Below are 131,976 nucleotides of genomic sequence, written 5' to 3' on the forward strand. Positions count from 1 at the left end.
ACCAGTTGTCAGCTCTGTGTATCTTGTGTTGTTTAGTGCAACTGTGTCTGGGAGGGGCCCTTTAAGGGAGCGGCTTGCTGTTGAGTCCGCCCTGTGACCCTGTCTGCAGCTGTGCCTGGCATCCCTATTTCGATGTGTGCTACTTTGACATGTAGACATTCCCTCGCTGTGCCTATTTCGATGTTGGGCTGAGCAACGTCAAAGTTGAACATCGACGTTGCTGGCCCTGGAGGACGTGTAGACGTTATTCATCGAAATAGACTATTTCGATGTTGGCTGCACGTGTAGACGTAGCCTAAGCAAAACAACCTTGGGAGCATGAAAGAAGAGGATAGTCATCCTCTGCACTCCAGTTCCAACCCCTGATCTGCCTTCTATGACAGGAACTGGTACAGAGCCTTCATCACAGCTGTGTGATGGCCAGAAAGGTTCCTTTGCACAGTGGCCATTCCTAAGGACAGTCTATGTCAGGGCAGTTAAAAGGCATTAGTGTGCCTGAGGTGCAAGCTCTGGATCTGCAAATCCACACTCTCCGCTTGACTGCAGGTCCTGCTACAGGTCTGTTCTCTTCACATTCTCCTTCAAGAAGTGCTCAGCTCATCCCATCACTTTGAGTGCTAGGGCCTACTGAATAATGAAAAAAAAATGTTCTGCCAAGCAGCTAGGGCGAGGGATAACATTGAATGATACTGGTCTGAAAAGGCATATGCACTCCAAAGAGAGAGAGAGAGAAGAAATCAGAATGCTAATGGCTACCCAGATTCTGGATGGTTGTGACTATATCCATTTAGAACATGAGTGAAAAATGCACAACTCTCTAGTGTTAGCATCCCATGATAGAGAGTTGCACTGTTTTGCTTGTTTCTTTACAGTCCTTAAGGTAAAAGCAGCACACAAACTGTGCAGACCAGAAAATATGACTAAAAACAGGCAGCAGCTTGGTTTTAGAGCTAGCCTTCAGACCCAGGAATACAGCAGTCTGGTTAGAACAGGGAAGTAGAACTCCTTTGTCTAGATTCAATTTTATCCTTAGTTTATTGTGCACTCGAGTGAATCACTTTGCTTCAGCCTACCCGTTTTTAGAAGGATTATAGCAGTGCTTACCTTCATAGGCACACACAGGCTAAAAACACTATCAAAAGAAGATAAATAGATCTGAAAAAGTGGGTCTGTCCCATGAAAGCTTGTCACTTAGTCAATTATTTTGTTAGTTTTTAAAGTGCTAAATGACTGCTGTTTTGTTTTGTCAAAGAGCATTGCAATCTCAGTCATTCATCTGACAATCATTTTACCAGATTCCACTGACAAATTTGGCATAACTATCACATTGTATTCTGGGTGAGCATGAGTAAACATCTTATGTCTACCAGATAAACAAGCCAGCTCATAAAACTGGCAATAGCTATGAAGGCCATAAGTAACATCAGGACAGACAGCAGAAATTCTCAAATTCCCAAACACAGAAAAAGCTTTTAATAAAAATTGAATTTTCCTCATCTAGATATGCCCTAAATATATATGTACCAAAGAACTAAATAAATGTAATACACTTCCTTAAATTGTGCAATTAGGTTTGTTCGATATGTACAGTTTCAGAATTCGCTGTAATTTCAAAGATAAGCAGGACTTTATTGGTCTATTAAACATTAAATCTAAACCATCTTGCATTCTCAACATATAAAAGAAATGTTTCTCAAAAACCCATTAACAGTTTAGAACATATTTACTGTTGATTTTACAATTAATGAACTTGTTCTTAGTTCTGAAATCCTTAACAGCTCTCCAACTTCAAAAAAGAGTTTAAAATAGCTATAGACTATAACATTCACAAAACTTAAATAAGCTTGAACTAGCAAACATCCATGTTACTGGAATACAGTTCTTTAAAAAAGAATACACAGAGATTTAAAAAAAGCTTATTTGAAATTTTATTAAAACCTTTTTAAAAGACTATTTTAAAATACTTAATGTTTTGGATCGTTTGCATCCCATTTTTGGAAGCGTTACAGAAAATTAAGCTTAAATTTAAGGTACATAAAGCAGTAAAATGGACCTTAGTTCATGTCTTGTAAATATTTTCTGGAGATTTTATATTCTAAATTTTGATACTAGGCTGAAGCTAAAAGTTTCTGTAACAAATTTATTTTCTTTACATCAGGTGCACAAAGATTGCCCAGCCACATCTTATTACATATGAACCTATTTTAATAGGAGAAAAACAAAATTAAGGTATGAGTAACATCAAAAGATTTACTTAGTTTTTCAAAATTTTTCGAGGCCTTGGATGGATAATTCTTTGGCAAACACAGATTTACTGTACTGAAACACTCCACCCCCATGCAAGCTTTAGACTTATCAGAACTTTTAAAGCCTTGTTAAAATGCTGAAAGAGTTCAAGACTGACAACTGCAGTTGTTAAAAAGAGATTTGTGCAAATGGCTAGGATCTGCAGCAGTCAGGACAGGAAAAACAACTTGGGGAAATAAGTCAATGTGCTTGAAATTCAAACTAACTTTAAATTATATTTTATAATACATTAACAGACATGGAACAACTCTAAAAGCCACACTAAAAACACTAACTATTAGTAAGCTTAGTGGGTTTAAAATCTACTGCTAAATTATAAACTCTCCTCTCATATTAAAGTGAATCATCATGGTAGGCCTAACTAATCCAAGCCAAGGATTTTGTTTCAACTGATCTGTGTGTCTGTCCCATCTGTCCATCCCTCCTCATTTCTGGACATTTGTGGGGTATCATGCCCTTTGCATGCGGGAAGTACAACAATGTACGTTAACGGGATTGAATCATTGAGAGTCAGTGTAAAAAAAAAAAAAAAAAAATCAAGGCCTTTAAAATATATGGCCCCTGTGATTTCCTTTTACAGAAGCAAGTGTAGCACCAGAGCAAACAAAAAGCTTACACGATACTTTAAAAACCAGAATATTAACACAATAAAATTCCACTTCATTCATACCACATTCCTTCAAAGAAGTTACAGGCCGCAAGGGCTAGATTCTGCTTTACACAAATCAGAAAGATGTAATTTTGCCATGGAGGTAAAAAGTATTTGGGTCAGTTTTGACTATAGAACTGATTCCTATTTCCCCCTCAAGTCCAGGTAGAAAAGATCATCTGGTTCCCTTTGTTCTTTACTAGGACTGTAGGACGTAGGAATAGGAATTTGGCCAGTTTTTAGTTGCTTATATTTTCTTAAGATACCAAGGAAAGAAAACAAGAACCGACAGACTGAGGAAGAAACATGCAAATATTTCTGGATACCAGAATTTAAAGTGGAGACATTGTAAGTACTATCAAGTCTCCATTGTAGATAATTTTGCTAGTTTAACTATGTGAGAAATGTACACGAGGGCTCCCAATAAATGGTTTTACAATCCTGTTTTGGAGAAAAATCAAAGAGCTTAGAGTGTTAGGAATAATTAGCAAAGTCAGTGAACTGTTGTTACTGACTGATTAGAGCTTCCAGTTCAGTTTGTAAAATGTGTGGATAGGCCTGGTGTCCTAGAGGCAAGGTAGCTACATTCTGATTGCTTAAATTCCCCTGATACACTGATTTGAAATAGAGCACTGACAGAGGTTAAACATTTGCATAATTGTGCTAATATTTTCTTTATCGAAGCAGTCTGTCAGAGTTTCAGGGTTGACTTCTTGTTCCTGTCCAGTCTTCCTAACGGGCACCAGCTTAAGGTTTCAAAATTCCAATGGTCACCTCCCATGGACAATCATGTCTCTTTCTATCCAGACTAGAGGTTTAAGTTTTCAGTCCTTCACTCTACATTTCACTATGATTTCAACAATAGATCGGACCACTTAATCTTTCCACTAGGGCTATAACAATGTATGCCAGTTCCCAACCATCCTTTACAAAGCAAAACACATTTATTCAAAGGGTAAAAGCATTCCAGAGAAAACATACAACACAACTCCAACCCCGCTCCTATACACATGCTTAAAGGCTTTCCAAGTCATCATCAGTCTTATAGGGTCCCACTAAGCCAAGATTTTACCCACCTTTCTATGAGGGTTGGACAGGAGGTCCTGACAGCTTCCTGAATCAGAGAGGCCCTGTGTCAATCTATACTCATATTACTTAAACTTTTTATATCAAAAGTCCTTTGTTCCTTGGTCTGTGGGAACTCCGTTTGAACTGCTGCATGCAAATATCCCCCGAAGCTCTAATGGGTATACTGGAAAACCCAGGCTACCCCGGGAAAGCTGTAGCAAAGTTAAAGGGGTAAGTATTTGACTTTGTGTTTTTTAAAAGCCAATCCACATTTTAAATGAAACTTTATTATGTTTGAAGTGATTTTGAAGGGAGTTCAAAGCTTAGCATATAAAATGGTCCTTTCAAATGTGGTCACAATTTACACTGGAACCAGAGAAGAGTTTCCCACTTCCCACATCCACTTGCTCACGGAGCCTAAATACACCATCTGCATGTACTGGAACGATCAAACTGTGGGGCAAGCGGAGCACAGACAAGTCCATTTGCATTTCACGTGGTCCTTCTAAGGTCTCATTTGCTAATCCAGCTACAGTAAACTTTTTCATCTCCAGAAGTCCTGCGACAAGGGGGTTGTTGGATATTCAACTATTCTGATAACAGAGAGGTATACCTAGCAATGCATAACACTAAAGAAAAACAAGATTAGCTATTGAGAAGGAAACCATAATGTATGCAGAGTACTTTATTTACCAACAACAGTAGTATTGTACCCTGTATTTGCTGTATTGGTATTTACTTTCACAATACTGTACTTTTGGAATGTGTAAACTAAAATTTACTTCTGGTTAAAATACCAGTTGTTTGAGAGTTCCGGGTGATAGAATGACAAATACGTATTTCTCAGAATTTCCAGATCTGAACTGTGTCTGTCCCATGAAAGCTCATTGCCTAATAAATCATTTTGTTAGTCTTTAAAATGCTATATGATTACTTCTTTGTTTTGTGCAGATACAGACTAAGACGACCTCTCTGTGGACATGAATTTACTGTACTTGGGTTTGAAGGCTTACTCATTTCTCAGTCAACATGACTTCTAACAGGAGTGAATCTGGGCTTCCCACAAATGTCTTTGCTAACAAAGGAATGGATGTTTGCTCAAGGCTCAAGTGGAATACTGCAAGAAAGAAGAAAAAAGTATTCAGAACCCAAGATTTGAAGTTGCGGGGAAACTACAACAAAACAAGCCTACTGCAAAGCAACCTTCTACCCCATGCCATCCATGATTCCTCCAATAGAAACAGACATCTTGAAATAAGACTTGAGCTGGCCTTTTCATTTCAATACACATTAAACAGGAATAGATTTCTGGAAGCAGCAGCAAAGGAAGAATGGGTTCTACTCATTGACAGTAACATACTCCCCGTTCACCTGGACGCGGGAAATTCCTCCTTGTGAAAAGCGTGTAGCTTTGAAGGTTCATGCGAATTGTAGAAGGCAGACTAATGCAACTCACTTAAGTTCACAGTAAGTCAACCTCCTCCTCCCAAAGATATATACAAGGCATGTGCCAGGGCCAAAGTCAGCATGGGCATCTACTGGATGTCAAGCAAGAGAGTACAGTTATCTAGCAAATGTAATAAACATATGGGAGAGAAAAAGTTGTCCTCTTCTTTAGCTTTTGTTCCAAGACATGACTCATAACATGCACTTAACACTGCAGCATTAGACACTAGAGGCTTTTCATTCCACCCTTTACAAGTCTTTCCTATTCCCGATTACTACATAGCAGTAGTCTACATCAGACACACAAGTTTGTCAAGTACACTCAGAAATTCAGACAGTTAAGTATTAATGCAGAGGTGGTATATGAGGCAGCACCATTGAATCATAGGCTCAGTTCAGTTCTTCCAGTTTTAACCTCAACTACATTATTATTTCTAGCAGAGGTATGTATAATAGGCACTTTTTAAAAATGTACGTTCATCTGAGCAGACCGTGATCTATGAGCTGGATATCCTGACTTGTGACAGATCCTGACACATGACGTCAGGAATCATACAAATAGCTGTCAGTAGGAAATTCACAGTACAGTTTTTTTTTTAAACTACTTTAAACCCCCCTCCCGCCAACACCCCAATATTGTGCTGTCCTGCCAAAGGAAATACATCATTAAGGAAACTCCCTGGGCCTAAACTCAAAAGAGTCTAAAGGCAATGTTATCTTCTCCAGCAGGGAAAACCAGCAACCAGACATGGCTTTCCATCTGCACAGATGTCCAGGGATCGAAATGGCTTTTGGACATCTGTATGAAGGAACAGCCCCTGCAACTTTTTGTCTGGGCTTTCTCCTTCTGGTAGCATGGCTCACAGAGCATTAGTTTGGAATGGGATAATGCAGCGTACAGTCATCCTCCATTGCTCCTTCTGCAGCCTAATCGAACTCTGCAAAACCTACCCACACGTAATTTGCAAGGTGGGTTTGTGGGGTGGACCCAGGGACGCAAGTGCTGGAGTGGCAAGAATGATTGGTGCTTACGCGGTATCATTTTCTGTGTGCAAAATAGCTATTGTCATACATAATGTCATTACAATGAGCACGCAGTGTATACAGAAGGTCTTTTTTTTTTTTTTGGGGGGGGGGGGGGGGGGCAGATACTGCCTATGCAGTGTCTCACTATATTTTAAGAAAGTGGATGCCCTGGTCCATGCATATTTTGAAAAAATACCTAAATGAGTCAACTCATATCTCTTAACTATATCATTTTGCACAGTTGAGAGCTCTCTTTTAGGGTGCTAAGATCCCACAGGTTGCGCCATGTTACAAAAACTGATATTTTAATACTTGTTTTTCATACCACAGATGTCTTTGGCACCTCAGTGCTACACTTACAGATATCTGGACATTGGAGAATTTCATTTGGATTTTCTGGATTGTACATCAATTGCCGTTCAGAGCACTAAAACCAAATCAAAACAGTTTGAAAAACCCTGTAACTATAAAAAAAATATCAGAATTTGGATCTGAACTAGGAATTGGCTTACACTAGCAACTCTCTTCACTGGCTAACACTAGCAATAATTTATTCTCTTTTTAAATACAGGTTGAACCACTGTAATCCAGCACACTCTCATCCAGAAACATCTGTAGTCCAGCATGATTTTAGTTAGCTGGATAACCACTTATCACAGGAATAGCCAAGTTTCCTGTGGTCCCATAAAGTTTGTTTACAGCCACCAGTCCTGGCTCTCAATGTCCTGTACTGCAAGCTAGTTGTAATTAACCCCTAAACGTCTTCTAAGAGCCCAGTAAGCTGTGCAAGTGTTGGTAATGTGCTAGACAATACTGACCTCCCAAGGTTCGACAAACTCCCTCATTGGGCACCAGTCAAGTTCTAAGTAAGCCAGACAAGAAAGTTTCAACTTGTAATAAATCTGTTTTTTTTTTTTAAATTAAATGAATCTGAATGTTCTACATAATTTGCCCAATGCTGTTGCTTTTCCTGCTCATCACACAGTAAACGGTACAATCTGGGCAAGGTGGCCCCAAGTTATCTCATAGTCCTTACTCTCTTTTTATTTCAGGTATCAATGGGACTCTAGACATGAAGTCTCCTTGCAGGATCAAAACCTTATAGCCATATAGTGGAAGCATAATCCATCAAAACCCAGAAAACTATTTGCTCAGCATTATAACTTAACTGCAAAACTTATTTAAACTAACACCTATTTATTTGTATGGCCATACCAAAGAAACCCATATATCAGTTTTCAGCATAAAGCAGATTCTGATATTAAGCCCTGGTAACAGTATGCTTAGTAGTGTATGCTTATAAGACTTCACAAACTCTACAGAGTTTGCTTGGAGGATGGGGATGTGCAGGGTTTGGGAATAATTCAACCCTTGCAGAGCCATATCAGAACAACTCAGAGCCCACAATGAGACTGAGCCATTTTTTGCCTTTCTGGCGCCAAGGAAAAAGCCCAGATACTGTTTACCTGAGATGTCTTCAAGGTGTCCAGGATGCCCAGTCCCCTCCCCTTGTAGCAGAGGGGAAAGGTTCATTTCAGCTCTTTATTTAAATGATAGTTCTTAGCACTGAGCAATCTGTTCTACTGAATTACTAAAAGGCAGTACTGTAAGGCTAGCAGTGGATGGGGTGTTTTGGTTTAGTAAGGGCTGTTTAGGGAAGTGACTGGGAGAAAAGGGAAAAAAAAAAAAAAGAAAACAGGAACCTAACAAAAGCTGACATATACCTATGGCCCAGGTGTAAAAATCTGCATCTCACTTCTGCTAAACCCATCTCACCCCTTAGTGCACAGTTGCCAGTGATATGCATGTTAGAAGTAATAGAAATAATATTAATAGAACAAATCTACCAGAGTAGGTGCTAAGTTATCAGTTATATGGCAGAGCAGAACTGCCATAATTAATGAAACACACAACAATCAAGGCATAACACGTTGACAGACCATCTAATTTTCATCAGAATCACATAAGGCTTTATCTGTTAACACACTAAGCTGTAAGTGTTCTATTCCTAAAGAAAAGAGCTCAACTAAAAGGACAATGAGCATAAGAATGACCCTACTGGGTCAGACCAAAAGGTCTATCTAGTCCAGTATCTTGTCTTCCAACAATGGCCAATGCCAGGTGCTTCAGAGGGTATGAACAGGTAATCACTGAGTGACCCATCACCACTCATTCCAAGCTTCTGGCCAGTGCAGATGTAAACCTCACTAACTTTTTGTAGTTACACAGACAGCAGGGTTATATCAAAGTGGAAAGTCGTCTTGTCTTCCTTCCTTCCTGTTTTAATTCAGCACACTGGTAGCAATAGGACAGTTTTAAATCTACTGCAATTCAGAAGGATTCATATTAGTTTTCTTTTTATTTATCCACTGAAAAACTGATAGCCTTCAAATCTAGTTCTAACCAAGAAAAACTCAAAATGGCATGTCCACATCCAAAATGGGGTCCATGTTTTAGTCCTTGGGGAATTCAGCAATTGTTGTATTTGGAGCCATAGTAAAATTGCAGAATTCCCCTATGCCTGATGTTTACTGGGTCAGTCGTTGCCTGAGCACGTGTTCCATTTACATTAAAAGCTGTTCAACTTGATGGGAAGAGTCTCCACAAAGAACGTACCTGGCCAATCTGTTGATGGAGTGCCATTGGGACAAACTTCAGCTTACACTCTCATAGTACTGCTGTGCTCCTAAGCTAGCTAAAAAAGCAGAAAAAATGTTTCCATCTCCCATTGTCCCTGCCCCACCTCCAAATTGCACAACTGAATACCTCACAAGCAAACTTATGGAATAAGGTGATGCCATTTTCCAGAGTTCATTTCCTGGCCATAACCAAACTTTAAAGTAATAAGAAATTAGTAGCGAAAATCTGAGGCTGAAGTCTGAGGGAAACCTCTAAATGCAGGCAAAAATAGAGCACAAAAATTGGGCTTGGCACTCTCATTTTTAAGGTTAAGACATTGAACAAGGTTTCCCTACATTTGCTTAGCGTCGCCTTTGTTTGCATGGCACACATTGTGATTTTTCTTTAATAAAGAAGGTACCATACATAATATCTGTATATAAACAGGGGAGTCTGCTCTCAGCTACCACTTGCCAAACAAATCCCTCAGAAGTCCATTAATATAATTTAAGTTATAGGTAAACATTCATGTTTTGCTGATAATTGGGCCTGTTTTGAATTACATAACTCTTTAGCTTCTGTAGAAGTTTGAATTAAGAGAGAATATATATTAATAGCATATCCTTTTACAATATCTAGTTTCTCTGAATATTTCAGATGTCACCTATCACGCCAATCGTACTTAAAAGGTGCCTTTCCGTTTACATAATAAATATTTCTATTGCCACTGGTATGTTTCTCTATCATTCCATATTTGTAGTATCATATTTACTGAGTCATTTCATATATTTAGAAACCTCTTAACAGATATATTGCCCAACTTCTGCCCTAGTCAAACTCTCACAAGTATTCTACCACTAACGTAGTATTTTAGGTGCATTTCTGTAGAACATTATCTAGAGACAGGTATCAAGACTTGTGTACTCTATAAAAGGATAGTTTGAATCACCATAATCACTGTGAAAGGCAGCAGTAACGAAAAAATATAAAAAGGAATACATTTCTTTTTGTTACAAGGTATTCGATATTCCACATGAGGAAAATACACACTTTGCACTATGTTTGGTTTTGATTTTCTGCTGAATAAGGTCAGATTGTTAATTATTCTACAACTGTTTTATTTATTCCAGTTTATGTAACGTTAGTTGTATTTTCCCAGCCCTTCTGCATCCGTATTGCAACGTTGTCCTTGAACAGATACTGTATGTTGCTTGGGCTCCATTTTTGTTGTTTAAAAAAAGAATGGTTAAAAAAGAGGAAGTCTACTGATCTACAGTTTCATATGACAAGAGGTAACTAACCAGCATGTTAAGACACCTGATTTCTCCATCAAAGTGACTGATTTGTATTTGTAACAGACTAGTGCTTGTGCATTTCACACGGAGAACTGTCTGGTTGGACAGCAGAGAGGTGCTACAAGAGTCCACAGGTAGAGCAGGACACACACCCAACATGATAGCATCTTAATCCAGAAGATGGACCAGGTTCCACTGAAGAATTTTTCAATCTCGGCACTTTCATAACTGTTAAAGAGATGAAGGGAGAGGACAACAAGAAATGCAGTAAGCTTTTACATTCCAATTTTAGATTTTATTTCCCTGTGCTCATTTTGGGACACGTGCAACTGAATTCTCAACCTGGGGCAGGTGAACAGTGAGGACTCTGTTCAAGTAACAGCCAGGACAGACCTGCACATTCTCTCTCAACCATCTGTCTCTGGAGATAAAATGTAACAGTTCCAGTTTTGGGTATTAGAACTGTACTCCCACACTGAGACCCATCACATAACACTACGTCAATGTTAGATTTTTCTCTATCTTGGAAGTCATGGAAGATGGGAGAGATTCCAGAAGACTGGAAAAGGGCAAATATAGTGCCCATCTATAAAAAGGGAAATAAGGACTACCCAGAGAATTACAGACCAGTCAGCCTACGTTCTCTGCCAAGAAACATGATGGAGCAAATAATTAAGGAATCCATCTGCAAACATCTAGATGAGTAACAGTCAGCATGGATTTGTAAAGAAAAAAAATCAAGTCAAACCAATCTACTAGCTTTCTTTGGCTGCTTCTAAATGCTCGCTCTCCTGTTGGAGGTGGCATGGTAATGAGGCAATTCAAAGCAGGCTAATGAGGCACTAACATGCATATCCAGCACCTCATTAGCATAATGGCATCCGCACAAATTTCAAAGTGCCGACTTCAAATTGCAGATTAACAGTGTAGATGGGGGCAGCTTCAAAACAAGTGCCCCGCTTTGACATTCCCTTATTCCCAGAAAACCAGAAGCAGCCTTCGATAGGATGAAAAGTTTTAATGGGAGAAGCATATAGCTAGAATTTAGTAAGGCATCTGATACAGTCTCACATAACCTTCTTAACAACAAAATAGGGGGAAAAAAACATAGATAGGGCTACTGTAAGGTGGGTGCATAACTGGTTGGATAACCATTCTCAGAGAGTAGTTCTCAGTGGTTCACAGTCATGCTGGAAGAGTTCTGTGGGGTTCTGCAAGGGTCAGTTTTGGGACCAGGTCCATTCAACATTTTCATCAATGATCTAGATTGGAGGTGGCAAAACTCAGCCCGTGGGCCCCTCAAACATTCAGATCCAGCCTACCATGATCCTCTGGACCGCCAATGTCCCTACATGCCACAACCCCACATGCCAACTGCAGGGTCCAGCATGTGCATCTCTGCACAGCGTGCGCCCCCTTGGGGCAGGGCACAGGAGAGCTCTGCACCCTGCCCCCACTCTCAGCATAATCCTTGTAGCTTCCACTTGCTGAAATCCAATGGTTTGTGCCACACAGAGACACATGTGGCCCCAGAAGCCAGCCGCTTTGAGCAGCAGGTGGGGATTGGGCAGGGAGGGGGCCTGCCAAAGAGTCCCACTAGGCTGCTGGCCGTGAGCAGTCTAGGTAAGCACCTCCCAGCCAGAGCCTGCACCAGGCATCCCACACACTCCCACATCCCAACTCACTATTCCCTTCTATCCTAGGTCACAGCCCCAAACCTTGCACCCCATTCTACAGCCCTGCCAGATGCTGGGGAGAGAAGTCCGGAGCCTCAAGGTATGGATCCAGGCAAGCCGTGGTGCAAATTCAGACTGCAGTCCAGAGGTTCCCCGCCCCTGCTTTAGATGGAGCTGGGTCCTGCCATGAGCGCAGGGGATGGGACTTGATGACTTCTAGAGATTGCTTCCCGTTCTATGATTTGTCCTTCGAATTTACTTACTGGAACCAGTGAGTTACTGTCATCATCACATAGAGGGAAGCCAAGAAGAAAACGAAGTGGAAGTAGGCATAGCTGTACACTGTGGCTGTCTTCTCATCATAAATTACAGTCTGACCTCCCTTGGTTTCCACCTGCTCTTCAGCGTCAGCTGTGTGAAACAGGAAAGAAGAAGGCTTTCACACAGAATAGAGATAGTGGTAGAGTTCACATCCTATGGAACTAATTAAAAGGGTTAATTTTAGGCCCAGTTCAGGTAAATATCCTCATCCAGCAGAGCATGCCTTTGACTTCAGGCACATGCTAAAGTCTGACTGAAGTGAATGGAATTTAAGCACTGTCATGAATTCAGATGTTTATTCTGATCACAGGATCCTGAGCTTCCTCGCTTTGTGCTGGCCTCGCTCTAAGGAACTTTCCCCTGCGGATACCACAGCGAGAGTCTGAACGCTGGATCTTCTGACAGCGCACACCATTTGCTGTAGTGCCTGCACCCCAGAGGCTGAATACAGGAGCAGAGCACACAAATCTGGCTGCGACAGCACAACACATCCTCTTCCCACACACAATTACATTCAGAGCAGACATTACCCTTCGAGACTACTTTTAAAATTCATATCGTGCTGAAAGAGAGACGAACCACCCCCAGGATGGAGTGGAAAAAATTATTTACAAAAATTTCAGATGACAGAAAATTTCATAGATTTTAAAATAAATAAAAATCAAAGCATTTCAGAGCGCTCTTACTCTGTGAATAATATTTAATGCTATTGAAAAACTTTCAAACTTCCACAGAAATTATGACACATGTGCCTTTGTATATATGGGGTCTTGCTTTAGCTGTACACCTCTGGTTTAACCTAAAAGGCACAAGCAATGCTAAGCAAAATGTACAAGGGAAGCATAGTTACCCTCTCCATCTCGGGCACAGCAAAAGCAGCAACGTGCTACCTACAAGGCAGACACAAAGTTAATAGTGAGGTTATATGCAACAACAGAGAAACAGCACAGCAAATTAAGTGAGCCCAATGCGCCTAGACTACAAATCCTAACTGGTAAAAACATTGCTTCGTACATTTACAAAGACAACACAGTTAAAGCCTCAATCAGGAACAGCCAAGCAATTTACAGCAACACAACTTACGGAAATTAGGCACCTACTCTGCAAGCTTTGGTGTTAGTCAACCATTTATAAAGAAATATACTGCACCTATCCATTTTAAATCATCTAAGGCCCCTATTTAAATTACTTCAGGGTAGCAATGTCAAGGAGGAGTAGTGCCATAAGATAGCTGTGCATTGCAGTTACTTCTTTAGATCTAAGTCACAGGTGTTTTTAAAAATAACATTTCTTTATAGAAATGCGAGGAATATTAGAGATGCTGACTACACTCAGCAGGACTGATCATACCAATAAGCCTCAAACTTGACACCAACCATGCAAATGTCCAGTTTAAACTGAATGTTACTTTATCTTTATACTCTCCTATGTAACTCAGATATTTTTACTTTTTTTTTTTTCTTTTCTTTTTTGGTGGACAAATCTCAATTCTCAGTCTAGAAGCGAGTTCTTCACTGAGGGTCCGTTGACAATTCTGAAATGCATTGGGACATGGCCAGCGTGGTCTATTTCCACTGCCTTCTAGGACATAACATCGCACTTTTATTGTATGTTTTCATCGAATTTTTCTTCTTCTATGTAATTCCACATAGAATGTATTAACGCTGCATTGTCTATATTACATCTCCAACATTACTTGTTATTTCGTGTTTGTGTTTCATTTTGGGGGGAAGAGGAAATTATTTGTGTTTGCAGTACCATAAAGAGTACGTATCAGGAAATTATTTTCTACTTTAAGTTTTGTGAACTTTATACAGGTTGAATCTCTCTAATCTGAAACTCTCTTGTCCGGCAAACTCCATAATCCGGCATGATTTTAGTTAGCTGCACAACCACTTATCATGGGTGTGGGCCATGTTTCCTGTGGTCCCATAACGTTTGTATACAGCCACCAGTCCTGGCTCTCAGTGTTCTGTGATGTTATTTAGTTTTAATTGCCCCTAAATGTCTTTTGAGAGTCCAATAAGCAGTGGAAGTGTTAATGTGGTAGAATATATTGGCCACCTGTCATCTGGCAAATTCTCTTGTCTGGCACCAGTCAGGTCCCAAGGCTGCTGGACAAGAGAGGTTCAATTTGTACTTCAATTTAATAGACAAGGATTTTTCCATTGCCTTGGTATGATGAATACTCCGCATACAAAAGATGACAAAAAGACTAGGAAAATTCCTGTTTAAAACACTGATTAAGTTTACTGAAACAGGAAAATAAATGCTATTCCCATCATTGGATATAACAAGTTATTTTTATAAGTTAAATTTAGACAAGATTTATTGCCTTTCGCTTCCATTATAATTTGGCTACATCAAAATCTTAGAGTTAATGCTGGGTCCCTTCAAAGACAGTGCTTTTTCCTTAGATACACGCGTCAGAAATGCAGGCCTTTCACAGTAAGTGACATAATTAGTACTGTTGGCTAGCACACAAATAGCCATTCAGCTTGATTAATTATCTCTAGTTGAGGTACTGAAAGACTTTCTGTATAAACAAATGCAGCTGAAAAATTACGTTTACATTTCTTGCCAAAAGACAAAGGCCCTTTATCACAGGGAAGCTGAACCAGAATGCAATTAATTGGCCGTTGCCTGTCATTCCTTTATATGCACATACAACAGTCCTCTTACCACTCTTTAAAACCAAATGATTTAGAAATAACTCAACTGTTAAGTACCCTAGCAAAGCAGTGTAGCCTTCTCAGACCAATGGTCCCAGGTTACCAGGTCATTACCATGACAGCCAGTGCCTTCCACTTCCCTTTCAGTGATCTGCATTCTAGCATTCCAGAAAGCTTGAACTGATTCAGTTCTCACACTGGCAAGACACGACTGGGGTCTGAAGCAGCTCAAGCACTATTGTGGGTCAAAGTGTGCTAAAAATGTGCACTGGGATCCAGCACAGGAGATCATTATTAAAATTACGTACGCAATCGCCTAGAGTACCAGACACAGTCCCTTCAAGTATAGTGATTTTGCAAAATGGAGTGTTAATAGTATCTATTCAACAGTCATAAGCAGTTACTACTTTTCGAAGATTCCTATGAGTACTACCCGCATGTTGGTTATATACTCAAAGCTAAATACTATAGCATTTTTAAATACTTATATCTGCAAACAAGAAAGGCTAGAAACACCACTTTTTAAAAGAGTAGGAAAGCTTAGAATCTGTTGATAGTTTCATGATACCCAGAGAGCAGCTTTTATAGCACATAGGATCAGGTTCTAAGTCTCAGAGAACTACCAAAAAAAAAAAAGCAGCTGCATTTGAAGTATCTAGCTTGACGCAGGGTGCAGAGATTCTGAACGAGTGCATTGGAAAAAACTTATTTATTTTAATTTTTTAATGCTTATATGGAGTTAAGTGTGTTGTGATGCTACTTGCTCAAGCTTTCCACAGAATTCACCCTTGGCTAAGACAAAACACAGACATTTCTGCATGGATGGATGCTACAGCAAATAAAATAAGGGAAGCAAAATAGAAGTTGGAATTCAGTCTTCCATGCTGGGTGCTGAAGACCTCTGTTATAATATATGTTTGTGAAGCTACCAAATATAAATGTGTATATCTATCTATACACACACAGAGCTAACAAATATACTTATGCAATAAAATGGCTCTCTTTTACCACATATAGTATGGCAATTTATAAGAACATATGAACAGCCATATTAGGTCAGACCACAGCCCATCAAGCCCAGTATCCTGTCTTCTGACAGTGGCCAATGCCAGGTGCCCCAGAGGGAATGAACAGAACAGGTAATCTATCAAGTGATCAATTCCCTGTTGCCTATTTCCAGACTCTTGCAAACAGAGGCTAGGGACTCCGTCCATGCCCATCCTAGCTAATAGCCAATGATGGACCTATCCCCCATGAATTTACCTATTTCTTTTTTAAACTCTACTGTAGTCTTGGTCTTCACAACATTCTCCAGCAAGGAGTTCCACAGGTTAACTGTGTGTTGTGTGAAAAAATATTTCCTATTGTTTGTTTTAAACCTGCTGCCTATTAATTTCACTTGGTGACCCCTAGTTCTTATTTTGTGAGAAGGAATAAATAACAATTCCTTATTTAGTTTCTCCACACCAGTCATGATTTTATATACCTGTATCATATTCCCCCACTTAACTGTCTTTTTTCCAAGCTAAAAAGTCCCAGCCTTATTAATCTCTCCTCATATGGCAGACACTCAGAAGTACCTTTAAATTCATAATCTTTTACTGTAAAAAATGCCAGGAAGGAGAGCCACAGAAGTGGGGGAGGGGGGAAAAGAAAAACAAAGAACAAAAAGAGTGAGTGTTTTTGGCTAGGAAGATATTAAGAAACACTGATGTATTTACTACCTTTGAATTTTCTCACATGCCCTGTTCTACAACTAAAATATAATGACCTCATTTTTGGTTGTACTCTTAACAAATATGGGCTTTTCTGCCTTAACTGAGATGAAGTGAGCTTCTGGAAAACAGTTACAGTCCAGTTTAATGCAAGCTGTAACATCACGAAAGTCTGGATAATGCTAGAGGAAAAAACTGCAAAGTCAGTAGAATCGTATTTACGATCCATTAAGCAAGTGCCCTGAGGGACAGGCAGGAACTGCTGAGGAGCCAGCCCAGGAAGTAAGGACTCAGGAAACACCTGGATAATTCCACCTTTTTTTCCCCACAAGATGAGCATGTGCAGTGTGAACAGGCTTTTTACTTAGCTAGCCATAACAGTGTGGTTTGCCTCTTCAGGCCCGGGACCAGCCAACACCAGTTATTCATGAGGCACACCTGAGCAGGTATCAGATGATTAAAGGTTGTTACAAGGAGGAGGGAGAACAAAGATTCTCAATTTCTGACAATAGGACAAGAAACAATGGGCTTAAAACGTAGCAAGAGAGGCTTAGGGTGGAAATCAGGAAAATCTTAACTGCTAGGGTGGTTAAACACTGGAATAAATTGCCCGGGGTGGTTGTGGAATTTCCATCACTGGAGGATTCTAAGAGCAGGTTAGAGGAATATCTGGGAGGGCTGGTCAACTCTCGATGGTGCTTAGTCCTGCTGAGAGGGCAGGGGACAGAACTCGGTGATCTCTCGAGGTCCTTTCCAGTCCTAGTATTTTACAGTTACCTTTGACAAAGCAGCAGGAAGTCCTAGAAGGGAGTGGGGAGGCGAGGGGTGGGCTGCTCAAGGAGAAAACACCAGTGTGAAGCTAGAGGGAGAGATTTCAGGTAGGAACTGCTAAGGCAGGGAATGGCAATTGGGAGGGAGCAAGAGAACCCCTATTTCACAGGCAACAGAGGAAGACTACACAGAGCGCTTGGCGTGAACAGCCTCCAGACAGGGAAGACCTTGGCACAACCCCCGGCAGAAAGACGTGCTGGGGATCTGAGAACTTTATTTGGGCAACGATTAGTTAGGAAGGGCATTGCTGAGCTACAGAGGTGTCCTTCAGGGACCCTGAAAATGGGGTAAACAGACACTGAGTTCTACAGAGCCACTTGTGGCCACCAGAGGTTGCTCAAGAGGCAGGTGGCCCTTTTATGCCATCTGTCTGAGTTCTCCTTGCCAATTCTAAATTAACACCACACACAATCAGCAGACAGACCACATGACTACCAGCACTGAGATGGTCTGGTGGGAAGAAGCAATCTGTGGTAGTGCCAGGAAATAACAACTCACTTCTGTTTCAGGCGTTGCGTATATTCCTCTCAGCGCTTCCGAGCTTGCACGCGTTGTTGAAGTCAAACTAGGATCAAAAAGAAGATAGTGCCAGAACATTCAGTGTACGTCTCCTGCGGTGCTAAGCACTCTCTCTATGTAGGTAGATGACTGTGAGCCTCCCAACCCAACCATCCGTCCATACTGGGCAGGATGGTCCTGTACCTGAGATGCCAAAAAGGCGTCCTGACTTATTTTTTTTAAAAGGGACTCACTGTCTCATAGTTGGGCCCTCCCCCACTGACCTTTTCCACCAGCAGCTGCACAGGCCCAGCTGCTGGCAGGAGTCACTTCCCCGAGCCTCAGGGAAGTCGGGAAGTGTGGGCAGCTGCCGCTTCCCTGTGGCTCTGGGGGAGGTCTGGGGGCTGCCTCTTTTCTGGCAGCTGCAGCTTCCCTGGGGCTCTGGGGGAGGGCAAGCAGCTGCCGCATTCCTCTGGATCACAGGGAGCGCCAGCAGCTGCCGCCTCCTTTCCAGCTCCCCAGGGCCTGGTGGAGCCAGGAGCCGCCACCTCTCCTCACCTTATCTCCCTGTCCCGTACTTGGGACAGGGAGATATGGTCACCTTAATGCTGGCACTATGGATGCTATTGCTCTAGCTGCAGTTCAGACTCCCAAGCTCCTGGATGTGAGTGAGTGTAGCTAAGTCAAATGCGTGCCAGAGCCACAAAACAGCCACACTTCCGAGTTCAGCATGCACTCAAACAAAGCTAGCATGGATCCATTTAACCTGGGCTGGGCACCTAGCTCAATGCTGCAGCACAGATATACCCTAAGCAGTCAGTCCCACACCCGCTGAAGTAAGTAATAACAAAGGGCAGGTGATCAAATGCTAAGTCTGTGCAAAGTTTCTTCTGTGCAAGTACAAACTGACAGGACAGATAACCCTCACCTGACGCATTCCGTAATCAGGAACTTAAGAATAAACTAGACAGCTTGTATTAATGTCAATGCCACCAGCCAGCAGTCAATATAAAAGCAAAACACACTGATTTGCACTTCAGAGCAGATTCTCCCGGCTATGCATAACAAATACTCTGCCATTCCAGAGCATTTTCCACAAAATTCTTTCATGTTTAATAGGAGTCCATGGAAAAATAAAATTGGGAAACTGTTCTAAGAAGACTGTCTCACTACTATACAGTTCCCATAAAGTCATGTTTGTTGGGGACATCCTTACCAGTTTCCACTGCACTTCTCTCTGAAACCAGCTCTCACCCATCCTTCCTCTTTTCCAAGAAAATGTTACACAACCTCTCCACATCCCACACTGAACCATTAACCCAGATCTCCCTGGGCTCCAGCACTGCAGTAAATGAACCCTTCTGAAACAGTTAGCAACATAACTACCTTCTCCACCCCTAGTTTCACTCCCATCAGTTAGGGGGCTGTGTCTCATACTGAGGAATGAGCCACAGAGACATGAGTTTCTCATTTAGTCCTATACATGGTGGTATTTGTTGTACTGATTGTCCCCAAAGAATGCCACTTCACAGCCTGTCCTTCCACACTGACAAATCTCCCCTTGGATTGAAAGATTTACTTTTCATAGGAATAATGAATGTTATTTATGAGGTTATTTCAATAATCAAATATGGATATTGAGACTATATGGATTCCTGGCAAGATCCGGGTCTGATAGGCCTTACCAGGGTGGTGTAGGTTCTCCAGATGAAAGAACTGGTTGCACCACCTAAGACCAGGGTGAGCAAACTCTTTATGTCAGGTCCCACTTTTCGCCCCTGCAATTACCAGGGTTCTCCCAATGTCCCCAGAAATGAGTGGCTATCTCCTGAAAGGGATGCACTGTGCTCCCTCCGTGAAGGGGGCTGTGTGGGTATAGAGGGAGACAGCGGTGGCTGATCGAACTGCACCTCCTATATGAAATTTCATGCCCCCCTCAAGGGGTGTACCCACCCCCCCACTGACTTTGCACACCCCTGACCTAAGACCTCTACATTGGGGAGGTATAAAGGATGTTGTCTGTAATCCAGTGAAAGATACTTTGTGTTTAGAAATATCTACATTTGCAGGAAAGGCTAAATTCTTGGAGGGTGGAGATTTTGAAGTAAACTCTTATTCAGTGCAGAGTCCATGCAAAACTGGGAGCGCTGTAGTACGGTTGCACAACAATTTGCGTTGCTACACAATGGGGAGTTTTTTCCTGGTTCATTCCTAGATAGTAACTGCAATATTACTACTGGGATATCACAAATGCACAGACAGATGTGACCAAATTCAGCTCTGACAGGAAATACCAAGGTAGCCTGGTTTCTAAAGAGAGGACTGGATGTACCACCTTGTTCAGAGGTTGTCTCAATGCCACCCCCAAAGAGTTTCCTTTAAAGCATAAGAAGTTGTCACACGTCCCTCTACCAAAAGGTTTCGTAAGGGATTTTTGCTTTTTAATACAACATGAACTCCAGATACTTTTAAATGAACACACTATTATTGCACCAGAGCATTTTCTTGTATTTACTTTCCACCTCAACATATTTATTCTTCAGCTGAGCTAAATGTTAAGAATTGTAAAGCTACGAGAATTGCTTTAAAAGGACTGCCAGTATATTTTTTTCCACAATTTTTTTGGGAAGAAAGGTGCTTTCAAAATCGGTAGTGGGATAATCCTTGGTGGGATAATACACGATTGGAATGTTGGTACTGAAGGGTACAGCCTGCTAAGGAAGGATAGACAAGTAAGAAAGGGGGGAGGTGTTGCCTTATATATTAAAAATGTACACACTTGGACTGAGGTGGAGATGGACGTGTTGAGAGTCTCTGGGTTGGACTAAGGGGGTAAAAAACAAGGGTGATGTCCTGCTAGGAGTCTACTACAAGCCGCCTACCCAGGTGGAAGAGGTGGATGAGGCTTTTTTTAAACAACTAACAAAGTCACGCAGGGCCCCGGATTTGGTGGTGATGGGGGACTTCAACTCTCCAGGTATACGTTGGGAAACTAATACAGCAGGGCACAGACTATCCAGTAAATTCTTGGATTGTATTGGAGACAACTTTTTATTCCAAAAGGTTGAAAAAGCTGTGGGGGGAAGCTGTTCTAGATTTGATTTTAACAAATAGGGAGGAATTGGTAGACAACTTGAAAGTGGAAGGCAGTTTGGGTGAAAGTGATCATGAAATCATAGAGTTCACAATTCTAAGGAAGGGTAGAAGGGAAAACAGCAAAATAGAGATAATGGATTTCAGAAGGGCAGATTCTGGTAAACTCAGAGACCTGGCAGGTAAGGTCCCATGGGAAGCAAAATGGAGGGAAAAACAGCTGAGGAGAGTTGGCAGTTTTTCAAAGGGACATTATTAAGAGCCCAAAAGCAAGCTATCCCGCTGCGTAGGAAAGATAGAAAACATGGCAAAAGACCGCCGTGGCTTTACCAGGAGATCTTGCATGATCTCAAAATAAAAAAGGAATCATATAAAAAATGGAAACAAGGACATATTATAAAGGATGAATATAGGCAAACAACACAAGAATGCAGGAGCAAGATTAGAAGGGCTAAGGCACAAAATGAGCTCAAACTAGCTACAGGCATAAAGAGAAACAAGAAGGCTTTCTATAAGTATATTAGAAACAAGAGGAAGACGAGGGACAGGGTGGGGCCATTGCTCAGTGAGGAGGGAGAAACAGTAACAGGGAACTTGAAAATGAAAGAGATGCTTAATGACTTCTTTGTTTCGGTCTTCACTGAGAAGTCTGACGAAGGAATGCCTAACATAGTGAAAGCTAGTGGGAAAGGGGTAAGGCTAGAAGTTGAAATAAAAAAAGAACAAGTTAAAAATCACTTAGGAAAATTAGATGTCTGCAAGTCACCAGGGCCTGATAAAATGCATCCTAGAATACTCAAGGAGCTGATAGAGGAGGTACCTGAGCCTTTATCTATCATCTTTGGAAAATCATGGGAGACAGGAGAGATTCCAGAAGTCTGAAAAAGGGCAAATATAGTGCCCATCTATAAAAAGGGGAATAAGAATAACTCAGGAAACTACAGGCCAGTCAGCTTAACTTCAGTTCCAGGAAAGATAATGGAGCAGGTAATTAAAGAAATCATCTGCAAGCACTTGGAAGGTGGTAGGGAACAGCCAGCATGGATTTGTAAAGAACAAATCATGTCAAACTAACCTGACAGCTCTCTTTGATAGGATAATGAGCCTTGTGGATAGGGGAGAAGCGGTAGATGTGGTATACCTAGACTTTAGTAAAGCATTTGATACAGTCTTGCATGATATTCTTATAAAAAAAGCTAGGCAAATACAATTTAGATGAGGCTGCTATAAGGTGGGTGCATAACTGGCTGGATAACCGTACCCAGAAAGTAGTTCTTAATGGCCTTCAATCCTGCTGGAAAAGTATAACAAGTGGGGTTCCACAGGGGTCTGTGTTAGGACTGGTTCTGTTCAATATCTTCATCAATGATTTAGATATTGGCATAGAAAGTAAGCTTATTAAGTTTGCAGATGATACCAAGCGGGGAGGGGTTGCAACTGCTTTGGAGGACATGGTCATAATTCAAAATGATCTGGATAAATTGGAGAAATGGTCTGAGGTAAACAGGATGAAGGACAAATGCAAAGTGCTCCACTTGGGAAGGAACAATCAGTTTCACACATACAGAATGGAGAGAGACTGTCTAGGAATGAGTACAGCAGAAAGGGTTCTAGGGGTTATAGTGGACCACAAGCTAAATATGAGCCAACAGTGTGATGCTGTTGCAAAAAAAGCAAACATGATTCTGGGATGCATTAACAGGTGTTTGGTGAACAAGACTTGAGAAGTCATTCTTCCGCTCTGCTTGGTGCTGGTTAGGCCTCAGCTGGAGTATTGTGTCCAGTTCTGGGCACCGCAGTTCAAGAAAGATGTGGAGAAATTAGAAAGGGTCCAGAAAAGAGCAACAAGAACGATTAAAGGTCTAGAGACTGTGACCTATGAAGAAAGGCTGAAAGAATTGGGCTTGTTCAGTTTGGAAAAGAGAAGATTGAGGGGAGACATGATAGCAGTTTTCAGGTATCTAAAAGGGTGTCATAAGGAAGAGGGAGAAAACTTGTTCTTCTTGGCCTCTGAGGGTAGAACAAGAGGCAATGGGCTTAAACTGCCCTAAGGGAGGTGTAGGTTGGACATTAGGAAAAAGTTCCTAACTGTCAGGGTGGTCAAACAGTGGAATAAATTGCCAAGGGAAGTTGGGGAATCTCCATTCCTGGAGATATTTAAGAGCAGGTTAGATAAATGTCTATCAGGAACAGTTTAGACAGTACTTGGTCCTGCCATTGGGGCAGGAGGCTGGACTCGATGGCCTCTTGCGGTCCCTTCCAGTCCTAGTATTCTATGAAGGAACCCTGGATACACAGCTATTTTTATTTTGAAATCATCACTTTTGACAGGCCGGGAGGGGGTGCTATTATGCAAATGAGATGCTGCATATTCATTTGTATTTTAGAACGGCTGTATTTACATGCCCCTTCTGAAAGGGAGAGGTAGTGTAGCCACAGCCAAAGTGTCTTTCACTGGATTACAAACAACACTCTTTATACCACTGAACATCAATATTAAACAATTAAAACAAAAAAATCTAAGTTGTAGTAGAACTTCAGAATGATGAACTGAACAGTCAACCATACACCTCATTTGGAATCAGAAGTACCCACTCTAGCAGCAGCAGAGACCAAAACAAACAAATAATAAAAAAACACAACACAAAACAAAAACAACCACAAATATTGTAATGTGTTAAATGTAAACTGCTAAAAAATAAAGAGGAAGCAGCATTTTTCTTCTCCATTGTTAAGTTTCAAAGCTATATTAAGTCAATGTTCAATTAATTTTTCAAAGAACAACTGTAACGTTTTGTTCAGTTACAAACAAACTCCATTCCTGGAGTGCCTGGAATTTGACATTCTACTGTACGTCATTTGGGGGTTTGTTTTGCTTTTCTCTCATGGACAGCCAAAGAGACTAATGAGTTTCACGAGGGCTTCTAGTCAGTGTTGCTTTCAGATTTTCAGATACTAGCATAGCAGTGCTTGATCCCAGACACATGAAGGACATATCTCAATTCACTATGCACACAGCATTCAGGAAGTTTAGTTGACTGCTCCTTTAGGATAGCTATGGATGGAGAGCAACCCCACGCTACCTCAGCCATCTGTCACACAGTTCAAACCATGTTAAAAACCACCAACCACTTTCAATCCAAACTGCTGTCAGAGAAGCTACAATTTGGTGATACCTTCTGCAGAATTTAAGACTTTTCAACAAAGTGGTGTTTCTGGTCTCAATGTTTTTCAAGTGTGTTCTAGTGTCAAGATGTTTTCAAGTTTACAAATGTGAACCAGTACAGAGTATTGTCTTCCTGAGTTTGCAGACAGGCACATTAAAGCAGCTGCAGACGCAGGAAGGCAACGCTGCACTGGTTCACGTTTGAAAACTTTCTTAATCAACAAGACCAGAAACATCACTTTGTTGGAAAGTCTTAAATTCTGCAGAAAGTATCACCAAAGTAGTAGCTTCGCTGACCGCAATTTGGATTGAACACGGCTAGTGGTTTTTAACAGGCTTTGAACTGATGGCTGAGGTAGTTCACATTTGGAAGTTTTTCTTCAACCAGTAGATGTGGTTCTTTTTCACAACATGCTAAATCATTGGTAGGTTTCAGAGGTTACTGATTGTTTTAGAAGAAACATCCACCTGTTCTGGGATAGTGGGGACATATGATCAGATTAATTCCTCTCCTTTGGTTCAATTCTACTTCTAGCAACTGCTTTTCATGTGAACTGGACACAGCTAAGATTTTATAAGCTGTCTGGTCACCGTGTCCAATTAACAATGAATAATTGTACAAACAAACAAAAGAACAGACTTACCAAGAATATAAAATGCAGCAAACCAGGAGAGTAGTGCCCAATCCAGTAACCAGATTTTCGTCTCTGTGGAAGCCCTGGCTAAAGTCCGGCACACAGATTGTGATGTTCTTATGGTTCTCATCCAAGACTTTAAAAAACAAAATGTTTACAGTTAATGAGGCACCTTTGACTTCAGATTAAGGAAAATATTCAGAAGACTAACTTGGTCCTGAAACATCACCAAAATTTTGGATTTTTAGACAGATGATCAGGGCTGGGAGGCTGAAATTAGTATTGCCAGAGATGTTGCTTCCTTGAGGGCAGAACTACAATATGCTTCCGTAGCTGGCTCACAAGGGCAGAGTGGCGAAAGATCAGGCCCTAGGGTAGCTGATACAATCTCAGCTTCTCAGCAGATTGGGTTCACTAACACTTCACCTCCCTCTACTTCTGAGGGCCAAGAGACATTTGAAGAGATTTAAAATTATACTTACATTATAAACGCATTACTGTTTGTAAAGCTGGGGTCACGTTACTCTGTACAATGTCTGTTTAAGAGAGGGGAGTTTTAAGGGTAGTCCCAGTGCCAAATATAGGCTCAATGAGGGCTAAAATATGACCTGTGGCCACTCTAGTCCTGAAATGGACTGAGATGCACAAAGAACCACATTGGTTATGGGGAAATTTTATTTTAAAATCTAGGTAAATTACATGCTGGCCTCAGAATCCTGGCAAATTGCTGGCATAGCCCGTGGTTTCCCAGAGCACACGTACTCTTGCTTGACCAATCCATCTGCTTTGAGCCAAGGACTGGAATATTTCTAATCCCCACCTGCACGGTACTTGTTCTTGCACAGGCAGTAACTAGGGCTCTACCAAATTCACAGTCCAGAAAAAAGCACCACAGACCATGAAATTTCATCTCACTGTGAAATCTGGTCATCTTTGTGCTTTTACCCCAGACTAGACAGCTTTAATGGGGTTTCAGTGTTTCTCCAAGTGGGCGTGTTCTCACCCCAAAGCATGGGGGCCACCAGCAGCTGCGCAGAAGTAAGTGTAGCGATACCTTGTCACGCCACTCTTAATTCTGCGCTGCTGCCTTCAGCGCTGGGCAGCAGGGCTACGTCTACACGTGCACCCAACTTCGAAATAGCTTATTTCGATGTTGCGACATCGAAATAGGCTATTTCGATGAATAACGTCTACACGTCCTCCAGGGCTGGCAACGTCGATGTTCAACTTCGACGTTGCTCAGCCCAACATCGAAATAGGCACAGCGAGGGAACGTCTACACGCCAAAGTAGCACACATCGAAATAAGGGAGCCAGGCACAGCTGCAGACAGGGTCACGGGGCGGACTCAACAGCAAGTCACTCCCTTAAAGGGCCCCTCCCAGACACACTTTCATTAAACAGTGCAAGATACACAGAGCCAACAACTAGTTGCAGACCCTGTATATGCAGCACGGACCCCCAGCTGCAGCAGCAGCAGCCAGAAACCCTGGGCTAAGGGCTGCTGCCCACGGTGACCACAGAGCCCCGCAAGGGCTGGAGAGAGAGTATCTCTCAACCCCCCAGCTGATGGCCGCCATGGAGGACCCCGCTATTTCGATGTTGCGGGACGCGGATCGTCTACACGTCCCTACTTCGATGTTGAACGTCGAAGTAGGGCGCTATTCCCATCCCCTCATGGGGTTAGCGACTTCGACGTCTCGCCGCCTAACGTCGATTTCAACTTCGAAATAGCGCCCAACACGTGTAGACGTGACGGGCGCTATTTCGAAGTTACTGCCGCTACTTCGAAGTAGCGTGCACGTGTAGACGCAGCTCTGGAGAGCAGCAGCTGCGGACTGCGGGCCCAGCTCTGCAGACAGCAGCATGGAAGTTAAGGGCAATGCCAGTCCATGACAGCCTTACTTCTCTGCTGTTGCTATTGAAAGTGCTGCCTTCAGACCTTGACTCCCAGGCAGCGAGCCGCTGCTCTGCTTCTGCCCACCTTGGAAGGCAGCATTGCCACCAGGAGAGATGCAGGAGTAAGGACAGCAGTACCACATACACCTCACCTGCTCAGTACAGTACTCTTGCAATCCTCTACAACACCTTTTTGGGTCAGGACCCCTACAACTGCAACACTGAAATTTCAGATTTAAAGAGCTGAAATCATTAAATTTATTATTTAAAAAAACCGTCTGACCAAGAAATTGACCAAAATGGACTGTGAACTTGACAGGACCCTCGCAATAACCACACCTGGATACACCCTCCATTAGCACAGATGTTTAGTGTTTTAGTCATTACAAAAACTACAAATGCACTGAGCTTATTTATTATTTTATTATATTGGAAATCCCAGCACCAACTTTTAATCTCCTGGAATGAATTTCTACGTTCACCAAATCAAGACAGTTTAGCTGCACAAAAGGTTAATAGTTTTCTTGCCTATAAATTGGATTTCTCATTCAGATTTACCAGATTTTTCCATTCTTCAGTGCTCCCTCTGACAGGTGGCCAGCCCAGACAGAGGACAGCCTGCACAGCACTAAGTCTTTCTTCATAGTTTTTTTTCCCCCAGTTACTGCTGTTCTAGTGAAAAGGAGGCAAACCTTACTACGGCTCACCTAAATTGCAGAGATCAGAGAACGGGCTTTAGTGTAATTCATCTGAAACATATATCTATTAAAATGACTCTCTGTTCACAAGATTTACCAGTTTGGATAGATTCCAAAAAAAAGTTTCTTGGAAGAAAAATTGAGATTAAACCAAATTTAAGAAAAAGTCTATTGTTAGAAAAGAGCAGTAAGGTTTCCTGGCAGCTGAAGATGCTCTATAAATACGAGATGCAAGGTGTTCAAGTTAGTATGTATGGGAAGAACAGTAAAACCCTGAGATACGCGCAAGCAAGTTGTGTGTCTTGAGTCAGTGCAACTGCCGCCCAACAGGAGAGGAAAACTGCTCCGGTCCGGGGCACCAGCTGTGAGCCAGGCTTCTGTGCCTGACGGTAGAGGGGAAACGGTTCCTGTCAGGGGCAACAGCCTGACTCTTGCCTCCCCTGACAGGAGCAGTTTCTGCTCCTGTCAGGGGTGGCAGATGCTGCTTTCAAGAGTGGCAGCCACGAGTCAGGCTGCCATCCCTGACATGAGCAAGGAACCACTCCTGTCAGGGACAGAGCCTGACTCGCAGCTGCCGCTCCTGACAGGAGAGGTTTCCACTCGGGGAGGGGAGCCACAAGTCAGGATGCTGTCCCTGACAGGAGCGGTCTCCTGTTCTCTAGTGTGGCGGGGAGCTTGGAACCAGGTGGCAGCCTGGCCCCCTTCTACTCCTTGGAGCCAAGTAACTAACCAGCACTGCTGCCCTGCTCAGTTTCCCTTCTGCAAGTGGAGGGGAGTCAGGAGCCAGGCTGCTGCCTGATTCCCAGCTCCCTGCTCTTTGTGGGACCCAGGAAACTAACCAGCTGGTCAGTTTCCCAGATCCCACAAGTGGCAAACAGCAGGGAGATGGGAACCAGGCTGCTCCCTGGTTCCCATCCCTCTGCCACTCTGGGAGCCAGGAAACTCTCCAGTCCCAATAGGCTGGTCAGTTTCCCAGCTCCTGCAAGCCCATGGGAGCCAGGAACCAAGTTGCAGCCTAGCTCCTGTCTTCCCTCAACGTGCATGAAAATTCAAGTTGCACGAGCATTGCAGAAACACAACCCTGAGTAACTCAAGGTTTTACTGTACAAGGACACCCAACGTATCTTAATATTTTATTCTCTGAGAACACCAGTCAGTACTACTCAAACGTTCTTTAAAACAAAAGACTTGAGAGCATTTTTTATGGAAAAAGAAAAATGGGGCCAAAACCTAAGACATTTGCTTAGTTAATTGGGGACATGGAACCAATCTAGCACAGCCATTAAAAGGGGGAAAGCAAGAGCTCTTACTGTAATGGCAGCTAAAGTAGCAATGGAGAAAAAATATTTGATAGACGTGAAAAGGAGGCAGACAAGTGTCCAGCCTGTAACTCCTTCTGCTTAGTATTGCACACATTGGCTTACTCACTACTCCTGTCATTTGAACTCACGACCAGGCACTTATCTGTTTGGCATGATAACCAAAAGCCTAAAACACATTTACTTTTGATGTAGCATGATTTAAAGCTCAAGATAACTTACTTGTTTCTGGCGGCTTGCTTGAGAGAGATGAGAAAGTGAGATACATAACGTAGCAGCTGATGACTCCTGATTGCAACAACCCAGAGTGTGGTTGGCCTTCAGAGGGAAAGAAAGGTGAATACAATGAAGCATTTTTGTAGGTTTAACAAACCAAAAAACAATAACCAAATTTAACTTGCTAAAGTACCTTTCATAAGGGAAATGTTACTTTATCTTCTGCCTATGTAATTTAAAAAGTTTCCAGGAATATTAAGATGTGAATTTCCTCTGATGGACACAAGGAAACATACCTTACATCTTTTTCTACTGGCTGCTCCATGGAGGTGAAGATCCCCAAACCAGTAAGAAATGAATACTGTGTTCTGGCCAACCTTACCCAGTTCAAAAACAACAGTCATACCGGGCAGAACAAGAGCAATATAACTATAGCTATAATTGCCTATCATTTAACTTTGAAATAAGTTGAAGCACTGATGTACCGCCAATCCCAGTGCAGGAAAAAGGTCACAAACCCCACAGCTCTGTTGAACCACCAAGTGTGTTGTGAAAAAGGACAAAAATCACAATGTTTCAGCCCTAGTCTCAAAAATAGATCAATGACAACTATATGACGGTGAGAAATGAGTGTTAAATCACAGCTGAAAAAGTTCAAATGCTATTAGGTAAACTGTGCCATTAATGCAAAAGTAACCTAAACAGCTCCACACGAGGGTTGCCAGGTATCTGCTTTTCACAAAACACCCAAGCAAAAAGCCGGGCTTAGTCCTGCTCCACCAGAGACCGGAAGCTGACTAAGGTAACTTGAGCCCTAGCCCCCAGAGCCCCTCCCAAAGCCCTCATCCCTACCCACATCCCAGAGCCCCTCATCCTTAGCCCCCAATACAGAGCACACTTGCTCATTCAAAGCCTGTCTCCCTCTTACACGCCAACCCCTTGTCTCCACCTGCACCCGCACCCCCAGCTTGGAGTCCCCCTCCTGCATCCCAATCCTCTCATCTCCAGCTATACCCTAGAGCTTGTACTTCCAGTCAGAGCCCTCATCCCTCATTTCTAGCCCTAACCCAGAGCCCAAAGTAGTCCCCAGTTGGACTACTTACCCCTTTCCTGTATCCCAAACCCCTGCCTCAGCCCAATGACAGTGAGTGATGGTGGTGGAGAATGAGCCACCAGGACAGGGGAATTTGTAGCGAGCGGGGCGTAGGACTTTGTGGAAGGGATGGGGACAGAGTGTTCAGTTTGTGAGAGTAGAAAGTTGCCAACCTTACTGCACACCTAGCAATGTCTACATGTGTGAAACTCCCTGCTCCATGCCCACTTCATCAGGGGATTATAGCGAAGACACTGGCACATTTATCATAGAAATCACAGAACTGTAGGACTGGAAGAGACCTTGACAGGCTATGTAGCCGAGTCACCCACGCTGAGGCAGGATTAAGTATTATCCAGGGTTCCCCTGTCTACGCTGCTCTTAAAAATCTCCATTGAAAGAGATTCCAAAACCTCCCCAGATAGTTTGGATTAAATTCCCTCTCAGGTCATGCTTTCTAGATTTCTAGTCCTTTTTAATGCTCTTTTCTGGACTTTCTCCACATCTTTTCTGAAACGTGGCATCCGGAACTGTACACAATATACCCCATTTGAGGCCTTATCGGTGCAAGTAGAGTGGAAAAATTATTTCTTGTGTGTTATTTACAACATTCCTGCTAATACTTTCCAGAATGATACTCAGGGTTTTTCTGCAACACTATTACATGGCTGACTCATATTTAGCATGTAATCAACTACAGCCCCCACATCCTTCTCTGAAATAAATAGTCTCTCGTAAGCAGTCATTTCCCATTTTATGTTTGTGTACTTAATTATTCCTGCCTAATTACTTTGCATTTGTCCTTATTGAATTTCATCCTATTTTAGACAGCTTCACCAGTTTGCTTCTAATCCTGTCCTTCAAAGCACATGCTTGGTACCATCCACTAACTTTATACAGTAAACCCCTAAGATACGTGCAACCACACTGTGTGCGTCTTGGGTTAACATGACTGCCGCCCGTGACAGGAGCAGTTTTCCGGTCCCCAGAGTGGCGGGGAGCTGGGAATCAGGCAGCAGCCTGGCTCCAAGCTCCCCACCACTTGCAGAGCAGGAAACTGACCAGGACAGCAGCCTTGGTTACTTTCCTGGCCCTAAGGAGTGGAGGGGAGCTGGGCTACTCCTGGTTCTCAGCTCCCCTCCACTGGCCTGAGCCAGGAAACTGACCAAGGCTGCTGCCCTGGTCAGTTTCTCCTCTCTGCAAGTGGAGGGGGCCAGGAGCCAGGCTGCTGCCTGGTTCCCAGCTCCCCACCACTTGCAGGACCTGAGAAACTGACCAGCTGGTCAGTTTCCCAGTTCCTGCAAGTTGCAAGCAGTGAGGAAAGGGGAACCAGGCTGCCCCCTGGTTCCTGGCTCCTTGCCACTCTGGAACCAGGAAACTGGCCAGCTCTGGTGGGCTGGACAGTTTCCTGGCTCCTGCAAGCCCAGGGGAGCTGGAAACCAGGCTCCAGCCTGGCTCCTGGCTCCCCTCTACTCACGCAAAAATTCAAATTATGTGGGGGTTGCAAAAACATGCTTTTGCCCTTAATGAGTCATTAGAAAATTACCAAGTCTCCTGAACTTCTTCCCCCTTGGACGGGTTTTCCCACAGACTGTTACCTACCATTTTTCTGACTTTGCTACCTTTGCTTTCATGAAATCCACTATACTCTGCTGTTTTCCTTCCCACCCTTCCTTAGCATCACAATGAACATATTTATCCAAGCTACCTTCCACTTTCAAATTTTCCAACTTCTTCCTCCTCCTGTCAGAATGTAACTTAGCATCGCTTCTCCCCTAGTCACTTTCTCCACCCTCTCTAACAAAAAGTTGTCCCCAGTGTATTCCAATAATTTGGTGGGCAATCTGCACCCTGTGGTATTATTTTTCCAAAGAGATTTCTGGGCGGTTGAAGTCCCCCTGTCATCACAAAGTTTCAGGTTTGGAATGATTTTGTTAGTTTATAAAAAGCCTCATTCACCTCTTCTTCTCCTGGTTTAAGGGGTGCAGAGTAGGCACTGACAATGATTTTACTATTGTATTTTTACCCTTTTATCCTTCCCGTCATACTGTCTCTTTGTGCTGTTATGATCACTGACATGCAGCAGAGAGGGGGTGTTAAGAGACAGATTGACAAAGCTAAATCAAAACTGAAATCCTGAGAGAGGTGTGTACTCACACACACATACGTGCACACACCCCATGTCAGCACTCCTGATGACATCAGCCTGGCTAAGCCTCCTAATCAGCAGTAGCCTCAAATAACCCCCGGGTATCCCATATCCAACAAAAGCAAATGAGCGACAGAGATTGAATAAGCACACTTACGATTTTGGACACATGGTGAGATGGCTACCAATGAAATAAGGAGGCACAGGCCACCATTTACACCAAGCAGGATCTTGTTGTAAGTACACCCTTCCGCGCGGGTGTAAAAGATAGCCATCAAAATCAGGGCTCCCACAGCAACAGAGTACAAGACAAGAGTGCCCAGAGCTAGCAAGCCATACCACAATTTATTCTGTGCTGTCCCTGCAGTCCTGTTCATAAGAAAGAAAATATATTTAGCTATGAACAAACAATAAATATTAGTATTTTAACATGCTCTCTTTATGAAGGTTGCTTGTATGACCATTAGCGCTGCACAAAAAGCAGCATTTTGCTCTCTGTAGTACATCCATTATTTCAGCAGCACAGGCTCTGGCTTCTGTACATCTTAAAAATATAAGCATCAGAAAGGTAGCTGTATTAGTCTGTATTTTCAAAACCAACAAGAAGTCCTCTGGCACCTTCAGGACTAACAGATATTTTGGAGCATAAGCTTTTGTGGGCAAAGACCTGCTTCATCAGATGCATCCTTCACAAAGAGATGCATCTGATGAAGCAGGTCTTTGCCCAGGAAAGCTTATGCTCCAAAATGTTAGTCTATAAGGTGCCACAGGACTTCTTGGTGTTTTTAAAAATATAGAGGCCTTGCTAGAGCCATATGCTATCACGTGTGTCTCTTTAAAACATTCCATTGTGCTAGTGTGGATCATATAAGCAAAGACTTTACCCTGATGTCATAACGTCTGGCAATTTCCATCAATACAGCCTGCAAGATGCTGAAAACCAGGAACAGCTTAGGCTGAGCCATCTGCAAATCTTAGACTATTATAATCCTGGCTCTGAGCCTCTGTAGGGAATTCCTTGGCTGGAGCCCTTCTGAGTTCTAGCTCAATAGCAAAATTCCTCCATTATAGAAGCCCTGGCAAGCCACTGTTAAACACACTGAAACTATTCTTACCCTTCTCCCACACAACATTTGCCCATTCATCCATTCTTTCCTCTTTTCGTTCTACACACCCTACCAAGTTTGGAGTCCTGAATACCCTCCCCACTACCCCAACTGATCTTGGGAGAACAAAGAATCAGCTAATTGGATTGTATGTAGCGCTGCTGTCTATGGCGATAGGGCAGAAATGATTTGCAAAATCCATGGGGGCCAACACCCCGGGCAAGGGTGTGCATGCGGTTCTTGTTAAGGGCAGGGAGAGAGATTCTCCTGGAAGAAGCAGGGCATCAGCCACCCCTCAGCCCAGACCGCACTGCCCTCTGCCACCCACAGCATGCCAGCCAGAGCTTTGGTGGCAATTTAAAGGGCCCAAGGCTCTGGCTGCCAGCACTGGGAGCCCCGGGCCCTTTGGAATCGCTAGGTTCCAGGGCAGTTGCACGTCCCCGCCATCATCCACACCATCAGCACGCGTGACAAGAGCTTTAATGCACATGGTGCCTTTGAGTTACCTATCGCTGCTGAACATCTCTGCTCGATCACGCTAGCAGCACTGGGGTTTTGCTACAGTTAATTATCAGCAGTAGTGACTGCGGTGTGACAGCAGGACGTATTTTACCCTGCCCTCATGAAAATACTATGGAAGAAAAGGGAATGAGTGAGGGTTTTTAACTTTTCCTGCATGATAATGGGATAAGTATAAAATGAAAGCACAGAGAAAGAGATGGGCAGGCAGGAGTTAAAGGCCGGGGGTTTTGTGTTTGTGCATGATTTAAGAATCCTAAAATAAAAATGGGGAAGAGAAAGAAGGTGCCAAAGCTACACAAACGGGAAATCAAGCCTGTACCAAGAGGCTGGGCAAGACGAATGATCAAAGAAACCAGAAAGCTGAGGGGAAACAAGAGGCTCAGCTCTGAGTTAAAAATTGGCCTGAGGTGTGGCTACAAGTCCATGTGAAAACAAGAGAGGATTCATCAGTTTATGTCACTGCTTGAGTGTTCTGGCTATGCTGTGTGGATCCAGTCAGTTTTATCAACAATGCTTATACCAATAGAAAAGTGAAGGCACTGAAAAAATGAGGTCCTCACAGACACTGGAAACAGATGGAGAGCAATGGCAAGCAAGGTGAGGACAGAAGGAGTGAAGAGTAGAAAGAGTCAGAAAGTTGTGGATTACTGTACATTAAGTAGCGCTGCCTGCCTGCATAAAATAGTGCATGTGGAATTTTTAAATACCATGGTTAATTTTCTATGATAAAGCCATCCATTTAAAGAAGAACTGCTTTACAATACATTGTACAAATGATTCTGAGCCAGACACATACCAGTTTTTATTCCATTTGTGTGCAAACTCCACAAGCAAGATAAGCTGAATGACTATAAAAAGGAATCCTCCCGCTGCACCTACATAGCGCCATGCTGCAAGGGAAAAAAATAAAAACATCACTTTCCAATTATGTTGAACTTGAGAGCCTAGATTAAACTGAGCTTCAGTAAAGAGAGCTCATCATGACACATCTCAGTTAACCCCGACTAAAGATTTCACATCAGTTTATGCCACACCACATCTCAGAACATCTAAAACAAGTTCAATAACCTGAAGAAGTTTTGGAGAGAACAGTCTCAAGAGGGGGAGCCGGGTTAGTCTGCACCTTTGCAAAAACCAAGCCGTCCTGTTGCACCTTAAAGACTAGCACATTTATTTATTACATAATGAGCTTCTGTGCGTAAGTCCCACATGTACATGGTGGCCCCCCACACAAGCTGATGGGGCAGAGAGCAGTGGTACTACAGATATATAACTGGGAAGTCCTGACCTAGAAGGGGGTTGCAAAGCTATTGGGGTCATGGTCTTGTCATGGTGCAACCAGGAGACAGACAGCCTTCACAGCTGGATTCCTGGCCAGCAGTCACTGTTCTCCAGCCTCCCAGCTCTGAAGGCAGCATTGCCACCAGCAGCAACACAAAAGGAAGGGTGGCAATACAGGCTGAACCTCTCTCATCCGGCATCCTTGGGACCTGACTGGTGCCAAAGGAAAGAATTTGCCGAATGACAGCATTACCAACACTTCCACTGCTTACAGGGCTCTTAGAAGATATGTAGGGGCAAATTAGAGCTAAGTAACGGCACAGAACACTGAGGACTGGTGGATGCCAACAAACTTTATAGGACTACCAGAAAGTTGGCCACACCCATAAAAAGTGGTAGTCTGGCTAACTGGCCAGATTACGGATGTTATTGGATGTAGCCAGGCATCGCAGCACAGATATGCTGGTTCATCGTGACAAGAAAGAAAGAGAAAGAGACAGAACTAGATAACTAGCATCTGATGAAGTGAGTCTGTGCTCACGAAAGCTCATGCTCAAAACTTTTCTGTTAGTCTATAAGGTGCCACAGGACCCTTCGTTGCTGTTACAGAACTAGATAAGGAGGCGGCAAACGTTTTCCCAGAAACTTAGAGCTTCAGGATGCCCTTGAGCTGCTGCAGTGATTTGATATACCCACATACTGTTCCAGGAGAGGAATTCTCACGCCCAAACCTTAAGGGGGGGAAATGTCCTGTCTGTTGTTTCCCAGCAAACAAATGTAAATTTGGCAATCAATCCCTCCCGAAACTGACGCCTTCAAGGCGTACACAGGACAACTGGTGTTTTCAGATATGGAAGGGTGTATGTAACCAGTGGAGTATAAAGTAGGCCTGGCAGCAAACACAAGCTGAGCTGCAATTGCCTAACCTGCTGGACAGGACGGGTCTTTGCCTCCCAGGGCAAAGGGGATGTCCTCCTCGTACTCTTCTTTCCAAGGAATTGAGTAACAGATGCTGGCAATGCTGGAGTCAAACGACATAGGGGTGAGAAACTTATACCTGTTATGTATTGAGTGACAGATGTTGGCAACGCCAGAGTCGAATGATGCAGGGGTAAGAAAATTGTACCTGCTATGTATTTGCACGCTTCAATAATCTATGTTTATGCATGCTAAGTTACCTATGAGATTTCAGTAGAGTACCTTTAAATAAAATAACAAGTAACCACTAAGCAAAGCCTGATTCCTCCTGCACGCACACTCGAACGTATACTACCAAAAAAACCACAGCCGACCATTGGCTGACACCGTATGAGAGAGTTCCGGATTAGAGAGGTTCAACCTGTACCATACTATGCCCTCTTACTTCTGTGCTGCTGCTGGGAGCAGCACTGAATTCAGAGCTGAGCATCTGACCAGCACTGCCATTCTCTGGCCACCCACAGCTCTGAAGGCAGGGCATAAGTAAGACTGCAACTCCTCTACAGTAGGCCTGAAGCCCCCTTTTGGGTGAGGACTCCCAGTTTGAGAAATGATGTGTGTTTGTGTACTTTTACCACAAAACATGAGCGTATAGTATAGAATAAACATATACAAAAGACTAGATTTCACCAGGGAGACCAGATTTCAGGGTCTGTGACGTTTTTCACAGCCATGAATTTAACAGGGTCCTGCATGTATGTATGGTGGAATGGGATTGAAGAAACCGCCAAACACTCTTCTGAAAATATTCTTGCAGTCTCTTTTAAAAAAAAAAAAAAAAAGACTAGAACATTGTTTCCTGGCACATTGTTGTGCACTGAAATCATTATCTAGTGCTATTTCCTGTCTCAAACTACTTGAAGATTGCAGTGATACAATTCAGAAGCTGCTTTTTCTCCACTTGGACATGTTCTAATCAACAAGTTCTCTTGTTACTTGAGAGAATTAGGACAGTGGAAAGAGTCACTGAGTAGGACCTAGAATCATAAATGCCTCCAAATGCTGTCTTAGAATTCCATCTCTTCCTTGTACCATTGATATTTAAAGATTTAAGGAAAAAGGAATTTATAACCAACTTTGGCCTCCTGTCACTGAATGATTCAGGAGATAGGGAGCCCTTTCAGACCACCAAACTGAATCTGGCCCAAGATAAAAGCAAATTAAAACAAAAAAACTAAAATAGGCTATTTGCTGGCCTATGCAAAACATGTTTTTACGAGGGGTGAGGAGAAATGTTCTCTCTCATATTTTACATCCAGTCCATGTGTGGAATCAATTTTTGTTATGTGTGGGAGGGGGCTTAGGCTGACGGGAAGGCTCTGGGGTTGGGTCAGGTATGAGGGCTTCAGGGTGCAGGAGGGGGCTCAGGGCTGGGGCAGAAGGTTTCAATGCAGGGGTAGGGAGGCGAGGGCTCTGGCTGTGGGTCTGGAGTGCAGGCTGCTCCAGGGCTGCAGCGGGGAGAGAGGACTCCCACTCCCTCAGCTCTCTCCCCCACATTTGCTGCAGAGCTGGGGCTGAGGGAGAGATGTCTCTCTCTGCCGCAGCCCTGTATGCCACTCCTATCCCCTTCTCCCCATCTCACCCTACACCTCTCTTCTCTCAAGACCGTGTGGCTCTGCCCCTGTGCAGCCCTCCTCATCAGATGTGCAGCCCTTGATAGGCTCCTGTGCAGCCATTCAGGCATGCACCACACAGGAGGAGAGGTTCGAAGAAGTGAGATGTTGACACAAAGCCTAGAAGGCTGCCACTGCGCCACTGCAATGAAGATCCTTTTCTAAACAGGAAAACAAGGGGAGGAAGAGTCTCTGAAATCCCCTTAGGAAACACAACTAAGGGAAGTGGCAGCAGAGAGGCCATTGTGAGATTAGCACAACAGAAAGCATTGAAAATTAGCTCTGTTTGTGCGCTCAGTAAGCCCACAAAGAGTCTTAAGTATATGCATGCAGAACTAATCCAATCCCTTTCACTTGCCTTAAAATTACTCTAAAAAGGCCAAAGAGGGGAGATTTTTGCAATTAGTTAAGTGATTTAGAAACGCAAATTCACCTGAATGTGAGTGGGACTTTTGCTCCTAACTCACTGAAGTATTTTTGACAACTTTACCCAAAAGCTGCTATTTACATGTGGGTGAGAAAAAACAAACATTCTCAAATCAGTCTCCCGGAGTTCATGACAGGAACTGCTGCCAATTTATATTCCCAATTAACAAAAATGGCTTCAGATACTGCTAGATACAGAATCAGCCATCAATAATCTGCAATACAGCATTTCAGCAAAAAATCTGATTTTATATTTAGTAGATGGAAGCAATTTGGAAACTAAAATTACATGATCCTTTATTTCATTACAGTCACTGCTTGTATGTAGGAGAGGCTTCCAGTGTGTTTTGTGTGTTGTCTTCTGTGGCTTTCTGTATCACTTTATGAACAGAACAAGCTCTCTCTATTGCAAGTATTGGTATCAGGCTGACTACAACTGAGCTTATTATACAGACAAGGTAGATGAGGGAATATCTTCTATTGGATCAACTTCTGTTTACAGATATCTATTATCTCACCCAGGTTTGCCCCCCTAATAGTCAGTGATCAACACAGCTCCAATAAGATTTCATAAAGCTCATTATGTCAGCCAGAAAAAAAACAAAACAAAAACAACTTTGTATACATTCCTCAGTGACAAATTTCTTGTGCACTCATTACGGACTCTCTCCTAAATCCAAAAGCTTGGAAGGCAGCACAAGTTCTTTTTTTTTTTTGTTCACGCACTTACTCTGCATGTGTGCTTGTAACCTGTTGAAAATATTCTTACTATAAATACAAAACAAAGGAGGAAGTGAAAGTAGTCTTTACACAACTAAACCAACCACATCCGTTCACTCAGCTACTAGCACTGTTACGCTGTGTCTACACTTGCATTCCTCTTTCAAAAGAGGAATGCAAGAGGAATGCAAATAAAGGAAATCGGAAATAGGAAGAAGGGTTCTTTCAAAAATGGGGTTTATTTTTGAAAGAGCCCTGTCTACACTGCTTTTTCTTCCCTTCAAAAGAATCACTTTCAAAAAGAGATTATGCAAATGAAGAATGAGATATGTAATCAGCACTTCATTTGCATTTCTGATTTCCTTCATTTCCATTCCTCTTTCAAAAGATGAATGCGAGTGTAGACAGAACTTTATTGTTTTATTGTAACAAGGAATATCCAGATAAACAGTATGTTCCCACTATTAAGAATATAGAAACTCATAAAAGTGAAATGGAAAGCATATGCACATAAAGAAAAGAAAATTGTACCATTGAGGAAGGTGTCTTGATCTGGAATGAAGAAAGCTCCTGAGCACATGGCTGCCAAAACTAAAAGCTTAATGAACCAGAACCTGCAAGACAAAAACATGTGGAATCGCCTATTTATAAAAAAATCAAAAGTCTTCTCCCCAAGTTCTCTGCCATAGAATAGCTGTGCCTTAAATATTGGTTTTGAAACACAGTACTGAAATCTAGCACCACATAGTGACTTATTCCTTGATTTTAGAGGAAATGAGCAAACAAACGAAAACTTACCCATTATGCATATATGCTCGGCAGCTTTTGCTGTTGTTAATTTTGATGGTAAGTAAAAAGAAGATAAAGAAGAAAGATGCCATTCCGAAACAGACCCTGTAAACAGCAGAGTATCCCACAAGCTTCTCACACATTTCACCTGCCTGGATACTTTTGCAGATGTTTTCATAAAAAGGAATCTGAAAAATACACACAATTAGGAACAATTAAACATAAGACAACATTTACCGTAATTAAGCCGATTCCATTAATATAGTTTACATGCATACAGCTGACTTAAAAATAGCGTATTGGATGTATTTTACCAGTTACAGTTCAGAGTCATGAGCACTGGCCTAGATTGAGGGATAAACTACATACATAGGTCAAGTGGTGAATAGATTATAAAAGACTGGAAGTCTGGAGTCACAACTGACAGCTACTGAACGACTGCTAAATACCTCCATATGGGGTAAAAGGGAACAACTTCCTTCTCCCCACAACTTTTAAAGGAAGATTGGCACCATAACTCTTTTTTAAAAATAAATGACCAGAAAGGTAGGAAAATTCCATTCCTTTCCCCACTTGTTAAATATTTGCCTGTGATGCCTTACCTTAACTCTGAGAAAGGGAGAAAACAAATAGCTACACATTCATGCCTCACAAGCTCACCACGCTTGCAGAGCACTCCAGAAACTCTGTGACTTTTATTCATTTATGTGCAATGCCTCTGTATGCAGGCTAGACCTCAGCACCCGCAGCCTATGGGTTGGGCAGACCCCATATAAAAGGTTTTGGCAGCTCAAACACTAAATTAAAAAAAATAAAATTAAATTAAATTTAAAAAAAATCTAATGTCCCTCTGTATCCTCAGAGCCACCAGTGTGAACTGATGAGACTTACAGAGCAATACACCCTCAGATGAGAGTGGGGAACCATTAGTTCGCTTTTCTTACATGAACTGTGTTTTGCCCTGGCAAATGTCTGTTTCAAAAATGTAGAGGAACGAGATGGAAAAAATAAATTCAGCAGCTGCTCAGCCTCAGACGATACAGAACGAGAAATGAGCCTGTGAAGCAGACTAAGGTTGTAGATAATAATATACATAAGGAAACAGCAGCTCTAAGAAAGAAATAATGCTGATCTCTGCTTGTCCCAGACCACAACTTGATAAACAAAACAGAAAGGGTCAAAGAGTAAATGGATGGATAAATGGATGGTTAGATACAAGCCATACTGTTAGATACAAGCCATCCCTCCAAACCACTGCAACTCTCTACATTCACGGTAGGACCTCCTTCAGCTGGAATCTGCCTCACATCCCCCCTTTGCTTTAGCTGCATCATGTTCTAGCCACTTGACATGATTTGCCATCTATTTCACCGTCCAAGCCAATAGCCTCACTGGGCCCTGGGCAAGGCACGGGCAGCGGGGGCCTGCTCCATGCCCCCACAGAAGGGACAGGAACTCAGGCAGAAGAGGCAGGACTTGAGGCCGCCAGCCCTGAGCACCTCTTAGATTGTGGCCTGTCCTCCCACTCCCCGAGCGCAGCGCTGCCTGAAGCCTGGCCCCTGGCGCTCCCGCCTTTCCAGCAGTTCTAAGAGCCATCTGGAGCACACCGCACAGCATTCCGGCAGCAATTTAAAGGGCCTGGAGCTGCAGCCGCTGCTGCAGAAGTGGTGGCCAGGTTCTCTGCCCCTTTTGCATTGCTGGGCCCAGGAGCAACTGCCTCCTTTTTGCCCCCCAACCCTGTCATTAGGCCTGCATTTCATTTCACCCACTCCACAATTTTACCAGCTATCTGAGTTGCTGATTATTTAATCTGGCACTTACTTAATGCTCTGAAGTACTGATTTGCCTTATTTTCAGGGCTTAAAAAAGTTACCCAACTTCTATAAACATGGGGGACTGAGTCTTCTAAATAATATAAAACGAAAACAAAACAACCTGTGCTACCACCCCTTCCACAAAAGAACCGTATCCCATCAACATCACACCCCCCCACAATATCAAGTAAAACAGTTCACTTTTAGTGTTTGTTGTACACTGATTTAATTTGCATTATTAAATATAAAAGTTGTTTGACAATGTTTTAAAATCCAACATACTATTAGTGCAGATCGGATAGCAGAAAAAAATTATAAATACTAATTCCAGTGGTATTAATTGAGTAATGTAATGGGTAAATAATACTTAACTAGCTCCACGGCTGGCAACTACAAAAGTATCTAATAAAAGCTGGTGAAAAATAGTAAAATAAATAATACTACGTTTATCAAGCACCATTCGATCACTGCTACTTATCACATCCCATGCTTTTGTTTCACATTCTTTCCCTTGCAGTCTTCACTGCACATTTCCTTCCCAAGAACAGCTCTGAGGGGAGGGAAAGGCACGCTGCTTTCAGAGCTTTTCCTCATTCTTGTTAAACACCATGGTCCCAACACTACCACCCTTTCCCCGCCTTCCCCTTGTCTGTATTCTCTGTCTGCTCCTATACATTTTGGGTTTCCTCAGCCAAAAGTTTAGCCAAATTATTTTACAAGTGGAAAAATAGGTATAGAGCAAAGAAAAGAACAAATCTAGTTTGAAAATATTTGTTCTTTACAGCCCAACAGCCTTCTTTGGATAGGATAACAAGTCTTGTGGATAAGGGAGAAGCAGTAGATGTGGTATATTTAGACGTTAGCAAAGCATTTGATATAGGCTCACATGAACTTCTCATTAATAAACTAGATGGGGCTACTATAAAGTGGGTGCTTAAACCTGTAGATAACTGTTCCCAGAGAGTAGTTATCAAGGGTCATGCAGGAAGAGCATAACAAGTGGGGTTCCACAGGGGTCAGTTTAGGGACCATTTCTGTTCAATATCTTCATCAATGATTTCGATAAAGGTATACAGAGTACACTTATAAAGTTTGCAGTTGACACCAAGCTGGGAGGAGTTGCAAGTGCTTTGGAGTAGAGGGTTGTCATTCTGAACAAACTAGAGAAATGATGTGAGGTAAATAGGATGAAATTCAACAAGGACCAGTACAAAGTACTCCACTTGGGAAGGAATAATCAATTTCACACATACACAATGGGAAATTACTGTCTAGGAAGGAGAACTGCAACACGGGATCTAGAGGCCATGGTGGACTACAAGTTAATATGAGTCAGCAGCATGACACTCTTTAATTTAAGTGTTACTGGCTTTCAGAAGCAACACCGCAATGCCTCATACCGACAGTACAGTGTTGCACTACACGGACACAAGAAGAGTAATGTGCAGCTACGCACAAGAGATGTATGCAGATGTAAGTTAAGTCAACTTAATTTTGTACAGTAGGCGAAATCATTTTTCCTGGCTGCACACTGACCACCTGAGCCCCTTCCATAATCCTCCGTTAACTCGCCCATCTCCACCAGATCGGAAGCAAACTTGTCTCAGGTCATCCATTATGGGTATGTGTATGCCAGCCCCGGAAGGTGTAATTTTCTGCATGAGAAGTCATATTCACACTAGTTCTAACGTAACGTGTTCCAGCAAGTTCCAAACAGAACCATGGTGGCACGACCAGTGGCATAGACTAGCTGCCCTGAGTATGATCCCATCTAGGACCCTAAGTATGACTTGGGCACTTTGCCCCTCATGCTGCTTGCACTGAAGTTACACCTCTAATTTTAGCCCATCCACTCAATCAGAGCCAGCATGGGTAAATGTCAACAAGTGGAAAATTACGTCCAACAATTCCATTGTAGGCATACCTGCACCCCTCTCATGATATAGCCCTACCCCACCTACCTGATCTATTATTTCACTGTAATGTCAAACCCACGCCCTTGCTCCAAAGTGCTCTAGCCATTCCCACCTGCTTTTCACTCAGCCCTTATCCCCCGCCCCACAGCCTTCTCCCTTGCTGAAATTCCCTGAAAATAATCCACAAAGCCACTACAGAAGCCTTCTTCAAGTACTCAGAAGTATATCAGACAATGATACCCATAGAACTCTACCGGCCAGCCGGGGTGAACTGAGGTATCTGCTTATTGTGCCATAACTTGATTGCTTTTAACTGCCACAACGTCCACCCTCTACCCCCAATGGCATTGTTTCATCTACCTGTTGTGTCTTGTCATAACCTAGATTGGGGCAGGGATGTTTTTTACTGAGACGGTACAGTGTGCAAAACAAGAGAGACCAACTGGTGTCCCTACATGCCACTGTGATGCAAACACTATTAAAAAGATGCTGCTGAGATTTTATTTTCCTAGACATAATGCAAGGCAGTAAGAGCTCCCCAGTGCGCATGGAGTAGACAAACAAAACTATGCTGGAGCATTTTTTTCCAACACTCCAGATAGTGCAAATTAAGCTCACGCTTGTTTGTGGCTGTCCTCTGCCAAGACATCACTGAGTTAACAGATATGCTTCTAAGCCAGATGACATAGAACCACTTCAGACATGGCAAATTTATAACAAATGTAGAAGACAGGTTAGCATGAAATCCAAATGGCATTTTAAAATCACTCGTATTTCAAAAGGTGAGTTAGAAAGGGCAATATTCCCTCCACATAAAATGGAGTGGTCACAACATTTGACCTCTAAATTGATAGTGCAGGCACAAAGTCACATAACAGACATATGGACCAATGAAATACTGAACTAGGTTTTAAAACTCACGAAAGTTCCCTATTTTTAACAAATGGTCAGCCCCATACATATATTGGAGAACTATAGTTTGCATATGGCCTGGCTTCAGAGGTTGCTGAGCACTCAGAAATACCACTGAAATACCAGCTCTAAATATCTGCCCGTAATTAATGTCTCAGTTTCCCAATCTGGATACATAATTTGAGGGTGCATCTTGCCGAGGCTGGGCTGAATTAACTGTTGAAGCCTTTGAATTTTAAACAGTCCAGAACATGCTTATTACTAAATTAAAGAGCAGAAAAAGAAAGCCTCCCCTTCATTTTTCATTCAAAGCCATCAAATACTCTTAATTTAAAGGGCAATTATCTTTCCACTTTACACTAATAACTACTCTTTGTGCCATTCCTCCCTACTGCAGAGCCTTCAAGGAAAAAAGAATAGGCTGAGAAATTGGCATTGCTGTGAACTGCTTAGAGACCCTGAAACAGTTTACTGTTTCAGTTAGAAAGCTTGTTTTGATGGAAAGAGAAATTGTATTAAGGCTTTATTATTAAAAGAAATGGCTCGTATGAATTTTTGGTATAAATATGTAAATTGTCTTCAAAATTTCAATTTCTTGGATTATATCCATATTTTTTCCATTCAAACTTCCCACAAATGAACAATCTAGTTCCTGTCAAGCAGTTCAGTATTAAGATGGTGCATGAACTCTGGAAAACTAAAGTGACTTTAAAAAGCCAGATGTCAAGGAGGGATAATTTGCCTGTATGAAGACAAGGAGAAAAAAAATCAAGCTAGTAATTTAGGCAGCTAATTAAACTGGAAAGCAGCTTTAACCACATATTCAATGGCACACTTTCTTTGGGAAGAGTGCAGTGAAACTGACAACATAATACCAGCTAAGGACCCCTTCTGCACTTCTAGGACCACCTTACTCACAAACAGAAAGGCGGGGCTGATGCCTACCCCATAAAGAAACTAAGCATTTCCAGTCTTATGCTACTGAATTATCCAAAATTCAATCAGATTTTTATTCCACAAGTGAAACAAAGTTCAGATCTCACGCATTAATATATCATGGTATCAGATTCCCCATACAACCATAGCTCCTATGTGCAACTAACAAATTCTGATTGGTTTTATGGACTTGCTGTATCACTGAATGCCACAGGTCATGTCTATGCTACAAGAACTGTAACAGTGAAGCTACAGTGCTGTAGCTATGCCAGCGTAATCCTATAGCGTAGATACAACTCACTGTGAGAGAAGAGGTATCTTGGTTGCTTAGAAGCACCACTTCCTTCAACAACAGTAGTTAGGCTGACTGAAGATTCATCTGTCCACTTAGCTGTACCTACATTTGGCGTTTGGTCAACAAAGCCGCGCTGCTCAGGGTTGTGGATTTTTCACATCCCTGAGCTAAAAGTATTCCAGGCCTCAGCATAGGAGGAATCCACCTCAGACTGGCAGAGCTGAGCCAGTTATTTCCCAGCCCAGGGGGTGCTGGAAGGTCCCTATAACTTACATAGCTTCCATTCAAACTGGAACACTTTGGGACAGTGGGTTGGAGAAGACAGAGTCTCCTTGCCTCAGCTAATTTCTCAGCGGCTGCAAGAATGTGATTCCCCTAGAAAATGAACAGAGAGCTGGTCTGAGTTCTGAACCTTTCAAAGCACAAACACACACCCTGAGAGAGACAGAGGAAGAACTTCCAGGAAGAGAACAGGCACAGGTTCCTGGAGGAAAAGAGAAGTCTTTGAAAGCAGGGCCAGCCGAGGCTGCCAGTAGTTAGATGGGGAAAAGAGCACATCCAGAGGTGCCAAGGGCTGGCTGTCCTTAAGCATAAAGTTAAAGCCACAAAGAGTGAGATTAAAGGTGATGTGTTAGATCACTGCATGAGACAGGGACTCTCATCTTTGTCCCTTGGTGACATTCAATAGTCTACATTTCTAATTCAACCAGCACTTAATAGTTTGTTTTAAAATGTACACCTATTAATGCATATGAAACATCTACATGCCCTAATTCATATTAAAGTCTAGCACATGTAAGAATTCTATATGCAATCCAAAGCAGGGGATTTTCATAAAAAAACAATTACTTGTGGTTGGAACAAAAACTTGGATGGCTGGAGATCCTCGAGAACCAGAGTTAATAATCCCTGGCTTTAGGCACACACAACTAGACAAATATTCAAAAATACTCTTTTTATATAAACCTAATAAAAATGAAAACTATCAATGCAACAATGTTTATTTTACGTATCACTTTATCACAGTGATCATTTGAAAAACACTTTACAGTACAAATATTGTTCAGCTGGCATGCTGCTATTCATATTACATTTACAGAAAACTAAAGCAAGCAGATTCCAAAAAATAGAAAATTAATTAAAATTAAAATAAAATAACCAAACAATAAGTTAATGTAAAATATTTCAAAGTATTTAAATTCAATTTAATTATGTTAAAGCTAAGAAGACACAGATAAGGAATTCAGGTTCCGTAATTATTTTAATATCTAATTTATTTTTACATATATTTATGTGTTTTGTTATAACTTCTTTTGGTGACTCAGACTTCAAGCATGGCTCAGGATTTACTGGCTTCACCTGGAGAACAGAGGACAGCATACTGTTTCATCTGAATGGTGTCTGATTTTTTTGAAGACTAACCAGATACTAGAATGCACTAGAGTGGGGTAAATTTAAGACAAGCCTGGCAGCCTTTGTAATGGGAACCTTAGAAAAGCACATTTAAAAAGAATGAAGGACCATGAATTTGTGGTTTAAAGTAACTATATTTTGCAGAACCAGAAAACTTTTAATCAAGTCCTGCCTGTGAGGCTCAGGAGATTGATTTCCCACCCTTCTTGGATCTGGACAAAGAGGATGGGAACCTTCCAAGTGCAGGTATCTGTCTCTGTTCTGAGTGAAGAGGCGGCACATGGACAGTTCTCTTTTCCTGTGCTAGTTCTGCCTGAATGCAGGAGAGGTAACCTAGCCCCACCTTCTCTATAAGATCCCAGGTCTTTGGAGGAATAGAAACAGAGGTTTTTACCAAATGCAGATTATTCTCAGGAACTGCTTCCTTTGTCCCCCTTACCTGCCTTTACCTATATCAAAACCTCCCAAAAAACTTAAAAAGGTCATACCACATGATTAAGGGTGGGCACATCTACCCTACACACAGCTATCTGAAAGCGGCCAAACTATACTGGCACAAAAACATCTGCAAAGTTGGTGTATGTTATGTGCATCAGCCATCAAGTGGCCCTGAAGAAGAAACTGTAATTCACAAAACTGTACTCTCAGAACTGGAGCTCTTGAACAGGGAACCAGCGCTAGTTACAATACCCAGGCAGACAGAATGCCAGATTTCCAGTCTCAGAAGGTGGTACAAGACAGAAGAGCTGCATCCCAAGAGTCTGAGCAGGCATACAAAGTCAGAGACAGTGCTAGGGCTCTGCTCTGACCCAAGAAGTTTGAAAGGACACAGGGCCAGCATATAGGCCAAAAAAGCAGCCTGCTTCGTGCCCAGCAGGGGAACCTGACCAGGGCTGTGACAGAAGCTGAGGTTTCAGAACTATTTAAGACCACAGTCACCCTCATACTTGTGCAGTTTTAATTAAAAGGTAGTAGGAGCTGAACAACGCCTGAGTAGTGTCCTATAGGTAGCGTTCATATACACTTGAACAAGGAACACTTCTTATAAAAAGACAACCCATCACAAGAGTTTTTGAACATAAAATCATGTTCTATTCACAACTTCACCCCCGCTTTCTTTTTCAAACACAAAACTTTGGGGACTGTTCTTCCTCTTTGAATTTTCTCCGCTATTAAACCCAGTCCCACACTTTAATGCAACAGTTCCCGGCTAAGTCTCATAGAAGGAATGTTTGAGGCTACACAGTTTCTCCCCAAAGACTGGAGTTCATTTTGTTTGCTCCTACAACAGTCCTTTCATTTTCACAATCTGACAAATAGCAATGGCAAAACTTCTGGGTGAAGATCACAGGGAGAAAAATCACAGCGAGACTTCTCCCACCCTTGAGAAAAGACCATCCACCAAGGTTAGCTGGCTTTAAGACCTGCTTAGCATCCAGTCGTATCCCACAAGTGATCCAAATGAAGCCTGTGTTGTTTTTACTGAAATAGTTCCCACATAACTGAACAGGAGGAAGGCCTCTCGTCATTAGATCATTGCTCCTTCTCCTCATGAAACCTAACGAGAACCACAAACAGCTGGAGAGCAGACAGGCATTGGCAGAACACCACTCATATTTTTAAAGGGGAAAGAGAGGGAGATTACTGGAACTCTGCTTCAAGAATGACCCATTGTAAGGCTATACCTCAAGAAATATTTGGTACGGGGCTATGCCCTTCCAGTTCTGCCATCTGTACAGAAGAGTACATGGAAAGAGCCACACCACTCCCACAGAAATAACATACCACAAAACCCACTTACTTACATGCTCTTTCATTTCAGTAGCTACTGTTTTTGACATCATGACACAACAGATGAGCGTGATCAGTATGAAGTAAAGTGCATACATGAAGCGGGTACTCGTAGATTGCTTTATCTTGGGGCAGCATTTGCAGCAGAGGGCACATGCAGCAGTACCACAGCAACAGGCCAGCTAGAAAGGTAGAAACAGAGAAGATTATTCATACACTGGGCACCACCTCATTGTAACTGACTAATCCATCTGGGGCTGCTCGGAGACTTCCTAAATACTCCAGAAACAAACAGTTATCATAAGGGGATGCGCCGATCTAGCAGCGGCGGCCTGTTTGATTGCCAGTAAAGGGTAAAACCAAGGTCATCTCTAATAATCTCACTAGTAAGAGTAGGACAAAAATATATTTCTGACCTTCTACAAATGTTTTGTTCATTTTCAGGCAGCTACTACTTCTAGCCCCATCTTCCCACTTGATCCAATAACACAAATTCATCCCGGTGACAACATCCCACCTCCCACAACACACACACACACACACACACTTCAGTAACGGAGGGGGGGAAGTCCAAGGGCACCTACTATGATAAAAACAAAACCAAGGTGGCTTAATTTGTGGTCTGAGCTGTAGATTAACTCCACCTTACGAAGACCGTGTATAAAGCAAGGCCCAAAGTCTCACAGGCTGGAGTCAGGCAAGCCAGGGCCAAATCAGGCCCATGGGCTCTGACTGGGCTGGTGGGGTTGGGGTGGTGAAGCACATCCTGCCCCTGCCATGGACTGGGGAAATGGCAGCACCAATTGCAGCCAATGGGAGCGGCGAGGGGCATGGAGCCCATGTGCCCTGGGGAGCTGTGCAAGGTAAGCGCCCCTCATACTCCTCAGACACCCTCCCACCCAGACCCTCCTACCTTCCCAGTCCTGCTCCTGCACTCACCCCATCCCCACCCCTGCCAGGCCCCTCACCCCAGGCTCCTCCTGCACTCTCCCTCCCCCATCCAGATCCCCCAGCGCCATCCCACTCCTGGCACACTCCCAATCACATCACCCTCTCACAGCCTGTTCCTGCACCCTCCTTCCCACCCAGACCCCGATCCTGCTCACTACAATCAGAACCCTTCATTTTTGGTCCTACCCTGGGCCCCAAGAAGAGTTAATCTGGCCTATGAGAAGCCCTCAACCTTGGTCCCCCTTTCTCCATCCCTATCTCCTGTGAGGCTGAAGCCTGAGGGGAGTGAGATGTCTCATTCAGGGGCCACATCAGTGAGGGTTTGGGGCAAGTTAGGTGGTTTTGGTGGCGGTGGGGTTGCGTTGCTTTGCTTCTCACTTTTATGTACCTCTCAACTGAATTTTCTGTGGGTCGGTGGCCCCAACCCAAAAAAGATTGCTCACCCCTGCTCTAGCCTTCCCATCTGAGAAGCCAAGTATTTAAAAATTCTTTAACTCAAAGAGAAGCCTTATTGACTCTATTGAGTTTTTCCCAGAATAAACAGAGAACAGAAAACTGAGCAAACATTCCTTTTGCAAAGTCTGTGCAGACTGTCACGTGCCCTAAGAGTGAAAGGTCATGAGACATCCAAGATGCATCTCTGCAATCACACTGAAGCCAAAGACCATGTGTTCCCTAAGGCTACATTTGTCAACAAAACCCAGCACATCTGCTGGCAGTGTTATAACTCTCACCGTTCAGGTATTAATGCCTCTCACAACAGTGTTCTGTTGACAAAACAGCCATGTAGACGCTCCAGGGCCCTGCTGTTGACAGACAGGGCTTCCGGTTCATCAGGCAACCCTGTTTGCAGAACTTCTGGTCAACCACTCTGTCAAGAGAAGGCCAGGTACTCTGGCTGCTCTCCCTTGTCAGAGAGAATTGCTCTTTCCATCTGCTTTTATGTGTAGACGTGATCTTTCAAAAGAAGTTTTGCCGGGAAACCCCTTGCGACAGTCACTTCAGTCGACAGAGGCTCCTTGTGTAGACGTAGCCTTAGAGAACACATGAAAGATTAATACTTTTTTTTTTGCTTTATTATCCAACTGAAAAAAGCATTTCAGATTGAAGGACGGAGGGAAATCTTGACAACATTCATGCCCAGGCGGATCACAGTCGCCCTGCAGCTGATGGCATCAGTAATAAGGAGGAATTCACTGCTCGTCTTCCACCAAAGGAGAGGTATGTGTAAAATGAGGTACAGTCTTCTAATGCACAATTCACATAATAGGACAGATCTTCTTTGCAATTAAGAAAGCTTCATGCCACCCTTCTTCATAAATCCACTAAATTCAGAGGAGCATTTTCCATGCATGAGGGGATCTTAAGGAGCCAGAGCTCCAGGTGCAGCAGCTCCTCTGCCATTCTCCATCCTCTTACAGCTGGCTCAGAAGCACAGCGAGAGTAATCTTACAGCTCAGCAATCCCTGACTGCCATTAACAACTTCTCTGAGCAGCTTTTTGGTCAGCACAAATTAGAGCAGCCTTCAGGCTTTTTCCAGGAGACTGGCCTAGCACAGAGCATGCTAGGATTAGCTTCTGAAGCTACGTTTTCACTCTCTTTTTTCAGCTATACCAAGTGCTCTTTGGTCATAGCTGGAGATCTGGCCCAGTCTTATTACTAAAATGCAGGAGGATGCTCTGTAAACAGTTGCCCTAGTCACATGCTGCCCTGAGCCAGGTTACCAACTCTGTTCCCCCTGGCTCTGGCTGGCCCTCCTGCCTTTCGGCTCTCCAGCTCTCTGGTCCAGGAGCATCTATGATCCTGCTGGACCACGGATGTTGCCACATCAGTGTGTGCCCGTTTTTGGAGGTGTAACCTACTTATGCAAACCCTGTGTGACTTTGTAAACTCTCATCCTACTTCAACCTCAGAGAAATACACTACTTGATATTTAAACAGGTTAATGAAACTGAACCCATACGTCTATGCTGTTGCTGACAGTGGCTGTGCTTTCCGAGCTATGCAGAAGGAGAGAGATGACTGCTTGCTGGGAGCCCAGCTCTAAAGACAGAGTCTCCACCAGCAGCAGCACCACAGAAGGATGGGCAGGGTAGGGTATTACCACCCTTGCTTCTGTGCTGCTGCTTGCAAGGTTAGGCTCTCAGTCAGCAGCTGACATACTCCATTCACCCAGCTCTGAAAGCAGCGGGGCAGAAGCAGGATTGGCCAGTGGGTGAAAATATCACTGGGCAAAAGAAAGAGTAGCATGGTGTGGTATTGCTAGCTCTTACTTCTGGTCTGCTGCTAGCAAGGCAGTGCCTTCAAAGCTGTGTGCCTACCCAACAGCTGCTGCTCTCCAGCCACTCAGCTCTGAAGGCAGTGCAGAAGTAAGGGTGGCAATCCTGCAACCCCCTTAAAATAACCTTGTGACCCACCTGCAATTCCCTTTTGGGTGAGAAACTCCCAGTTTGAGAATCAGTGGTCACTCCTGGGAAATCAGTACAGTACAGGATAAAAGCACAGAAAAGACTGAATTTCATGGAGGCAGATCAGATTTCACGGCCGGTGACATTTTCGTGGCTGCGAATTTTGTAGCTCCCTACTAACATTATGAATTGGGAACTCTACAAACAGAATAACATAACTTGCCATATCAGCACAGGCAGCAAGAATCTGAATTACACATTTTTGAAAAATAATTGCCTAAGCAATATATAAAGCAGGAGTCGGCAATCCCAGGCACGTGGCTTGCAGCTCCAAATGCTCCACCCCGCCGCAGACCGGATTCTGTGGAGCGGAGCCCCAATTCGGACAAGCCGTGGTCCAGAATGCAATGTCATCTCCATTCTGCAGCATTCAAAACGGACATTAATTTTTTTGTTTTTTCCCTCCATATTTATTTAGCACAAACTGTTTCCTGCTGAAAACAGTATTTTCATAAATGAAAATTTTGAGTGATTTCAAACATTATTTTTGAAAAAAAAATCTACACACTTTGTATTATAACAGCAAATAAATAATGCTCTGGAAAACTGTTGGTTCTTTTGCTTGTTTTGTTTTGTTGTTTTTTTTTTAAAAAACACAAACTTTTTGTGAATGTGAAGAACTATGGTCAACTGCATACCCACTTTAAGATTCATCTTGGTCCCATTTTCAGCACGTGCACCACCTTCCATGGTTAAACATTGTTTGTGCAGTGTCTAGTTTCTGAAAGCTTTCATATGCTAACTAACTTTATGATGAGACATCAATGTTGTCATCATACCAGACTACTGGGTCTAGATGGCTCTCTTCAAAATGAAGTAGGTAGATCAAGTTTTTCAAAACAAAAGTCAGAAATGTAATCCCTAACACAAATTCATTCTTTTACCAATGCATTCTTACACTTCAGTTTAACCATAACTTTCAGCATCTACTAAATTTTTCCACTGTAAAAAGCCCTAGTTCTGTTGGAACAACAAAATGGCCGGGCACACCAAGATGGCCACAATTCAAGGGTTTTATTTTAAAGAAAGGATGCCATAGTGCAACAAAATGTGCAAGTTTCTGCTTTAAAAAAAATTAAGGTAGGGATAACAGTATGCAACAGAGAGGTTACGATTGAACCACAGTGTACAAAAAATGACGACGGGGCAGCGCTCCTTGTAAGCTGTACGCTTGTGAGGCTGCTCAGGAGAGAGTCAGATGCTACCCAGTCGACTAGCAAAGCGCCCACAGCTAGGTTTGTGTTTCTATTGGTGGTGCATGTTTGCACATGCCTCAGTGCACATAAAAACTGTATTCCACAAACGGATGGAAAAAATCCACACGTGGATGAAAAAGATCAGCAGGAACGCTGGTGGGGACTACGCTTGTTTCAAACAAAAAAAATGGTTAATTACCCCATTAACAACTTTTTCAAAGGGGTCCCAAAATTTATACAGCAGTAAGCTGCTGCTAGAGACTCTCATCCCTTCACATATAATACTTCTCATATGCTAATAGGTCAGGCAGTAGTAACATCTTCTCACTACCGATGAGAGAAACTCTCCATTACAGAGACTCACCTAAACCAGAACAAGTAGGGTTTGCACCTTCTTCCATTCCCATCAAAGGGTTTCACGGCCTTTTAATAATACCTACCCTGTTCCAGTGCAATACAGTAATCCCTCGAAATGCACAATTTCAAGTTGTGCTTAACTCGCACTAACACGAGTTAAGCGCAACTCAAAACGTGCCCCCCCCAACCCAGTTCAAATTCCCTAAGGCCCCAGTTCAACACTCCACCCCCACCCCACATGGCCCCGATTCAACACCCCTGCCTCATATGGCCCTGGCTCAACACCCTGTGATCCAGATCATGCTCCTGTGCTGCTCTAGCTCATACCCCACACACATGGCTCCAGCTCAACCCCGCCACAGGGCTGTGCAGCCCTGGCTCAACTCCACCCCCCACCCCCCAACTCCCCTGCAGCCTTTACCCACCCCAGGCTTAACCCCACTGCCCCCTCCCATCACCAGGCTTAACCCTCCCTAACTCCCCCCCGACCCCAGGACTTACCTTTCAAAAGCTGCTCCAGGTGCTCCTGCTGCTTCCCTGGCTACAGAACCTGCGTTCTGCCAGGGAAAAAAAGCCGCAACCCTCGCATAACTTGAGGGACTACTGTACTTGCTTTGAATCGAAGATAAACCGGGTGCTCAAAATTGGAATGTCACAAAGTGGACACTTCAAAACTGGGTTGGGGAAGAAGTATAAACAAATATTCAACAATAAAACCACGTAAAATGCAAGGCTAGAGACCTATAGGAATGAGGAGGAGTACATTTTGAGTCAGTACATCAGTGTTTCTCAACCTATATATATAAGTACTCCTTTTTCAAAAGAAAAAAAATGAAGTATCCCCGGACTTCTCTCACATACCCCTAAAGGTACATGTACCACCAGTTGAGAAACATGGTCCTAAGGTAATGTGAGGTCTTGAAACAAGTGCCATTCAATCTTTCCAGATTGCTGTACCCTTTTTAGGAGTCAGATTTGTTTTGCGTACCACCAAGTTACACCTCACCTAAAAACTACTTACTTACAAAAACGTGAAAATATCACAGAAGACTAATACTGAAACCTGCTGACTTTCTACCATCTTATGAAATAAATGAATTGAAATAGAATATTTGCATGTCAGCGTATGGCATATGAAGCAGTAGAAACATGTCATTGTCTGAATGAACTTTTAGATTGCACTGACTTTACTAGTGTTTTTATGCAGCCTGTTGTAAAACAAGACTAATATTCAGATGATTTGATGTGTGCCCTTGTAGCCAAAAAGGCCAATGGCATATTGGGGTGCATGAGGAGGAGCATTTCAAGCAGATCTAAAGAGGCTGCTGTTTCCCGCTATTCAGCACTGGTGAGGCCACATCTGGAGTATTGCATCCAATTTTGCCCCCCTCAGTATAGAAAGGATGTGGATGTGCTGGAGCAGGTTCAGCAGAGGAAAACAAAAATGACTAAGAAGCTGGAGCACAAGACCTATGAGGAAGGGCTGAGGGATTTGGGCTTATTTACTTTGCAGAAGAGAAGACTGAGGGGTGATTTAATAGCAGCATGCAACTTCTTAAAGTGGAGCTCTAAAAAGGATGGAGAGAAACTGTTCTCAGTGGTGACAGATGGCAGAACAAGAGGTTAATGGTCTGAAGTTACTGAAGGGGAGGAATAGGTTGAATATTAGGAAAAACTACTTAATCAGGAGGGTGATGAAGCACTGGGATGTGTCACCTAGGGAGGTGGTGGAATTTCCAACCCTGGAGGTTTTTAAGTCCCAGCTTGACATAGGTGTGACTGGGATGACTTAGTTGGGGTTGATCCTGCTTAGGGCAGGGGGCTGGACTCGATGACCTCCTGAGGTCCCTTCCAGCTCTGTGATTCTATGAGCTGATGTGCCCCCGGAAGACCGCGGTGTACCCAAGGGTACACGTACCCTTGGTTGAGAAACACTGATCTACATAATCGCTAAAAAAAAATAGTCTTAACACTTTTGTATTAAAGGGAAACCGCTAACTTAAAAAATATAAACACTAGTTTTTTTTCAAACCTACTACTCTCACAGCAAGTAGTTCCAAAGCCATATTTCAAAGAGATTAGAGAAAAAGAAAATCTGTTTCCTTTGTTTGTTTACTCTGCATTTAACAGCACTATCTACTTGTGTGGCAGATACAATCTCAAGCAATATCTTTGGGAACCCTATTACATTAAGCTTGTGTAGCACTGTTGGCTAGGTATCCTTATACGCTTTTAAGTTTCCTCTGTCGTGCTTTTAGATTAGGAATCCATGAAGCCCCACCCTCGCTTCACCCCTCCTCTTCTCACTCCCCATTATACCTCTTCCCCAAAGCCGCCTCCTCCCCCAAGCAGCGTGACCTAGAGGGATCAATGTGCAGGCCTGGCATTGGACAGCAGCGGGGACCTGGCCTCCCTGCACTCACCACGGCAGTGGGAGCTGTGGGAAGAGTAGCAATGCAGAAACCTGCTCCGCTCCACCACCCATCTCCCAGCCAGTTCTCTCCACTTCCTACGGAGGCAGGAAACAGGGCACCTGGCCCCAGCCTGTTTCCCTGCAGGCATAAGAGCCCAGTTAATTGGTTAACCAGTTAAATGGTAGGTAAACCAATTACCTAATAGGAGCTGGAGCAGTCACCCCACCAAGTGTGGGCAGGTAGTTGCTCCAGCTTTGCAGAGCCCCGAGTGTGGCCTGAGCAGCCTGTCTGCAGTAGCCCAGGCCAGGGAGGGGGCTGCTTGGGAGGCTGCTCCAGCCCAGGTTGTAGTGGTCCTCCTCTGTTGTGGACAGGGGCTGCTCTGGCCAGGCTGGAGTGACTCCACCCGCAGCGCACCGATGGTCAGAGCAGCCCCGGTTACCAGCACACCACAGGCAGAGGAGCTGCCGCCCGGCCAAAGCGGCCCCCGTCCATGACATGGGAGGGGGACCACTCCAACCTGGCTGGGCTGGTGCAGCCTTCATAGGGGCCCCCCCGGACTGGGCCGCCACAGAGAGGGGCCGCTTTGGCCATGCTGGGTGGGCAGGGCTGCTCCAGCCCATACCATGAGGCTTAGCAGCTAACCACTAACAGCCCTAGAGACCATCCCATCATAAGATGATTGGGTGCCGCTGCAGGGATCCCCCAAAGCCTAGGGCAGCTGTCCCAAAGGTCCTATGGATGGGACTGTTCTGAAGCCATGTCCTTGCTTAGAAGGAGCTGTGAGGAAACATGTCACTGCTGGTGATAGCCTGGTTGTAGACCTCAGAGAGAAAAGTGAAGCACATGCTCTAGCCTGCCAATGCCGCAGAGTAAAAGGGGCAACTCTTCAGCCTGATAAAACCTCTGGTCAGAAGGGAGTGGGACAGAGCCCCCTGGACCCAGCAATTCTATCATCCCCCTCCCTGTGACATCTGCATTCTGCCGCTCGCCCCATGAAACAAGTTGTTTTGTCTCTTACTAACGATCCACACGACAACAGAAGAGGAAAACGAGGATTGGAAAGTCATACAAGCCCTCCTGAAGGGGAAGAGTAAGCAGTGACGGAGGAGCCTGGGACCTGAAACTAATTTTCATTCTTTTTAAACTAACCAGAGCGGGCTGTCAGCAGGACCAAATGAAGTACAGCTGCAGCACAAACAGTTCTTCTATGGTAACAAAGGACAAGATCTCCCGAATCTTGTAGTACTTGTAGGCTTGCCACCTCCGAGATGCACAAGAACAAGCCACTTACTTGCTCCACAGGTTCTCACCAGCCTGACCTTCCTCTTCTGCTCCTGTGCGGGCAGAAGTGCAGGTGAGGATTTGGGGTGCTTCGAAGCCTCTTTGCCTGTGATCTTCCCATAGGTTCATACACTCCCCCCTCCCATGAACCTCAGCCCTTGAGTGAGCCCTTCCATCCCCTTCCAGGAATCCCCGCCTCATCCATATTGGTCTCCACCACCTTCTCTCCCCCGGCTGGCAGGCCTCAGGTCTGTCTTTCACTGTGAAAACTGCCACAGCCCTGGCGGGTTGAGGGCCTGACCTACACCTGTGTGCTGCACCTACTGTGCTCCAGTTTTAGCAATGTGACTCACATCAGGTGCACACGCTGCACTTTACAGAGGGAACATTGTTGCCATGACAAAAAAATGGCACATTTCCACTGGCAACAGTCAAGGCATTCCACAAACCAGCTAGGCCAGTTGAACACTGATGAGGGTAGCAGGCCTGTATAGTAATCAGAGATGCTAAAATTCAAAGGCAAATGTGGGGAGGATCTAGCAACACAACACATTCAGTGCAGGAATCCTGCCCAAAGGTTCCCCTGTCCAGCAGCTATAAGCAACTCTACACTCGTAAAGCAAACAGCCATAGGAGCTGTCTGCAGTATCAGGGCATCCTAGCAGGCTCCAACAGGCCAGAGATCTGGAGCAAGCTCAGCACAACCCTCTTCCCTGTGGTCAGCATCATCAGCAGCCTCACTCCCTTTGCCACCAAAGCGCCAAAAGGAGGAGTGCATGGAGAAGGCCCAGGCAAAAACCACTGCAAGCTGGATACAGGGGGCAAGTTACCGGAGCCAGCCAAATGACTAGGGCTGGAGGAAGTGGAGTGCTGCAGGGGCTTGCTGGTTGAGTTGGGAGCCAAGGAAACCAAAAGCTGAGGGGTGAGTTGTGGGAGAGCCCAAAAGAGGCAGGCTGGCATTTTTGTGCAAACTTTTTGTCTGTCAACTGTCATCCACACACCGTGGGTAGGAAGGAGGAACTGAAAGCCAGAATCCAGTCCAAAAGATAAACAGATTTTAAAAAACTAACTCAAAAACTTGATTCTGAGATGGATTCATTTTAACTAAACCTAAACGTTAAATTCATCTTAAATCCCCGTTAAAATGAATCAGAACTGAGTATAGTACTAATCTGATACTCCATTATGGACAGATCTTATTAAAACTTTATCACAAGATACGACTGCTAAATGCAGAGTGGTACAGGCTACGCAAACACAGCTTACATAACTGGACAGCTAGACCTAGTTGGTTTCACATGATTTTAAACAATAATTATACAGAATCCAAAAAGGAAAGTTTTGAAAAGACATTGCATTATGTTCACACCAACTACCTAATCATGACATAGTATTATTGTCTAAAAACATTTCATATTTAATTTGCATTCATTTAACACTGGAAAAAACAGACATTTTAATCAAGATTTTCCACAGACGCTTTCCTTAAATACAGAGTTCAACTTTACTCCCATGAGACAAACTTCAGAAGAAAAGGCAAATAATAAAATGCCACTTCCTGTAAATTTAAACAGATGTTTTTATATAATCAAAAGCAACCCGCTATTGGGGAGCTCTAGTGTAGACTATGCCCTCCATTTTATTCCATGGGAAAGGAAGGGGGGGGATTTACTACAAAGAACCAACAAAAATCTAAAAATCAAAATGACAACTTTAAAGAAAAAAAAAGAGAGACTTCATTCCTGTTATAAATTCATTACAAGGATGAGGGTTCTAATGTGTACATTTTAAACAAGTTTGAAATTTTCTGTTTTGGACCAGTTGTAGAGATTATATTTTGTAAACTAATAAATATTTTGCAGATCAGGATTCCAATATCCATTTGGCAAGAATACCACACACAGGCCGTGTCTACACTAGCCAAAAACTTTTAAATGGCCATGCAAATGGTCATTTTGAAGTTTACTAATGAAGCGCTGAAATACATATTCAGCGCCTCATTAGCATGCAGGCGGCCGCGGCACTTTGAGATTGACGCAGCTCGTCCAGACGGGGGTTCTTTTCGAAAGGACCCTGGCTACTTTGAAGTCCCCTTATTCCTATGAGCAGATAGGAATAAGGGGACTTTGAAGTAGCCGGGGTCCTTTTGAAAAGGAGCCCCGTCTGGATGAGCTGTGCGGCGGCAAGCTGCATCAATTTCGAAGTGCCGCAGCCGCCCACATGCTAATGAGGCGCTGAATATGTATTTCAGCGCTTCATTACTAAACTTCGAAATGGCCATTTGCATGGCCATTTCAAAGTTTTTGGCTAGTGTAGACGTAGCCACAGTGAAGTTAATTAATACAGGATGTCCTACTGTTACTAATTTTAAGTGACATTTAGAAATACTTTAGCATGGCTGTTAAAAGTTTGATAGTGTGCCCCTGTAACAATCAATGTTTGGTTTTTTTTGGTGGGAAAGCAGAATATAGTTATTTAGAGAGGTCACCAAGTAGATGTTTGACTTGGCTTGGTCTTGAAACAAACTAACATGAATTCATATTCCGTCCTAAGAGAATTTGTTGTTAGTACCTAAGACCAACAAGTTACATAATACAACTAAATACTTTCAAATTAAATCTAATAATGCTTCCCTTGACTGGCACAAAAAAAATCACACAGACATCAAGTTAATGAGAAATAGGTCTCTCTCACCTAGCTCCAGAGGACGGCTGTCAATATTGCAATAAAAAAGCAAATGGAAAACCGAGGGGGGAGGAAGGAAGGGGAGACATGAGGGGCATAGGTACTTCTTAATAAATAGGTACCACACCTTCATCACACTTTCGACCTGTTCTCTTTATGCAGACATGCTTTCACTAGACTGAATGCTGGGTTAGTTTACACTTTTGGGAATAAAAGCACAGATTATGGTCAATAGTAAATGATTACAACAATAGGTAAAATAGTGCCAATTGCCAAAGAGAAGCTGACTGATGAATGTTGACTGTAATCATAATGAAACTCTCACCTGGAAGAATACTATAAAGGGACGATCTATCGAGAAAGCATTTTGACAGACAGGTGAAAAAAAAAAAAGAACGGGTCACCATTGGCTCAAAGGGAACCTTCAAGTGCCATTTAAGGATCACTTCTAATGCCATATTTAAGTGGACTTGCTAATTGGAGGAAAAAGGGTGGTTGTCATAAGATGAGGAAATACTGAGCAACAATTAGAGGAATTAAAAAAAAAAGTAGTTGCCCAGTGAACCTACCTGGAACTCATGGAGAGACCTGATTATTTTCAATTGTAACAGGTAGTTAAGGACAATGGAGAAGGGGGAAAAATGAACAGACAAAAGCTGTGACTGGGTACACCAATAGTTAAATCTCCTCCACTTTTGAAGTTAAATGTTTTGTATACACATTTTCCTGCTGTTTGACAGTATCCATTGTACTTCCACAGAAAAGGAAGTCTCTGCTCACAAGAGCCACTAAGTAATCAAGCTCTAAGGATGAAGAATTCCCAAGTCAGGATAGAGAATCAGACCAGAGTACTGAGACAGCAGGTGGGGAATGGATGGAAGACTTTATGCCAGACCAGAAGTGAGGCATACCAGGTAAAGTCCAGACTTCTTGTTCAACACTCTCAAGATCAATGGTGTCAAATTATATGCACAGAGAAGGCCTTTCATCAAAAGAATGAGGAGGAGTAAAGGACTGATGACCCAGTCCTCCTCTGAAACAGAATTTTATGCATTTCTTGGTGGTGGTAGCAGCAAAGAAATCTGTTTCCTGGAAACCCACTGTCAAAAATGTGTTGGAGAATCTAAAAGTCCAGTTCTGACCTGTAATCTTGGTAGAAATGCCTGCTGACATAGTCAGCCTGTGGTGTTTGGTGTGTTAGGGAGGAAAGAGGCTGAGATAAGGGTGTGATTACCTATACATCAATTCTGTAACTTTACTGTTTCAGCACAAATTGGGGGGAAGGAGAGGACGTCTTGCCTCTCCTTGATGATTCGTATACTACACACATCAGGCCACATAATTATTATGATCTTCACAGGAGTGTCCTTGCTTAACAGAACGACATAGATACAGATTTCCTGACAGTTCAAGGAGGTTGATGCATAAAAGAGTCTCATGAGGCATCCCTTTGCCCTGAATGATGTATGGTGGTCTTTCCCCAAGAGGAATGTATCTGATGTTACTGTAATGGTAGGAGGAGGCTGCATGACAGGAACTCCTATAGAGACCTTGAATGGGTCCTTTCATCCACTGAGTGATCTCAGTCCCTCACTAAGTACTGATACTACCTTGCCTGGGTTGTCCCTTTTAGGAACACAGAAGGTTCTGGACCAGCCTGAGAAGCAGTGCAGGTGTAACGCGGTGCATTGTCACACAGGTACAGGCCACCACATGACCCAGCCAGTGAAAACAATTTTCTGCTAATGTGTGGGGATTACTGTGAATCTGGGAGATCTCAGATCAGTATTGTCACAGTCACAAGCCTGTCCACAGGAAGGCAAGCCCCGACTGTTAAAGCATTCTCAGAAGCCCATGTGAAGTTCATTTGTTGTAGTGAGATCAAAATGGACTTTTGATTTTGAGCTGAAATCCTAGAATATAGAACAAGGACACTGTCACCTGTACTGCAGAGAAAACTTTGGTGTACAACCACTCCTTCCAATTGTACAGGTTAAGGTGGGAAGATGAGTCAACATAGGGGAGCCACCACCACCACCTTGGAGAATAATGGCAGAAGGAAAGTACGCAATATTGAATGCAGTTCTGACTGTAAAATGGAGAAATCTGTTCTGAATGGGGTTAAGAGCAACATGAAATCATGCATCCAGAAAGTCAAGGGCCACAAACCAATCCCTGAAATCTAATGATGGAATTACAGCTGTGAGGGTCACTATCTCGAATCTCTCAGATTTCACAAAGGCATTTAAGAGCCTGAGACCTCGTATCAGTCTCCCATAGCCCATTCTTTTCTTGGGATGAGAAAGTAGTTAGAGAAGCCCTTCCCCTGAGCTGGATTAGAACTAGTTCTATGGCTCTTACACATAGGAGAAAGATCAATTCCTGTCTCTGTAATGGTTCACAAGATGGGCCCCTAAAAAAAAGTAGAGGAGTGGGAGCAGAATTGGCAGGCAGGAAGAGCAATAAGATGGGTGGAGTAATCCAATGTTATAGCCTCGAAACCCCAAGCTGTCTGAAGTAATCTGCTTCCAAGCATGTTACAAATGGAAAAGCTGACTGCCAAAAGATGGGAGGTGGATGGCACGCTGTAGCTGCAGATTCTCAAGGTGAGGATGTTCCTGGTCCTTGAACAGAGGATGCTAAGCTGAGGATGACCACTGGGCAACAGAAAACTTGTGGTAGGGGATCTCTTCTTTTGATACCCTAGTCTCTTTCAAAAGGACTCTGAGCATGGGACTTAGAAATCAGACCAGTTGAGAGCAGTGTTCCCTCTATTTTTTCCCACCATTGTGCAGAATAAGTTTTGTCATGCATACCACAGCATGTGTGGATAGACATCACCAACAGAAACACACACTGTTGGCTTTGAACACTGTGGGCACTCTGCTAAGTAGGTATTTGAATCTCTCGTGGATGGCAGCCCAAGTGTTCAGCACACAGGGAATGCACAGTTTGAGATCTACTCAAGTATTTTATGGGCAGGTGTACATATTCCAAGAGATCAGAGGCTGACCCTTGAGTCTTTTAATGTATGCAGAGATTCGGCTGTGGACCTGTTGTCAGCATTCCTTGGAGAGATGAAGCTGTTGAATGTACTATTACTAGGGTCATATTTTGCCAACAGATCTTGGTAATTTGTATCCTGAATTGCAGGGTTGCTAAAGAGTAGGTCTTGCAACAGACAAGATTAAGTTGTTTGTGGTCTTTCTCAAGACATAGACTTTGCATGATGCTGTCTGTTTACTATGTTCACAACTAAAGAATTTGGTGGTGGGTGGAAGAATAAAAACTCAGAATTTTGTTTTTTCCATTCACATGTGGGTGATGCCATGGCAGTGGAGTGGAGTGGCCGGTTGAGTTCTAGCAAATTTCAAAAGAGCCTCGCTGACTGATGATGCAATTCATGCAGAGAATTGGACATCTTACATTCAACAAAGTTTATGTTGCGAGTCTTGGACCATCTCTGAAGAAATGTGGAGTGAATTGGAAATGTTTCATCAGCACATTAAACTATTTAAATTCATCAGCCAAAAAGATGGTGGAAGCATTCCCTTATATATATTTTGCTCCTCAGAGGCTAAGGCTGCTGAAGGGGAAGAGAGTGAACAGGAGATTGCCTCTGTCTATGCATCCCTTGGGAGTAGCCTGGAGCTCTTGAGAACTGCTGGTGACAGTCTCCAGGGTCCAAGCAGAGCCACTGATGTGGACCGTAAGGTAGAACAAGGGGCATACAGGAGTAATCATAACAATGAGGAGGGCCCTGAAGGTTCTTTCTCCCAAGTCACTTCCCTCTCTGAGTAGGTGACAAAGATGATGTCTTCTCCATAAGAAGATGGGAAATCCTTGGGAGAGAGATGTGGGAATCCCAGAAATCATCCTGAGCATAGTCCAATGGTGTAGCAGATAAAGATAAAGTAATTGTCTACTCTGTGCAGCAGTTAATGGAAAGGTAACGAACACAAGGGAAAGATATGATGTCAGTGGTCCAGCAGATCTTGGCAAGCCCTTCACATCCATTAGCAATGGAAACTCTGTTTCTTCAGCAACAGAAAGATTCCCGGAGAATCTGAATTTCTGTGGTATTGACTGCGTCTGAGGCAAGGTCAGCTGAGAGTCAGGGTGACTATCAATGCTGATCATTTCACTAGTATCTGTACTGAAGGCACTGACTGCTTCAGAAGCACGTGTCCAACAGACACTGCCAATACCAAAGATGTTGGCAACTTCTGGCACAGTAATGTAGCAAAACAAAAAGCAGTCAAGTAGCACTTTAAAGACTAGCAAAATAGTTTATTAGGTGAGCTTTCGTGGGACAGACCCACTTCTTCAGACCATAGCCAGACCAGAACAGACTCAATATTTAAGGCACAGAGAACCAAAAACAGTAAGCAAGGAGGACAAATCAGAAAAAGATAATCAAGGTGAGCAAATCAGAGAGTGGAGGGGTGGGGGGGGAGGTCAAGAATTTGTCCTCCCTGCTTACTGTTTTTGGTTCTCTGTGCCTTAAATATTGAGTCTGTTTTGGTCTGGCTATGGTCTGAAGAAGTGGGTCTGTCCCCCGAAAGCTCACCTAATAAACTTTTTTGCTAGTCTTCAAAGTGCTATTTGACTGCTTTTTGTTTTGATAGTGTATAGACTAGCACGGCTTCCTCTCTGTTAGTAATGTAGCAGAATGGGATACCAGTTTGGGTACCGAGGCTGTTGTTATGGACCCTCAGGCATCAGAAAGCTTCAGGTTTGCAGATGGTACCAGCTTCCAAGAAGCAAAGTTGTTGCATCCATCTGTACCAAGCACAGCTTAGGTACTGAAACATGCTCGGTACAGTGGCTCTTAAAAATGCTGATGATTCTCAAGAACCTGGCTCTTTAAGTCACTTTCTAGGAGGCAGTGTTCTGAAACAAAAACAATGGTAAACTCTAAATCAAGCAAAAGGCATGGTAGGCAAAAATTGGAAGTTGATCAAGTCAGGTTGATGAATGACCCCAAGTGTGGATGTGGAAAGCCTAGAGAAGTGCCTGAACAGTACCAGGCAGTGCCCTCTGTTAACATCTTGCACTCTGAGGAGCTACTTTGGATAACACCAGGCGTTTGCTGCAGTTTTGGAACAATAAACTATGATACTGGTAGTCAAATACAGAAGTTCCTTCTAATACAAATTTCTGCTGGTTTTATGGACAGTTAAATCACTTCAGAAAGACATTAAGGAAGCAGGTTTATATATGTGCCCTTTTTGTTTAACAAAAAAAAAAAAAGGGAGGAGGGGGGTGGTACTCAGCCAGCACCCTGCCCCTCACCCTAGCCACTCCCTTGATTGGGGGTGTCAAGGTGTTGGTACTCATTACCAGCAAGTACCAGCACAAAAAAAAGCACACACACACTATTGGGACACAAACTGGATAATCTGTTGGGAATGAAAAAGACCTATTTTTGCTAATGAGATAATTTCTCTCAATTCAAAAAAATTACAATGAACAACATTGAAACAGTATTTACCTAATAAATCTAGCCTTGTAAATCTAAGTTACTGTTTGCAATATCATAGTGTCGTTAAGAAGACTGACGCTTATCTTTTAAAGCCAGTCACGCGCTACTGGTCACTCTCCCATCAGTGGACACATTAGTGTTCTAGCCAGTTCTAGGCACCATGTTGTCTACCCCTACTCAGAGCACGGTGAGCTGACGGCAGATAAGATGCTGTGAGCTGGTCTGCGATGGCACTCCCACCACTCACACTGCTGTAAAGACAGTCCTGGAGGCTCACCATCACAGGGTACTTAAAATATCTGCACGCTTTTAAACAAGGATTCTAAAGTCTGTAAACTTTTGTAAGATGAAGAGAAGATATGCATTTAAAAGAGAGTCAGTGAGAACCGCAACTTGGGAAAAATCAATTCAGGCACCACCCTTTGCTATCTTCACCCTTACACCCATCCACAGCAGTTATAATAGTTGCAAACTGGGATCAGCTCATGGTCAATACACTACTACATCGGTTATTGCTTTTAAGACTAGGCAGAGCTGACTGGAGTAACATGGCTTTCCTTGTAAGCCCCAAACAGGAGACTGTGTGTTTTACAAAATGAGACAGATGCTACAGACCTGACCCTATTATCGTGCCACTGAGCTAGGAGCAGGCCTTACTAGAGAAACAGTGTAGGACAGCCTTGAGAACATGGGAACGGTAAGAAAAAGAAGAGAAATACAAGGAACGAAGGCGTTCCTCACTGCAACAGCATATGTGCCAAAGTATTTAAGGGACATAAACATGGCTGTCACTTTCAGATTCCAGAAGTGCATTTGATCCTTTCTCAACAAATCCATTGTATTCTCAAAAGACACACACTTTTGCCTGTTAGATCTTGTGCGCATTACAGATTTTTAAACATGTATAGCTACAGTGGTACAAACCTCAAAGTAAATGCACTGAACCAGTGTGACTTACTTCAGTTTCAAACTCAGAAAAGTCACAACTGGTGTGGCCTCACCTTTGCACTGCTCAATCCCTAACATAGATAACATGCCCTTTGACCAGCAACGGAGAGACTATATTTTTACAATGCACAATAGATTCTAGCATTTAAAAAGGCCAATTTACACTATGTATACCTATCTCCCAACCAGTGCAGTATTTATTGTTTTACGCTCACTCCTGAGCCTAGTTTTAAGTGTGCCAAGTAATGCTTGCTTCCCCTACTTCTCTTGGGAGATTACTTCACAGGCTACCTAGAGCTGTCAAGAAGCTTTATCCTGATGTTCAGTCCAAGCTTTCAATTTCCGATTTTATGTCACAGTACTCCTAGCTATACTATCACACCTTGTGTTTAAATCCTGAGCTATAACATTCCATCGATATAAATGCTTTGCTGTGGACAGAGAAGAAGATGCTATTATTTCTGGTTGACACTGAAAGGTTTAGGAAGGCAGAACGTACTTACACATACTTGAAGTTTAGCTAGGAATACCGGTAACCAGCACCCATGGAAAAGAGACATTTTTCTATAAACAGACCAGGCACAGTATTCTATAAACAGAGATACACCCCCCCCAACACACACACACCTTAAAATGTACATCTGTACACATTTTCGGCTATGCTAATAAGAAGCTTTAACACTGAACTAGATAGGAAAAGTTTGACAAGCTATCAGCAGAAATGCAGATTGAAGAGCAAATTTCAGAGAACAATACTGAGACTGTATGTTGATAGCTCACAAATCATAAATGCAAGACTTTCCAACTTCACTGAAAGGCATGGTGAAATCCAATTTAAAGTCGTCTTCTGTTAAAAGGAAAAGACACTGATGCATTTTGTATACTTTTTTCCAGTCAAAGAGGTACTGAGAGTTATTTTAAAAATTTAAGTAACACCACAAACCATCTCCTTTGAGAATCAGTTTTGTTTTTTTGTTTTTTTAAAAACATATGTATAGCAAATAGCTTGAAGAGCAGAACCACAAAACTTCTCAGACTGAATGCATTCCCTCAGGGATGACAGAAAGCATCACCTCTCATGGGAATTTCTTTATATTTCCAGTGGGGAGGAAATTTTTCCAAAGCTATCTCATTTCATTCTGGGAATACAGAACTGACCATATGGGGACAGGAGAGAGAGGAAAGTTTGCGAACTCCTACCTAATGTAATAAAAGTCACAATGAGAAACTTGAGGGGCTAATTACATACATGTGTTACAGATATATCTTTATTTTAGCTTTTTAACCGCCTTTTTTTAAAAAAAGAAGTACGGTTTCTTAGCGAGCCAGATATAACACCATCAGACTGTGTGTTTGTAACATGAACAGACTTAGGGTAGGTCTATACTTAACTGGCATTTGACACGCTGCAATTAATCCTCAGGAGTTCAATTTTACCATGTCTGTGAAAACCCAGCAAAAATCGCTCTCTCTGGGCTCAGCTGTCAACCCTGGCCATCATGGGCATAAGGTACATTAGCACGAGCCCAAAGAGCCAGGATCTTCGCAAGGGAACAAAGTCAATCCTGATATGTTGATTCTGCGACGCTAATGGCGTTGCTAGAATTGTGTATCTGGGATCAACTTTGTTCCCTGGTGTAAACCAGGCCTGAGTGATCAAACAAAGGTGTGCTCTAAAGCAAGTGTGAAAGCATCAAATGCAGCAAATCCCTCTGGCTCTCTTAACTGTTCCCTTGCCCTGGGGCGATGCACAAGCTGACCTCCCCCAAAGCTCCCGTACAGAAAAGCGGGGCTAGCCTTGCCAGTCAGGCTTGTTGGTCTAGGGGCATGGTTCTTGCTTTGGTGTGAGAGATCCTGGGTTTGACTCCAAGACAAGCCCTACCTCTCCTTCATGATGATTTAGTTGCGGATGATCCTGCTTTAGGCAGGGGGGTGGTCTCAATGACCTCCTGAAGTCCCTTCCAGCCCTAGGATTCTATGAAAAGCACTGGTCTTAGCACAGTCTGGTTTTATAGAGCAGCAAATGGTTTTCAATCTGGGTTTCTGAAACAGATCATTTCATCTCACTCCATTGTACTGACTACTCAAAACTCAGCAAACCCATGCAAGCAGATTCCTCCTCTCCGGCTTCTAAAAGCCTCCGCTTTCCCTGATTGCTGGTGTCCCACCTAGAGACAAGGCTGGTGAGGTGGTATCTTTTATTGGATGAAACTCTGCTATCATTTGAATGAAGATGTCACCCCAGTCCACAAACAACAATACAGAGTCCCTTTTTATCTCTGTGTGCTGCTATAACTGCCCTTCTTGTTTTCAAAACCCTCTTTGTTTTCACATTTCACTGCTAACAAAGATTTTTTTTAAACCACCAGTTAAAGGAAAGCTCATTTAGCTGCAGCGCTGTAAAATCCTACTGGAGACAAGGCACCATAGAGCATAGTGCTGATCTTGCAGTAAAAGAAACAGGTACCTTTGGGCAGGTCTACACTTAAAGGGTGCAACTATGCTGCTGTAATGCTTCACTGACTAACTATCCAGGTCACTCCCCTGGTGTCAACACAGTGCTGTCCAGGCAAAGGATCAGTCAGTATGACTACACCACTGAGGGGGTGTGGATTTTTCCCTTCTTGTGTGCCAGGAAGACCCAGGCTAGCTTGTCCACCTCACTTATTTTGTGTCACTTTCCGGTTTCAGTCACTGTGGCATAACTGTGAAACTTCCCCAGAAACCCAGGTATTACTCCTGATTTACCAGAATCTGGCCAACGCTTCCCTCTGCACTCTCACCTTGGTCCTCCAGGCCACCCACTGTGAAACATGAAAGCCTCCCTGAAATCCTCTCAAGGGGGAAAACTGCATCAGTGCAGCCCTATCAACATAACTCCTACCAACAGGCAAAGCCCAGGGTTAGACACTCACCAGGCAAGCAGCACCTGTACAAGCCCATGCTGCACCCGTGCCCTACAGGGTGGCTGGGGATCAGCACCAATGCAGCTATGTGGTGCAAGTCTCCCTCCCTGCACCCCCACGTCCAGGGCACCTACACCCCACTGCCTGCCCCTTCCAGCCTCCCCCAAGCTCTTAGCCCCTATCCCAGCCCGCCAGAGACCCCAGCACTGTTGCAGCTACCACCCCAGCCCCCCGCCCAATGCCCAGCCATGGGGGTCCTATGCCCCAACCCACACAGACACAGACACAGACTTATAAAAAGCAACACACACACACACACACACACACACACACACACGCTGCGCGGGGCCTGAACCAGTTGCTTGCTCGGCTCATGCCCAGCCCCGGCTCTGCCCAGGCCCCCGCTCCGCCCTGCCCCTGCGAGGGGGTGCCCCAGGCGGGCGGAACGCGGGTTCCGGGCGGGGCCGAGCCGCTGACCCCGGGACCCGCGCTCACCTGGCCCGCACAGCACCGCGCGGACATCGCTGCTCGCCTCCCAGCAGCACGCGCAGCTCGGGGTCCCGCAGCGCCCGAGTTCGGCTGCCCCACGTCTCGCTCTCCGGGGCGGGGGCGGGGGCGGGGGCCGGGCCGGCTAGAGCCCAGCCCCCCCAGCGCCGCTTCCGCTAGCGTCAGGGGGCCCCCGCCGCAGTCATTGGCTTTTCGCGCGCGGGCGGCCCCTGCCGGGCCAGGCGCTCCGAATCCTGCTCCGGCTCGTGTAAACGCTGCTCCGCGCTTGTGCGAAAGCCGGGCTGTCCCGCTCGGCCTGGCACGTCACAGGGCTTCCCCACTGCTCTGGCGCGTGGCGGGGCGTCTCAGCCCCGGCTGCGCGGGGGAAACTGAGGAAGCGAGCGGGGCCGGGGCCGGCCGCCTTGACCCCAAGAGTCCACGGGCTCAGGGGACAATCAGTGGGGGGCTTAAACATGGCCGTGGTTCAGAATAGCTGATTCTGGCCCTTGGGTTTCTAGGTTGTGGGGGAGTTAACTGAGCTCAGCAACAGCGCTGGGCCTATCCCCCTGTTGTCCTTGTGCAGGGGTGAGCACCACATGGGGCCCCACTTTCCCTCCCTGCAATTAGCAGCCTCCCTCCCCCCAGCTGTCTAATGTAATCAGAACTGCTGGGAATTTCAGCGGTTCCTATGAAATAAATCCAAACGCTTTCAGCATGTGTATGAAAATAAGTGTAGAATGTAACATTTTTATTAATCACTATAGAGCTGGGAATAAACCTACATCAAACAGTAACATATTTCAACATTTTAATGAGGTGGATGAGCCAGACGCCAGCAGGTGATTGTGCTGCACTCCCCCTTATGACATTTCATGCCCTCCCATTTGCACATGCCTGGTTAGACCTTAGTGTGCTCCTGTGAGCCAAACCAGTAGCCCACAATTCCTCCCACTCTTCTAATTTAACACACAGCTGTAACTAGGTGTTGTACTGCCCAAAGCAAGCAAGTATATTTGTGCCCCAAACATTTTTGTTATTTTCCACCACTCCTATCCCTCCCTGCTAAAACCAGACTGGTTGGGTGGTCTGCTGAAGTGAGTTGGGATGGAGGTGACGATATGCCGACCTATTCCGGGTCCTGTGGGTGCGCGTGGGGGTTGATATAGCGGGGGGGGGTGGATGGCCCGGGACCGACCACCCCACCTCTATGGCAGCTTTATATAGTGTAGCAGCAATATGTGATACAGTGTATCTACTTTACAACCTGGGTTTCCACAGTATTATGAGTACCAGGAACAAAAACACTCCGATTGTGACCACCACAATGCCCTGTGGCTGATCTAAGTCCCAATAATTCTTTATACAGCCCCAGATAGTCCAGCTAGTGGTATTACCGGTAATGACTGATTCATCTATTCGTAACTACAACTACTTAACACTTGTCTTAAATATATTTATTTATTTGGCATAGGCTAAACACTAGGTTACATATAGCTGCATACAATTACATGTGACTTACCAATAACATCCAATGCTCCCACATCTTACCAACAACTACATTACAGCAGCCCTTCAAGTCAGAGATACGGCTTGGTTGGGACCTTTCGTGGTGGTGACGTCCGGGTGATCAGGCCGGGGTCTGCTGTCTGGACTGGAAGTTGCTAGCCTCCGCCTGGTGTCCAGGAGCCCACACCCTTGTCCCTGCTAAATCACCTTTTATACTGTTTCTTACTTGGGGGTTCAATACCTGGCCAATTAAAGCATTTGTTACCCAATTTGGACTTTCTATGCTCCCGGCCTGTCAGAACGTATTATAAGATTTCCTCTGTCCTTGGTAAATTTCTGAACCTCCCCCCGGGACCCTCTGATATCGCACAACCAGGATGTTCTCTTTGGGGGGCTTCCAGCTACTTGTCCCAGATGTTCTCTTTGGGGACTTACTATCTACTTGTCAGGATGTTTTTTCTTTGGGACTCTCCAACTACTTGTCAACTTTCTGATTTCTTTCTCCTGGCCTGGTTTCAGGCCACCCCGCCGTTATATGATAGCGTTCCAGGATGGAGTGTATGGTCATTCTGCCTTGCGAGTGAGGCCCGGCCACCAGGTGCTCGTGCTCCCACAGGAGGTTGTACTTCCCTCCCCCTCACACACACCAGGGAAGCTCTAAGGTGTTGCCTCTGGTTCTGACCCATTTTTCCAGCTTTTGTGCAATGGGTTGCTGTGCCACTCAAGTTATGATGTCCCTGATAAAATAGCTACCAAGGTGATGCTAAAAACACACACATTAGGTTGCCCTGCTTCCCACCTGCCCCAGGAAAGTATATTTATTTCTGGTATCAGAGAGGTAGCCAAAAACAACAAGAAGTCCTGTGGCACTTGATAGACTAAAATATATTTTGGAGCATAAGCTTTCATGGGCAAAGACTTTCTTAGTTCTTTGCCCATGAAAGCTTATGCTGCAAAGTATGTTAGTCTATAAGGTGCCACAGGACTTCTTGTTATTTATTTCTGGTAATAAGTTACCAGCTCTTTAAGAAAAAGAACTTGTACAGTATGTTCTTATCTTACAGTGTTTTATAGTCAATAACTTTGGGTGTGAGTTTGTAAAATTCCATATGAAACACAGACCTTCAGAACACATGGCTACTGGGAGGGATTTTTATCTACAACAAAACTTCCCTAAAAGTCAAGTCATCTGTTTCATCCCCACTGCATTTTTTAAAAAATCCTTGTTGCTTTCAGCTGCCTTCTAGGATGCTCTGAACCTCCACAACAGATTACTTCATTTCACCATCTTCTCCTCCACTGAATAAACAAGAACCTTTGCTATAAAAAGCAGTTGGCTGATGAGCAATTAAAAGCCACCACATTACTGTGTGTTTAGAATTAGTTCTTTAGTGCTTTTCTATGGTGCACATCCCTGTGTAGGCTACAAGGCTTTACAAACATCAGTTATTTTATCCTTATGATACTCCTGGAAGAGGAGTATTATTTGTATTTTTAAACAAACCTGAGACACAGTGCTGCTGAATATTACGAATGAGACCCACTCAGGGGCACCGTCTGTGTGGATTTCATAGACTGCAGTTGCTGGCTTGGGTGGATAATGAGCAGCTACTTGCCTGATACTCTGGAGGATGAAAACAAAAAAAACCCCAAACAAACAGGTTCTCTCCCTAGTGCTCCAGCCAGCAGCTTCAGAGAAGGATGAGGTGGTGTATATTTTAGCAAGTCAGGAAATGCACCAGATTACCTCAGTTCAAGAGCAAGGAAGAAACTGTTTCCTAAAACAACACCTTTCCCTTAGTTGCTCCTGGAGCAGTGCATCTATTCAAAAGGCACAATCTAACCTGAAGAGATTTGTCCAAAATGATACTCATAATCTGTGGCAGAACTCCAAATAGAATTCATACATTTTGACTGGCAGAACAGTTTCTGAACTGTAAAGCCATCATTCCTACCAGCTGATTATATGTAGTGATTATTCTTCAACAAAATCCAAAGACTTCAGTGCACTTGTCTTGCACAGTAAATACAGTAGAGCTTGGGAGGCAGAGCAGTCCTTGCCTACAGACAGCCCACTAACCCTAAACAAATTCTCAACAGCAACTACAGACCACACCTCAGTAGCCCTAAACCTGCAATAAACTTTGGTGAGAACTCTGCTCACATATCTACACCAGCAACATCATCACAGGTCCTAACCACATCAACCACACCATCGAGGCTTTTTCTCCTGCACATCTACTAATATAATATATGCCAGCGAAGAAGGGAAGGGGTATGGACTGATTATGAACATCGATAAAACAAAAACAATGGTATTTGGCGATAAGGAAATAGGAAGGAAGATCAGTGTCGATGGTATTGAACTAAAATATGTAGAGAAGTTCACATACCTGGGGAACAACATAACAGATGACCTAGACTGTAAGAAGGAAATAGTGACTAGAATAGCGAAAACAAGAGTGAGTTTGAAGGTGATGGATAAGATCTGGAAAAGCAAAGCAATTACCTTAAGCACGAAGCTGGGCATCTTGAAAATGTGTGTATTCAGGAGCATGTTGTACAGATGTGAGACATGGGTGATAATGAAAGATTCAAAAAGAAGAATATTGGCATTCGAAAGGAGTTGTTATAGAAAGATTCTGAGAATAGGATGGATGCAGAAGGTCACCAATGAGGAATTATACAGGAAGATACAGCCGAAAGAGAACCTGCTGCAGAAGGTTATAAAATGGAAGCTACAACTATTTGGACGTATTTGCAGAATGAACGACAAACGAAAAATCAAGACCCTGGTATTTGGCATAATGGATGGTTCGAATAGGAGGGGCAGACCCCACAGACAATGGACAGATGATGTAGTAGATTGGTGCAGAGGTAGTCTACAGAAACTAAGCCACTCTGCACTGGATAGGGGAAGATGGAAGGAAATAGTGAGAGAGGCATCAGACACCAATGGTCGCTGAGCCCACGTTATTGATGATGATGATGATCATGTACCAACAATTCCCCTCTGCAATATACATTGGCCAAACTGGACAGTCTCCATGCAAAAGAATAAATGGACACACATCAGAAGGAATTGTAACACACGAAAACCTGTAGGAGAACACTTCAGTCTTCCTGGACACTCAATAACAGATTTAAAAATAGCCATCCTACAACAAATAATAACTTCAAGAACAGAGTCTAAAGAGAAACCACACAGCTACAATTCATTTGCAAATTTGACACACTCAACCAAGGATTGAACAGAGACTGGGAATGGCTGGTCAATTACAAAAGCAGTTTCTCCTCTTTTGATGTTCACAGCTCCACATTAGCTACTGATAATGGGCCACATCCTCCTTGACTGAACTGACCTTGTCAGCTCTGGTCCTTCTCTTGACTGAGACTCCCTCCTTTTCATAAGCCCATATATTTAAACCCTCCTCTGGAACCCCCACTCATGCATCTGACAAAATGGGTCTTTGCCCACGAAAGTTTATGCTCCAAAATATATCTTAGTCTATATGGTGCCACAGGACTTCTTGTTGTTTTTGAAGATACAGAGTAACTCGGATACCCCTCTGATCCTTACTACCTACCTTGTTTCTGCTTCACTAATAGGCAAGTTAAAAATCCTTATTTTTACCACAGGTTGAACCGCTGCACTCTGCCAACCTCAGGACGTAATCGGTGCCTGACAAGAGAGAATTTGCCAGCCCGTGGCAGGTCAATATTGTCTAGCAGCATTACCAACACTTCTACTGCTTACTGGGCTCTTAAAAGATATATAGAGGTAAATTAGAACTAAACAATAGCACAGAACTTGAGAGCAAGGACTGATGTTTGTAAACAGATTTTAAGGGACCACAGGAAACTTGGCTACACCATGATAAGTGGATATTCAGGTAACTGAAAGCATGCCAAACTACAGATATTGCTGGATGAGAGTGTGCCAAGCTAAAGAGGTTCAATTTGTATTTAGATTACAATGAAAAGTTTGTAAACTTAATTTTTAAGAAGGCCACGCATCTCCATGACCTCTCCTTGAAAGTCTGTAAATATAAATCTTTATTGTGATGACCTGACCACTGCTGAACAAAACCCAAATAGTTCAGCTGTGCCCCATAAGTATTAGAGTGCTCACAGCTGAAGGAAACAAATCTTTTTAAAACTCAAACTATGGAAGTTTTTGATCTTTGAGCAGCTGGATGTGAGCGTTAGCTGCATTGTTGCTGTTAAATTCTCATGTGTCAATGGGTGTGGCAAGCTGACATAAGTCATGGATTTCTCAAGTTCTATGAACAAAAAGTACGTGAGACATTGTTTTTCTTTGCTATTGCAAACAAAGTAGGTGAAGCATAAGCTAAATGGAGATGATATTGCAGTATCCTGGTCACTTTTTGATATGCCACACACAGCACTTTTTATAGATTTCTGTCAGGTCTTTGATTCAGTACATTGAGAAAATGCATGAGATTAAATGAGGAAACTTGGCATGTCTGGAAAGATATTGTCAGCAACAGAAGAGTTCTGTAATGGAACAGAAACACTGGCCCAAGTCAATGACTGATACACAGTTTGGCTTGAATAGCACCCATCCCACTTAACTGACTTCTTCCATTGGTCCTAATAATAACAGGTCACTTTCCCCCTCCCCCACCCTTTTTACCCTTTCCTCTTCCTTCCTTCCCTCCCTCCCAGTTATATAAACCCTGGATTCTTATTATCTGCTCCAAAACTGATAAAGTGGGTCTTACCCATGAAAGCTCATTATCTCATAAATAGCTTTGTTAGTCTTTAAGGTGCTATAGGACTGCTTCTTTTTCCCCAGGAGTCCAACAAGGCTGTGTGTTTCCACTATTATTGTTCAGTATCACCACTGATTAGCTGATGAAGAAGTTTGAGGAGACAACTGTCAGTGGCGCTGAGCTGACCACCATTCTGCTTTTGGACCTCGAATGTGCTGATGACATTGTCTTGGTGGCTCAGTCTGATGAATCTCTGCAGCTGATGCCTGATGTGGTCAGGCAAGAAGCAATACACAACCGTCTTATTAATCCAGAGAAAACTAAGTGTCTGGTCATTACCTTCAAGCAGCCTCCAGCCCCACATTACAATCAGCACAGTATTAACCTTTCTGGATGAGACATGGTGCTGGTGGAAACTAAAGTCAGACACTTAGACGACATCATAGACCAGCAGTCACCACATGTGGCAAACGAGGCTCAGGCGAGCCGCAACATGGGGCGCCCCTCTGGCTGCTCTGTGCACGTGCCCTACCACAGTGTGGGACAAGCGTGTGGCAGCAGTGGCGGAGGTCACTCCTCCAGCCCTGGCATGGCTCATGCGGTGGTGGCTGCAAACCACACTGCAGGGCAGCTCACACTGCACCTGCAGCCACATCCCACAGTGGCTTTTGTAAGTAATCTGGCTGCAGGGGCTAGCGCCTGGCGGGGAGGGGGAGCTGTGGTGATCCCTTTCATCCCTTTTGCACATCACTGTCATAGACAGCAGTGTGTGGGTCTCAAAAGTTGTGGCCCGTTGTATAGCTGGAGGGCAATTCTACTGCAGATACTGCCTACGGTTCCAGGGGTGGGCAGGCCAAACCTGAGTGGTGCTGCAACCCCGTCTGCCAGGTTGCAATGCCACTCACTCAGACTTGGTCCAGCTGCCACTCCATGATAAACTGATCGACTTTAAGGTCAGAAGGAACCTTTGTGATCATCTAATCTGACCTCTTGAACATTTTTTGTCCCCATTGCTCCCTTGGGGAGAATGTTCCAGAATATCACTGCTCTGATGGTTAGGAATTTCATCTAATTTTGACAAGTATCAGTATGCATCTGATGAAGTGGGTCTTTGCCCACGAAAGCTTATGCTCCCATATATCTCTTCGTCTATAAGGTGCCACAGGACTTCTCATTGTTTTAATTTAATTTTGAGCTTCAATTTGTGTTCTTGTGTTCACATTGCCAGTTAACTTAAACAACTCCTCTCTCACCCTGGTATTTATCCATCTGAGGTATTTATTAAGCACAATTTTACCTGTCCTTAGACTTTCCTTTGGTTAGGCTAAACAAGCCAAGTTCTTTGAGTCTCCTCTCATAAGGTAGGTTTCCCATTCATCGGATCATCCTACTATCCTTTCTCTGCACCTATTCCAGATTGACTTAATCTTCCTTAAACACGGGAGACCAGAATCACACACAGTATTCTTGATGAGATCTCACCAGTATCTTGTATACCAGTACTAACTCTTCCCTGTCTCGTCTGGAAATACCTCGCGTAATGCATCCTAGGATAGTATTAGCCTATTCCACAACCACATCACACTGGCAGCCTATAGAGTCCTGTGATCAACAATACACCCAGGTCTTTCTCCTCCTGACACTCCCAACTGCTAAGTCCCCAGTTTATAGCAACATTTCTTGCTGTTAGTCCCTAAATGCATGACCTTGCACTTTGCTCTATCATATTTCATCCCACTTACATTACTCCATTTTACAAGGTCATCTAGATCTTGTTTGATGTTCTAGTTTTCCTCAGAATAGGCACAACCGCCCAACTTTGTGTCATCTGCAAATCTTATTAGCACACACTCACTTATTGTGCTAAATTCAGTAATAGAAATGTTAAATAAGATTGATCCTAAGGGCAATCCCTGAGGAACTCAATTAGTAACCTCCCACCATCCAGAGACTGCTGCCAATTTTCATCCCCTTAACAGCCTCTGAGGGCCTGTTGTGCTATCAGGCTTGGTACAAAGCTGCGGCTCTATAAAACCAGTTATACTGACTCTGTGACCGTGAAACATGGGTACCAAAGAAGACTTGAGAACACCAGATTGATGTTTTCAGCTCTTATCTTCTTCAGCTGTTGTATATCAGCAATTAAAATATTCAAAGCTGAACCTTGCAATTGCTTCCACCAGCACTGGTTCCATTTCGGTGACTTTCTTGGTATGGGACATATTATTAGACTGGAACCCCAATTCATTCTAAGCATGTGTAGCAAGGAATCTGCTCTAGGGCTAGCGATCACATGGGTGCCAAAAGCTTTAGTACTGCAATAGCATTGCCAGTGATGGACATAGACTGAATATCCTGCACAAGGCCATAGCCAGAGATTAATCCAAACGATTCTCAATCTACAAGAAAGCCCTCTCTCTGCTGGATTTGCCACAATGATGGGGACAGGAGCATGACAACAAAGGCAAGAAAATTTTAACTTATCTCCCCAGCTGTGTAATTCATCATTACTCTGTTGAAGTCAGTGGACCTGTGCCAATTTACAGCAGCTAAGGATATGCCCCCTAATGTCTGCTTCCATGCTTTTTTAGGTTTATGAGAGAATCCTACACTGAAATTTCTTTGCATCAGTATGTGACCAAAAGCTATCACAGCATACATACTCATGGGCTCTGTGCTAACAAATAAATAATATAATAAAATAATAAAATAATAATAATAATACCTTGAAAAGCCTGATGAATTTGTGCAGATTGTGGGAATCTGGCTCATAGCCTTTGTGAAATACTCGGGGACATGTCAATGCAAACCTCTAAGAAACCAGCCAAACCCTGAGATCATACCTACACTGCCAAGCACACAATATTCCGGAGAAGGGGTTTTGAAAATATCTTCTAACTTCATCATAGGGATCAGACATATTATAGTGAAAAGGCTTGTATAATACAAACATTTGCAACACAGCACTTTCCTGAAAATAAAGTATTTATGTCAATGCTGCAAGTTCCCTTTGAGGGCTGAAAATATACAAATAAAATAGCTCTTACTGAAAACTTTTGCAACTTCTGCTTTTGGAACTGTACTTTGTGTTTTCCTATCTATTATAAAGTAAGAGCCTTTGAATGCATTATTGGAATGGAGCTCCAAGAGGATAATTGGTTGAGGCACTCTTCTGGGTAAAATCGATCTAAAAGGTTAATAACACACTATCTTAGCCAAAAGCATTTAATGCACAAAACTCTTTCCTGTAAGTTGTCTATACAAACAGAAGTACCAAACTGATGTGCTGACAGAAGACGCAATGAGATCTAGCAGTCCTAGGTGCAATACAGGCTGGTAGTCAAATGTCAGCTCAGCGGCCAACTGGAATGCAGTTTTAACTTAAAAAAAAATCCAGACTTGAATTATATTTTGTGATTTTCTTAAATATATTTGATATTTATGTATAGATCTTTCTAGGGTACTTACCGTAACCCCACACAGGTGCTCCTCTCCCATCTCTTCTGTCGGACACTTAGCCATCATCAGTCATTTCCACTGCACAAGAAGGGAAACTAAGCCAATGGTGATTAGTCACCTTGCCTGGGGTCCTACAAGTAGTCTGGGGCAGAAACAGGAAGCATCTCAATCTGCAGATTTCCGGCAGTGCTTATTCCTTAGTCACAAGACCACAACAACCCGACGCAATGTCACATGGTGGCATGGTGGTACTCCTTCTCCTGGCTGTTGCCCAGCCTGGCTTCACCCAAGTCATTCCATTCTCATGCAACTCACACTGCCTTCAATGCGGCTTCCTCCCAGGACATTCAGGGAGGGTAATTGCGAGCCTTTTATTCAACTGTTACCTCTGCTCCTAATTCACTCACAGATTATCTTCTCTACTAACATGAGTGCTTTTTTCAGTTTGTTGTTTACCTCTCACAAACTTGAGCTATTGCAAGGTTAACATGCAGTGAAGACAGGGCACACTAATGCTGCTATGAAATAAACTTGCCAAGGTCAGTCCATGAAGGGAGCATGGTGCTGCTTCACTCATGGTTTAGCCCATTTTCTTGCACAGAGAGCCTTGAAAGTGAAAGCAGACTGGTACAATTGACAGGCAGAAGCAACTAAGCTCCATTCCTGCAGCAGGTGGTTGGGAGGGGGGAAGGAACCTGACGCCCTCTCCTTGCTCCACACAGTGCATTGTTTTACTGCTTGTATTTTGCCAGTCCCCAGCTGAGCCAGTGCTGCAGGGATTTAAACAAGAGGTGAGTAAATGAACATAAATTCAGGAGTCCCTTAATCTACCCGCCTGATGTGAGCCCAGCTGTTCAAACACATACAGGCTGAACATCCCTAGCCTGGCAACATCCGTAATCCAGCATGATTTTAATTAGCCAGACAACCACTTATCATGGGTACGTGACTAAACTTCCCATGGTCCCAAACTTTATGGTCCCATAAAGTTTGTTTACAGTCATCTCTCCTGGTTCTCATGGCTCTGTGCTGGTATCTAGCTGTAATTTATCCTGAATTTCTTCTAGAAGCCCAGTGAGCAGTGGAAGTGTTAGTAACGCTGCTAGGCAATATTGACCTCCCATAGTCTGGCAAATTCTCTCATTTAGCACTGGTTAGATCCTGAGAGTGCCAGACTAGACAGGTTCAACCTGCACTGAGGGACAATCCCTGCCCAAAAGGCAACAGAGAGGAAGTCTGGGAGGCAAAGCAGAGGCACAGAAACTTGTCTAAGGTCCCAGTGGGAGAGCCAGGAATAGAACCCAGCTGCTTTGAGCCCCAGGCCTGAGCCCTACCTACTGGAGCACAGAAACTATGCAGCTTATGTTTGGAGTGTAGCACAAAAAAAACTCCTCCCTCCCCTTCCACAGAGTCCTTATACCAACCCAGTGCCGTGGTATTTCTGGGTATGGAGCAAGAATTGTTTTGTAAGTACATGGAGAAGTGAGAGTGCCAGCCAGGAATCAAACTGTAAGTAAATTAGTCAAACTGTAAGTAAATTAGTTTTTTACATGGGTTCTCCAGTCCCTTCCCATAAGCTCTGAGGCATGCATTTCTGTGCACTGTCTTGCTAACCACCCATGCTCTGACCCTTGAATGGATGTGCTCTGCCTTCCTATTCTGGCTGCTTCTCAAGCCCACAGTGGTTGCCTGTTTGCAACCTATTTCTCTGATCTCAGATGTTTGGCCTGTTATACCCATTGATCACAGTGGTCATGTTGGCCTTGCCAACTCCAGAGAAGGCTGCTGTAAGCAAGTGGATATGCATGTGGCGAATCAGGGAATTTCCCTGGGAATTACAGCTCATATCTCCCATAAACCTCTGAGACTTTTGATAGATTCCAGGCCACTAGAAATCGAGAAGCCACTGGTTGAAGGAATCATGCCTATAATGGTGGCAGAGCGATAGCGTGAAGTGTTTCCTGTAAGCTGAGCGCTTGGGTGGCCACTCAAGAGAGATTCACTGCCGCCCAGCTGATTAGCCAAGTGCCCACAGCCACCAGCATGTGTTTCTACTGGTGGTGTACCGCTGCACATGCTTTGTGTACATAACAAAATCTACTCTGCACAAGAACGGAGGGAACACTGAGAGAATAGTTCAGCATAGCTTTGACCATGGGGAAGAATATTAACTGAACCAGCACGTTAAGAGCAGGCCCTGCTTTGCTGATACTTATAATAGTAGGGCAGCACTAACCTAAAGATTTGATTCTTTAGTGGAATCGTACAGCTGAGACCAGGCTTGCCTGCTTCAGTCAGAAGACAACCAACCAGTTAGCTCTAATGCCACTTGGGTACTCACCATCAGCACTAACAATTTCAGGCTGTTCTCATGTTCTGTTTTCTCATCTTATTCTCCTTTCCCAGTTCAGCTCTACTGTCAGCAGACCCTAGCTCTGAATTACATCATGAGTGAGGCTCTATGAGCTATGACATTTTTGAAAGAAGACTGGGTTCATTTTTATTTACTTTCTGGCTCTTTCTCCTTTAGGAGTCTGTAGTAGGGCAGCTACCCCACACTTGCAGAGTAGGGCTCCCTGTGTTGCTAATAGCAGGCTGAAAACCAGGAACAATGACTTTTTTTAGAAAATCCACCTGTTGTAGCTAGAGCCTACAGAACTACCAGGCTGAAACTACTGAGATATTGCTATATTTACAGGTAACCTAGTGAGGAGGGCTTTAAACGAGGTTCAACGGGGGCAGGGGAGCAAAGCCTGCAGGTAAGTGGAGAGCATGGATACCTGGGAGATGAACTTAAAATGAGAGGGAGTATGGGCTACACTGGGAAAGTAAAAAGAGGGCCAGGGCAAAACTGGGAGGCAAGACCAAATCAATGTCGGAGATGCCTATATACAAATTCAAGAAGTATGGGAAATATACAAGAAGAATTGGAAGTACTAATAAATGAATACAACTATGATATCGTTGGCATCACAGAAACTTGGTGGGATAATACTCATGATTGGAATGTTGGTATTGAAGGGTACAGCCTGCTTAGGAAGGACAGGCAGAGAAAGAAGGGAGGAGGTGTTGCCTTGTATATTAAAAATGTACACACCTGGACAGAGGTGGAGATGGATGTAGGAGATGGACGGGTTGAAAGTCTCTGGGTTAGACTCAGAGGAGTTAAAAACAAGGATGAGGTCCTACTAGGCGTCTACTACAGGCCCCCTAGCCAGGTGGAAGAGGTGGATGAGGCTTTCTTTAAACAGCTAACAAAATCATCCAGGGCCCAGAATTTGGTGGTGATGGGGGACTTCAACTATCCAGGTATATGTTGGGAAACCAATACAGCAGGGGACAGACTGTCCAATAAATTCTTGGAAATTATTGAGAATTTGAAAGTGGAAGGATGCTTGGGTGAAAGTGATCATGAAATCATAGAGTTCACAATTCTAAGGAAGGGTAGAAGGGAAAACAGTACAATAGAGATAATGGATTTCAGGAAGGCAGATTTTGGTAAACTCAGACAGCTGGTAGGTAAGGTCCCATGGGAAGCTAAACTGAGGGGAAAAACGGCTGAGGACAGTTGGCAGTTTTTCAAAGGGACATTATTAAAGGCCCAAAAGCAAGCTATCCCACTGCGTAGGAAAGATAGAAAACATGGCAAAAGACTGCCTTGGCTTAACCAGGAGATCTTGCATGATCTCAAAATAAAAAAGGAATCGTATAAGAAATGGAAACTAGGACAAATTACAAAGGATGAATACAGGCAAACAACATGAGCGTGCAGGAGCAAGATTAGAAAGGCTAAGGCACAACATGAGCTCAAGCTAGCTACAAGTATAAAGGGAAACAAGAAGGCTTTTTACAAATACATTGGTAACAAGAGGAAGACCAAGGAGAGGGTACGGCAATTGGTGAGTGATGAGGGAGAAACAGTAACAGAGAATTTGGAAATGGCAGAGATGTTTAATGATTTCTTTGTTTTGGTCTTCACTGAGAAATCTGAAGGAATGCCTGACATAGAGAATGCTAGTGAAAAAGGGGTAGGTTTAGAAGTTGAAATACGAAAAGAACAAATTAAAAATTTACTTAGAAAAATTAGATGCCTGCAAATCACCAGGGCCTGATGAAATGCATCCTAGAATCTTCAAGGAGCTGATAGAAGAGGTATCTGAGCCTTTAGCAATCATTTTTGGAAAATCATGGGAGACGGGAGAGATTCCAGAAGACTGGAAAAGGGCAAATATAGTACCCATTTATAAAAAGGGGAACAAGAATAACCCGGGAAACTACAGGCCAGTCAGCTTAATTTCTGTGCCAGGAAAGATAATGGAGCAGGTCATTAAAGAAATCATCTGCAAGCAATTGGAAGGTGGTAAGGTGATAGGGAACAGCCAGCATGGTTTTGTTAAAAACAGATCATGTCAAACCAATCTAATAGCTTTCTTTGATAGAATAACGAGCCTTGTGGATAAGGGAGAAGCGGTGGATGTGATATACCTAGACTTCAGTAAAGCATTTGACACGGTCTCACATAATATACTTATCAATAAACTACTTAAATACAACTTAGATGGGGCTACTGTAAGGTGGGTGAACAACTGGCTGGATAACCTTACCCAGAGAGTAGTTATTAATGGCTTTCAATCCTGCTGGAAAAGTATAACTAGTGGGGTTCTGCAGGGGTCTGTTTTAGGACCAGTTCTGTTCAATATCTTCATTAACGATTTAGATGTCGACATAGAAAGCACAGTTATTAAGTTTGCAGATGATACCAAGCTGGGAGGGGTTGCAACTTCTTTGGAGGATAGGGTCATAATTCAAAAGGATCTGGATAAACTGGAGAAATGGGCTGAGGTAAACAGGATGAACTTTAGTAAGGACAAATGCAAAGTGCTCCACTTAAGAAGGAACAATCAGTGTCACACATACAGAATGGGAAAGGACTGCCTAGGAATGGGTACAGCAGAAAGGGATCTAGGGGTTATAGTAGACCACAAGTTAAATATGAGTCAACAGTGTGATGCTGTTGCAAAAAAAGCAGACATGATTCTAAGATGCATAAACAGGTGTGTTGTGAACAAGACACGAGAAGTCATTCCCCTGCTCTACTCTGTGCTGGTTAGGCCTCAGCTGGAGTACTGTGTCCAGTTCTGGGCACCGCAGTTCAGGAAGGATGTGGAGAAATTGGAGAGGATCCAGAGGAGAGCAACGAGAATGATCAAAGGTCTAGAGAACATGACCTATGAAGGAAGGCTGAGAGAATTGGGCTTGTTTAGTTTGGAAAAGAGAAGATTGAAGGGGTGACATGATAGCAGTTTTCAGGTATCTAAAAGGGTGTCATAAGGCAGAGGGAGGGAACTTGTTCTTCCTTGCCTCTGAGGATAGAACAAGAGGCAATGGACTTAAATTGCAGCAGGGGAGGTTCAGGTTGGACATTAGGAAAAAGTTCCTACCTGTCAGGGTGATCAAACACTGGAACAAATTGCCAAGGGAGGTGGTAGAATCTCCATCACTGGAGATATTTAAGAAGAGGTTAGATAGATGACTTTCAGGGATAGTCTAGAAAGTGCTTGGTCCTGCCGTGGGGGCAGGGGGCTGGACTCGATGGCCTCTCGAGGTCCCTTCTAGTCCTACTATTCTAAAAAAGCTATCAAGCTATCTGCTATGGAAAAATATACAGGTTTATAGTTTAAAAGGTCCACAGCCAAATGACAAAGCAAACCTAACTGCATCTGAACAGGAACATTCAGGTGGTTTAGGAAGATTTAGTAGAATAAAAACTGGTAATGTTGTTTGACTCTTTTCAGACTATGGAACAAATGCAGGAGAGCAGGCAAAAATATTAACCAGAGAGTACCCTCATGCCATGCAGCAGAGTTCCAGGAAGGATGCAGATTGATTGGAGTGCAAAGGAAGTTGTGGCTTTCCACACCAGCACAGTAACAGGACTGACTCCATTTTGAGGCATGGCAGATGGCATTTCTGCCATCACAGTTGACATAGGTTACCTTATTTGACTTTTCAAAAAAGAGGAGGACACCCCTAGAGGGAGTGTATCTGTATCAACTAACTCGTGTTATATTAATGTCCCACATATGCTATAATATATTAATATGAGTTGGCAGATACTGATACAGATCCACTCCCTCCAAGGGGTGTTGTCTTTTTTATATTGTAACCCTAATTTGGAGTGAATCCATCAATTTAGCCACCAAAGTTAGTTCTTCAGGCCAATCTTTGTTCCTTTTTATTAAAGGGAATAAAAAGCTATTTTAGTGAAGATGACTGAGGGTAAGACATGAAATTCCAAGGTGAAGCAAGAGTGTTCAAATAAATCACAGTGATCACTTTGCTCTTTTGTGACCAGTGTGTGTGGGTGTGGTGTGTTTGTTCTTGGGTTTCTCCATTTCATGCTCTCCAAGGAAAACCTGCAATTGTCTGGGGGGGAAATACAGTACAAGGGATAACATTATAATACAGTGCAGACAAGCTACTCAAATTCAAGTAGTGATAAGAGTCAATTATCTCAGGACTGGAGCCATTAAGTTTGTATTGAAAGAGGTGTTGGCCTCCTAAAAGGGAGGAGAAATTGCTTTCAGATCAATCTACCTACACAAGATTCACAAACCAAAAAGAGAAATCAATCCCCTCTGCTAACATGATGTTGGATCTTACATAAGAGGGATGGATTAACTCCATCTTTTACATAATTGCTGTCGTCCAAAGTCTGACTAGTTTATAACACGTTCTTTCTCCCTAAAACTCCATTACAAATAATGTGGTATAAAAGCTCATTTTTAAAGAGGAGTGTGGCTGCACTGCTCTGTCTTAGTGGTCCAATACAAGTTGCCATACTTCAGCCTGCTCCAGGTTACTTTGAGGGCTAAACTCCTCCTGGAGCAGCCCTGTGGACTGAGGAGCACAAAATAATTCTTAGAGCAGATCATTTAGAAAAAGTTCCAATCATGATTTTTAAGACCACCAGTGATGGAGAATCCACCACAACTTTTGGTAACTGTTGAACATTTATGTCTTATTTCCAATATGAATTTATGGAGCTTCACCTTCCAGCCATTGGATCTCATGTTATGTATTTCTCTGCTACATTGAACAGCCTTTTATAAAAGTTAGAACCATGTCATAAATAGTGTGTCTTTTTTGTCTGCATATAGGTTCTGTGATGGCTGCAAACCCACAAAATAACCTTGTCAGGGGTCTTCAGGCCAGAAGTATTTTGTTGTCAAAAGTGCACACAAAGAGCATTCAAGCTGCCAGAATTTTAGTGACACAGCTGTGTTGACATGGCCTGGTCTTAAAAGCTGTGTCAGGTAAATAAAGCCTCAGTTATGGTTTTTGATGTCATCTTATTTAATTTATCCAAGCCCAGATTTATCAGGTGTGAGAGAAAACAAGGGAGCTGGAAGTACACTTATCTCCAAAGGGGTTACCAATCTTCCATTAGATAAGGATCAGCAACCTTTCCAAAGCGGAATTCCAAAATTTGACCTTTTGACCTCTATGTAAGCTCTGAGTGTTGGTGGTATTTTAGAGTCCTTACTAGTTCTACTTACAACTTAATTAACAAACAGAGATGCAGAGCTTTATTGTTTAGGTGGTGGTTGGTACCATTAGCTGGTCTTTTGCTAATCCATAGGTGGAACAGCTTTGAGCAAGTTCCTGACTGCAGGGGGGGAGGAGGAATGAAAATTGTCTCATGTGCCACCTTGGCACCTGTGCTGGGGGTTGCTGACTCCTGCCTTAGATAAGCACAACTTTGAACTAGTGAGCTAGAAGTGAAAGATTTACAAGAAGTCTTGTAACACCTTATAGACTAACAAGTATTTTGGAGCATAAGCTTTCGTGGGCAAAGACCTGCTTCATCAGATGCATGAGTGGGGGGTAGTTTCAGAGGGGTATTTAAAGAGTGGGGTCCCAGTGCAAGGGACGGCCAGAGCTGACAAGGTCTATTCAGCAAGGTGGAAATAGCTCAGTATCAATAGTACCTATCAAAAGAGGAAAAAACAAGTTAGATCAGACATGGGGATGTGAACCTTTGTCTGAGTCTAAAGGGGAGATATTAACACCCAGGGCAGGGAAGCTGTTTTTAAATACCCCTCTGAAACCACCCCCCCCCCCCACACTCATGCATCTGATGAAGCAGGTCTTTGCCCACAGAAGCTTATGCTCCAAAATATGTTAGTCTATAAGGTGCTGCAAGACTTCTTCTTGTTCTCAAATCTACAGACTAACATGGCTACCTCTCTGATACGTGAAAGATTTAGAGGCTCATTAGCAGCAATAAATGTGAGGTGCCATTCTCCCATAAGTGCTAATTTGACACTGAAATTAAACTTGCTTTCTAGACCTTAGACACAGATGGAAAATCTCCCACCCTGCTCTGTGTTGGACACACTAATTCTAATTAGACACATCGTGTTCTTGAAAGGACAACTCCCATAGCCATATACAAGCCATAATAAACAAGCAGTCTTGTAGTAAAAGAATATTGCCTCCAACGTTTGAAACCTTACTTTACTGTAAAGGTTTTCAGAAGTGCACAGGAATATTATCAGGATCAGCAGTAAACAAAACTCAGGATTTCTAGGGATGCAGTCCAGAGTACTTCACACTGGCTGCCATTCAAGTACAGGGGTGCTTTGGTTTCTCCTCAACCCCTCCTCAATATTATGCATTCACTCCACAAATAGGAGAAAAAGCACATTATTTGCAAGAGGCAGAAACACTGCCTTATTTCAATGTTTTATATCGGCAATGGAACACCTTCTGATGGCAGGAAACAGCGTAAGTACAGACACTCATGTCTTTTGCAGCATACTGGTGAAGCTGCTTTTCATAATTTCACATCAGATGTTATTAGGCACTATAACTATGGACTTCATTAAGTCACAACAAGAAACTGAGACAAGTCAAATCCCATGACACAAGTCTCCAAAACTGTCTGAAAATGTATAGCAATGCAGCAACTACCGAGATCTTCAAACTCTGGCACCTTAAAAAAAAAAAAGAGAGTGTCCTGATTTACAAAGCTGGTCCTATTCTCCAAATTTGTATGGATTCGACAGTCAAAAGAAAAAATCTTGCTGTGTGAAGAAAAAGATCATTTGATAATGATAATTTGATGTTTAGTATTAAAGCAGGGAAATCAATTTATTCATTAATTATTTACTGAGTACTGCAAGAGTTTCTGCCAAGAAGTTACTGTGTTATGCAGCACAAGTTTGAATAGTCATGCTCTTATTCAGTCGAACCTTGCATTTCAATTACCTTTTTTTGATACACTTCTAGAGCACAAAAGGTTAAATGCATGGCTATCTTTCCCTTCCCATTTCCCCCAAACTGGCCCTTTCCCTGTCCCATTAGTTTATGCTGCCAGTGGTGAAGGAAAACTTTGACAGCAGGAACTGAACCTTCCTTCAGGAGTTCTGATGAGCACACAAGTCCAGGGGCACTTTTACCATGTGAGATCAAGCTGCTTCTTCAGAGGCCTCACAGGACCACAAGGAGGGTGCAGGAACAGGCTTATGGTAGGGGTCTGGGCAGCAGGGAGGTGTAGAAGCAGGGAGGTACAGAAGCAGGGAGGGAGTTGGGCATCTTTGTGACGGGAGCACTTCTGTGCACTATGGCAGCCACTTCTCCCAGCTGGGGGAATGGCAGCACAGCACTCCATAGAGAGGCCTTTCTCCTGATGCTCCCAGGCACCTCCCCACTGCTCTGATTGGCAGCAATTCCCATCGGAGCAGAGGGGGAGCCTCTCCAGGTTCTGCTGCCACTCCCCCAGCTGCAGGAGTGGGAGCAGTGGTGGAGCCTGGAGCTGCCTCCTGTTTCTGCCGGGCAGAGCCTGTGAGCCAGATCCAGCCCCAGCTCACCTGACTCTAGCTCTGCACCCACTGTGGGCCAGATGCTGGGTAAGGGAGCCCCAAGCCTCAGGGGCTGGATTCAGATTGTGGGCTCCCCATCCCCGGCTTAGCCTGATGTTGAGGCATTAAGAGGCCAAAAGATTTCATGGCTTATAGTATGGGCACAGTTTATCCTTGGAAGGCTTTTTTTCTTTGTTTTATTTTTTTTCTTCCCTGCATTGTGAGAGGTTTCTTATGTTGCTAATTTGTGGGAGAGAGGAAGGCATGTAAAGAGTGAGAGTGAAGGCCATCACTATGCCTAGGATGACAGAGGCGGAGCCAGAGACTCAGAAGCCAAAGTGGATTGTCAGAACCCTGGAGCTGAACACATGCATTATGCTTGATGAGAGGCAGATTGACAACTCCTCACCCTCAGGAGGGCAAGACAACCAACCCACCCAAAATCAAAATGTGGCAGCTCCCAAACAATACCCATCAGAATGCAGATAAAGGATAGCTGTATGCAAACAGCCTTGTCATAATTACTTTAACAGGTGTTTAACTGCAACACAACATAGCAAAGCCCTTGGACTTAAGAAGGCAGTTGCAACTAAAAATAGAGCATACTACCCTGGGACTCTCGGATCATCCTATACAGCCTTGGAGCATCAACTCTCCACTGACTGAGCCCAGCTCCTCCACTTAGGCACAACTGAACCGGCCCTTTGATTGACTTAAATTACAGACTGGTACAGGATGCACATATGCATACGTGTGTGAAATAATGGATCCACATGCTGATTTGAATGTTGTATTTTCAATAAACACAGCATATTGCTTTTTCCACTGAAAAAGATCATGTGTGCTTCTTATAAGCTTACCAGTATGACCTCAGGTAAGGGCATTTGAGTATGTGCTTGCTACAATGAGAAGCCACAGCCATTTGTGCACCAGAGTGCTAAACCTGTAACCATTTAGTTATTACAGATGTATAGTGATTTATTTTAGGCCAAAGTAACATCTGAACAGAATGTCACCCAAAACAAATATTATTAAATGTGAATTTCTGTCTATATATAGAATCCATGAAGTCATGGAGGAGATATAAAGCTAGTTTCAAGTTACCAGTGGCAAATACAAGAAATACAATTATTTTTTCCTAATGTTTTCTTGGGATGACTAAATACTATACACAGTTATATAACCATTATATTGTCCAAATGCAAGTCATAAGCAGCATCATACAGTGGTCTGACACATTACCTTTCACGCCTCTCTCCATTCCTTTTAAAAACTAGTACAGCTCTGTAGGCTGCAAGGCCTTCATGTTTCATCTCCTTAGCATTATAATACAAATATTTTCTATTTTTTTTCCAATAATGCAGTTCATTTGGAGCGTAAAATAGAGGAGTACCTCCTTTTGGTTCACAACTCAGCCTGTACATAACCTGAAGACTTTGCCAGTACACCTCTGCTAGGAGAGCACATGCTCAGCCCTTTGTTATTGCATTGACAAATTTAACTGGAATGAAGTTAACACACTTGGGCATGCCCTTCAGTCTAGTACTAGTTGCTGGAAAAAAAAATGAATATGGGTTTACAGACAGACATTCATTTGCAAATGTGATCCTTACCTGTGTAAAGTGACCATCTGTCCCCTATTTGGTATGGCAAAAAGGTGTCCTGACTTTTTTTTTTTTTTTTTTTTTTTTAAAAAGGACAAATTGTCCCCTATTTGCCCCCCTCCCAGCCACAGGGAAGCAGGGGGAGTATGAGCAGCTGCCGTTTCCCAGGGGCTCCAGGGGAGGGCCAGCAGCTGCCACCTCCTTCCTGGCTCCCCGGTGCTTGGAGGAGCCGCCCCTTGCCCCCATAGATCCCCATCCTGTATTTGGGACGGGGAGATATGGTCAGCCTACACCTGGGGCTCTGTTCTATGTTAGGGTGCACCAGCATAGCACTTCATTCAGCAAAGCCTGCATCTTCACTTAGACTCTACAGCAATAAAGGAAACTTCATAAGGAAGGACACTTCCTAAGCACATTTTAAAGTCATTATACAGCAATTTGGTTCAAGTATCTTGCTCTTTTAAAAATATATATACTTTTATTCAGAGAGGAATACTTTAATAAAACACTCTGCATGGTTTCAGCATCAAAATATTAAGTTCACATTTTATACAAGTAAATATATTACAAATTTACTTTTCACCAAAAGTTCAGTCAACGTTGCAGCATTTTCCCATTGCCCTGGTCTTTCTGGATATTTAATCAGCTTCATCCACAGTAATCAAAAAATCAGCTTTTTTGGTAATCCTGAAAAATTTAAATTAACTTTAGTGTAAGCAATTTAATGTGCATCAAATACTTACAAATGAGATAAAAGGTCCCAAAACAAGGTTCTACTACAGTTTGAACATCTCTAGTGCAACATGCTTGGGACCAGATGGGTGCCAAATGAGAGAATTTGCCAGACCATAAGAGGTCAATGTTGTCTGGTAGCATTACCAGCACATCCACTGCTTACTGGGTTCTTAGAAGACATTTAGGGATCATTTAGAACTAAATAACAGCACAGCACACTGAGAGCCAAGATGGGAGGCTGTAGACAAATTTATGAGACCACAGGAAAGTGTGCCACACCCATAAGGGGTTGTCTAGCTAACTAAAATCATGCTGGTTTGCGGATGTTGCTGGATGAGAGAGGTTCAACCTGTAATGTTTTAGGGTCTGTTTGCACAGCAAAAATTCATTAACAGGTTAGCTTCTCAGAGCTAACTTGAATCCAGCCAGCACAGGTAACAGTAGCAGTGAAGATTATGCAGGCATCAGTACGGGTTCATGAGTGAAGTATATACCCAGTGTCTGTAATTGGTAGGTTCAAGAGCCAAGTACAGATTCTGGATACATATTCTGCTCCTGAACTCATACTAATACTGTGCTGCTGTTTGAACTAGCTGGATTCAGACTTGCTTGGGTAAACTAGTCCAGGCACAGCTTTTGCTGTGTAGCTTTTCCTGGACTGCTCTTTAGGCCCTGTCTAATCTTGGAGAAGGCTCATGTAAGAGCACCTATAACAGTGCATGAAAAAGGTTGCCTGGAATGGTTCCTATGTTTGCATGAAATATGAAATACAAAGTTAAGCTATATTTAAAGAAATCCATTTTGTACTCCTGAAAAAATGTCCAAGTTCTCTTTTTGTAAAATTTGTGATACATGGAACATTTTAGACACCACCTGTTTCTCCTTCTATTTAGTACAAAAAGCTGTAAGTTTACAATAGAATTAAGGTGAGAGAAAAAAAAAAAAGGAAGCAAGTGTTTGTAGGGAGGGTGGTGGTAGTATAACAAACTGTGTTTTTCTAGTTTCAGAGTAATAACAGCATATTTCTACAATGGAGGAAACAAAGATCCTTTCAGTGTCTGCTTACGGGTTTTACTGGACTGTAATTTAGCTTCTGCCTCAGATTGGTAGGATAGCAGCACTATTCGATTACTTTTTTCTGAGGTCCACCTACCCTACACAAATGCAACCTAAAACATGGCTGCCTCCTAGCATCCTATATGTAAACAAAGGCTCTTTGTTTAATAACAGCCGTGTGAATGGAACCAAAAACTCACAACCATGCTCACCAACTTATTTAATGCCAAATTGCACAAGGCATTTTAGACAAACATTTTCCCTAGCTCTGTTCTGACGAATTTACAATTAATTTGTTGTATCTGTAGTGTAGGTACAGGCCAAAGATACTAGATTGCTTTCTCATCCTTTGTTAAAGTTCAGAAAAACCACAAAAAGAACTCAGAGTACATTCCACTGCAATAATAATTTTCACCTACGCACATTTTATTTACATCAGAGTCCTAAAATGCTCAGAATTTCCAATGAATTCAACCAAATGTCTCACCAACTAAAATTTAAGTAATTTCCTTTATGTAAGGATCTAAAGTGAACATCTCAAATCAGGTAATAGAGGTTAATAGAGGATAAGATGTATTGTAGTAGTTTTGGATATTGGCAGAGCTTCCAATACAGAACTTTTACCACATCTTAGAATCTATGTTGAACATAAGGTTTTTTTTGTTTTTTTAAGACAAACGTACACTTCCTGTAAAAATAATAGTTTGAGTCACCAAGGGGCTTCACAGGTTGGCTCAGATGTGGCCAATTTAGAAAACAGTATTCTGTTTGATAAGATAAACACATATACAGAACATATTTCCTTAAAACACTGGAACAGCATCATATATGGAACACACATTTTCAGTTTAAAATTAAAAATATAAATATGCAAAGATTAAGAAAATTTACCTTGATCCATTCCTTCTGCTCTCTTCCTTTTTAAATTTAAAAGTGAATTTTGTTCCTTTAAGGCTTCTGCAGGACAGTTTGGTCTTGGCAATTGACTTCCTGGTGTTGGTCCTGGTCGATTACTAAAATACTTCTGTTTCAATGCCTTAACCGCAAGGAGGAGAGAAGCTGGTCAAGTTAATAGTGTACACAAAATTGACTTGAAGCTATACTTTCCTTTTCTTAATCTCTTGCTTATAACTTGTAATGATATTTACACAACTGAATAGGCACAGAGAGGTAGCCTTGTTTGTCTGTATCTTCACAAAACAAAACAAAAAACCAAAAACCAGTCAAGTAGCACTTTAAAGACTAACAAAATAATTTATTAGGTGATGAGCTTTTGTGGGACAGACCCACTTTTTAAAGTGTTACTTGACTGCTTTTTTTGTTTTGTAACGATACAGACTGACAGGGCTACCTCTCTCTGACTATTCACTATGCAAGGCACTACAGTTAGCCATTTGGAATAGAATGAAGAAGTGGGTCTGTCTCACGAAAGCTCATCAGCTAATAAATTATTTTGTTAGTCTTTAAAGTGCTACTTGACTGCTTTTTTGTTTTATTTACATAACTTTTTAAGACTGCAGTTGTACCGATAAAATCTAAAATTGCAGATTCTCTGAGACTTCCATATAGTTTGCTCAATTTACAAGGAGACATAATTTGTCTACCATTATCATCTGTATTACAGCATGTGTCTGGGGTCCACAACAAGGATCCAGGCCACATTCTGTCAGATGCTGTACATGCACACAGTAACACTGTGAGCTCTTCAGAGCTAAAACTATCTAAACTGCCAAGATAGGAAAGGAAAGTGGCAAAGAGATTGACTTTTCCAAGGTTCCCAGATTTCTGAATACCATCCTTTTATTGATTTACAAAGTAAGTTGGGTTCTGTTGTACTCTTTGCTAGCCACTCCGGCTATATCTACACTACACCTCCCTTTCAAAAGGGGAATGCAAATGCACGCGATTGGAAATGCAATGAGGCACTGATTTAAATATTTCATACCTCATTTGCATAATGACAGCTACTTGCTCTTATGGAAGTGTTGTTTTCGGAAAAAAACAAGCAATGTAGATGGGGTTCCTTCAAAAACAAACCCCATTTTCGAAATAACCCTTCTTCCTCATATTTTTCAGGAAGAAGGGTTCTTTCGAAAACGGGGGTTTGTTTTCCAAGGAAACCCATCTACACTGCTGGTTTTCTTTTTTCTGAAAACAGCACTTCTGGAACAGCAAGTGGCCTCACTATGCAAATGAGGCATGAAATAAGTTAATCAGCACCTCTTTTGCATTTCCAATCTGCTGCATTTGCATTCCTCTTCCAAAAGGGGAACAATAGCGTGGATGCAGCCTCAAGATTTTGCAATGCCAAAAAGAAAAGCTTGCTATTGGGTATGCAGAAGACCCAAAAAACATAGGCAGCAAATACAATACACACCAATTTTAAATAAGTTACACAATCCCTATTTGAAAAGCAGATTTCAGTTCCACAGGTACTATAAACCACAGTTCAGGGAAAAAAATATATCAAACAGCCAAGAAATGGTCTTGCTTATACTAATTATAATGTTTAGTCTATGCTGTAAATCAAGTCACATCTTGAAAAATCCAGGGCTTTAAAACTTGCAAGTTTTCTGCTTTAAAATAGGTTATAATCAGTCCTCCTGCTACAGTACTTCAGTTTATATTTTTGCAGCATGAACCTGGATTATCAGCTGGAAAAGGACTTTGTAAGCAGACACTAATATAGCATTCTATTATGCTAGAGACCGAATGCAACACAAGGCTAAGCTAATATCTAATCGAGAGAGATAATGACATGACGATGTTCTTGGGGAGTCAAAGATAGTTAAACACATCTTCTGACCTAACCCCAGGAATGTATGCAATCTTCCTTGAGTAGGGAGGAAAACTACAGTGAACAAACAATGGGCTGACAGGCAAAGAACAGAAGGTAACAACACTGATGCAACAGTGGAAAAGGGAGAATAGCTGTACAAATGAAACTCAAAATGCATTTAATTGCTCGCACCCCCTGCCCCCAAGAAATTCTCAGACCAGAAGCTGACAAAGAACAAGAGCTTTCTTGCAGAAGTATTCAAAAAAGAAATTTGTCTGACCAGAATTCTTGGCAAGGAGATGGATCTATAAACTCAGTAATCCCTCGAGGTATGTGAGGGTTGTGTTTCATGCAACCCTTGCACACCTTGAATTTTGTGTAAGTTGGGGAGGGTTTGGGCCCTGGGAGAGGGCAGGGGGGTTAAGCCTGAGGTGGGCTAGGGCAGCAGGGGTGGTGGGAGGGTACATTTGAGCTGGAGCATGCAGGGGGTGAGAGTGGGGTTGAGCCCAGCCAGGGGGCTGGAGCTGGGGCTGCAAGGGTGGCAAGTAGGGGCTTGGGGCCGGAGCCCCACATGGCAGGGAGTGTAAGCTGGGGCCATGGGGGATTGGGGGGTGTTGAATGGTGTGAACTGGGGTGGGGGGAGGTGTTGGGGGGGCAGAGCCTCATGCGCCTGCAGCAGCTGACAGCTACAGCCCCGCACGCACTGCCGGCTGAAAGCCCAGAGCATGCTGGGAGGGGGGCTGAGCTGGGTGAAGCAGGATGGGGGCGGGTTGAGCTGGCAGCGGGGATACAGCCCCTGTGCACGCCGGTGGTGGCTGACTGCCAGAGCCCCAAGTGTGGGGTGAGGGGTGTGAGCTGGGGCCACGGGAGGGAGGGGTTGAGCTGGGCAGGGTGATTGAATGGTAAGTGCACTGGGGTGGGGTGGTTGAGTGGAGGGGGCTTTAAGCACCACCGGGGACTGGGAGCCAGAGCCCCAGGCACGGGTTGGAGTCGGAGCTCCATGCATGGGGGGTATTGAACATGGATGCACTGGGGTGGGGTGCTTGAGCAGGGAGGGGGGCACAGATTGGAGCCCTGCATATGCAGAGTCAGCCATGCAGGGGTTGGGTGCAGGGATGTGTGTCGAGGACTGGGTGTGCAGGGGAGGTGGTGGTGGAGGTGGGTCAGTGGGGGTTGGAGGGTTGCTGCAAGCATGTGGCTGGATCCCCCTGCTGGGGGAGGTGAGCTGGGGCAGGTTGAACTGGCGCAGGGTTTAAGGGCGTAAACAGGCATGGCTGTCAAGCAACTCTGCTCTGAGAAGCTGGGGGAAGGGGCTCTTTGCCTGCCTAACGGCCTGCAGGTGTGGGAAGCTAGGCTGGCTGAGAGCCCAGCAGTTTTGAGCTGTGTGAAAGTGAAGCTAAGTAAAGCAAGGGTTACTGTACACATCAGGGGTCAGCTGTGTAAGAGCGGGTCATGTACCGTGGATTCACCTACTCTGAGACCTTACTGTACTCCTTCCTATTGTCTGTGGCTATGTCTACACTAGAAGCATCTGTTGACAGTAATGTCTGTCAGAACTGTGTTGACAGAATTGTGTTGACAGAGTATCTACACACAAAAGCAGATCACAGACCAATTTGCTCTGTTGCCAGAGAGGAGCCAGACTGCCCTGCCCTCTGTCAACAGCATGGCTGACCAGAAGCACTGTGAACAGAGCTGCCTGGTCAACCAGAAGCCCTCTCTGTTGACAGAGGTGTCTATACTGCACTTCTGATGACAGAAGCACTATTCCTCAATTTTTCAAGGGATAACACTGTTGAGACAAATGCAGAGCTCTGTTGAGACTCTGTCGACATAACGCTTTAAGTGGATAGACACTCCCTACGTCATGTTGACAGAAGGCCCCGTCAGTCGACAAAATTCTCTAGTGTAGACACAGCCTATATGTGCAACTCATTGTTCCTTTCTAAGTCAGGTACTTTGCATTCGTCCTTATTGAATTTCATCCTATTTACCTTGGACATTTCTCCAGTTTGTCTACACCATTTTGAATTACAATCTGTTTCCCTTGCTCTTGGTTCTCAGGTCCATGTAGGAAGGGAAAAGTTCTTCTGATCACAGCATGCCCAGAGGTCCAGGCAACACTGTAGCCCCTTTTGCAGGCAGAAGGAAGCAGGAAGGTTACTGGAGCTCCAGATTTTACCATGCACTGTTCTTTTGAAATGGTGCTCCTGGGCCTCTGCAGTTCCCTCGGGAGTGGGATAGCTAGCCACGGGGGTGGGTTCATGTCAATGGCTACAGAGTGGGAGCTAATATACTGTTGACCCCCGACTTATGCAGATGTTGTGTTCCTGTACAAGTCAAATTTCATGTTACTAGGGGGACCCAGGAAAATGGCCAGTGCAGAAGTGCTGGACAGTTTCCCATCTCCTGTGAGCATCGCGGAGCTGGTAGCCTCGCTGGGAGCCTCCCTGCTGCTCACAAGAGACAGAAAACTGTCCAGTGCTGCTGCAGTGGTCAGTTTCCCTGCTGCTGTGAGTGGTGGGGAGCTGGACCCTGGCTCCCAGATTTCTGTTGTTCACAGGAGACATGAAACTGATCAGCACTGCTGCACTGGTCAGTTCCCAGATCCTGTCAGTGGCAGCAGCCAAGACTCAGGCTGCTGCCCCAGATAGGAGATACAAAACCACTCCTGTCAGGGCTCACCGCCCCTGACAGAAGCAGGGAGGCTGCTGCTCCTGACAGGAGCAGTTTCACAGCTCCTGTCAGGAGCGGCAGCCTGACTCTTGGCTTTCAGTTGCCACTACTGACAGGAGCGGGGAGCTGTTGCCTGGCTCCCTACCCCTCACAAGAGTCAGGAAATTGACCAGCTCGACTGTGCTGGTCAGTTTCCTGGCTCCCGAGTGGCTGGCAGCTCAGAGCCAGGCGCCAGCTCCCCACCATATGTTAATCCGAGAGTCATGCAATTTGAGTGCGTGTATCTTGGGGTTCTACCGTACTATGCCCTTCCTTCAGAAATTTTGCCTCATGTGGCTCTTCATTTGCCTACAGCCGCCACACTTCACTGTGGGATGGAGGAGGGGAGAAGAGATTGGCAGCCTGCTTCGTAACTGCTATAGCAGTGAAGTTGTGGGAGCAAAAGAAGCACACCCCCCACATACAACCAGACATGGGTACTGAGTACAAATGTACAGACCCAGACCTTCCCTTTCTTTTAAGCTTTTCAGCCATTAACAGGACTAATTTGAGGAAAGGCTCAGTAAACATCCCTACAGTTGCCTGGATCCCCATGAGGTAAATTTTAATGGTCCTTAAAAAGCCAGCAACCCCACACATCCAATCTTAATTTAATGACTGTCAGTAATGACCAATCTACCACAAGCACCAGTAAACTGTTGTGCTCTAATGGTTAAAATTACCTTGTTAAAAATTTCCAGTCTGAATTCCAGCCTTTGGATGCTGTTATACCTTTTGCTTCTAGACTGAAGAGCCAATTATTAAAATATTTTCCCCCATTTAGCTATGCATAGGTGACTACATTTCCCTACGCCAAATATAGGACACCTGGTAAAACTGCTTGGACTTCATTGAGTTCAATGGAAATCAGAATTTTGCAGTACAAATGTTCAAAATAACACTATTTACTGAGCACCCATTAAAAAGACATCCAGTAGGGTCTCACCATTCGAGAACCTAAGGTGCTCATGAGCGGCTGCAAGCAGCTGCCGCTCACCCTGGGGGACAGAGCATCGGCAGCCGCCGCTCCCCCCGGGGTTCTGGACCAGGAGTGCTGGCGGCCATACAGTATTTGCGAAATTCAACATTCACAAGGGTTCTCAACACAGAACTCTCATGAATATTGAGACCCAACTGTACTACATTGTTATAACTAATAATTAAAGATATATATATTTTAACTGAAGTTAGCCTGAAATTTAGAATGGAAAATGCTATGTGCTCACGGTTTCTAGTGCAAAAGCTTTCTTGTCTTACAATGAGGCATGTATGACATTACGAAGTCAACATTTACCAACTGTAACCATGTACATGCGGCCAGGAGCTGGGAATGGGGCTGTAGCCCCACAGGCGTGGCTCCCGGCTGCTCCAACCTGCAGGGAGCCAGAAACAGGGCTGTAGCCCTGCAGCTGTCCCACACCATGGGGAGCAGGGAATGGGTTTGTAGCCCTGCCCTGGGGGAGGGTCTCCACTGCTGCAGACGTAGCTGCCCCAGAGGGGGTTCTCCAGCTCCATGGGTAGCTGCCCTGCAGCACAGAAGGAATGGGGCTACCTCTCCACAGTGGTCTCCCTGGCTGGAGGAGCAGCTGCCCCCAAAAAGGGGCAGATCTCCTTTAAATCTTAAGGAAGAAGGGAGTGGTGGACACACACTGTCCCCCACTCCCCAACATAACCCTGCCTTACCATACAGCAGGGCCCCAAGCTCCCTCTCTTGCTGCTGCATGCACACCTGGCCAGTCAGTATGTGCTCTCTGGGCAGCAGCTGGTATCTGCAACTGTAGCTGCACTGACTTGGTGGAAAAGGGCAGCTCAGCAGAAGGTATGAATATGGGACATTAGCCCTTTTGTTAACATAAGTTGAGACAACTTCCTGATGCCTGAAATATGGGACTGTCACGGTGAAAGCAAGATTGATGGTCACCCTATTCAAAAATCAAGTCACCTCTTAACCATTTATTTGTTAAAATAAATAAATTGAATCTAAATCTATTACTATAAGGTGTACTTTATAATCTCATCTCTAAGCTATCTGCAATTAATCAACTTCCTTCTCAAGTTGTGACCACCAAAATAGTATACAGTATTCCTGCAGAGATCATACCATTGACCAATAAAGTAAAATATTATTATTATTAATTAGGTAATGAGTTTTCGTGGAGAAGACGCACTTCTTCAGATCTGGAGAATTACTGAGAGAAAAAGAACCACTTGTCACCTAATAAATAATATTGTTAGTCTTTAAGGTGCTACAGGAATGCTTTCTTTGTTTTATTTCATACCCTGTTTATGGATCTCAGGATCACATAGCTCTTTTGGCCAAAGCATTACACTGGATGTTTATATTCAGCTGCTGATCTACCACAAATCCCAAATCTTTTAAAGTCTCCACTTCCTGGTGAGAGCAGTTATCTACAGAGTCAGCCCAGCCAATCAAAATTCTGCCTCTTATAGCACTAGGCTGAAGAACCCATCAGTACTAAAGATATGGATCGACCCACCCCTAAAATGACAAAAGTTGCCACAGGTATGCTTTCAGCAACACATTTGATAGGAAGATTCTGGAATAAGGCTCCCACTGTGAAAACCATGACAGGTCAAGAGTTTCAACAGACACTGAAATATTCATATGAATTTATGGATTTGAACGTTTATAAAATAAGGAATGGAATGTCCGATATTAAAACACGTAAAACTCAAAGTTCAACAAGTAGCTGAACAGTTCACTGACACCAGAGACTATCACAGAGACTGATACACGTCTTATTGTTTCCTTGTACTCCCTCATCGATCTTTATCCATCAGTTATCTCAGTCTTCTATTTAAACCGTGAATTTGGAGCAGGAGTTACCTTTATGTTCCGTGATACAGTGCCTACCTCAGTAGAGCCCATGACTAGGGCTCCTAGACACTATAGGGGTGGTAATGTACATAGTGTTGCAAACACAGGATGTAATTAAAAGAGTCAAAAAAAGTCTAAAAGCCATAAATTTTTCATCATCGTAACTTCAACCTAAGTCTGTTGGGGAAGATTTTCAGAGACATGGGCAGAAGACATATACTTAAACTTCCAGCTGCCATTTATGCCTCTGAAAGTCTCCTCCATGGCAGAAGATGGCTTTATAGTACTTCTAGGCTCGGAGCAAGGTGGGGTTCTAGTCCGCGGGAGAGCTATCTGTGCGCCGTAATACAAATAACCACCTCTCATCTCAAACCTAAAATATACCTCCTTGAATTCAAGAGACATTTAACCAATAACTAGAGGTGTTAGTATGTATACAACCCATAACATACAATAAAAACAGTCTACTATACCTGTGTAGCTGTGAGCCTAGTACAAGGATTAAATAAGAATAGACCTTGGAGAAGATCTAGCAAGTCATCACCAGCTGCGCTGAAGATATGTTGAAGTGGCATTCCAGGGAAACTTTTAAATGTTACATAGTCTGGAAGACTAGACATTCCCTATGAAAACAAAATGGGAATCAGATTTTAAAATAAAGAAAAGTTGTGACCCCTAATGGAAGGCATTGCTACGGTGCAGCTTACAGATCAGAAGTGAGTTAACTTTTTAAGCCATACTGTCAATCAGTTCAATGAAAACTACAGTACGGTTTCAGGTAACAAACTTACCAAATGTTGTGGTTTTACAATCAGACTCCCCCTTTTAAAGGATTTTTCCTACTAGTACAGTGTAAAGGTCTCCACAAAGGCAAAGTAATGATTTTGGGAAGCCGGGGGGAACCCACTATTCTCTAAGACAGTGGTTCCCAAACTTTCCAGCGTCACTCCCCCGCTTTTGATTTTTGAGAAACCCACACACCCACCCACATCTTCTTCACTATCATCCAACCCCCCTTTTAAGAAAAAATTCAATTTGTAATTTAAAATAACACAAAAACTTGATATAAAAATGTTACTTAAAATTAAAAAGAACCACAAATAGTTTTTCTTGGCTCCTTGCAGGCGCCAGGCGCCAGGCGCCAGCCACCCATTCACCAGCCTGAGTCATCCGAGCCCTGCGCTGCCAGGGCCAGCTGCCTGCCCAATCCCAGCAAGCCGGCTGCCTGAGTCCTGTGAGCCCGGCCACCCCCCTCCAGACCCCCAAAGCCAGACACCCCCATTCCCCCCCCCACTCTCACTCATCCCCTGAGCCAGGAACCCTCAGCCCCCCCATCTAACCCCATCCTTCTCTTCCTCCCTCACCGCTCCCCAAACCACACTCAGTCACCTTTGCAGGAGGCAGTTAGCTCCATGTGGGTCATCGCTGGCTGCCTGCTTTATATAGCAGCTGTGCTGGGTTGCCCACGTAAAATGGCAGGGGCTGAGAGCTGGAGACAAAGGCCAGCTTTTTCTTTGGGTGGGGGGAATGACCGGGGGGCTGGGTCATCTCATGCCCCCCTGGAACTTCTTCACGCCCCCCCCCATTTTGGGAAACCACGCTCTAAGAGGGTCAAATGCACTAACAGTTGTTTTTTTTTTTAGGCGGTGGGGAAAGAAATCCCCTGTAGACTTTCTTTATTGTAGTCCCTAAAGGGCGATTTGCAGTAAAAAACTCAACACAAAAAATTTCCCCAACAAGAACAAACACCCCTCCCCTCACATCATTTTCACACAAAAGCAATTTGTAAATTGGCCTCTCTAACATGGAATCAAGTCTATCACATTGCTTAACAAAACAACAATACTCTCCAACCGCTTCTGGAGTGGAAAATTGAAGAACTTTTGGGGAAGAGAGAAAAAAAAAAAAGAGGATCCAGCCAAAGAGATTAAACAACAGACTGAACATCTGTTTAAGTTGCAATAATGTATCTCGTATTGTTGCTTCCATCCAGTTTGCAAGGCACCTCTTTTCTTCACCCAATATCATACACAGTTACATGTATAGACTTGAAACAGCCAAAAGATTCTGAATATTTCTAGCAACATCATTCACATGGCAGTAAGTTTAAATCAAGCACACCACAGTATGTTAAAGTGGCAGTAAACAATGAATGAATAAATTACATCTCTCATATATTTTACCAAAGGAGAGAATTAAGGTTCTTAAATTTTGAACACTTAAGATTTCTGAATCACTTTCAGAATATACACTCCATTTTGCCCAAGTATTCTACAAACCAGAATTTCTCTGAAGTTAACGTTTTAAGTGCCAAGAACATGACACAACATTGCAAGAATCTTTAAATACTTCCGTTTGAACGATGACTACAACGAGTAACTTTTCAGTCAGAATGCATTTTACAAATGCCTACAAAATATCTAGTTATATCAAAAAAGATTAAATGAAAAAGCTTTAAAATCATCACTGTGTCCCATGGATATCATATGATAGAAGTCTGTAAGAGAAGTTCCAGTTATTCTTAGTTACAACATGTGATTAAATTAACAGGAATCATATCCAAAAAGCAGCTGTGGAGACAATCTGACCTCTGCACTTTGTTTTGTAAATTCAGACAATCCTTTTAAATTTATTTGGAAATTACTTCAAAGTTGTACCAACATATTTAATACAAACAATTGACAAGAAAAGAAAAAGAATGCTGAGATAGTCTTGTTAGTTAAAGGACTCACAGGCCACTGTTCTTCTGTTGGAGTCCCCAGGGTTTCAAATATTTTTGTCAGCTGATCAAGATCAGAGTCTCCGGGCAAAAAAGGAACCTGTAAAAAGGCAAATGCAACAGCCATTCTGAGTTTAAGGTTTAAACAGTTTCTGAACTTGCACTCCCAGAAAACAGCTTTGATTTTTCCTTCTGTAAAAAGTACTCTACAGTTATAACAACATGATTTTGGGCACCACCTGTCTGTAGGTGGGCATTGGTGGATTGCTTGGGGTATCACCATAATGTCTAAATAGGTTTTCAATGCCATTTACATCTAGGCATGAAATCAACCTCTTCACTAGATTTTTCCATTATAAAGCTAAACAGCCATAACATAAATGAGGGTACAAAGATATGCCTCTTTCCATCCTACTGAAGATTTTAAACATACTGGCTACATCTACCCTAGCCCCAGAACTTCAAAAGGGGCATGACAATGGACCTAATTGAAAGATGCTAATGAGGTGCTGATATGCACAGCAGTGCCTCATTAGCATCTTTTGATTAGGTTCATTATCATGCCCCTTTTGAAGTTCTGGGGCTAGTGTAGATATAGCCACCATGTTAAATAACCTAAATTAGTAGAGTTGCATGTTCTAAATTTATCCTCAATGATTTTGGGTGCATCTACACTAGAAACTAACTTCTAAGTTAACTTTGAAGTTAGACACTACATCGAAGTAGCCAGCAGAGAGTCTACACACATCTTCCCTTACTTCTAAGTTAACTTCCCAACTTCGAAGTCCTTACTCCATTCCATTCCATTCGAAGCAGGGTGTGTAGATGCACTACTTCGAAGTAAGCAACTCTGAAGTTACTTTTGTAGCGTAGACACAGCCTTCGTGATCTTTCCAGTGCCCACAACTAGTAAAGAAAGAGGGAGATGGATATTGAAGGCCATCTAGGTTTTGTACCCAGAATACCAGAAGACATTCTGTGATGACAATACTAGGAATTAGATGATCTCCACGTAAGCAAATATAATGGAGTACTGACCCACTGGGCTAGAAGTTGCATTGCCAGTTCTTACCAAGATTAAACAACATTGCAAAGAGAGCAGAAAATTTGCCCAATTTACTGTCGTCATGTACCTATGAGACACAAAGGCAGAAGACAGAGCTCTGGGACAGAAATAGACAAATAAGATTACTATTACCTTAAGCGTGAAGTATTTGATAACGATATTAACATAGGACACTGGGGGCAACAGAACTCAAAACTGAAAAGTCTGTACAACTAAGATACTCATGAAAAAAAAAACAAAGCAAAGGGGACAGCAGGACACAAAGGCATTTGGGATACATGTTTCTTTAAATTGTCTAAAACTAGACAAAGTAATAGCAAGTGTTCTACTCTTTCCCTCATGGACCCTCTTCATTATTATCATTTTTCTCATACATATCCTACTTTGAAAAGAATTTAGCTTTTTGAACAGAAGCGGAAAGAATTTGACCACCTTCTCCTTTTTCCTGAAGAACTGTACAGTAAGAGGCCACTTAAAATTAAATTGTTAGCAAAAATGTGCAGGAAAAAGCTCTGTGATCCACAAGTGATCCATGCACAAAATCTGAAAACAACCACATTAAATGGCAGCATCTGTCTAACCATTAAAAACTTTGTTCTGCTGGTCCGTGGTTAGTAGGGGAAGGACAACACATGGAAAGTTAATATATACGTTTAACATTCCAACCTTGCTAGACATTATACTTCAGTGCATATGGAACAAGTGTCAGTAGGGAGATACAAGCAATGCATGATTGCTTAAAAAAAAAAAAAGTGATGTGTGATGAGATGTCAGTTCTATTAATGATTAAAATAGACACTAGAAGGTTACATGTCAAACCTTAACATATAAAAGATGGAAATACGTAAGAACCTATGTACCAGAGCTACTGTATATTTAGATTAACAGAAACATTTGTGTTCAAGGCTTACCCTAAGAAGCAGTTCTGCCAATATACAGCCAACAGCCCACATATCTACACCTACACCATACATTCTAGCACCAAACAATAGCTCAGGTGCTCGATACCATCTGAAAGGCAAGCAGAAACATTTTCAAGCAAGAATAATTACATTATTTGCACTTCAGTATAATACAAAGTATGTAACTGAGCAGCAGTGTTACAGAATATATATTGCTCACCTCCTGGATATTTATCATCAGTTTAATGCCTGCAAACATTGCCATCTTCCTTGAAGAGAGCTTTTTTCCCCTTTAAAAGTGTGGTTCGACACCACTTCCCCCCCCACAACTAAAATGAAACTGCAGATCAAATCTGCACTTAAAACAACAGGATTACAAATTCAAAAACAAAAATATACAACTGTCAATCTGAACAAACAGAAGTTATTTGCTTGGAATCAAAACAAGTAGGCATCAGAATTCCTGCCAACATCCAGAAGTCTCAAAAGTTACAGTGACAGCCACTGATGATGATCTAAGTGCTGAGACTCTTGTGTAGACTGTAGCAGTAACTACTAATTCAAGGTAGCTAGTTAGGCATCACTGCGTAATACAATTCAGTTTACCTTACACATGAAGGCAAAACACCTTAGATTCCACTTGGGCTATGTCTACACTTGGGCAAAACTTTGAAATGACTGTGCTAATGGCCAAATTGGAGAATACTAATGAAGTGCTGAAATGAATATTCAGTACCCCATTAGCATGCCGCCAGCCGCAGCACTTCGAAAACGCCGCTTTTCACTGGCATGTGGCTTGTCTACACGGAGGGTACTTTTCAAAAGGACCCTGTAAATGTCAAAATCCCATTATTCCTATCAGCTGATTTCAATGTTTACAAGGTCCTTTCGAAAAGGACCCCCGTGTAGACGAGCTGCACGCGAACGAAACGCAGTACTTTAGAAGTGCTGCAGCCGGCGGCATGCTAATAAGGAACTGAATAGTCATTTCAGTGCCTCATTAGTATTCTCCGATTTGGCCATTAGCATGGCCATTTTGAAGTTTTGCCAAAGTGTAGACAAGGCCTCTCAGTGATAAATATGTGAGTGTTCGAGAAAGCTTAGTAGATGGCTTAATAGCAAACAGTTGGGACCACCATCTCATTTCTTCCATTAAACAAACATCTAACACAACTCTAGCTTAATTTCTACCATGAGAAAAACACATTTAAAATAAATTCTAGCTAATCATATTAGTGTAGACAATTTCTTTTTCCTGGTAGTTCAGTGTGTGCCTTGATTCCCCACTCTGTTTGTAGAATTGTGCACTTTATTTAAAAAAAGGCTTGATATCAAGCTTATGTCAGCTGAAAGTATGTAGTTACCCTAAGAAACATAGTAGTGAGTGGTTGGGGATACTACATATAGGGCAAATAATGTGGTTAATATATCCAAGACAAAGAGCCTAAGCCTTAGTATTTCAGAAGTTAACTACAACAAGACATACAAGGTTGGTGCACATATTTTCTTGTGTTTCTGTAGAAGAGGCCACACCTGAAGTTACAGAAGATCTTGTACAGGCATGTATTCTACAATTCTTTTGTACACAGAGAGCAGGCAAGGTAATATCTTACTGAACCAAATTCTGCTGGAGAAGCCAGCTTTCAAGCTTACATGTGACCTGATGATGAGCTCAGCGTACGCCTGAAAGCTTGTCTCTTTCAAAAACAGGATTTGTACAATAAAACATATTACCTCACCCACCTTGTGTCTCCGATATCCCGATACCAACACAGGTTCAACAATCTTTTTTACTGGCAGTTCTCAAAAGCAATTGCATAATCTGGCAAACCATTCAGGTCAGTTTTTATACCAGTCATTCAGGTTCCCGTTGTTACATTCGTGTCAAGTTAGCTCTTGAACTTGTGCACAGAGCTCATTTTACAAGATATCCACTTACTCAACAAGCCAAGCAGAATGCTTGATTTCTTACCTTGTTACTACCTGGTGTGTATAGACTCTATTTGGGCTTCCAAAAGATTTTGCCAAGCCAAAGTCAGCCAGTTTTAGAACCCCATTTTCATCTAGTAACAAATTATTTGGTTTGAGATCCTGCCAAGAAAGGGAAAAAGATAGCAAAATTGACTGTATCTGTCATGAATGAGTGCAGAGAAGGGGTTAATCTCTTCAAGATGTAACTTGAGCCCAGGTGAGCCAATCCGAGTAGAGGGTCTTTTTGAACTAAGAACAATTGCAGTTAAAGGGGTTGTTTTGTTTGCTGGGAAGGCAGAGAGAGGACAGAGGGAGAAGGATGTCTCCAGGCAACTGAAATGAATCCCATAAATACCCTGACCATCTCAAAGTCAGCCATAGAGCCGTAAGTAAAAGGGAAATGTATAGTTAGAGCTATCAGGTTTTGGTTATTTTGAATTTGGTTGGACTGGCTGTTTTCTTGTTGCCTTTTTCTGCTGCTCTGTTTTTGTTGTTGTATTTGTTGCTTTGATTTGATGTTTTCTCCCTGTAACTGTTAAGCTGAACCCCAGGGAAATATTTTCTCTGCATGTAACCCCATAATTTATTTTCTCTTGTTTTGTGAATAAATTACTGTTTTTAAGCAATTGATCTGATACTTGTGTTCTGACAAGGATCTGTGAGCATGTAAACCTTGGGCTAGAAGGCCAGCTACTAAATTACAGTTCTTTGCTCTAAGATCTCTCCAGAGAGAGGGTTTAGAGCTTGGGGAACCGCCATAGGAAGATATCCCCAGGTGTGTCTTCCTGGATTAAGGGGTTTTTGTTTTACCTGGGTGGTGGCAACATACCCTTCCAGGGTCCACGGGATCTATGACCTTGGGAAGTTTTAAAGTGAAGCCTGTATATAGGCAAGGTGTTTTAAATTTTTGTGGGCTCCTACTTTCTGCACTCAAGAGTGCCATAGTGGTGACAGAGCCCTGACAGTATCAATAAAAGCATGACTAATAGTGATCTCTCTTTGCATTCTTATATTAAAGTTACTTTAAGAGACAATCTTTATAGAAAGCCCCTTTTGCAAAATAACCTCTGCATTACACCTGTGATCATCGTTGGCTGTAGAACTTCTGCTCCTCAAGCTGCACATTTTCCAAACATTTAAAAAAAAAAAATGATTTAATTGTGGTTGCATCTTTGCTGCCAAAAAGCAACAGTTCAGTTCTGTGGCAATACTCTGAGAGTTACAAGTTTTAGAGACGCATTTGCTCCATGAAGTGCATTAAATTCTTTTAAAATATATTAACTAGAGCAGGAGTGGGCAATAATTTTTGATGGGGAGCCAGTCCAAGAATTTGGGAAGTGGTCAAGGGCCGCACTGTTCCATGATACTAATGGAAGAGGTCTGGGATGGAGGCTGGATGCAGAAAGGAGCTTGAGGTGAGGAACTGGGGTGCATGGGATCTGGAAGGGAGTTTGGATGAAGGAGGATGATTTACGACAGCATCCAGAATGGGGTTCTGAACTGCAGGAGGGATGCAGGGTTTGGGAGTGGGTCATGATCTGAGGCAGGAATGCTGAAGGGGTACAGGGATTTGGATTGTGACCAGGGATAGGGGTGTAAAGTCTGGAAGGGGGTTGTGACCTGGAGGAGGAGGTGCAAGGTCTGGGAAGGGGTAAAGGTACAGGGGCAGAGGGTTCAGGTTACACAGGGTAAGGGTACAGGACAAGGTGCAGAGGGTTGGGGGACAGAAGGGCTGGGGTGCCACAGGCAGGCTCTGGCCAGAATGTGCTTATCTTGGCAGTTCCAGGCCAGCAGCCTAGCAAATTTCTTAACCAGAGTCCCTGCCTTCCATGCCCTTGCAGGTACTCAGAGCAGCTGAAGGGGGCCGTGTGTGCTGCCCTTAACTGAATGCTGTGAGCCAGGGAGGAGGTAGAGGGAAACCGATGGAGTACTTCACATGCTGCCAGTCTTGCACACAGGCAACTCGTATTGGCTGGACACCAGTCAGTCAATGAGAGTCACTGGGGGCAGGGCAGCATGAGATGCCTCCTCCTCCTTACTGGGGCTCTCAGCGTTCATACAAGCATACGTGGTGCTCAGAAGAGCAAGCTGCAGGGCCAAGCAGGGGAGGAGTAAGCAGGAGCTGGCTGAGGCTTCTGTGGCCCAGATCTGGCAGCTTGGTAGGCTGGATTCAGACTGTGGGCCATATTTTGTACTGCCCTGAACTAGAGCTATATATAACTTAGTGACAGTCTACAAAAAACTTGCATAAATTTAAAGGACATCAACTCTGACTCTTGGAAACCAGCCCTTTATTTCTAAACTCCGTTTGGTAATTTATTTAATCATATGTTGGTATTTCCCAGTTTGGAACAGCCCAGATAAGGGTTACAATCAAAAGATTTAAAAGTAACATTGTGTATATCAATGTCACTCCACAGTACTCCACTGTAATTTTGAAACAATTCTGAAGTAAATATGATCACTGTCCTTGTGATACAGTGGATTGGTATTGTAAGGTTGCTCAGCTCTTGGAACAGTTTCTCCACAATAACAGCCATTAAAAAGTTTTCCTTCTCTTTCCAGTCCACCATCCTTTCTTCCTCCTGCTTTTACAAAACTATGCTACATGGACTTTGCACAGAGAAATTACTTCTGGACCCACTAAGCTCCAACAAAGTGTCACCATTATGTTTGAGGATGTAAAGTTTCCATTAGAAACTTTTACTGAAAAAGGCCTTTGTTCCTTTTACTCTTACTTACCCTGTGTAGAATCCAGTGCTGATGTAAATATTCCAGTCCTTGAAGAGTCATCAGCATATATGCTTTGATGTGAGAGGGTGTCAGCACAAGACTACTATCCTTTATTATAACCTGTGAAAATGCACGTTGGCTTCTTGGTAAAAGGTTTCATATGTTGAATTACAATTCTCTCTTTGCTTAATGCTACTGTTTTCCTTTGACCAAAATTGAATGTTATATGGTGCAATTACTAATAAGATTCTATACCACCCTGCTGTGTAAAAAGTAGTGGAAATTCTTTACAATTTTTTCAGAAAAAATTATAGCTAACTTTACTGGAGAATGGAAATTGAAAATGGACACCACAGATAGCCCAGATACCATATTTGTGTTATTTACATTGAGTCCTTGTTTTCTTTGTCTGCATGACCACATAAGCTTGATCTGATGTTTCAACTTTTTCCAGCTAGTTATCTCAAAAGCTAAAGTGCCTCTCTTAGGAAGAAGAATACAGTTAACTGTACCTCTCCCATCTTAAAAAAACCTATCACATATGCTATTGCGGCAAGTCCATAATCTTCACTGGATTCCTCACTCATACTTGTGAGTACTCTGCCTGAACTAGTTCACCTTCCTTCAATAGAACCTCCGTGAATATAGCTTCTGCAGCACACAACAGCCTTTCGAGCATACATGGAGGTACAACCTCTGGAGGTACATGCATCTGACAAAGTGCCTCTTTGCCCATGAAAGCTTAAGCTCAAAAAAAAATCTGTTAGTCTATAAAGTGCCACAGGACATCTCATGTTTTTGCAAATACAGACTAACACAGCTACCCCTCTGAATTGTCACCAGTTCAGATAGAATTTGCCTAATTCATGTTGTAGAAGCTCATACAAAAGCAAATCACTAACCTCTCTTGATATATGGATTTTCAGAATGCATGTACTTGGAGATATGATCAGGACATCATAAGGAATATACAATTAGTTTCCAATATTTCAAATCGTTCTTGAACAATTAAAACATTCCAAGTACTGAAACAAAAGGTGACAATATCGGACTAAAGCTATCTTACCTCTAGATCTGTTTCCATAAAATCAAAGACCAGACTAATATTGGATTTGTGTCCAAATGCATCAAGAAGCTGGTAAAAAAAAAAAAAATAGTGTGACAACACAAAAAATATTTTTGACTGCAGGATACTTTTATCATCATTTTAATGCAGTGTCACATCTATATGTATTGTGAAGGTTTTCAGGATGTGGGAGCAGACTTACACACACTGCAAAGAGAATCTATTGTAGCGATTAGAATGCAGTTTGGGGAAACTGGACATTTAGCCTGGCTCTGCCTCCTCCTTGCTACATGGGTATAAAAAATTATAAACTGTGTCCAAGTTTCCTCATTTGTAAAGTAGAAGTTACTGTTCTTATTTATTTCACAAGGAAGTTAAAGGGGTTTATATAATTTGTCTTTGTAAAAAACAGATCCTGAGATGGAGGTGTAATAGTTGTGCAGAATATTTTAAAAACAATGCCAGAGTCAGGCAGTCCTGTAAAACAGGACTACCTTCGCAGCCTGAACTATAGTGGCAGCTGTAGCACAACATGCTCTTGTCTTCTCTGCTAGCCTCTTCCCGTTTCTTTCTTTCTTTCACAAATGCTGTACCTATTCTTCTGTGCATAGGTGAGGCATATGGAGGCATCATGGGGTCACACCATTACCCCCCCCAATTTGCTGTCTGGCTTGTGCAAAGCATGTTCTCGCAGACTGAGCATGGTCATAACATTGCTGAAGCTACCTGCTCCTACTTCTCCCCTTCCCCCTACTATTGGCCAAGCACAGGTTGTCTTTGCTTGTGCTGATTCACCTTTGCGTAGTTTTGGCAAATTGTTCTTGGCCATGATATAGCATTTGGAACTTTTAAGTGGATGTTTAAGAACTTATAAGTTCTGCAAATATTCTAATACTCTTAGATGTGTGCTCCTTCATAGCATCTTTCTTAGGGAGCGCAAAACTGGTTGGAGAACATACTAATTCAGCACTTTTTTTTTTGAATGCTTGAAGTAAAATTAACTGCTTTTTAAGCTGTGCATTTCAGCACCTTCTGATTTTAGCCACAATTATGGAAATGGGGCGATAATGGGCTAGAAATCCAGCAGAACAGGATACTACTTCCAGACCAAAGATTTAAATAAAGCATCTGAACTTATGTATGTCTTTCTGACCACACCCATTACTCGTACTTACCTTTCGGCTTCAGACAAAGTAAACACAACTAAAAAAAATGCACGCTCTTAATTACAAGTACTACTGCTGCCTACAGGGATTTTAAATAGCATTAGTGAAACTGAACAGGCCTTGTCAGTTTCATTTTGATGTTGCTTAGGAGACCCCAGGAGCAGCAGCTGCAATAGAACAATGTGCCTCCCCCCAAAAAAAATAATAATAATAATAATTTAGGGAAATTCCACACTTCATTGACAAAATTCATTTTGTTTTTAGTACATGTGAATTTTTCACGATTTGAGAGATTCTCTCCACCTAACCAGTCAAGTTCCAACTAACCATGGCCAAGCGGATTTTGAGACCAAGCTTTAGATTCAAGTTAATATTTCAATCACAACTTGCCACCTTGCAAGCTGGTCAATGTAAGAATTAAGGAAAGTTTCCATGATCACAGCACTAAGTCTTTGAGGTAAACTATATCTACAGATACCACAAATGGTAGTAAATTTCAAACTTACTCCAATTATATTTGGATGGCTTAGCTCCTGTAACAATTTTATCTCCCTCAGGGCTGTTCTGTTGATTCCTAGATTGAAAGGAAAATCACATCATGGCAGGAGCAGCAAATAACTTCAATTTAGCAATAATAAACATTTCTAATGTGGCTTCTTTTGCATACGGTTGGTCATTTTCAATTGTTTGAAAAATGAACTAGACTATAAAAGTGAGAAAAATTTAGTTTGCAGAATGGTAATTAAGTACATTGCTAGAATTCAAAATTAGTATACATCATTTTCATATCAGACTACCATAAATTCTTCACATCTACAATTAGGTGGAAACTCTCCTGCCAAAGGATAGGATTGTTTCTATAGCACTATACGCCCCCCTTGTGGCAAAATGGAGAAGCTGTGACATAGGCCTAAAGATTTGATGTACTCTTTTATCTGTTAGACAATTTTAAGGCTCTTTAAAAAATAGTTACTTACCCAGCAGTATTTGTGGATCCTACTGTGGCTGCATATGTGCACCATCCACAAGATTATTTTCAATAGCTATGTCAGTCAAGGCACCATATGCATTCTGTGCCTCCTCATGTTCCCATATGGGGGAGGGATAAAGAGTAGTATCTGCGATCCACACCAACAAGGGATCTCAAAGAACCAAAGTTATTGTAGCATATGTAATCATTCTTCATTCATGTTAGTATAGATCCCACTGTAGGTGGCAGTCAAGTAGTATCCTCTTTAGGATGCTGGGAATAATATGCAACTATATGAGCAAAGAGTGATTGGAAGACAGCTACCAGGTCAGCTGCAAGAGAAGTCATAGTCAAAACATCAGCCAAAGCCAACTGCTTACTCCATACTGCTGTTTTACAGATTGATAGTGTTGAACACTCCTAGAGCAAGTGGAAGATATGCTGCTTGTGGTCTGGTGGAGCAAGTCATGGATGTTTGATGGTGGACACATACCAGCCAGACAGTAACACAGAAATACATTGCGGTTATTCATTTCAACATTCTTTGTGAAGAGATGTGTGGGCATTCTAAAGCCTATGTATAGCTAGGAAGATGAACAGACATTGAATAGTTTGATCCTGTTAAGGTAACGCAATCAAGTCCTGGACAGGCAGACACTCCCAATGCTGAACCTGGCTTTGAGAAGAACAAACACAGGAAATTTGATTGACTGGGTTAGGGAGAGTTCTGAGACACTGTGAGGAAAGAGCCTCAGGAGAAGTTGCACCAAACACTTTGTGCTTATGTAATGTCAAAGTTTGACTCAGACTCACAATTTATCAGACCACTCTGTTTTATTAGCAAAGCCGCTCTGCTAATACATTTAGAAGTGAGCCCCCCCCCCCCCCGAGTGTGGCTTGTGTCTCTTAATTTATACAGTTTTCTGGAGAACAAGTTACAGACAAAAGAAGAAAAAGAGTTTAGTCACCACCCTTTGAGATCCCTGAGACCAGCCAGGTATCTTCAATTACCTGCCACCCTTAACAATCTCCTTTAACAGCTTCCAGTTAACTTAACTAATTGCCCTTCACACCTTCCATTCTGATGCCTGCTTCTTAGATGCGCTGGCTCCATCTTAATTGCTTCTCCATTCAAAAGCTAACTGTCCCTACCTGTGCTCCCTCAGATACTTTGTAACATGTTTTGGCATGTCCCTCTCATATACAATGTATCCAGCATGTCCCCTTATACAACGTTATACTTATACAATGTTATACTTCCACAGTAATGTGATGCAAGCAGGTTTGGAAGCAAGTGCCTGAGGCTCAATCTCCTGTCACTAGCAATGTTCCCTCTAATCTTTTCCATCCATGTGCAGAATAAATTTTATGTGCACCAAGACGTGTGAATGTGCACCACCAGTAGATTAAAAAAACTAGCCATGGGTGCTCTGCTGATCAGCTGGGTGGCATCTGAATCTCTCCTGAGAGGCTGCACAAGTGCAGAGTTTACAAAGAAGACCGGTCATTAGGAAGATTACCTTCAGAATGAAGTGGTGTAAGCTGCACTCAAGAGAGGGTAGAACCAGGCATCCATGAGACTCATGCAGACTAAACTGAGGTCTCAGGAAAGAGTCTGTTCTCTGACCAGTTGGTAAGAGTGCAGCAACCCTTTGAGAAACTTGGCTACTGTGGACTGAAAACTCGGTGAATGGGTGGATGCAAGGTGGACCCTAAGAGATAAACAAAAGGCCAGCCTATTTTAAATGCAACTCATAGGCTATGTCTACACTATCCCAAAACTTCGAAATGGCCATGCAAATTGACAGGCAAATGGCCATTTCGAAGTTTACTAACGAAGCGCTGAAATACATATTCAGTGCCTCATCAGAATGTCAGCAGCTGCGGCACTTCGAAATTGCTGCGGCTCGCCACTGTGCAGCTCGTCCAGATGGGGGTCCTTTATGAAAAGGCCCCATTAACTTCAAAATCCCCTTACTCCTATCTGCTGACAGGAATAAGGGGATTTCGAAGTTGCCTGGGTCCTTTCAAAAAGGACCCCTATCTGGATGAGCTGCACGGCGGCGAGCCGCAGCAATTTCGAAGTGCCGCGGCCGCCGACATTCTAATGAGGCACTGAACATGTATGTCAGCACTTCATTAGTAAACTTTGAAATGGCCATTTCAAAGTTTTGGGGTAGTGCACACACGGCCATAGTAGCAAATCTTCAGTACTGAGGCCTACACTTAACAGACTAGCTGGGCTTCCTGGACAAGGGGTGGCTCTGAGCTCTCAGAAGATGAAGGACCAAGGGCAGCCAGCCCTCAGGACCAACCAGACCACACCAGCCCTGCTTCCCAGCCCAGCCTTCAGAACCACTTGTAGCATGCCACATCTCCCCAGTTAGTGCTGCCTGGAGTGCACCGCACAGAGCTCTGAAAACAATGTAGATCCTGAGGCTCAGGAGGCTGATGCTGCCAGTAGTGGCAGCCAGGAGCCCCAGGACTTCTGAATTGCCGGGCCCTGGGGCAGTTACTCCATGCCCCCGCTGTCAGTTGGCCTGCTCACATTCAGAACCTTTTCCAACTAGAGAAATATATTCTGGTAGATGTGTTTTCTGATATGCGTCAGGATTTCCTAGACCTGTAGGAACCATTCTGTATCTGTGGTAATTAGTTAGCCAACAGCCACACAATACATTCAGGGACTTTGGATCTTGATGTAATATCTTGCCATAGTGTTGCAAGATCAGGTCTGGGCAGTCTGGGAGCTATATTTGATGTTGGATGGACATTTGTAGCAAGTCTATCAGCCAAATTGGTCTCAGTCAGGATGGAGCTATCAGAATGATGATATCCTTCTCCCCTTCCTTTTTAGAAATTGCCCTGAGGGCCACAGGAATAAAGTGGAAAGGCATCAAAAGAGGCCTTAGGACCACTGCGGAAGAAAGGCCTCAGGTATTGAGCGAATTTCATGATGACTCTAGACAAAGTTCCAGTATGTGGCATTGTGGTAACTGCTTGCCTGCTTAGAAAGTCTGCCAGTTTGATGCTGACACTGGGAGAGGAAGAGTCATTGGTGTTTTGTGTGAGAGGCACCACGACCAAAGCTTGATGGCTTTCATGCAGAGAGGATTCAAGTTTCTCTCCTTGTTTATGTAGCTTATTGAAGAACTATTGTCCTATAAGAAATGCAAAGTAGGATTACAAGTTAGCCTGATGGCTTGGTGTGGAACATCCATGTTTTCTAAGAACAAAATCTCTTGAATTGGTAGATGGTCCAGGTGAGCTTTGTCAAGGAGGGGACAAGGGATGGGATCACTACATCAATGTTTCTGGGTTCCTTCACTAGCAGTTCTGCAACAAAAGATGGCAGCACAATCTTCTTGATCATATGGTATGGGAAGACAGGTGCCAGTAATATGCTCAGGGTGGGACTGGGTACTGGCCTTATTGTCTGACCCATTTGGTGAAGCACTCAGTGCTCTACGGGGGCTTCCTTATGCCATCTTGAGGACCACCCTGCTGGCAGGGCCAAAGATTCTCTACTCAATGCTGACAAGAACATATAAGCAATGGCATAGTGTACATATCCCCTTCAAAGGGCACTGTAAAGATGCAGTGGTCTCTGTCTAGTGAACCTCTTCAGCATCAGGAACATTTGTGGCTGGTATGGAGTGCCTGAACAGAAAGCATTAGGTTCTTGCTAATGCCATGAGCTCCCATCATGGGTACGAACAATGGGATCAGTATCAGAACTCTTGCCCTGCCCATCATCTTAGGTGCTCTTTTTGGAGGAACAACTCTAACCAGGACATCTCTTTGGTCCCAGGGCTATGGTATACAAGTTAGAGTCCTGTTTATTGTCTGAGATGTCAAAATAAATAGCGCAGGAACCAACCTCACCAGCATCAACCTTGTCACTGCTGAGGTCTTATGCACTGGGCACATCACTAAATTCTAAGGTGGTAGATAGCACCACAACATTGCTCTTCTTACCTTCTTTCCAATTCCTGGCCCTTGAGATTGAGGAGTGCAAGGGAGTGTTTACCAGAGCTGCTTTTTCCAGCCCCACTCTGGCTGTAACAGTCATTTCTTGGTCTGAAGTAACCCACATGGATTGCTCAGGCAGAAACAGCTTGAGACAAGCATCCCAGTTTATTTCATCTCTCTTTTTGGGGGATCATTTGCATGAGAATGTGAAAAAAAAAAGCTTTTTGGAGGAAGAAATTTAATAAACCTCACTCATTTCCATCTTACTGACAAAGACGATAAGAGTGATCTCAGGGAGGGCTGTGGTTGGCTACCCTAGTCTTTATGCCCTTGCACAAGAGCACAAGGAGGCATAGAACGCTTGACTGGCCCTGCTAGACACCACTATTCAAAAAATTTGATCTTGTCAATGTGGATATCATTGTAAGTGCATATGTGCCTCACACATGCACTTCAATGATATCCACACTGTCATGTACTTGAAGCCTAATTCCTCCTACAATCATCTTCTTTCTCCTAACTAGGAGTGAAAAAAACCAAAACAAATGGACTACTTTCTTACTCATCTAATATACCATGCACATTAACAGAACTATGATCAAAACAAACAGAAACATGAGCAGAGAATCAAAGGAGAAAAGTTAAAAGGCACAGTAAACTCAGTGTTGTAAGCTAATTTAATTGTGTGACTAGACAATCAAAGGTTTTTAAATGTTTACATTTTTAGTAATTCAATATATTTGCCACTATACTTCATTTACATCTATTTCTCATCTTAGATAATAGAAATCGCTTCATTTGACATTCTGGGATTTTTATATCACGTTCAGCACTGCAAAATCTATAAAGTTTTGTGTTTGTTTCTCTTGCTTTCCATCAGCTGCAAGAGAATGCATGTGTTCCAGCTGTACTGTTATTATCTGAAAACTACCAAGTGGGATTAAATTAGCCAGCATAGCTATCAACTCCAAGGCTGTGTCTACACTTACAAAAAACTTCGAAATGGCCAGGCTAATGGCCAGATTGAAGAATACTAATGAGGTGCTGAAATGCATATTCAGCACCTCATTAGCATGCCACCAGCCTCTGCCCTTTGAAATTGCCACGTTTCGCTCCTGAGCAGCTTGTCCACACAAAGGTCCTTTTCGAAAGGACCCCACCAACATCGAAGGAATAAGGAATATAGGAATAAGGGGATTTCGATGTTGAGGGTCGTTTTCGAAAGGACCCCACCATGTAGACAAGTTGCTTGGGAGTGAAACATGGCAATTTCGAAGGGCAGAGGTTGGTGGCATGCTAATGAGGCGGCTGAATATGCATTTCAGCACCTCACTAGTATTCTTTGATCTGGCCATTAGCCCGGCCATTTTGAAGTTTTTTGTAAGTGTAGACACAGACTTGGAATTGATAGCTATGCTGGCTAATTTAATCCCACTTCTTTGTAGTTTTCCCATACAGTTAAGAGGATGAGTTCATAGGAATAAGGGGATTTCAATGTTGGTGGGGTCCTTTCGAAAAGAACCCCCAAGTAGATGAGCCACAAGGGATCGAAACGTGACAATTTCAAAATGCCGCAGCCGGTGGCATGCTAATGAGGTGCTGAATATGCATTTCAGCAGCTCATTAGTATTCTTCAATCTGGCCAGTAGCCTGGCCATTTCCAAGTTTTTGGCAAGTGTAGACATATCCCAAGATAAGAAAGGTGAAATACCCAGTTCATTGCTCTACAAGCATGGGAAATTCACAGTAACATACAAAGACAAATAGACAGAACAAGTTATGGTGTACAAGTGTTTTAAGTACTTACCATCTTTAGCTTCTGATCTATGTCCAAGTTTAATCTAAAGAAAAAAATAAGTACTATATTATTTGGAATTAGAACCACATTCTTAAACACCTGAAGATGGCATCAATAAAAGTTCTCAAAGATTAATGCTCACTCTCAGTTTACCACTGAAAATAACAAAATGTTAAATAGTTAAGAAGTGAATTTGTAGCTTTAGCATTTACAAAAGCAACAGATGTTTATGTTTCCCAGAGCCAGACATAATACAATCTTAGCAATGAATTTTGTAAATGCAACCCCAGTCTGGGCCTGCAAAGCTGTATTACACCATAGTATGTCTTTCCTTGAGAGGGTGAATCATGCCAAATATGAATTTTGTTATCAAGACTGGCCTCTGCATGGCCGTTGCAAGCCACCTGAATTTTACAGGCTATTCTGATTTCACTAGATTGATCCCATGCCAAACATTTTTCTGTTCTGAAGCTATTTTAAACCAAAACACCTCACATGATCTTATAACTATTCTTCAGTGCAAACAAGTTTGTTCTCCATGGCAATTTTGGGCAGTAACAGACTTATGGGAGCAGCCCTAGCACAGTAGTAGTACAACATGAATACCAAGCAATTTGGCTACATTATTGAAATGGGTAACTTCACTTATTAAGTGAAACTGAGGGGTACTTACTTTTCATTATTGTAATGCCACCATAGTAAGATTCCCTCAAAGCATATCTAAAACACTTATATTCAATATTACAATTTACTGCAATTTCACCAGGTTGTATTGTTTCAAATCAGAAAAGCAATCACACTGAAGATTTAATTCCAAAAAACAAAGTACAGAAATTTAGGTCTGTCAAAAACAACTTCCCATAACACCTCCAAGCACCAACAACCACACCATATAAAAAGGTTATCTGGAAACATCTTTCTGTTAGTGGGGCTAAAACATTAAACATCTTCTAAAGAGGACACAATTATATGGAAGATGCAAAGGTTAAGACTTCTAACTTGATGTTTGGAAACACTTCTTTAAAAATGCAGTAAAAAACCCAACTGTCATCCAAAATATTGGCAACAATATTTAAAGTTTCAGCTTCTGAGCTGGGTGACCAATCACAAACCCAAAAATTTAGTGGTGTTGAAGCCACCGTTTTACGTTATGAAGGAATATTTGAGGTGGATGATTTAGACTGGTCAACCTTACACGCCGTCTCTGCTATGGGAATGAATGAGTTTCCTGTTAAATTGATAAAGCCATTGAACAATTTCAAGAGTAACTAGATACCTAATTGTGGGGTATATATACACACAATACAGCACACAGAACACTCACCTTTTTAATAGCAACGATTTGGTTGGTGTTCTTATCCCTTGCTTTATAAACGGTGGCAAACTAAGGAAGAAAACAGCACTCTTTGTTTAGAATATTAATACCTATGCAATAATTTTGTATTGTTCATAGCTAGATATTGCCCTATTCAGATCAAACCTATAGTCCATACATAGTACAATCCCCGTTTTCCGACTCCCCGGTTATCCAACACTCCGTTTTAACCCACACCACCTTGCTCCCCCCAGCCTTGCAACAACTCACCTGCTGGGATGGGGGAGCAAGGTGGTTTGGGATAAAATGGAATGTTGTATAACTGGGGATCGGATAATTGCTCCTCCAGCCCCATGGCAGGAGGCTCACAGAATCAAACTCTCTCCTACTTAAGCTAAATTGAGAGATTTTAGGCTGTTAAAAGTCCTGCTGCACACAGGGCTAAGGCAGGCACCCTGTGTGCTCTGGACCCATTTCACTCATGAAAGCAGCTGGTATGCCTCTGGGGTGGCAAGGAAGGTGACTGCAAGCAAATACAACATGTAGAGAACCTGTATGTCTCCAGCCCCCTCCACTGCAGGGTCTGCAAGGACATGCTAACTGCTTCCAGGAGGTGTGCATATCCAGGGCAGGCAAGGAGAACCTGCCTTAGCCCCCCTATGCTGATCACCAGGAGCCACCCAAGGTAGGTGCCACCTGACCTGAGCCCCATTCTTGTACCCATACATCCTCCCGGAGCCTGCCTCAGCCTTGAGCCCCTTCCAGCACCAAAACTCCCTCCCAGAGCTTGCACTGTGCACCCCGGTCTGCACTCACCAACCACCTGCCTCAGGCTTGGCCCAGAGTCTGTTCCCACACTCCAAACCCCTCAGCCCCAGCACAGAACCAATGCCCCTCTCACACTTCAACCCCCTGACAGCATGGTGAATGAGTGTGACAGTGAGGAATAGAAAGCAACAGAGGAAAGGGGGACAGAGTGATTGTGGCAGAGCTTTACAGAAAGGTTGGGCCAGCGGAACAACAGTATTTGCATTTTTGCGATTACATGGTTGGCAATCCCACGTCATAAGAAATAATGGAATTCACTGCTGCGAATGTAAGAGTAGTCACATTGGAGGGAGTAACTATGCATTCACAAAGCTAAGTTGTAAATGAATTGTAACTGCTCAAGAAAAGTCATAAGCGTCAGCCAGATCAATCCAAAGCAATGGTCAAAAAACAATATGGTACAGTCTAAACTATGGGAGAGAAAATTTGAAAACATTTTACTATAACATCCCTATACAAACCAACAGAATTCCACTGCCTGGAACACTGTTCTGTTCAAGTCTCTATATTAACAGGCCTATGATGAAGGGCTCAAAATGGACAATGGAAGTGAATAGATGCATAGAGACTCCCACATGAGAAGAGATTAAAAAATTAGAGAGAAGATCAATAAGAGCAGATATGGAGGTTTAACAAGATACCTGGTAAGATAAAAAGGCAAGTCAGGGGCTCCAATTTATGCTCATGATGTGAAAAGAGGATTTCAGTAAATGAAAGACAATATATTTAAATCTGTTTTAATAAAAGGTTCCCTTGATCAGTGTGTAATTAATACGTAGAACTCCCTGCCATAAGAAATCTCTGGCCAAACATCCAACAGGATTTAAAAACAGAATTAATGTATTTACATAGGTAATGGAAACATCAAAAATACTTACCCTGGTATAAAGGGAACTAGAACTCTCAAAGTTCAGTGCAAAAGCCAACTGTATGGCACAAGAAAGAAGCTTCCCCTATAGGCTGGTTATTTCACACTTGTCCCCTGCAGAATTTCTTGTATCTCCTTTGAAGCACTTGGTATTGGCCTGTGTCAAACTGCACACTGGATTAGATGGACAAGATATGCCAGCGCTTGTATTCCTAGATGAATGCACCACACATCAGAAAAAAGCCTCCAGACCAGAGGAAAAAGATAAAAATGAGTATGATGCTCATACCCGTCCTAAGCTACTCAGAAGAGAATGTCTCCCCGTGAGAGCACATATTGACAATGTATTTGCAGCTAGTGCTACCAACAGAAGTCAAGATGGCCCATCAATTCAAAGTGAGTTTAACAGCAAGACAACCATTACCGGAGGTTATGTTTTTTTCTCATGCCTGGGCATTTCTCAGAGATCTATATCACCCACCGAGAATGGGATTAGATATTGTGGGGGATCTAGCCGCCTGTACTCAATTGTCATTAATGACTTTTCCTGATCTACTGGCAGAGTATTACACACAGCAAGTCCATCTATTATCAGCATCCTGTTCCTCAATTCCATTCTGGGACGGGTGCTAATCAGACTACCAGCCTTAATCTGACACTATCACCATTTTTAACAGCACCTCTGTTTCATAGCCAAGGCCAGGGCTCCACACCTCCACCACTGCATAAATTGAAGATGCAACAGACATCAGTGTCTTGTGGCAAAAATGAACAGATTTTAAACAAAACCAACATAGTCAAAGCCCAGACACCAGCAATAAAGCAGTTCCAAGATTATAAGACGAATCCATGACTATATTAGACCAACACTCTTCCACTCATATACTAATGACCTAGAGCACCCCTTTCCCAGGTGTGACCCCCACCCCCAACCCCACAACAGAGGCCAGTTGAGTTCACTCTAAGCTGTGCAGCCAGGTGGCCTTACAACTGCCTATCAGTCCCTGTGTAGGAGTCCAGGGCAGATGCATAGAACATTGCTTCTTCCTGCTGGTCCCAGCACAGCACTGTCACAGCCAGAGGAGAAGCAGTGTTGGGGTGTGTGCATGTGTGCATCCATCCCTCACCTCACAGCATATGCCAGTCATCAATATACAGCTCCCCCATGGCACAACACAGCTCCATGCTGGGGCCAGCAAGGCGCACACCCCCTCCTCTTCCCCAGCCACACCAGATCAGTGCTGGGCCCTGAGAGGTGCACCTCTCCCTGAGCAACAGCTGCTGCTGTGGGATGTGGGGGGGAAAAGAAGTCAGACATCCCCTTTCCTGGCCCCCATCCAGCCTAGTCTGGACCTGCCCCAGCTGTTAAATGGGAGTCAAATAAGGCTGTGTCATTGCCCTATCACTGTTCTGCATCTTCACTGCCATGACCCTTCGCCTCATTGCTGGCAAGCTTCCAGATGGTATGAAGATTGTCTATAAAATGAATGGGAAGCTTTCCAATCTCAGGAGATTGAAGTCTAAAAGCAAAGACCTCCACAACCTTCATCACGGAGCTCCAGTACGTGGATGACAATATGGTCGCTGCTTTTTCTCCCACAGCCCTTCAGACCCTCATAAGTGCCTTCATTGAAGCATATGAGAATCTTAGCCGCACATCGAACATCAAAAAGACCAAGGTGCTCCACCAATCCTCACTGATGCAACAATCTCATGTACCTTCTGTTGAAGTCAATGGAAAACTGTTGGAAAATGTATCAGAGGGGTAGCCGTGTTAGTCTGGATCTGTAGAGCAACGAAGGGTCCTGTGGCACCTTATAGACTAACAGAAAAGTTTAGAGCATGAGCTTTCGTGAGTTAACTCACTTCTTCAGATGCTGAAGAAGTGAGTTAACTCACGAAAGCTCATGCTCTAAACTTTTCTGTTAGTCTATAAGGTGCCACAGGACCCTTCGTTGCTCTGTTGGAAAATGTGGAACACTTCCCATACCTTGGAAGTCATCTTACTGCTAAAGTCAATATTGACATGAAAATCCACCATAGTCTGAGGTGTGCAAACTCTGCTTTCACCTGCCTGAGACAAAGGATCTTTGAACACTGTGACATCACAAGACAAAGCTCCTTGTATACTGTACAGTGGTTGCTCCAGCACTACTGTATGCCTGTGAAACCTGGATAACATACAAGCATTATTTCAAGGTACTTGAACAATTTCATCAATGCTGCCTCAGGAGAATTCTAAATATCTCTTAGGAGGATAGGCACATGAACACTAGCGTCCTGGAAGAGATGAACATGACCAGCATTGAAGCCATCATCATTCATCAATAACTTTGTTGGACTGGTCATGTGGTTTGGATGTCTGATCAGCACCTCCCAAAATAGATTGTTTTCCGCGTTGGAGGAAGGACAGAGATGCGCTGGGGGCCAGCAGAAGTGATATAAGGACATGCTGAATACACACGTGAAAAAGTGCAGCATCGGTGTTGACACTTCGGAGGACCTTGGCCAAGACTGTCCCCAGTGGAGAACAGTAATCCGTGAGGAGGTGGCACAGTTTGAGAAATCCCACCACAGTGCAGATGAGGAGAGGCGGAGAAGAAGAAGAAGAGAGTGTAAAAAAACTGCCCTGCGCCCCTCCAACAGCTACCAACCCCTGTCCCTTCTGTGATAAAACCTGCAGCTCCAGAATCGGGTTGTCAGCCACCAACAGACACACAAAGAGCAGGGTGACATGAACACGTACTACTGCTTATCCAGTGACAGCCAAGACAACAACTGTGGAGAGGTGCCTGTCACCTGGCCCCAAGCTGCTACAGTGAGAGAGGGCGGAGGAGAGTTCCCTCCCCAGAGCAGCCTGCACCCCAACTCCCTCAGCCGCAGCCAGCGCTCTCACCCCACATCCCGACCCTCTGCTCAGCTCGCAGCCCCCTCCTGCCCGCCCGGCCCTGCCACAGACTGCCCGTGTGCGCCAGGACACCTCCCCGCCACACTGGTGCGCCTAACGGAAGTCACCCCGCACGGGGAGACCCAGAATTAGAGGGACACTGCGAGCCAGCCCGGTTCGACCTCGAGCCGAGCCGAGCCGAGCCGAGCCGAGCCGCCGCGCAATCCCCCCACGGCACAGGTCGGCCGCCGCCGTTAGCTCCAGCCGGCCACGGGCACGGGCCGGGCACCCCGCCGGCCCAGAGATCAAACCGCACCTGCCCCTCGCCCAGGAAGTCGAGCTTCTCGTAGCGCTTAGCTCGCGCCCGCGCGTCCATCACCGGCCGGGAGCAGCTGCCGCCGGAGCAGGGGTATTTAAAACCGTCACTGCCTGAGCTGCCCGTGGCTTCCGGCCCTCGCCCGGAAGCCCGCCCCTTCCCGGAGCTGCCTGCGCATGCGCATGCGCTGCGCCACCGGCCGGAATGAAGCGGTGGGGAGTTCTCGCGGAGCCACCGCTCGGCTCTAGCAACGGTCACTAAGTGCCAGGCGCCGCGTGGGGCCCGGCTCAGGGTTTGCAGGGGCCGCGATGGGGAGTGCGGCATCTCGCTGAGCGTTGCGAGGTGCCCAGGACACCAGCTGCCGCGACGGCAAGCAGGCAGCGAGGGCCTGGGGAGGGGGCGTTCCCAGGGGGGCGATGGGCCCCTGCCTTCAGCATGTCCTTATATCACCCAACTACGGGAAGATGGGAGCTCGAGCCCCCGTTAACCCGTCCCCGGAAACCCCCCTACCTCCGGAGCAGCCCCCGCCACCACCCCCAGACCCGCTCACGGGTTGCCTGTGAGACACAGCTGCAGGCTGCTGCCAGATGCACCCGCTTCGATTTCTTAGAGGCGTGAGCCCCTTGGAAAGTGCATCGCAATGATGAGGGTGGGGGTGTCCCGCACCGGTCACAGTAGCCAAGTGTGTATCTGACAGTCATAATCTCTTGCTCAAGTTTAGATAGAGACAAAAGCATTCCTGAAGAGTGCTGGTCTAGGGCTATTCAACAGCAGAAGAGGTTAAAGGGATAAAATGGACTTTGGCTATTCAAAGCGTTTGGTTTTTTTTTTCTCAATTTTTGAGAACTTTGGAGGAATATGGTGTTTTGGAAAGCAGAAGGTGGTGTTTGTTTGTTTGTTTGTCTGAAATCCAGTCATTTCATCCTGTGCTTTTTGCACCCTTGTCATGTTAGGTAGAACAAGACTTCATGATTGATCTTCTAGCCTTCAAGTGGAATCATTTTTCAGGAAAATCTGGACAAATTATATCGTATACTCCTTAGATTTAGAATTACTTATGCCCATGCTTCACATTCTGGATATGACTTCCCAACAGTGTCAGGACTAGTGGAAAGTGCAACTGATTTAACAAGTCAATTTATCAGACCCATAAAATTAACTTTTGCAAAAAAAGATCTTTTTCATTGTGTGAGCTGCATTTTTAACATGCTGTTATCCTTCCTATGCAACACATTCCATTGATTTAAAATTATCACTCAATGATATTGAAGTAGCAATAAGCCTTCAGTCAGAAATGGTTATATAAACACATTAAATAACTAAAACCTTGTCAATACTTGAAATTATTTCAGATTAAAACATGAGTTTAAAGCACAATAATTAATCCAGAAGAGCTCAGTGTGTAAACATACTTAATCTGGATTAAGTACTGTTGTGGGGAAAGCTATTCAAATTAATTCCTCCAGAAAACAAGAGTTGAATTAATTTTTTTCTTTATCCCTGTGTAAGTAATGCATAGTAATAATAGGAACAAATTTATTTATTTAATCTTTGTTTACTGTACTCTTCAGTATGTTCTGGGCCCACCATTTTGTTCTTTGGGCAAAGAATGATTTCTGACCAAAGCTCAGAGTAGTAATCAAGATATCTGGTTTTATATGCCTTGTTCTAACACAAGCTTTCATGACCTTGAACAAATCATTCAACCTTTGTTGCCTCAACTCCCTTCTTCAGTACATTTGTTGGTACTTTCTGTCACAGTAATATTACTGCATTACTGCCGCAAAAGTATTGTGGTACACAGTGTGTACAATTCACTAATTCATTTCACATTCTGTAAGATATAGGAGAGATGGTTCTCTAAGGTTGTGTCTACACTACAAAATAACTTTGAAGTTGTAACTTCGAAGTAGAGCGTCTACACACAAAATGCACCCTCCCTTACTTTGACGTAGGCTTTCCCCTACTTTGAAGTTAAATGTCCACACACAATTAGCCCCTATTTCAAAATATGGGGCCTGGAAATGATGCAGGCATGGGGGTCGCATGGCTGACAAGCCTTTCCGGGCTCACAGTCAGCCAAGCCCTTAAAGGGCCCCTCCCAACACCCACACCCTGCACATGCTCAGGATTACCAGGCTGTGGACAGCAGCAGAGCACTTTCTTGGAGAGAAGAACCACGCACTCCGCCTGCTCCCACCCTCCCCAAGGACAAGGTCGTCTCCACCCTAGCCAGCCTGCTGGCCACGCTGGTTGCCCTTTTCTTCTAGCGGCAGCTGGGTTGCCCATATGGGACCCAGCCTGCAGATGTTGGCCACGGCACTGCTGCCCCTCCCCCAGGCTCCCCCCAGTTCGGTGCTGGTGGGCCTTCATCACCAGCACCAAGTGGTGGGACTGGATGGTGCTGGAGGACTGGGACAACGAGCAATAGCTGAAGAACTTTCAGATGACCCCCCAGCATTCCAAGACCTTTGCCCCAGCTCGCCCCAGTCCTCCAGTACCAGGACACCCGGATACAGCCAGCATGCTTGGTATGGAAGAGGGTAGCCACCTCCAACAGCCTCCGGTCCTTCAGCCACAAATTTGGAGTCAGCAAGGCCACTGTCGTAGTGGTGATGTTTGAGGTACGGAATGCCTGACTCGGAGGCCTCCCCTGCCCCCTCCCCACCAAGGACCCACCCTGGGAAGGGGGCTACTGGGCAGGGCACAGGGGCCCCTGGTGGGGAGTGGGTGGGGGGGGGCCTCCCAGTCAGGCATTCGTGGACATGTCTTCCTTCCCCCCGCAGGTCATTCAAACCATCAACATGGCGCTCCTGCCACGAGTCATGACCCTGGGGGACCTGGACATAGCCCTTGTCAGGTTCGTGGACCTGGGCTTCCCCAGTTGTTTTGGAGCTCTGGACAGGACACGTGGTGATCCGGGCTCCGGACCACAGCGGAGGGGCCTACATTAACAGGAAGGGGTACCACTTGGTGGCACTCCAGGCCCTGGTGGACACAAGGGGCTGTTTTCTGGATGTGTGCGTGGGGTGGCTGGGCAGGGGCCATGATGCCTGCGTGTTCCAGAATTCGTGGCTGGGACGCTGGATGCAGGAGGGCCCATTCGTCTCCCTGAGGGAACTCCAGCTCAGAGACATCACAATGCCCCCCTGCATCATGGCTGACACTGCATACCTGCTGCACCTGCGGCTCATGCGGCCATAAACCGGACCCACCACACCGGCCCAGGACACCTTTAAAGGTTGCTTCAACCATGCCAGGGGCACAGTCGAGTGGGTGTTTGGGAGTCTGAAGGAGAGGTTTTGCAGCCTCCTCACCAGGCTGGATGTCAGCCTCCCAAAGTCCCTGTGGTCATTGCCACCTGCTGTGCCCTCCACCACCTTGTGGAGGGCCAGCAGGAGCCCTTTATCCAGGGTTGGGCTGTGGACCCAGGGGGCCGGCTACAAAGAGCCGCCCTCTACCCCATGCTGTGATGCACAGAGAGATCATAGAATCATAGAACAATAGAGCTGGAAGAGACCTCAAAAAGCCATTGAGTCCAGCTCCCTGCTCTAAGCAGGACCAAACCCATAAGATCAGCCCCGCCACGGCTTTGTCGAGGTGAGACTTAAGCACCTCCAGGGATGGAGACTCCACTACTTCCCTAAGTAGACCATTCCAATGCTTCACCACCCTCCTAGTGAAAAAGTTTTTCCTAATGTTCAACCTGAACCTTTCCAACCACAACTTGAGACCATTGTTCCGTGTTCTGCCATCCGTGACCACTGTGAACAACCTCTCTCCGGCCTCTTTGCAGCCTCCCTTCAGTAAGTTGAAGGCTGTTATCAAGTCCCCACTCAGTCTTCTCTTCTGCAGACTAAACAGTCCCAATTCCCTCAACCTTTCTTTATAAGTCATATGCTCCAGCCCCCTAATTATTTTGGTCACCCTCTGCTGGACCCTCTCCAGGGTATCCACATCCTTCCTATAAATGGGGGCCCAGAACTGGACACAGTACTCCAGATGCAGCCTCACCAAAGCCGAATAAAGAGGAATAATCACTTCTCTGCATCTACTGGCAATGCTCCTCTTGAAGCAACCTCATATGCCATTAGCTTGCTTGGCCACAACGGCACACTCTTGACTCATGTCCAGCTTCTCGTCCACTACAACTCCCAGACCCTTTTCTGCAAAACTACTACTGAGCCAGCCGGACCCCAGCCTGTAACAATGCTTGGGATTCTTCTGGCCCAAGTGCAGGACTCTGCACTTGCCCTTATTGAACCTCATCAGATTTCTTGCAGCCCAGTCTTCCAATTTGTCTAAGTCAGTCTGGACCCTGTCCTTACCCTCCAGCGTATCTACCTCTCCCCCTAGCTTAGTGTCATCCACAAACTTGCTGAGGGTGCCATCCAACCCCTCATCCAGTTCATTGGTAAATATGTTGAACAGAACAGGACCCAGAACCGAACCTTGGGGCACTCCACTAGAAACCGACTGCCATCCCAACATCGAGCCGTTGATCACTACCCTCTGGGCCCAACCTTCTAGCCAGCTTTCTATCCATCTTACTGTCCATTTATCCAATCCACATTCCTTTAACTTGCCGACGAGAATATTGTGGGAGACCGTATCAAAAGCTTTGCTAAAGTCAAGATAAATCACATCCATTGATTTTCCCCTATCCACAGAGCCAGTTATCTCATCATAGAAACTAATCAGATTGGTCAGGCATGACTTGCCCTTCATGAGTCCATGCTGACTATTCCTGATCACTCTCCCCTCCTCCAAGTGCCTCAAAATGACTTCCTTGAGGGGCTCCTCCATGATTTTTCCAGGGACTGATGTAAGACTGACCAGCCCATAGTTCCCTGGATCATCCTTCTTCCCTTTTTTAAAGATGGGCACTACATTTGCCTTTTTCCAATCATGGGGTCAGGGTCCAGGACACCTTGTGCCAGGCCTTCACCCAGGGCCTGCCCTGACCCTCCCAGCCACACTCTGCACCATGCTCCCCACTACCACTCTCTCACCAACCACCAGGGACATGGGGTTAGGGTGGGAACCAGAAACTTGAATACTGGGGAAATAAACATTTTTGGCAAAACTAAACAGAACATGTGAAACTATTTACAGTGCATGGGGAGAACGGTCCACAGGAGGGAGGCAGCGGGCTTGGTGCGGGGACTGAACTGAGAGGGGAGGCTATGTGAGGGGACTGAAATGGGAGCGGGGGGCTCGGTGGGGGAAGGCTCAGTAGCTCAGGGGCATGCGGGGGCTGGGAGCCACATCAACCATGGCTGCCCCTACTGTCCCAGGTCTGAGGCCCCCTACAGGCTGCAATGGGTCCAGGACCACAGGGAGGTAGGGCCTGGGTGGGGGGTGCTGCAGGCTCAGCCTCTGCAGGGTGTGTGTAGGTGGCCAGTGGGCCTGGGCCAGGTGTGCCTGCCTCAGCCAGTAGCCACCGAGCTAGCTTCAGCTGGGTGGATGGTGACAGGTCCACCACGCACTGAGTGGCTGCTGGAGGGGTGGCTGCAGTGGGGGCACCTGGAGGGAGCAGCTGCAGGCCGGGCAGTTGGACGAGATGAGCGGCCAAGGCCTGGGCCACAGCGTCCAGGCTGCCGGCCTGCTGCACCGACACATCCTGCTCCATTGCCAGCCAGACCCAGAGTACCCCAGTCATCTTACGCACGACCACCTGGTTCACGGCTGCCTCCTCATCCCCCCAGCTTCAGCTGTGGGAGGCCCTGCCGCAGACACGGAGCGATGCAGGCTGGGGCAATGGGGCGGCCTCCCAGCCCCCGCAACGGCTGTGGCCCACTCCAGCGGGCTGCAGCGCCTTCCAGACAAGGGAAAGTAGATAGAGTGGGACAGGGACAGCCTGTTAGTGCTGGGTCCCAACTCCAAGGGGCTGGGGTCCCTGCTCCGCCAGCTCCCACCCCACTCCCTGTGAGCCCCATGGGATCCTTGGTGCCCTGAGGTTCCCACTTGATGAGGGTCAGGCCATGTTTCCCCTTGCTCCCCTGTCCCCAGGTGTATGGACTG

The 131,976-nt window shown here is 43.8% G+C and overlaps 2 protein-coding genes across 4 annotated transcripts; both read right to left on the reverse strand.

Annotated features, from left to right (window-relative positions):
- Window positions 1-4,953: 4,953 nt before the first annotated feature.
- SERINC5 (serine incorporator 5) lies at window positions 4,954-70,195 on the reverse strand. 2 transcript variants are annotated; one of them, XR_012645777.1, is made up of 13 exons: window positions 70,090-70,195; window positions 48,917-49,084; window positions 39,835-40,013; window positions 39,568-39,650; window positions 34,815-34,908; window positions 32,548-32,759; window positions 29,155-29,250; window positions 25,027-25,153; window positions 18,124-18,190; window positions 13,258-13,297; window positions 12,350-12,497; window positions 10,417-10,638; window positions 4,954-5,141 (listed from the first exon to the last, which is right to left on the reverse strand). XR_012645777.1 is itself a non-coding variant. In XM_074995478.1 (12 exons), the coding sequence occupies exons 1-12, from the start codon at window positions 70,114-70,116 to the stop codon at window positions 10,491-10,493; spliced, it is 1,389 nt and encodes a 462-aa protein (XP_074851579.1). In that variant the 5' UTR covers window positions 70,117-70,195; the 3' UTR covers window positions 6,616-10,490. The 2 variants fall into 2 exon arrangements, 1 of the variants encoding a protein (XP_074851579.1); XM_074995478.1 differs by lacking the exon at window positions 4,954-5,141 and having other exon boundaries at window positions 6,616-10,638.
- Window positions 70,196-89,960: 19,765 nt separating this feature from the next.
- CDK7 (cyclin dependent kinase 7) lies at window positions 89,961-126,087 on the reverse strand. Of its 2 annotated transcripts, none has more exons than XM_074994252.1 (12): window positions 125,953-126,087; window positions 121,063-121,122; window positions 119,748-119,781; window positions 113,505-113,572; window positions 111,833-111,901; window positions 110,776-110,886; window positions 108,035-108,153; window positions 106,072-106,171; window positions 104,108-104,194; window positions 101,849-101,998; window positions 93,934-94,078; window positions 89,961-91,938 (listed from the first exon to the last, which is right to left on the reverse strand). In XM_074994252.1, the coding sequence occupies exons 1-12, from the start codon at window positions 126,010-126,012 to the stop codon at window positions 91,913-91,915; spliced, it is 1,029 nt and encodes a 342-aa protein (XP_074850353.1). In that variant the 5' UTR covers window positions 126,013-126,087; the 3' UTR covers window positions 89,961-91,912. The 2 variants fall into 2 exon arrangements, with proteins under 2 accessions (XP_074850353.1, XP_074850354.1); XM_074994253.1 differs by lacking the exon at window positions 125,953-126,087 and adding an exon at window positions 125,214-125,230 and having other exon boundaries at window positions 89,962-91,938.
- Window positions 126,088-131,976: the final 5,889 nt, after the last annotated feature.

Source organism: Carettochelys insculpta, chromosome 5 (genome assembly GCF_033958435.1).
Source record: "Carettochelys insculpta isolate YL-2023 chromosome 5, ASM3395843v1, whole genome shotgun sequence".
Lineage (NCBI taxonomy): Eukaryota > Metazoa > Chordata > Testudines > Carettochelyidae > Carettochelys > Carettochelys insculpta.

What these genes read in the sequence shown, in the direction of transcription:
- SERINC5 (XM_074995478.1), bottom strand. Translation starts at nt 70,116, where the DNA reads ATGTCCGCGCGGTGCTGTGCGGGCCAG. An exon ending in CGAGCATATATGCATAATGG is followed by an intron (nt 39,651 to 39,834) that starts GTAAGTTTTCGT and finishes TTTGTCTTGCAG; the next exon opens with GTTCTGGTTCATTAAGCTTT. An exon ending in ACGCAACGCCTGAAACAGAA is followed by an intron (nt 13,298 to 18,123) that starts GTGAGTTGTTAT and finishes TCTGCCTTGTAG; the next exon opens with GTAGCACGTTGCTGCTTTTG.
- CDK7 (XM_074994252.1), bottom strand. Translation starts at nt 126,012, where the DNA reads ATGGACGCGCGGGCGCGAGCTAAGCGCTACGAGAAGCTCGACTTCCTG. An exon ending in TGGCAGAACTGCTTCTTAGG is followed by an intron (nt 104,195 to 106,071) that starts GTAAGCCTTGAA and finishes GCCTTTTTACAG; the next exon opens with GTTCCTTTTTTGCCCGGAGA. An exon ending in CTAGGCTCACAGCTACACAG is followed by an intron (nt 94,079 to 101,848) that starts GTATAGTAGACT and finishes CTTGCGGTTAAG; the next exon opens with GCATTGAAACAGAAGTATTT.